This window comes from Raphanus sativus, chromosome 9 (genome assembly GCF_000801105.2).
Source record: "Raphanus sativus cultivar WK10039 chromosome 9, ASM80110v3, whole genome shotgun sequence".
NCBI lineage: Eukaryota > Viridiplantae > Streptophyta > Magnoliopsida > Brassicales > Brassicaceae > Raphanus > Raphanus sativus.
Genome location: NC_079519.1, coordinates 2,396,144 through 2,513,212, shown reverse-complemented (window position 1 = coordinate 2,513,212; position 117,069 = coordinate 2,396,144). Strand labels below are relative to the sequence as shown.

Sequence of the window (117,069 nt, the reverse complement as noted above, 5' to 3'; positions counted from 1 at the left end):
TTTTTTTTTGAGAAAGACACCCCCTCCATAGTTTTCACTAATATTATACAGCACGTTCTTTTTCAAAAAAAAAAAATTATACAGAACGTTAAAAACCAAACAAATTTATAAGATATTTGGTGGACTGTCCAAATCCAAGGAACTAATACAATTTATATAGTAAAACATACATAGACTATACATATGTACAGTCTATGTATATTATTTAATGAAACTCTTTACTCAATTTGTATGGCAACTGCATACGTATGTATAATAATTTGTAGACAATACATATGTATCATATGACAGATATTCAACCAAATATAAAAATTGATTAAAATATGTGTAGATATTTTTCATACTATATATGAAAATTATATTATAGTATTAAATAAATGTGTTGTTAAATAGTTATAAATTTCAAGTGTAAATTTCATCAATAAAAATAAATTCTGAAAAACGAGAAAGGTATCCTTTAGTTGCTTGTAGTAAATTTAATTCTTCTTATTTTTAATATTTTATTATTGTTATCAATTATTCTTTATTATTATTTGATGTAAATAGTGTATTAAAGATGATTTAATATGTAGTGAATGATTACTATATAATTAATTAGTCAAAAATTCATAATAAACTGCATTAATATTTTTATACAGTTAACCCGGTCGATCCTTCATTAGTATATGCCATAAATTTTACTTCATTAATATGCATTTTAAAATCATTAATGATGTAAAATTATATTATAAAATTATAGTGTATGTTTTTAAATTACAGTATATGTTTTCTATTGTTATTATACACTAGTCAATAAATTATACAGAAAATATATAAATTTTTTGATGTAGGAAAGCCTTTTAAAAAAAAAAAAAATTTGATGTAGGAAATTTTTAAAATTGGACGAATATGCCAATTGATCGTTTCAGTATGATTCTCGTGTCATTTGTAATCGTCATGGCACTGCCTAGTGCCTACTGTGTTTCCAAAGAGGCAATGAACTCAGCCTCTACTTTATAAATAAAAGTTTTTTTTTTTTTGCTAAAGGATTTACTATTTATAAATAAAAGTTTATGGACCCCATTTCTATCATTTCTCTTTTGAATGTTTGTGATTAGTTTATAGTTGTTGCTGTATTACGTAACTTCCCATTCATTTACATGAGTTATAGTAGTTTTTTTTACAATTTGTGTCTTTTGATTGTTCTGGTTTTAATTACCTATAGATTTTATTTATTTAAAATCTTTATAATTTACTCAGTTTACTTTATTGGTTTGCTTCTCATATAAAAATTTACTCTTTACTTTGAGTTATACATAATCATTAAACAAAATAAATGACCAAATATTTATTAAACAATTTAAATATATAATTAAATTTTAATATTTAATATTTAATATTTTAGTAACCTAGTTTACCATATAGTTTCGAAAAAATGTTATATCTATTTTTTTTATAATTGTAGATATTTACATGTTGGATAAACTTAGTTATATAATTTTTTTGCTAAATTTAGTTATATAATTGTTTGTCTCATTTTTGTATCATTTAACGTAATAATGGCGATGAATCATTTTTGCCTTAAGCCTATAAAGAACTAAGCATGGCACTGGCAGTACCGTGCGAACAATTTTATCTGCCATAAGCGAATTAAAATAAAATATATACATTTAGTTAAAAATATAATTGTAAAGGGTCATAAAAAAATAAAATCTAAATTACGAAGAAAACCAATTTTTATTTTTATTTTAAATTGAATGAATTATTAAATTTAATTTTTTCCAGCTCTATTAAAATAAATAAAAAGAGCAGAACATTAATATTTTATGTGTTATACATTTTAATATAAAAATGTATTTATTTTATTGTATTTTGATAGTTAAAAATGATTATATACTGTTTTGGTTGCTTAAGTATGAAAACCATACGTTTTTATAATTTTTCTTGTCTTCTTTATTTTAACTATATAATGTTTTCTTGTTTTCTTGTCTTACAATATAGTTTTTATATTTTAACCTTTAAGCATTTATTTTACATTTTTTAACTGAGCTTAGATAGATGAAACTAGGAAAACATGCCCATAATTATTTTTAAAAATTTGATGCCATAAGTCAATGTTTCAAAATCTAACACTGAGGCACGGCTGGCTCTGGGCACTGGTATACAATATATATCATTATTATTTGCAGTGACGGATTTAGAATACATTTTTGTTTGGGGCAGAAATGAAAACTATTAGAAAAAATAATATGTGATCAGGAGCATGACTAGAACTTTAAGAAAATTACATAGAAATTAAAATTTTCATGTGGGGCAACTGCCCACCCTTTACTCAACGTGGCTCCGCCACTGGTTATTTGTGTTTGTGTATCATTATTTGTGTAATACAATATGTCGAAAAAGTTGCTGAAGAAATAATATTTCGAAGAATTGGACAAGCCAGCCACTCGTTAAATGTATTTAATGCCATTGCATAGCAAAACGTTTTTTATCGTCTTTCTACTTTTTGTAAAGAGATCATCTTTAATGTATTTAATAACATACGGTATGTCAGAAGAGGTCACGTGTGCTGTATTATTGGGCATTGATATGTGTGGCACTAATAATGCGTTTCCAGAAGATCGAGAAAGATAACATAAAATAATATTGGTATTACTGTGAATGTGCCTGTATCAACTACTACTCCCGTTTCATATTATATTATTATATGTCGTTTTAACCTTATGCACACAGATTAAAAAAACATTTAATTTTACATATTTCCAAAATAAAAACACTGATACCAATACACCTAACTATGGATCAACCAATAAAAAAAATAGAAAATATAATATTGTCAATAAATTTTGCATTGAAAACCGAAAACGACACTTATTATAAAACAAAAAATTTCCTCTAAAACGACATATAATTTGAGGGAGTAATTTTTTAATATGAGCGGTACATAATACAAATATTATACGATAATTTTTTACTTCATAAACAAATTATTATATTTATTTCCACCTCTCAGCTAATTGATAATTCATGAGCCATCACACGAAAAATAATACTCCATCTGTCTATAAAAGATCCATATTATAGAATTTTTTACACTTTTTAACAAAATATATTAAAATTTAGCTATAAATGCATAGTTTTCTATAGTTTTATGTTTCATATATTTTAAATCAATAAAACTTCACAAAATGTGATTAATATTTTTCAACTTTACAATTTTTCATTATTAGTTGACAAATATTGCATTGAAAACATGAAAAATATATCTTTTTGAAACAAAACTTTTTTCTAGAACATAAATCTTTTAGAAACAGAGAGAATAAATGAACTAACAAATAAATGTTGATAAAAAAAAACTAACAAACAAATATTCAGCTATAAATATTTTGCCGAGAAGTTCTAAGATTTGTGTGTAGATTTTTGATTTGAGATATGTAAATGAAAGAACTTGAATGTTATATAATGTATATGATTTTCATACTCGGTACTTTCTAGAACACTATATTCAATGAATCTATGCTTATCCCATGTTTACTTTAGTTAATGATATATAGTTACCAACTAAAAATATTAAAATGTAAGTTAAATTTTAAAAATAGAATAAATAAATAAACTACTAACTGAAATTATTAAAAATATTAAAAATAAGCAAAAAAATACCTAAAATTATGGAGAAATTGACACATAAGTCAAATCACCAACTAAAAATATTTTAAAATATAACAGATAGGTTTAAAAAATATAACATATAAGTAAAATTTTAAAACAGAATAAATAAATAAAACAACTAATTGAAATTTTTGAAAATATTGATAAATAAGCAAAAAACCTAAAACTATGAAGAATTGACATATAAGCCAAATCACTTCATAAATAATAAGTAAAATTTTAAAATTGAATAAATAAATAAAAATACTAATTTAAATTATTAAAAATATTGACAAATTAAAAAAAACTAAAACTATGGAGAAGTTGACACATAAGCCAAATCACCAACTAAAAGTATTTTAAATATAACATGTAAGTAAAATTTTAAAACAGAATAAATAAATAAAACTACTAATTTAAATTATTGAAAATATTGACAAATAAGCAAAAAAAAAACTAAACTATGAAGAAGTTGCACATAACCCAAATCACTTCATAAATAAAATTTTAAAATAGAATAAATAAATAAAACTACTAATTTAAATTATTTAAAATATTGACAAATAAAAAAAACTAAAACTATAGAGAAATTGACACATAAGCCAAATCACCAACTAAAAGTATTTAAAAATATAACAGATAAGCTTAAAAATATAACATGTAAGTAAAATTTTAAAACATAATAAATAAACAAAACTACTAATTGAAATTATTGAAAATATTGACAAATAAGCAAAGAAATAAACTACGGAGAAGTTGACACATAAACCAAATCACTTCATAAATAATAAGATTTTTTTTTAAATAGAATAAATAAGTAAAACTACTAATTTAAATTATTAAAATATTGACAAATAAGCAAAAACCCAAAAACCTTGGAAAATTGACACATAAGCAAAATCACTCCATAAATAATAGTATATATATAGTATTTTATTCTATTTTTAGAGTAAAACGATTATATTCCACTATATTCCACACTATAATAGAGTAACTAGTGTTAGGCATTCGGGTTTTAGGTTGGGTTCGGTTTGCTTTAATTCGGTTTTTGGGTTATTCGGGTTGGGGATATTTAGGAACCAGACATTTTTTGGATCTGTTTGGTTTGGATAATGTCGGGTTCGGTTCGGATTTCTATTTTTTAATAAAACCGAAGTGGAACCAAAGTATAAATAATCGGTTTGGTTTGGGTTTAAAGCAAAAAAACTGGAAAATCCCGAAATTTTGAGTTAAACCCAAAAAACGAAAAAGTATTGTAGTTCAGGCTTTTGGAATTTTTTTTATAAATTATATATATATATATATATATATATTAAAATTAAATAATTAATATTTATAGTATATTCAAAATATTTGGATACCCCTTCAGTTTTCGGTTCGGTCCTGGTTCGGTTTCGGTTTTCAGATTTAGAAATATAGAAACCGTTTGAGTTTTTGTAATTTTCTGTCCGGTTTTGGTTTCAGTTTCGGTTTGGTTTTTGGGTTTCGGATAATATGCTCAGGACTAAGAATAACTCAATTAATAGAGTAAGAATAAATCCAACTATATAACAGAATTATTCTGTTTTATAGTAAAATATAGAGAAAATTATATAGTATCATTGAAGATGATTAAAGAATATTTTCAATGATTTACCAATTTTTTTCTCTAAAATAGCTTAATTCTATAATAGAATTGATTATTTTTCTAATGATATTCTATTGTAAAGTGAAAAATAGAGTGACGACAAAAAAAAAAGTTATTCTGTATAGAATAAATTTATTTTTATTCTATTATAGAATTAAAATAGAGTATTATTAAGTAATTTTACTTTAAATTATATTTAAAATAAAAAAAGGTAGAATGAAGTTGAGATGTCTTAAAGGCAAATATGACACATGTGAAATCCAATTTCTTTTTTTTTTCTTTTGTCATCAACAAAACAGACTCATATGGATTCTGCACACCAAACTGGGAACTCTGCATCCATGTGAACGACGAAAGACTATTGTTGTCTGGCACTTCGTGCTAAACGATCCGTCCTTGAATTCTCCGTCCGTGGTACATGGATGAGCTGTGAGCTCACGAAACTGTCTTGTAATCTCTTAATGTCCTCCAGATAACTTGTAAAGGCTGGCCACTCTTCTGGTTCTGAAATCATCTTCACCAACTGAGTACAATCCGTTGCAAACGTAACCTGAAACTGTCGCAAACCTGAAACTAGTTGTCAGTACCGTGCCTCCATTGGATAAAAGGAATCAAATTTTAAAGATCAAGGCATCATTTTTTATTAACAAAAACATAATGTAATTATAAAAACAAAAAATTGTACTTCCTCCATTTCATTTTAGTTGTCGTTTTAAGTTTATGTACACAGATTAATAAAACATATGATTTTGTATATTTCCAAAATAAAATACAATTACCTATACACCTAACCATATTTCAACCAATAGAAAAATAAAGTGGAAATTTTTTTTAATAAATTTTGCATTGAAACTCTAAAACGACATCTATTATGAAACGAAAATTTTTCCTTACAACGACAATTAAATCGAAACAGAAGGAGTAATAATTAGAATTAAAAACATGGAATTATAATGAAAACATGGTTTCCTAAATAACAAAACAGACAATTGTTAACTATTAAAGAACTTGAGTAATTAGATTGGTTGTGATTTATAGTTTTGAATGTACTTTTAAAATATTTTCAAAAATGTAAAGTTGATAAAATTTAATTTTTGTTTGATCATGGCATAAAAGGCATTGAGTAATTTAATTAATTTATCTAAAATAGTTATAAAATTTAATGGTAAAACTTAATTATTATTTTTTTATTAGTTTAGTTTTTAATATATTTCTCTTCTCTAATAATTTGTATTATTATTTTTGTTGAATTTTTTTGTCATTGGTTTCGGGGTAGCATAAATGTTCGCACTGCTCTGGTTGTTGTCTTATAAAAAATGTATCATAAAATTGCTATTTCTCTTTTACTTTCTCGAGACCAAATGCTCCAGAGCCTCCCAAGCCAATGCAACTGAATAGAGCTGGTACTTAATAAATAGTTTTACTTGTAGGCTACTCCATTGATATGTGGTCTTGTTATCCACGGGAAGCTATAAGTTAACGTGGTCTCTATTCCGACACCACCACTGAAACTTCTCACAGAGTTAACATAGGGGGAGGTCAGCGACCTCCCCATAGCCCACTCAGATTTTTTTTAAGTATATATAGATTAGACATAATATTAAATTTAAATTTCGATCAGATTATAAAATATATATTAATTTATTATCTTTTAAATTAGTTTATTTTCAGAATATTTTTAAAAATTAATAATTGTAATTTATAAACAAAATTTTGCCCAAGGACCCGTAGTTGTATTGAGTCGGCTCTGGCTTCTCAAGATGCACATTTTCTGCAAACACCTGAAGAGAGATCCATCTGCAACCACAAAATAATTTAGGTTCTTAGGGCATCTCCAACCCAACTCCATTTTTTACTCCAAAATAGAGTAAAAGTGAATATGGAGTAACATATGCTCCAACCCAACTCCATATCTCACTCCATTTGAAGTTTACTCCATAAATAGAGTAATCTATTTTTTGTTTGTTCATGACTCCATTATAGAGTGAAAAATGGAGTAGAGTTGGAGCAATTTTACTCCATATTCACTTTTACTCCATTTTGGAAGAAAAAATGGAGTTTTACATTGGAAATGCTCTTATGCAATTTGATATGGGGTTTTTTTAACACATGCAATTTGATATGGTTATACCTCTCTCTTAATTAATGCCAAGTTATGTATATGCACATACTTATTATGTAATTCTGCTGCAACATGTTCCAAGAAAATGAAGCACCCTCCTTGTCTCAGCAATCGCTTGATTTCTGAAAATATCATCAAAAGTCCTGAAAATGGTTATGTGTTTGTGTAGATAAATCAGCAGTGATGCTTTTATTAGTAGGAAGAAAGAACTACCATTGAGTGTTTGAGTGACATCAGAGACAGTACATAGAACAAGTGTTGCAACTACTTCATTCACTGAACCATCCATCATCTAATGGTATAGCCTCTCTTACCTAGTAACAGAATCAGAAAAGTAACATAAGGGGGATTATGACAAAAAATAACAGTGTAAGATTCAGACATATCGTCACCCAATACTTACTCCTTGCATGAATCTAAAGATTTTGGGATTAAACTGCTTTCATGGCGGCTTTCAATGTTAGTGTAGTTACATAAAAATGGTATTTTATTTTAAGATACAAATCTTTTGATGATATATTTAAAAAGGTAACATATAAATGATCGTTTTTAAATTTCTTAATATTTTTTGCCTACTTGTTAATATTTTTTTGGTGATTCTTTAGAGATATTACCATTTTGCAATTTTCTATGAATCAAATATACTTAATGACCACGCCAGCATCGCTAACCGGTTAATTACCAAAAAAATTGTGAATGTCGGCCATTTTTTAAATAATGTTCGGATTAAGACCGCGAGTCTTCTGCATTATGTAAAAAGTTTCAAATGTCATTGTACAGCAAAACTTTTTTCAATCGTACGTATTTCAACATTTTTATGTAAAGCATCTTTATTTGTGAATAATGAAATATAAAATATGACAAAAGAGTCTGCACGTTTATGGTAAAACATCTTCATTTGAGTATAATCAATATTTTGTGACTGTAATGTGTCGAATCAATTATGCACTTACTGTTGAACTAAACTTGAATTAGCTTGGGGATCAAGCTATTACTTTTCTATAGAGTTATGAATTAGGAAAGTTAACATTCTAAGAGTTTATGAGTTTACATATTATTCTTAATGAGTTTAGGAAAGAGAGAGATATATATATAGGAGTTGCAAGAGTGTTGCATCTCCATGAGATTTGAGAGCTTTAATTTTGTGTTATTTTCTAAAGCAATAAAGAGTTGAGTTTTGAGATCGAAGTGTTTAATTCAATATTTGGTATCAGAGCATAAATTGAATCATGGGAGAGATTGTTGCAACTAGCGACACGAAGGGAGGTCCTTTGAGCATAAAGTGTCCGGTTCTTAATGACACCAATTATACGGTGTGGACAATACGGATGCAGGTGGCTTTAGAGGTCCACAAGGTGTGGGAAGCCATTGATCCAGGTGAAGAGAAAGGAGAGAAGAATGTTATGGCGAAAGCTCTCTTGTTCCAGTCCATACCAGAGTCACTTATACTGCAGGTAGGAAACCTAAAGACCGCGAAAGAAATATGGGAAGCTGTGAAGACGAGGCATGTGGGAGCTGATCGAGTCAAAGAAGCACGGCTTTGTACTCTGACGGCAGATTTTAACAGACTAAAGATGAAGGAGACCGACTCAATCGATGATTTTGTTAGCAAACTTGGAGAGTTATCATCAAAATCTACAGCCCTAGGCGAGATCATTGAAGAAACGAAGCTTGTGAAGAAGTTTCTTCAAAGCCTACCAAGGAAGAAATACATAAATATGGTGGCTGCACTTGAGCAGATGCTTGATCTAAAAACAGCAAGGTTTGAAGATGTAGTAGGAAGAATGAAAGCATATGAAGAGAGAATTCACGAGGAAGAAGAAGAATTACAAGAAGATCAAGGACAGAGCAAGCTTATGTATGCTAATGCAAACACGCAACAACAGCAAAGCCAAGAGAGATATGATCCTAGTAGAGGAAGAGGCAGAGGAGGACGTTTTACGTACAGAGGAAGGAGTTGAGGACGGAACGGTTATAATGGTTATAATGGAAATTACTACAGGCAAGAGCGAGACGCATCAAAAGTAGTGTGTTTTAGATGTGATAAGGTAGGACACTTTGCGATGCATTGTCCGGACAGACTGCTTAAGCTTCAGGAGATTCAAGAGGATGGAGAAGATACAACCCAAGAAGCCGATGAACTGATGATGCATGAAGTGGTCTTCCTTAACGAAAAGAATGTGTCACCGAGCAAATTGGTTGATGTCTCTGATAATACGTGGTATCTAGATAATGGGGCTAGCAATCACATGACAGGGAATCTTAGCTACTTTGCGAAGCTTAATGAAAGAGTAACTGGAAAGGTGCGTTTTGGGGATGATTCACGAATAGATATAAAAGGAAAAGGTTCCATACTCTTCACAACAAAGAATGGCGAGCATAAGGTGTTGTCTGATGTGTATTTCATCCCTGACTTAAGAAGCAACATAATAAGTCTAGGACAAGCTACTGAATCCGGCTGTGAAGTGAGAATGAAAGAAGATTACTTGATGCTGTATGACAAAGATAATAAACTACTAGTCAAAGCAAAGAGATCAAAAAACCGTCTGTATAAAGTGATCATGGAGGTTGATGATACAAAGTGTCTACAGTTGTTACATCTCAGAGAAACCTCTAAGTGGCATGCTCGGTTAGGGCATATTGGCATCGAGAACATGAAGTTGATGATTAACAAGAGTCTGGTAACTGGGATACCGCAGTTAAAAGTGGAGAAGGAGACTTGCGAGTCTTGTTTGCGTGGAAAGCAAGTTCGAAAGACGTTTCCAAAGGTTAGCCAATATCGAGCCTCAACCAGATTAGAGCTTATTCACGGAGATTTGTGTGGTCCCATTACACCACCTACGGCTGGAAAGAATAGATATGTGTTTGTTCTTATCGATGATCACACTCGATACATGTGGACGATCCTTATGAAAGAGAAAAGTGAAGCATTTACTCGGTTCAAACGCTTCAAGGCTCTGGTTGAACAGGAAACAAGTGCCAAGATCAAGACATTCCGAACTGATAGAGGAGGCGAGTTCACCTCTCAAGAGTTTGTTCAGTTTTGTAGTGAAAGTGGTATTAATAGGCATCTGACGGCACCATATTCTCCACAACAAAATGGAGTAGTCGAGAGAAGAAACCGTACTTTACTTGAGATGACTCGAAGTATTTTGAAGCACATGGGAGTTCCAAATTATCTCTGGGGAGAGGCGGTGAGACATGCAACATATATCATAAACCGAACAGCAACAAGAACTCTGTTCCTCTCTACTCCGTATGAAAGCTTGAAAGGCAAGAAGCCGAATCTCGAACATTTAAAGGTGGTTGGGTGTGTTGGATTTGTAAAGATTGATTCTGTTCACTTGAAGAAATTGGATGATAGATCACGTGCTCTTGTTCATCTCGGAACAGAGCCGGGCTCTAAAGCTTATCGACTTTATGATCCAACAAACCACAAGATTGTTGTAAGTCGAGATGTGATCTTTGACGAAGAAAAGAGATGGAAGTGGGCTCGTTCCAGAACAGAAGCCGATGAGGAACCAGGGTTGATCAGTTTTGAGTACAGAGTTTTAGGTGAACAAAACAGAGTTGATGAAGAAGGAAAAACAGAGAACGATGACGATGAGATACAAGAGGTAGACACACCCGTAGAAGTCGAAGCTGAATCAGAATCTCTAAGACGATCTTCTCGAATTAGCAGGAAGCCGAGCTATCTTGAAGACTATGAGTTGTTATGCGAAGAAGAATGTGAGTGTCTTCTCTTGATGATAAATGAAGAACCATGGAGTTACGAAGAGGCAAGAGAACTCGAAGTATGGCGAGATGCATGTAGAGATGAGATAGACTCTATCGTGAAGAATAACACATGGATACTAGTTGATCTTCCTCCAAATAGTAAAGCGATTGGCTTAAAGTGGGTATTTAAGATTAAGTTCAATGCCGACGGTACCATTAACAGATACAAAGCAAGGCTAGTGGTGAAAGGTTATAAACAGAAACACGGTGTTGATTATGACGAGGTCTTTGCGCCCGTTGCTCGTTTGGAAACGGTGAGATTGATAATTGCGTTGGCTGCTAGACACGGATGGGAGCTCCATCATCTTGATGTTAAGACAGCCTTCCTTCATGGAGAGCTCAGAGAAGAAGTTTATGTAACCCAGCCTGAAGGATTTGTGGTTAAAGGAAGTGAGAATAAAGTTTATAGATTACACAAGGCACTCTACGGGTTGAAGCAAGCACCAAGAGCTTGGAACGAGAAACTTAACTCCATTCTTCGTGATTTAAGCTTTGAGAAGTGCTCCAAGGAGCCATCTTTATACCGGAAGGAACATCGAGGACATATTTTGATAGTGGCAGTTTATGTTGATGATCTACTGGTCACTGGATCAAACATAGAGATGATCATCGAGTTTAAAAGAAGAATGGCGACTAAGTTTGAGATGAGCGATCTCGGCAAGTTAAGTTTTTATCTTGGTATAGAAGTATCTCAACGAGAAGGAGGTATATTGTTAAGTCAACAGAGATATGCAATGAAGATACTTGAGGAAGCTGGTTTAAAAGGATGCAACGCAACACACATACCGATGGATGCTGGTTTAAAACTATCTAAGGCAACAAACGAAGCATGTATTAATGCAAAGAGTTATCGTAGAAACATTGGTTGTCTTCGGTATCTAATTCATACGCGACCAGACCTCGCTTACAGTGTTGGTGTCTTGAGCAGATACATGCATGAGCCAAAGGAATCACATGGAATAGCATTGAAGCAGGTTCTGAGATACTTACAGGGAACTTTGACGTATGGGTTAGTTTTTGATCGGACAAACAAAGAAGGATTGATAGGATACAGTGACTCTAGCTATAATGTAGATCCGGATGATGGCAGGAGCACGACTGGACACATATTTTATCTTGCTGGATGTCCAATAACATGGTGTTCATGTAAACAAGAAACTGTTGCGTTATCTTCGTGTGAAGCAGAGTTTATGGCAGCTACAGAGACAGCAAAACAAGCAATATGGCTAAGTGATCTACTCAGCGAAGTCTATGGCAAGGAGAGCAACAAAGTGATGGTACGTATCGATAATAAATCAGCTATAGCCTTAACCAAAAATCCGGTGTTTCATGGTAGAAGTAAGCATATTCACAAGAGATACCATTTCATACGCGAGTGTATAGAAAACGGTTTGGTAGATGTCGAGCACGTCGCAGGAACCAAACAGAAGGCAGATATATTAACGAAAGCACTTGGGAGAATCAAGTTCAAGGAGATGAGAGATCTAATTGGAGTTCAAGATGTGTCAGTTGGAGACTTCAAGTTTAAGGGGGAGAATGTTGAACTAAACTTGAATTAGCTTGGGGATCAAGCTATTACTTTTCTATAGAGTTATGAATTAGGAAAGTTAACATTCTAAGAGTTTATGAGTTTACATATTATTCCTAATGAGTTTAGGAAAGAGAGAGATATATATATAGGAGTTGCAAGAGTGTTGCATCTCCATGAGATTTGAGAGCTTTAGTTTTGTGTTATTTTCTAAAGCAATAAAGAGTTGAGTTTTGAGATCGAAGTGTTTGATTCAATATTTACAAGAGATCTATAAGTAAAAAACTTTCCATTATGTTTGAAAAAGAGAAAAAAAAGCTTTCTATTATAACATGAACGCATAACATTAAGAGGCATTTGTTAACTCTTCATAACATCAAGAGACATTTTGAAAAAGAGAAGCACTTCGGATTTGTTTTATGCCAAAAGTGACATAAATATTTTGTTTTTATTGACGTGAAGAACTAATAGAAAAATAGTAGAGATATAACTAGACTACTAGTTATGGTAGTGGTAGTTGTGTGGAGTTGGTTAGTGCATACGTATGTGGTGTTTAATGATGGCTGTCAGTTTCAAAAAAAAAAAGATGGCTGTCCGATTTTACGAAATGACGATGGCTGTCGGGACTCGGATTTCACAATTGCGAAGTTGATTTTTGTTTTTGTGGATGCTCTCTTGGTAAACATGCTTTGGTGGAATAAGTTATCGCTAGGTGAGTTTGTGTAGATTTATATTCATGGAGGGTTGTGAACTTATGATGTAATTCCAAGAAATGAGTTAATAATGACATCAACGACGTGGACAAGTTCTTTTACAAGATACATGTATTCTTGATGATTTATTTGTTTTGAAGACAATAAGAGAAGTTTAATAGACAGTATCTTGAGACAAATGTTTAATACTCCCAACATTTCAGATTAGTTGTTATTGTAGAGAGAAAATTTCATTTCAAAATAATTCTCGTTTTATGATTTCACTACAAAATTTAATAATATAATTTTTCTGTTGATTTTTTTATTAGTTGAAATAGAATTAGGGATATTAGTAATGATGTTTTTATTTTGAAAATAGACAAAATTAAATGTTTTATTATTTTATGTGTATAAACCTAAAACGTTAAGTAAAATGAAACGGAGGGAGTAGACCGTTTAAGAGTTCTTTTACAAGTTGATTTCGAACTTTTAATTCACGGAGACTTAAATGTTAGCTAGAATTTTATGGAGAAATAAATTTCAAACTTTTAATTAAGAGACATTTACAATGAGGTTATAATCTGAGAGACACATGATGCTATACTCTCGTGGGAAAATAGCTTGTTAATCCAAGATATTAAAACATTAAATTAGTTGATAGTAACTAAGGCTTTTTGCAAAATTGACTCAAAACTCAAAGTCAAATACAGAACTAACCTATGTTTTTTTTGAATTTTTCTTTTGTTCTCTTCACCCTACAGGTTCACATTATTCACGAAACTGCCATTAACTTTTTTTTCTTTTTTTTTTCTTTTTTTTTCGAAAGTGACACTTTTACTCTCTCAACCTCATCATCTTCAAGTATTTACAAGATTACCATTGCCATCAATACCCTAACCACCAAGAACAACCAATTTGAAGCTTTTAATGCATCTCAAATCGATTTACACTCTCTTTTTCCCAATTGTTATGAACTAAAAACAACATTTCTTTCACTTTGTCTCCATATTCATCCAAAAAACTCAAGTTTTTTATTATAAAATTTTTATGGTTGATAGAACCATTCAAGCTTATGATTCTTGGTGGGTTACTTTCGTTTGAGGTTCTATGTGGTTGGAAAAGACTTATGTGTGTTAAAGAAGTCATCTCACTAATTTAAGGTATGAAATTGAATTTTTTTCCAGATCTGTTCGCCTAGAAGACTTATCTGGCTGTAGAAGACTTACCTGTAAGTCTTCTGGCTGTAGAAGACTTACCCGTAAGACTTAAGTTAAGTCTTCTGCCTGTAAGTCTTCTGGCTATAAGACTTAAATTAAGTCGTCTAGAATTTTTTTTCTGAGATTCTGGTTAAACCTTACTTATCTCAGACGACTTCCAGGAGATCCAGAGGACTTCCTGGAAGTCGTCTGGACTTCCTGGAAGTCGTCTGGACTTTCTGGAAGTCTTCTGGACCTCCTGAAAGTCGTCTAGACCTCCTTTAAGTCGCCTGGACCTCCTGGAAGTCGCATGGACCTCCTGGAAGTCGTCTGGACCTCCTGGAAGTCGTCTGGACCTCCTGGAAGTCGTCTGGACTTTCTGGAAGTCTTCTGGACCTCCTGGAAGTCGTCTGGACCTCCTTTAAGTCGCCTGGACCTCCTTTAAGTCGCCTGGACCTCCTGGGAGTCGTCTGGACCTCCTGGAAGTCGTCTGGACCTCCTGGAAGTCGTCCCTGAAGTCTTCCAGATCTGAAAAACCTGCATATCCAGATCTGAAAAATCTGCACATCCAAAAACGTTCAAATGGCTTAAAAACATAGAAAATGAGTGGAAGATTAGATAAACATACTTATATAGAACACACAACGTACATATCCAAGTGGAAGTTGAGAACCATCTGATTAAAAACCTGCAAAAAAAGATAGATTATTCAGAAAGACATGAGACAAAACTGAAAAATTCATATAAAGTTTGGTGTTTTCAAGTCTAAGAGATTGGAGTGGCTTTGGAGAGTATTAGTTTGAGGAAAAAGGTAAGAACTTTATGCAACAAGAAGTTACAAAATGAAGAAAAATGAGACATAAAATTACATTTCTAAAATTAATAGATCTACCTTTAAATGAGTGGAAGATGAGAATCATGTGATGAAAAACCTGCAAAAACAAGATAAATTAGTGAGAAAGATATGAGACAAAAACAATCAATTGATATAAGCTTGGTGTTTATAAGTTCAAAGAGATTAGAGAGAGGTTTGAGAGTTTTAGAATGATGAACATTACATTTTTGTTGTAGCCATTTGAGAGGAGGAGAGAGAATGGTTAAATTTTTCTTTATATAGGGAGACAAAAAATCCAATTAGGTTAAATATTTTAGATTCAGAAGACTTTCAAGTAAGTCTTATGAATAGAAGACTTCCTAGACGACTTACTTGTAAGTCGTCCAGAAGACTTCGATATTTTTAGCGGGAAACTCAAATATTTTTAACGGGAAACTAAATATTTTTAGCGGGAAACTAAATATTTTCACTCATCTATGTTGAAAACAATCACTTTTATTGTATCTTAATTTATATCACTTATAACATATGTTAATTACATGATTTCAGTTTTTCATTTATCAAAATATTTTTTTATAAATTTTATAAATTATTTTTAAGATCAACTATACCAGAAGACTTACTTGTAAGTCGTCCAGTCGTCTAGAAGACTTACTTGTAAGTCGTCTAGTCGTCTAGAAGACTTACAAGACTTACTTGTAAGTCGTCCAGACCCTAAATTTAACCACTAAACTAAATTGACTAAAATTAACTAACTAAATAAGTTATAAAATCAAATTAAACTTGCTTAGTGTTTATTATACACATAAATAAACACATTTGGGTAAATTTCATATTTTTCAAAAATACTTTTATGCTTTCCAAAATCTAACCCTAAGAACACATACAATACTACAACATATGTTGGCAAAACCTAAACCAAAGAATATCATGACTCACTATTTTTACTCATCTATGTTGAAAACAATTCACTTTTGTTATATTTTAATTTATAACACTTTTAACATATCTTAATTACATGATTTCAATTTTTCACTTATCAAAATATTTTTTAAAAAAATTATAAATTATTTTTAAGATTAACTATACTGGACGACTTTCAAGTAAGTCGTCTGGCCATAAGACTTATTGGGGTTAAAAACGTAAAAAAAAAACTGTTTTTTTTTGTTTGGTCATAAAGGGTTGGTTGTAATTTCAATAGTCTTTTAAGTTACTTCTGCATTTGATTCAAGTTTGGGTATACTTTTGCATTTGAAATCAAGCTGTGAGTTATATTTGACAATTTTCCCTAGTAACTATGTGGACAAGTTTTTGGGGACAAAGGCACGTGTAAAGGCAGTTGAATTAAAAAAATATTCGTATGACTTGTTGTCTTATACAAAATTATCAAGAAAGTTGGCATCTTCCTCTTATTTCCTTTTTTGATGAAACAACACTCGGTTACAACATCAAACATAACTTTCTCAGAGTTCAAAATCCGTCTAAAGCCTTGCACCCACCATTCATTGTTGTATGCGTTTGAGCAGAGCTGATACTTGATATATAGCTTTACTTGTAAGCTACTCCATAGATATGTGGTCTTGTTATCCACGGGAAACTATACATTGACACCGTCTCTATTTCAGCACCACCGCTGAAACCAGCTTCCAAGATGCACTCTCTCGTGTTTCTTGTCAAATGGCATCCATCTGCTAATATCTGCTGCAATGGATCCAACAGTTTCTGCAAACGCCTGAAGAGAGAACCATCTGCTATCACAAAATAATTTAGGTTTTAATGCAATTTGATATGGTTAGACCTCTCTCTCTTCATATCTAATTATCTATATGAACACATACTTATGTACCTTCTGCTGCAACATGTTCTAAGAAGATGAAACTCCCTCCTGGTCTCAGCACTCGCTTGATTTCTAAAATTACCATAAAAGGGCTAGTTTAGAGATATCAGCAATGATGCTTTTATGATTAGGAAGAAAGAAGTACCATTGAGTGTTTTAGTGACATCAGAGACAGTACATAGAACAAGTGTTGCAACGACTGCATCCACTGAACCATCGTCTAATGGTATAGCCTCTCCTACCTAGTGAAAGAATCAGAGAAGTAACATTAGAATCAGTGTGTATGATGCAGACAGACAGATCGTTAACCAATACTTACTCCTTGCATGAATCTAAAGTTTTTGGGATTCAATCCTGATCTCACAGCGGCTTTGCGTGCATACTTCTTCATTTTAGGGTTTGGATCCAACCCAATAAGGTTTACATTCACATTACGAGCAGCGAAGTATCTCATATTAGGACCTGTCCCAATACCAATCTCCAACACCTTCTCATCTTTTGCAGTCAGTTTATCAAACACCTTATTCTTGAAAATTTCAATCTTTACCAAAGAAAAAAAAAACAGAGGAAAATTCAAATAAGTGTGTGATTCTTGAGGAATCGGTCAAAAGATTGATGCAAAACTCAAACCTCATCCCAATAAGACTGCATCGTGGAGTTCAAAAGCCAAGAGTTAAGCCTTCTAAAATACCTCCGGCCTCTGCGGATGATGTGCTCCTGGAACATCCTGAATGTACATTACCAAACTCTTAACACTATATCACTTCTTTACAAGAACTCAACCTATTCTGAATGTACATATACCAAACTCTTTAACACTATAACACTTATGTGCAAGAACTCACTCATATCAAGAACTGAACTTCCAGATGTAACTAGATAAAAGTTAGGTTTATTTCTATGTCTTCTGCTAATCTATGTGGGATCTATTTCATGATAGCTACAAGAAATATTCACTGTATTGAATATGTTTTGTGAATTTTAAGAGATATAAACGATCTGAGAAAAAAATAGATTGCATCCATACCTTTGAACAAAAAGCATTGTGAAGAAGCTGTGTAGTATCAGTAGAAGGAAGAGTTAGAGGAGGAACCTCAAGTAAGATGAGTGTTCTGGATCTGAGAAAGAACATGGTCTCTTTAAGCTTCACCTAACGGTAGGAGCAAAGTTACATACTTGGGGAAAGGTCAAGTCAATAAGGAAACAACAAAGAAAAGAGGAGTTTGGCGAAAAGAGAAGGAAAAAAATAAAATAAGCCTTCAAGTTGACTTTCTTAGTTCCGACATTCTGAAGACTTGTTTTGTTTGAGTAAGACGTCATCGCTTCTGTCATCATAACTCATAAGAAATCTTATTTGATGAAAATCTTGAACTTACATGACTGGTTGTTAATAAAAGACTAATCAGCATATTTGACCTTATATATATTGGTTTAGTATGGTTTCATTTTGTCTAGCGTAGTAGTCCAGATAGGCACAAAAAGAAGCAGCATAGAACATACAAGTTTGAACGCAGCTCATGCAAAACAGTGATCTACACAAGAGATATACTCTTATCTCCTCATTTTTGAGGCTTTGCGGCGAACAGCCTCTAAAATCCGGCAGTAGTCATAGAAGAGTGATGATTGGTCTCCTTCAAGTCCGTTCCTACTAACCCTATTAGCTCCAGCTAAATTGTTACAGGGGCTACCGCCTATAACAAGGTCAAACCCTCCATACTGGTCCATAAGTACCTCTATCTTATGGTCGTCTAGCTCTTCAACATTTGTAAACTCTATCAGATCACCTCTTTGATTTGTCTGCTCCCAAAAACTCCGGAATATGTTCCTGTTGACTTCTGAAATCTCAACAGATACAACTAGATTCATCGGTATCTGAAGACGGTGAAGTGCCACTTCTCCACCACCTATGCCCGTGAAAAGTGACAAGACCTTTATGCCTTTTGGGTACAAAGGCTTAAGGACAGACAAGTGATAGGCAACAGTATCAACCTAAAGGACAAAATAAAAAAAAAGTTTAGACCAAGATACTTGAACTGACACAAAGAGCCTTTACTACCTGAAATGAGTTGCCTAGAGACTTGTAACGGTCCGTTCTGCTTATACCACGAGTATGGTTATTTGGGAAACCTAGAAGCCTTTCCATCTCGTAAGGTTCAAGTGGGGCAGCTTTGTTCTTACCAACCCAAACCAGGTTCCATTTTTTGCACTGATCTACGACATCTTTCTGCACAGCTGGGTCACCCTCATGTTTTTCAAGACGCTTGCGTATTCTGTTTGTGAGCTGAGCACTGGCGATGCAAGTCAACACACAGTTCAGCTTCGTTCGTTTATCCCAAGGAGGCCACCATTTCTTGGTCAAAGGAAACTCTTCTTGTATGGTATAGTGTGGTGTGGGTTGTATCTCAAACCTGTTCTTGATTGGGAGGTTGTGAATATAACCTCTCTTCCTTGCAGCAGCACAGAAGTACAGAGAGTCCACAAATTCAGGTTTGATGTCGTACAGGTGACTAGACATCTTGTCCCAAACACCTTTGGGTGTCATTGCAACATTCTCGTAGTAGAAATATGGGGGACCAAGAGCAATATTAGGAATAGGGACTGGCCTCTCAGTTATAAGTCCAGGTTCCTTAGGTACACCAAACCCGATCATTGGATTTGGTAGACGGATGAGCTCTTCATCGGTGGCCATGTCAGTGTTCAGCTTTCTCCTTCTTGACGGTGGCTCATTAATTCTTCGCTGCTTCACGCACAATCAAAAGGTCAAGCTTCAAACCACATATTACACATATTCAAGAGGACTTAAACTTATTTACCTCTTGTACCTCAGGAGCTGCCCAAAACTCATCTAGTTGCCGTGCCATTTGAGCAGCAAAAATGAAGTCAACTATTTCTGCCAGACTTGCAATTTCTCCTGAAAAGTTTGAGAAGAAACATGAATAAGCTGCGAGGAGACTGATTGCACCTATGAGAGAAATAAATGCAAACATCTAACTAATATAAAGATTAAAATAATAATAATGTAATGTATCAATAAGCTAGCTTTTAGAGGTTACCACATCTCTCTAAAGCTATAGAAGCCTCTTTCCTTGGATAACCCATTTTGATCAGATCTTGCAATCTACCATCTTCATGGAATGAGTTTAACTCATTCTGTTATTTTTTTTCCAAAAATAGATAAAGAAGACAATGTTATAAAGTCTACATCTACAAAATGTAAAATGATAAACGCATCGAAACTCAGAACAGTCTGGTATATACCTCTTCATCTGAGGATGATAAACCTGAGTAAAGATTGCCGTCGTCATCATTATCATCTGATAAGTAGTTATTGTTGATGTCCTCATTCTCTGTTCCACGCATTTTCTCTGCCTCCTAAAACAGCAACAAGGCTTCAGTACGTGAGACATTAAGTGCATTTTGTTGTCTGATGTCAAAGATACAATAAATAATCAGAGTATCTACTTACTGCGTAGCTAAGAAGTGTATTTGTTATCTCCTCTAGATTTTCTTCGCCTAGATATTATCAAACACGGTTTCAGGATACCACACTGAAGTTTCCCAATTCCTTGTAAAAAAAAGAGAGTAAGAGATATGTCATTACCATGTTCTTGTATTACTTTGATCACTGATTCCTCAGAAAACCCCATACCAATAAGCTCATCTATGAGCTTAGATTTAGATGAACTAGCTTCAGAGCTTGTCTACACAAAAAAAAAAAGCATAGAATGGAGTTAAAATTACATACCATCAGGCTGTGACCACAAGAGAGAGAAAAAAAATATGATGAACATAAAGAAGAAACTCACAGAAATCTTGAAGAGAGTTTCAAGAATCAACATAGGTTCTGGATTTTCTCCTACAAATTGCTAATGATTATTAACAGGACACAGAAACGCATATCTCAGATAACACACACACAAGAATAAATAAATAAATAGAATTCTAACCGCCGGTTTCTTCAACAGCTCTACCGATCATTTCGATGGAGTATCCCATCTCAATAAACTTAGCAATCGTCTCATCCATATGAACTACGTTTCTCTAATGTCATACACAAAAAAACAAACATAAAAATATTCATGTTTTTTCTTTTAGAATTCAGAAACAAGCTGGTTGAATAATTGAGACTTTGGATATATAATTTACAGGAGGAGACGATTGGAAGTTATCAATTTCATCATCTGTATTCCAATTTACATCATCGTCATCACCAGCAGAATGTTTTGCCTGAAAAAAACATGGAAACTTTTCTTTTTATCATAATTTCCATACGATATCAAGACTTGCAAGTATATGAGAGATTATTCAGCGGTAACATTACCATTTTCTGCAATAAACTTGATGTATACTTAGCCGTGTCCCAATAAACAACAAACCTGCTAAAACAAACATCATATATTGTATTTTTTGGGATTAAGAAACAATAGTCTCTTAGTAATCATACATTCAATATTAGCTGCATGGAGCAGGAACAATGGTCTATTTGTCTCTAGACTTTCTAGTTTCTACCCATAAGCAACAACAAGACTCTCAGAATCCAAAGGGAGAATTTAAAAAAAAAAAGAAGATGGAGATCATGTTCACATGGTTGCATGGCAGCGAGAAGAACCTTACCGGAATGTTCGCCTGAGGAGAGGAGCCGAGCACACCGACACACCGTAAATGATATACCATTTATTTTTTCTTAAATATCACTTCATAACTACTCAGTGCACTCACTCCCCCTCCCACCGTAAAACTTGTACAAATTTGGTAGTAACACGTCAGTCACTTGCTTAAGTAAAATGCCAAGTAAACATATTAGTTGTCAACCCCTCTATGATAGCTTATTACCACGTTCACATTTAAAAAAAAAAAATAATAATAATCTTACATAATAGTAAGATCGACTTGCATTGATCTTTCATCATTGTTGTTCAACACCTTGCCAAATAAAACATTTTATAGTATTTCATATTCAATAAGAAATCCAATTGAGTTGGGATAGTAAGATGTTCTGAACAAAATAACATGTTACTCGAGATTGATTGGCCGGTGCTACACGAAATGCATCTATGAGTCGGCACCTTTGACCACAAGGTACTGTGAACAACACACGTGAAAGAGGAGAGGACGAAGGGAACTTCAAGGAAGGCGAGTCTTTCTATGTTTTAGATCTAACATTTGCTCTACAAAGCTCCATTTTTGTTTTAACTTACTTGATTTGAGTAAAGATGCCAAGATTGGTGTTCAGATGAGTAATAGAAAGAGGGTATTTGATGGATCATTAAAAAGCAAACCATTTTGCAAATCGTCAAATAGACGTTTCAAACAACTACTAGGTTTTGTATGGTGTGATACAGATTTGCTGGTGCCCAAGTATGTATGGAATAAAATGTAAAGAGAGAGGGAGAGAGACTCGATATTACTACGACCGTTTGCATAGCAGCAAACCTGGTCGCTTATTCTTCTGTAAAATTGACTTGTGATATGTTTTTGTTCATGACTTGATGTCTTCTTTCGCGTCAGCAGTATCGTTCCCTCCATCATCCTTGGCAACTGATGCGCTAGCTTGGTCATCGAGAGGTTCGTTGTTGTCAGCATCAGCGTCTGAATTTTCACACAATGAATGACTTTGAGTTTATATATGTCAAAAATGGAATCAAGAAAACAGGGATTGTGGATTCCATTTTATCTTATAAAAGCATCACCTTCAGTGTTGTCGCCTGAAGATAAAGCCATCCGTCTAGCTCTAGGCTGCTGGTGCGGGGTTGGCTGTTGCGTGAAACAGATAGATTTCAAGACAAAACAAAAGAACCAAGTGGAAAATACACAGAAAAAAAATAAGCGAGCTTTCAACTTTACCTGCAGTTTTGGTCGGAGAGCTTCCAAAGGCCCTTTAGGCTTTTGTCCTTTTTGCTGATTAAAATGATAAAATTCAAGTTATTAGCTTCTTCTTTCTTTGCAGTGCATTACTTACAACACAGAAAGAGACAGTAGCAGGAAGGATAGTAACAAAAGGTTGTTAGTTAGTTAGTAAGCAAAATAATCACCTTGCCTAATGCCCAATCAGCAGAGTCAAAAAACGCGCGCTCATGATCCTTGAATGAAACATGAATAACAACATCTGAAATTAGCTTTGCTCTAATTGGATCAAAAAAAATTATAGTTTTTTTTTTCTTTTGTATATATCAAAGGTGAAAAAAACAAAAAAAAAAAGCTATTACCTTGGATATCAAAGGAATCTTCTTTGGCAACAATCCTCCATACTTTTTCTTGATCGCATTTTCCTACAGTGATGGCCAACAGTCAATAAACAATGAGATCATAACTACTATTAAACAATGCTCTGTAAGTGGTGGTGGTTACCTCTGACTCAGATGATGGCTGTTTATGAATCTCAGTTTCATTCTTGTTATCATTTTGGTCAACAGGAGGTGGATTATCATCAACAAGCTCCTTTCCCTTGACGTCTTCCATAACAACTGGTAAATTTACAATAATTAGTTAAAGTCTTCACTACAGTAAAAAGTCCTAATCTAAGGAGTCAATAGGAAGAACTACAGGAAAACTTCAACTCTAGAACACAAACACACACATATAATGTCGTTATCACTACTACAAAAACTCAAAACTACTCGAATTTATTTTTTTTGAAAAAAGTCCACTCTTTTTTTTTAAATTTCAGATGCGAAACTCTATAAAGATGTTGATAATAACAACATTAAATCACACTTGAAAGTTTTACTTTTGCATTGACAATCGTTCACAAACCATACTCGAGGCAGGCGCACATGATCAGACAGAAACAAAAATAAAATGGTCGGATCGGCAAGAGATTTACCGAAAGGTGGATGAGGAACGCCGGTTAACCGTGAAGAGATTCCGACGAGAACCGGGGGTTAGATCGGATCTTGTTTAGTTATGTGAGCTCCACGTTCCACGATGACAAATGCCTCAACTTAACGCAGCATATCATTCTCTCCTAAACTCTTTGGGCCCTTCATGGGCCGAATTTTCCAATCATATCAAAGATTCAATATCCAACATTGTTGGACCGATATGGAAGTGACATATTACATATTTGGTTTAACTGCATTTAATATATGATCGAACTCAATATTTACATAGAAACAATTTTTTAAAAAATTAAATTTTGGTACATGATTGTTTTATTAAAATCTTTACCTTATAGTTTGATCTTGGCATGATCATTTCAAATGATGTTGTTCATTCTAATAGAGATAAATAAGTTTTCAGAATTTTTTTTCATAATTCTCATAATACTATTCATAACCAAATATAATTAATTTATCAGCAAAATCATAACTTAAGATTTTTTATTGAAAAGAAGTTATCTACTCACCAAGTTTTAGAACATGAAATTTGACATTATATATTCACTTGGACAACTGTTCTTCTTTGATAGTCTAAGAACAAAGTGTTTAATAAAGTTTTGTATATCTTATCTTCTTGTATCATTCCATACTGTATTAGACACTTTCCCTTTATTGTTCTCTCTTTTTATTTTTTTGTCTATGAACGTCTAGAGACGGTAACTTTCAAACCATGCGCCATAGATAAGATAGTCATCATCCGATACTTGACAGGGTGATTTGGCACCAAATGGAATCTATAGAATCTGCAAAGAATTGCCATTGCCATCTTCATTTGTAGATAAGCTGAATCCTTTCCCAAGCATATCCTAGGTCCAGCCTGCATCACTCACATTTCTTCATGTTGACATATTTTCATAATCCATTAAAAAAATTGTATGTGTTTGTTTGCTTATACCTGAAATGCTGTGAACTTGAATGGGGAAGCGTTCTGAAACATCCCATCTTTAAGCCATCTTTCAGGTTTAAACGTAGCTGCATCTGATCCCCAGTTGTATTCCATGCGACCCATCGAGTAAGGAACATATGTTACCATACCTCCTGCTTTCACCTTTGTTCCATTAGGTAATATATCATCTTCTAACACTCCTTTTGGATCCTACATTAGTTTTACTTTTAAGTCCCTAGTACTTCCCAAGATTTTGATGGATATTAATAGTATGATACATACCTGAGGAACCGCAGGGTAGAGACGAAGTGTTTCTGTTACCACTGCGTGTAAGTAGTGTAGCTTTCCTAAGGAATCATAATTTAGCATTCCTGCAAACTGTGTTACCCTCTCGTTAAAGGACTTGAAATCCTCTGTATCGTAATGACACAACGGTGTGTTAGTCTCTTCTGCCTTGTCTCTTTCGAGTTCTTTAAGCTCTGAGCAAAGCTTCTCGGCGACATGTTCATGCATCATTATCATGTATATAGCCCAAGTGAGAGTTGTTGCTGTTGTATCTCTTCCAGCAATAACAAAATTGAGGACTATATCTCTTAGACTTTTCTCAGTTGATTTGCTGTCAGGATCGTCGCTGATCTCAATGAACCTCGAGAGTATATCATGCTTCATCTATTAGTACATTTTGAGAAAGAAAAAAAAATTGTTAATACGTGACAAGGGCATGCATATATACATTTATTTGAGTACTAACGTTTTTTTTTGTTACCTTGATGTTGATGGAAGGAGATTTATGTGCCTCTAATATCTCTGCTTTCCTTCTTCTTATCATTGAATAGGTGAAATCATCGACGACTTTTATGCTCTTTCCAAGTAGTGCCTCAGAGCCTATGTTAAGGTACTTTTTCATCTTCCAAAGAGGGTCTATGAAACGAAGTGTTACAATTATATTTGCAGTATCGAAAGCCTTAGCAAAGCGATTCTCTGGTAACTCTGGAGCTAATGTTCCTATCTCCACACCAAACCCCACTTTACATATGGAGTCTAGAGTCATTCTCATCAACAATTCCTGTAGCCAAAAATATTTGGAAACATACGACATGTTCACAGATATGCTAGTACCGGTCTTGAGCACAATCGGATAAAACATTCTTCTTGACTTCAGATTTTTTTAAATTATTATATATAAGATTAATGGTTCCCAAATTTTTTCAAATTTCTTTTACCAAAAAAATAATAATAATAACTTTAAAATATTTATAACTTCATAAATCTCAGATCGGGTCATGTTCATATAACTGGTGGACTTTACCTGCATGTCTACTTGTTGGTCTTTGAAAGAAGCTTGACAAAGGACGGAGAAGAGCTTGAGGCTGTACTCTTTAAACACTACGGTACTGAAGTCTCTGAGATTCTTGGAAGCAAACTCGAAACTCGCGGTTTTCCTCTGTTTCCTCCAAAGCTCTCCATCTGAATTGAAGATCCCATCTCCCAGCAAAACTTCCATATACGAATGGTACGTCTCTCCCTTATTACAAAAAAAAACATAAATGAAAATGACATTAACACTTATACACACTAGTAAAAGAGTTTGCTTCTCACCTTTGGGTAGTTGGAGAAATTGGTTTTGAGAACGTGTTCTACATTGATGGGATCTGCTATGTATGTATAAGTGGTGAAGGGCATGGGAACCACTACGGTTCTTGAGTCGTAAAGATACTCAACGAGCCAATCGTGCATTCGGTCAAAATTGGTCAACTGCTCGATGGCTGCTCCGACCAAAGGCCATGTCTTGGGACCTCTCTTATTCCTCTGTCCCCATCGGTGCACGAAGATCCAAGATGTCACCATGCAAGCTAGAACGATCCACATAGACATTTTTGTTCGCCTCTTTCAATCTGAAAAATAAGGACTAAAGACTTTTTATATCTCTATCTGGTTTGTTTGGTGATCAGCCAAAGCATGTGAGCAATCTACCACTTAGCTACCAATCTTTTCTATTTCCTTCTTTGTAGAAGTAGTTCACTTCATTAGCGTGTTATAGGATTCTTTCTAAAACTAGTTTGGTCCTCTTGGTTTTGGTAAACCGTTTTTAGGTAGACCAAAAAACGGTCAAAATTAGCATGAAAGGCCCACAATTTTGTAATCTTACTTATGATAAGTTGCTTTCGTTCCATTATGTTTTGAGTCTGCGTAGACCGAATCAAAATGAGGTTTAAAGTACGATGATGACAAGTAATTAACATTCGTTATCTACATAAACGACAAAGATAAGTACCATAAATGCATTGCATCTGGCGTTGATTCCTTCCACCACACGCCATCGACTTTTTCATACCAAGTTAACGTCGTCCCAATCTCTATTTTGTTATCTTTCTTTAAAAAACAACAACCATATAGTACACAAATATTATTTGTTTATTGGTTAGTATAACGTAAATAAACTCCATGACTACGTTTGAACATGCTGAAGCAGCTTAATATTAATTAAACATTATCTTTTCGTTTCACATTCATATGCGAGAAAATATAAAGAATCACAATTTGGTTCTTTACTAGTTAATATTTTACAATCTTCCATGTTCATTTCTTCCTTCTTCTTCTTCTTTATACCAATCCATCACTAAAACTGAAACATGCTAGCCTGACGATGATGGTTCAAGATCTCGTCTTGGTTAATCTGTAGATCTCCGAACCAACCAGACTCGTTCGCAATGTTCGGATCAGGACTATGGAGATCGAATGGTGTTAAAATGTGTGAGATGGGTCCCATGTAATCCATTTCTAGCAAATGGGCAAGCGAACACGTTCTAGGAAGCTTCGTCGACGTCATCATCGTTATCTCTTCCTCATTTCTTCTCTCTGCTTCGTTCGTAACAACTGTTAACGTCTCATCGATTTGTACTTCGTCCATGTAACCCTCTCTCTCATCCAGAAGCTTCCCTGCTCCTAGTCTCTTCTTGTATATCCTACATAGTACCCATTCATCCAACTGCACCAAAAACATAATAAGACATTAATTAATAAATTTTATCTTATGAAATAAAACACATGATTTTGTTTTCTCTGCATACCCTCATCGAACCGTTACGTTTGGTTGATGCTTTACGTGAATCGTTGAGACGGTACTCGTGCATGATCCAGTCAGTTTTGATCCCCTTGGGAGGTCGGCCTTTGTAGAAGACGAGAGCTTTCTTGACACCTACGTTACATGAACCGCTGTAAATGGCTTTGTCTGTACCGGTCGCTTTCCAATAACCGGAAACAGCTGCCCGGTTCGGACGGACTCCGTTCGGATACTTTCTGTCTCTGGGGCTGAAGAAGTACCACTCATTTTCTCCAAACTCTGTTTTCTCTGTTTACATTTGAAAAGCAAGTAAGAGAGTTAACATCAACGGTAACCCATAAATATTATATGAGAAATGAATAAGCGGATCGAACCGGGTAATTGCCATGGGTCGAACTTGTAGATATCGACTTCTGGTATGATCGAGACAGGGCATGGTCTGGACATGGTTTGGTTTTTGAGATAGTAAACGATGAGTTCTTCGTCGGTAGGATGAAACCGGAAGCCTGGAGGGAGTGCAGTGTTGGGATTCATGCCTATGGTTTTGGGGTTGTGTTTAGTGTTTGATATTTTGAAGGTTTGTGAAATGTTAGAAAGCCGAGAAGGTTGGGGTTTATATTCTTGAGCTTTCTGTCGTTTAGTGTGCGTCACTTCGTTCTTATTGGTTGGTACATTGTCATTTAAATAATAATTGGTTTTGTCCTTCGAATGTCATATCCATTATCCCTAAGACTCTAGTCACATATTTTTGTTTTTTTTTCTTCCATATAAATATAATATTGGGATTATACGAAGAGAATTTGTCTAATAATTCAGAGTAATCACGGTTAAAGAGCTCAAAAAGGAATTTTGAGTTAGATCATGTTTTTTCATGATAAGCATGTGATCCAAAAAGAAAAAGCAATAATTTATTTGACACTAGCTATTTATTTTGTATAATGGTGAGTTTTAATCTTTACTTTAAAGGTAAATTGTACTTTTCTTGTTTCCCGATAACAATTTTCTAGATTTTTACACATTTTAAAATCAAAATTTAATTATAGTTACACCATTTTCTGTGTTAATTACACCATTTTCTGTGTGTAACTATTTTTTGCGTGTAACTATTTTAATAAATTATGATTAATATATAATTCAATTAACTTAAAATATAATCATCATTATTGATAAATAAAAATGCATGAAAATTGAAAACCTTAACTTATCTCTTATCTGTTTTAACAGACTCTTAAAACATTTTAAAACGGAGGGATTAAGAATTACATATGTAACAAGTTTGTGTCTACATTTATAAAGCTTAAGTATATGTATATATATATATGAAGGGAAAAAATAAGAAATAGCCAATAGTGTAGAAAATATTTTTTTTTAACTTGTGAAGATTCTAAAGTGTCTTCGTCGTAGAAAAGAAGAGAGGGCATATAATTGAGTGTGCTTGACCACTGATTTGTTTGGTTGCATTGCATGGCCTCTAGTATTTAGCATTTAGGTGAATCTCCATTTCAAACAGAAGTATATTCTTTTGTCCTATTTCCCCTCAAATATTCGTTTCTCATCCTTCGTTATTGCTTTCTCATCCTATCTTTTTCTACCCTATCCATATGATAGAACAAATCAAAAGTCATATACAACGTTATTATTATCTGCACTATGTAGTTTATATGTAATGACAAAACACACATCAACACCCTAACATTATGGGCAATATATAGGCCCTCATATGTATTGCATCCGAAGGAGAAGTAGTAAACTGGCTACTAAGTAAGATAATTCATATATTTTTATATATATTAGAAACCAGGATCGTAAATCACACTTGAAAACTATTCATTGTTGGATTTGACTTATCTAGATGGGTTTTCCATATAACCATATATTTTTATCTCGTTAAATTTTGTTTATCAGAAGACTGCTGAAAAATCGAGTGGTTTTTGAATATTCCGGACAACTAATTATAATCTAATAGTTATCTTTTTTTGGTTTTGTTCAACTCTAATAGTTATCTTTTTTTCGAAAAGAAAACTAATAATCATAGTAATCCGAAGGAGAAGTACTAGAGAACTTGTATTTAGGGGTGGGCACGGAGCGGATATCCGGAATTTTAAGGATATCCGTGATCCGATCCGTGTCTTACGAATATTCGATTTTTCGATCCGATCCGATCCGTAACTCTTCGGATATCCGGAACATCGGATATCCGCGAATATCCGATTTTTTTCGGATATCCGATTCGATCCGTAAAAAATAATAAAAAATTAAAAAAATAAATAAAAATAAAAAAAAAAGAAGAAAATCTGAAATAAAATAATAATATTTCATTACTTTTTTATAAGAAAATTACATACTTTCAAAATTTTTAATAACTAAATAATTAATTTAGTGAATAAAACATTATAATACTTATATAAAGATATAAAAGTATGTATATTATATAATTCTATAAACATGTATACATATATATGTATATAACGGATCGGATCGGATATCCGTTTCTAAAAATATTAGTATTTGTGATTTGCTTCGTCTTTGACGGATATTGGATTTTAGTATTTGCTTTGATTCGTTAAGTTACGGATATTCGGATTTTTCGGATCGAATCGGAACGAATAACGAATCGAATCAAAATTTACGGATATTTTGCCCACCCCTACTTGTATTATACTAAAAAGGTTCAGAAGAGTGTGAAGACCGTTCTTTGCTCATATTTTGGGAAAGAAACGTGGCACACTATAAGGCTAGAGGGACCACTTTTGATGCTATTGATGATGTGGCGTTTTCAAGTAAAAAGTCATTTGGGATAAGGATTGTGGAGGGCATACACCCACGCGCCACGGCGGATTTATTTAATTAAAACAATAATTGGATGTCACTAATTACTCTCTGCTCTTATCTAATAGTGTCGTTACCACTAGCTAATTGGATGATTAAATCTTTGTTTACTACCTTTGTCAAGAACTCCACACGCTGAGTTCATATTGGACAGAAGTTTCCTGAAAAAGGTTTGTATGGTTATTGGATTACTAAAATATGCCAGGGAACGTTCCAGCCTACAGTGGGAAAGATGAGATGAAAAAAAAAATTATGACAATTATCAATATCGGTTTATCTTTTTTTTTGGGCTGAGTTTTGTAAAACTATCAACACAAAATTTTCTCCAAAAAAAAAAAAACTATCAACACAAAACATATGAAATTCTAGCCCGGCAAATTTCTAATACAATCATAAAAAAAAAGGCACGAGAGTAAACTCAAAATTCTCTATGGTTATAGGGGTTAATTGGTAAGTGTTGTGCTTTTATGTTTTTTGCTTTAGAAATTAGGCTATAAGGGCATCTCCAACCCAACTCTATTTTTTACTCCAAAATGGAGTAAAAAAGAATATGGAGTAACATATGCTCCAACCCAACTTCATATCTCACTCCATTTTGAAGTTTACTCCATAAATGGAGTAATCTATTTTTTGTTTGTTCATGACTCCATTATGGAGTGAAAAATAGAGTAGGGTTGGAGCAATTTTACTCCATATTCACTTTTACTCTATTTTTGAGGAAAAAATTGAGTTTTACATTGGAGATGCTCTAAATTTTTGGCTGTAGATTTATTTTTAAAGACAAATGAAATCATTAAATAAAAACTGTAGAAAAATTGATTTCTAAAACTAATATATTTCTTTTTTTGATGTAGATTCATTTTTAAATCTAAAACGTAATTGTTTACAAAAATAGTTTTAGAGAGTAAAATGGTTTTCTACAGTCCTTGCCAATCAACTCCATATTCTTTACATGTAGATTATCTCAAACGGGAGCTGAGATCCAAATAATTTTAGTTTCTTGCGAAAAAGTACAAAAATTTGGTAAACATATATAGAATTTCCAGACTATCTAAAACAACTATGTATAAATTTCTAATTTTTTTTAAAAATATGTTTTGAATCCAAAACATTCCAAACATTTATATGGTGGGCTAGTGGTTAAACAAAATATTAATATACATTGGTCTTATGTAGACTCGGTTCATTCTTTATTTCTTTTGATAGACTTTCTGAAAGTTTTAATTTTAGAAATCATTTGAAAAAGCCTTAAATCTATATAAAGTTCTTAACTTCTAACTTTTTTTTGGACCAGTGCAAATGCACTTTATGCATATGCCAAGAGCCATCACCGGTCTAAAGCTAAGGATGAGATTATGATCCGAATCCAAACTCATATCCTTACAAATAATAATGAAGTCGTCACAAACATGGTTTCACTAAATCGGATTATTTTTCAAGCAAATCATGCTCAACAGTAGCGCATGAACAATTGTTTTTTCAAAAGTTTTAAGGAAATATTAATAAGTTGATATTTTAACCGATTAAAAATCTCTACAAACCTTTTTATATTAATACTATTATTTCAAATGTCACATGTAAGTTATTGTTCACCAAGCCAATACGAAGAATGAATTATTATGTCATCAAGCGATTAACTTATTACTATATGGGGCATGGGACAAAAAAAGATAGGATTGAAAAGATAGGATGAGATGACGCACACTAAAGCTCAAATTTAGTATTGTAGCCCATTTAAAAATGAGTGACGATGATTAGTGAGGCCGTCATCATAATCTCTAGCTTCTTCGCCATGCTTTACTAAATCATTTTTCCGTTGGTATGACTAAGAAGATTGAATTAATTTGTTAAAAGGCTCAAAGAAGGAATTCTTTATGTTAGAGTCTGCGTTTGATCTAAGTAGGATAACTTAAATAGTATAGCCCCAGGCATTCAAATAGCGTGTATTATTGACTATCGAATAACTCAATTTGAAATGGAGCCAGAAAATCATTATCTTAAAGGATTGTGTTAAACGTTCAACATCGAAAGTGTGATTACAACATGTATAAGGCGCATGACCTAGTCTATTATTTACCAGTTAGGTTTGTGTTTGGTTTTTGAAATTAAAAATTTGATATATTTAGGCTAAAGGTTAAGAACTAGTATGAGGAGGAAGGATTTGATATATTTATTGAGACATAGAACTATAGAACAAACTTTCTAGGATTCTAGGATCTTCGATCATGATCAACCATTTTATAAACACTGCAAGAATATTGCCTTTTCAATATTCCTTGAAAACTTAATTTGGGTTTCAGACTTTCAGTATATAGATTCCGGTTATCGAGAAAGATCCAGCTTGACCAAGAAGAAGGTAGCGTGATTCCTGCTCAAGATCATTGATTTTATAATATCAGGATTACCTGGTAGGCCTTTAAAATCTATCAGAAAGACCAGTAGTAAAGCGTCTGAACTTTGCTTGTGTCGTGGAGAATGATTAGGTTAACTATAACCTTTTTTTTTAACGTGAATCGTGCAGTTTTCTGAGAACAACAGAGAGGGATAAGAAATGTACCAAAGGCCCTTAAGCTTACTCCTGTGATAATCCGCTGCAGGTATTGAGATCATGTTCTGCTGTCATTCTACGTATTATCAAAGGTGCATTGGCTAGTTTGTATTCATATTCTCTTAAGCAAGGCTTCTAATCTTTAGCATCAAATGCTTCTGAAGAACAGACGTATTATATTCTATTATCACATTCAGTGCTTTATTTTCTTTGTACCATCCTCTGGTGGAAACTGCAAGCAATTTAACTCTCACTGAAAACATGTATAGAATCATAGATTATGATGGGAAAGCTTGTTGTCTTTGTTGCTCTGGAATAGCCTGAGACTGATTCTTGAAGTAATGTGTTATTATACCATTTTCTATATCATTCTTTGGCATAGTATTAGTGGTCTACGGCTAGTACAGAGGTGGAGAATCATAGGCTGTTGTAAGACCTTTGCAATGCTACTGCATCTATGATACTGTTGTGATTTATTACAGTTGGCAATATAACATGGGCCCCACTTAGGAGCTTACAGAGTAACACGTGTCTTGCTTACATGGCAAATAAACTATAGCTTATACACGTGTCATGCTTAGTTGGCCAAAAAAGAATGTTTATGATTTTTTGCTTCCTTCCTTCACGGTTTCGACGGCAACAAAGCATTTTCGAAAAGCTCTTTACGCGTGAATGAATGCACACTCGTAAGAGGAGATTCCAAAAATCCTCTCATCATTCCTTTCGTGACAAACGGTTTTTCATGTAACCCTCAAAAACGCAGCGTTTTCATCCTGAACGTTTATGATTCACCGTAGCTAATCCCCATAATCTTCTGGGTTGTTAAGCTCCCAATGGACACTAATGGATTCTCTCGAACGAATCATCATCACGAACCCAAAGGGATCGAAGAAGATCATCAATTCCACTCGATGAACGCGCTCGAGATTCTGAGAGAAACCGTCAGGATCCTCCGCTACAACCTCGCCGCCTTCACCCTAACCTTACTCCTCCTGATCTGCCCCGTCTCCGCGATCCTCCTCCCCAACCTCCTAGTCGACCAATCCTTCGTCAATTCCCTAACCGTCCGCCTCCTCCTCCTCGCCAAATCCTCCGGCCTCCCCCTCCTCCCCTTCGTCCGCAACTCCTGCCAGAAATTCTCCGAGACCGCCGTCTCCTCCGCCGCCTGCTTCCCCCTCTTCCTCACCCTCTCCCTCCTCTCCCGCGCCGCCGTCGTCTACTCCGTCGACTGCACCTACTCCCGCCGCAAAGTCGCCGTCTCCAAGTTCGTCTTCATCATGCAGAGGCTCTGGAGGCGCCTCGTGGGAACTTACCTCTGCGTCTGCTTCGTCGTCGTCGTCTGTCTAACTTCCTTCTGCGTCTTCCTCGTCGCCGTCTGCAGCTCGCTCCACGTCCTCGGCTTCTCTCCCGATTTCAACGCCTACGGAGCCATCTTCATCGGGCTGGGGTTCTCCGTGGTCTTCGCCAACGTGATCATCATCTGCAACACGACGATCGTGATCTCGATCTTGGAGGACGTCTCAGGCCCCCGGGCGCTTGTGAGAGCGAATGATTTGATCAAGGGGCAGACGCAGGTGGGGCTGTTGATATTTCTCGGGTCCACGATAGGGCTGGCGTTTGTGGAAGGGCTGTTTGAGCATAGGGTGAAGATTTTGAGCTATGGAGATGGGTCTTCGAGGGTTTGGGAAGGGCCGTTGCTTGTGGTGATGTATTCGTTTGTCGTGCTTGTTGATACGATGATGAGTGCTGTTTTTTATTTTAGTTGCCGGTCTTTTAGTATGGAGGCTGTGGAAGCGCTTGAAGCTTCTGGTGATGGTGTAGGAACTCAGCCCATTATGGAGATGGTGTCTCAAGATTTTTGAGAGTGTCTTTCAGATTCTTTTTTACACACATTTAAGTTTCGTTCTGTTTTTCTGGTAATTATTCTATCTCCTTGGCTGTATCTTGATTTAGTAAGCCATTGAATATTAGAAATGGGTTGGTGCTAAGCTATGCTTGTCCTTCTAGAGAGTGATAAGGTTAAACCATAACTTTGCTTTCTTTGTTTCCCCAATCATGCAGGTTTCTATACACAAGAGAGGGAGCAAAGCATACTCCAATCATCATTGGTTTTCAGGTGATGACTGTGTTGATTGTTTTGAATCTATCCATTGGTAAATTTTTGTATGAGATATGACTTCTTTTTTTTTTTTGAATATGAGATATGAGATATGACTTCAAAGAAGCTTTTCTTCTGTCTTTGATGCTTTGGAATAACCTGAGACTGCTTCTTGGAAAAGCTTGTTACCGTCCCATTATAGCATTATTCTCTATTAACGTTTTTAGCAGAATGTTAATGGTATCACCAGCTTATGTGGAATAAAAATGTTGTGTCTCCAGGAGTTGTGGGCGAGTTAAGCTGCACTCATTTCTACAGTTGCAGGGGTGATCAGCAAACAGTTCTCACATTTGGGTAGGACTTACGATGTGAATAAGTTTTGTTGGATTTGGATCTAAAGAGGGTGGAAATATCAGACATTGTTCTTAGTGAGGATGATTCGAAAGGATATTTTTTTGTAGACTTAGTTAACTCTGTTTTTGGCATAAATCATTTGTTTAATTTGATATATTTTTATTTGTTTGAACATGCATTGGAGGTCATATAATAATAACTAGATCTTGACCCGTGCGACTGCACGGGTATTAATTTTCAGTTTTAGTTTTTATTTATTTATACTAAATAGTATATTTATAATATTTGATCGTTTTTTAGTGACTAAGTTAGAGATAGGTATTTGGATATCCATTCGAATTTGGTTAAAATTTATTCGAGTTTGAGATTTTTTAGTTTAAAGATTCTAGCTTTATTCGAGTATTTATAAACTTTGGTTCCGGTTTGATTTAGATCTTTGCGGGTTTGATAACCCGTTTAAATTATTTTTAACTTTTCAAAATTTATATATCTTTAAGTATCCTTAAATCTAAAAAATATAACATGTAAATTTGAGTAATGTAAGCTAAAGTACTTAAATTAAAAATTAAAATAAATTTAACTTGAATATTTGGATGAAAAATAAGAAAAAAAAATATATATATATATATATATATAAAGTATTTTTGTAATTTTAATTTTAGAGAATTGGAGAAGTTAATGAAGAATATATATATATATATTAATTGGAGAATTTAATGAAGTGTATTTAATTCAAATTTAATTTTAGAAAATACATTAATGTAAGTGGAAAAAATAAAACATTAAAATAGGAAGTATTATTTAATTGTGTATTTAATTCAAATTTAATTTTGGAAAACACATTAATCAAAGTGAAAAAAAAACAGCATTAAAATAGGAAGCACTATTTAATGTCAGTGGCATTGAAGTGTAAATAACACTGAAAACTAAGGGGCATTTTATATGTGTACTTCTCTTTTAATAATATAGATAACCTAGTGCTAGGCATTTGTAACTCAACCCAGGTTGAGATCAAAACCAAAAAATTTGAATCTGAACCATATCCGATCCGGAATGTAAAACATAGAATAGATTCTACAAAAGGGTATTTCAGGTTAAGGGCATTATTGAATTCCACTCGAATCCGAACAAGTATCAGAAAAAAACTCTGAAAATATCTAAAACCTTAGTAGAATATCAAAATAGTTCCCAAAATTATTATTTGAAATGTAATAAACAATTCAATCCAGTTATTTAATTTAATTTTGTTTTGATAATATTTAAACCAAATTGTTATTAACTGAATCTGAAACGAGCTCGAATTCAAAATGGATTTTAAACAAGGTTACAACATCTACATGAATCAAAATTACTAAACCAAACATGAGTAAAACATATAATAAAACTTGAATAGTGTCTAGAGCCTGTACCCGAAAAAAACTATTTTGGATTCAACTAAATCTTGGACATGTAATTAAAGTCTGAACTGTATCTGATCCGAATTCAAATTCATAAACTCAAAAATCCGAAATCTGAAACCAATCAAGATACCGCCTTTAACAATGAGAAGACCGGTTTTAGTTGGTTAAAGACCCATACTACTGCCAAATGATGCGGTTTTACTGCCACACTGAAGCATACGTAGCAACACGTGTCACTCTGTGGTGGGCTGGTCAAAGCCCGTATCTATTGATTTGCTTCCTTCCATCCCTTTCGGCCGCAACAAGATCAATCAATCAACAACAAAAACGCTATCCATTCAACGGACGCCACGTTGCACCCACTGGCACTCACTCAGAAGAATCCAACGGCTGTAAAAGATAGATAACCTCTTCAAAGCATGGTCTCAGCCGCAGGCGATCGGTTGCCGTAATCAACACACCTCCACACTAGTATCTAGTCGGCGATTAGTATATATAGAGAGCCGAGGCGTTTCAAGTTCCGACGTCTCACCCCTTCGTCAATGTCGTAACTCACAAACTTGCAGAGCAGCTTCTAATCAATTCCCGCGGTTACTTCCTTATCAAGGTATCCTTCTCTCTCTCACTCATGGAGTTTCGTGCTCACACTGTATGACCTAGTTTTCTGGCTGCATGTGTGATTTTGATTAGATGTCATCTTGTTGTGAAGTTTGTAGATAAGATTCGTTTTGGTTGGATCGAGTTGATTGATCAAAGGTAAAAGATGAAGTTCGGGAAGATATTCAAGAAGCAAATGGTGCCAGAGTGGGTAGAAGCTTACGTGGACTACAACGGCTTGAAGAGGATTCTAAAACAGATACGCAGCCACACGCAGCACAGCAAGCTGTTGACCAGAGTAGCCTCCACAGCGTCACATCAAGCAGAAGCGTTGCACCGTTCCTTTAGTGGCCTTTCCTTCCACCACAGGAACAGTGGAGGAGGAGGTGACATTGAGGACCAAGTCATTAAAGTTGATCAGCAAGATGATTCTGATTCTCGTCGTAATAAGCTTTACAAGACTAAGTTTCTAAAAAAGTCTGATGAGTTCGAGGAGTGTTTCTTCAAGAAGCTCGACGAGAATCTGAACAAAGTCAACAGGTTTTACCGGGAGAAAGTGGAGGAAGTGCTTGAGGAAGCTGGTTTGCTTGATAAACAGATGGACGCGCTTATTGCGTTGCGTGTCAAGGTGAAGAAGCCTGATGATGCAAGTCACTTGAATCTGGAGAAGCATCCTTCTGATAAGGTTGTGGTTGATGATGATACATCATCAATGCGAACACCAGGCAGTGTGAACAGAGATATGGTGCATGGTATTGACAGAACTAGCATTCCAGAAGAAGAGGCCTCTCATATTGTGACTGACATTGTCCCGGTTTCTCATACCGATGGGGAAGATGGTAGTGGTGATAAGCAGGATCTCCATGAAATACTGGAGCGTGTGAAGATGAATGATGCGCTTGAGTCTCCCATGTCTACATTGAAAGGGTTCTTCGGAGATTCTAGAAATGATGAACCAATCTCCAAGAAAGGGTTGAAAAAAGCAGAGGAACAGCTGAGGCTTGTGTTTAGTGAGTTCTATCAGAAACTTCGCCGTCTCAAGGAGTACAGGTTAGTGAGATGCATATTTTGTTTCTTTTTATGTGTCAGTTCTACTGATTTGTATGTGTTTTGGTGTAAATTTCAATCAGTTTCATGAATCTTCTGGCGTTTTCAAAGATTATGAAGAAGTACGAGAAGGTAATATATATATATATATATATATATATATATATATAAGAGGGTCTTCTATATGTTATATGAGAAATGTATTCATATTCATGGTTTAAATGTGTAGATTGCTTCAAGGAATGCGTCCAGGAACTACATGAAAACTGTGGATAACTCATTGATTGGGAGTTCTGATGAGGTTTGTGGAAGTGTTAGAGACTTTAAGGCAGTTTTATTTTTATGTTTTTACAATCAGTTTCTTTGGTTCACTGTTTCCTGGTTTAGGTTAATAGACTCCTGGAAAGAGTAGAGGTCACTTTCGTTAAGCACTTTTCAAGTGGAAACCGAAGAGAAGGCATGAAGTGTCTAAGGCCCAAAGTTAAAAGAGAAAGGCACAGAGTTACATTCTTCTCTGGTAAAGAGAAAAAGATAGTCAGATTTCAATGGTTGTTACGTTCCTTCACTGATAGATTCTTCTTCAACTTCTCACCAGGTTTCTTTTCCGGTTGCTCAATTGCACTCATAGTTGCTGTTGTTTTCAAGATAGAAAGTAGAAAGCTCATGGAGAAGGACTACGGTACTGCATACATGGCGAACATTATCCCTCTTTACAGGTTACTACTAATTCAATGACTCAGAAAATCAGAAAACAGAACTCTCTTGTCTTTAACACTCACAAACATTTCATGTCCTGCAGCTTGTTTGGATACATCATTCTTCACATGCTCATGTACTCTGCCAATATATACTTCTGGAGGCTCTATAGAGTCAACTACACCTTCATCTTTGGTTTCAAGCAGGGAACGGAGTTAGGTTACAGAGAAGTATTCCTAGTAAGCACCGGTCTCTCGGTGCTTGCCTTCATCTGCTTCCTGCTAAATCTGCAGTTTGATATGGACTGGAAGATGAAAGTTCACAACACACTCCCTGAGGTTATTCCTTTGGGTTTAGTCACTGTAAGATATGTTTTCTAGCTTTTTACATTTTGTGCAGTATCTTTTAATCAGATGGAAGAAGTTAAACCAATTTTTTTTTTAATGTTTCTTGCAGATTGTTCTTTTCATACTCCTTTGTCCGTTCAACATCATATACCGCTCAAGTCGTGTGTTCTTCCTTCGATCACTGCTTCACTGCATTTGTGCTCCTCTCTACGAGGTGATTGTATTCAATTCTCATATACCAGTCCCTAAAAACCCAAGAACAACAAAGATCTTATCTTATTAATGTTTTTGTTTTAATCATCATCATAGGTTACACTTCCAGATTTTTTCTTGGCCGACCATCTAACTAGTCAGGTTTTGTTTTTTATACTATTTTGTAGTTTGTATTACTTTTGTTTTGACTATAAATGAGAAAAAATTGAGTAATTATTTGTTTTGGTAAGTTCAGGTACAAGCCATAAGGAGTTTGGAGCTATTCATTTGCTACTATGGTTTAGGAGAATATATGCAGAGGCAAGAAAAGTGTCATAGTCATGGTGTTTACAATGTCTTCTACTTTGTCGTTGGGGTTATACCTTACTGGCTCCGCTTCCTCCAAGTAATCAATCACACACACACAACTCATTTCTCTTGCCTGCACTCACCAATTATTTGACTAAGTTTTTATGCAGTGCATACGCAGATTATGCGAAGAAAACGAATCAGTACACGGATACAACGCTCTGAAATACATGCTGACGATCATTGCAGTCATCATAAGAACAGCTTTTGAGCTGAGAAAGGGAAGAAACTGGATGATTCTGGCTCTTGTAAGCTCGGGCGTTGCGATATGTATGAACACGTTCTGGGACATTGTTATAGACTGGGGACTCCTCCGTAGGCATTCCAAGAACCCTTACCTGAGAGACAAACTACTTGTCCCTCACAAAAGCGTCTATTTCGCAGCCATGGTAAGTAACTATAGCTTTTATACACATATAGGATAAAGAATCTTTTCGTTGAATATGATTTGAAAATTTGTGGCAGGTAGTGGATGTGATTCTAAGAGTGGCATGGATGCAGCTGGTTCTGGAGTTCAACTTGAAGTCCCTTCACAAAGTAGCTGTATCGACCATTATCTCATGTTTAGAGATTGTTCGTCGTGGAATGTGGAGCTTCTTCAGGTTACATTATTACATGTTATGTTTCAAATTTAAATATGAATATAATGATTAGTAGTAATGTGGTTACGTTAATTTGTTTCAGGCTGGAGAATGAGCACTTGAACAATGTGGGCAAATACAGAGCATTCAAGTCTGTTCCACATCCTTTCCATTACTACGACAATGATGAAACTGATGACAAAGACGACTGATCAGTATAAATACTATCTGATTCACACCGCCATTAATAGGAAAAGTTTGTATTTTTTCCAATGAGCCAATTCAATGTGTAAAGACCGTATGTTTATACATGAATCCAATGGAAAAATAAGTAAGACATCGAAATCATATACTATATATTATACAATATAACATGGACGAAAATTAAACTTTGACCTAATAGAACAAGACGTGTTACTCAATCCACAACTGTGAGACAGAGACGAAAGGAAATTTTACCCTTGCAGAGAGAGGAAATTTGGGACCACAGTATGGTATAGCAAACCGAGTCTGCTGAGAAAACCCTAATAATTTTGGACCGGTTTATACAAACTTTATTTTAATACAAACTTATGTGTCCTAACCAATGAGATACATACACGTGTAATCGTAACTGTGTTCGTCTCCAATAATAATAACAAAGACCGACGGGCGACGACGAAGGAGAAGGAAAGAGATTCTGATTTATCTTTCTAAAAATGTTTCTCCGGTCGCAGAAGCTATGGACGGTGGTTCTGATTCTAGTGATTTCGTCGCGTGTAGCACACTCGCTGCACTTCGATCTGCACTCGGGTCGGACAAAGTGTATCGCGGAAGACATCAAGAGCAATTCGATGACTGTCGGAAAGTACAGCGTCGATAACCCTCACGAAGGCCACGATTTGCCTCAATCTCACAAGATCTCCGTCAAGGTAAATCCGATCCGTCTGAATTTTTGAGAAACTTTAATTTTCTTGGATTTTGAGATCTGAAGATACGTTTCTGACCTAAAAAGGTGACGTCAAGCAACGGGAACGCATACCATCACGCGGATCAAGTGGCGACTGGGCAGTTCGCGTTCTCGGCAGTGGAAGCAGGGGACTACATGGCGTGTTTCTCCGCCGTTGATCATAAGCCTGAGGTGACTCTTAGCATTGATTTTGAGTGGAGGACCGGTGTTCAATCCAAGAGCTGGGCTACTGTTGCCAAGAAGAGCCAAGTCGAAGTAAGCTCTCAATTTTTTTTTCAAATTAAAAGTTTTGAGTCTTGTAATAATTGTTTCGAGCTGGAGAGACTTTGTGGATGTGATTGTGTTTATAGGCATGTTTTGATGTTCTTACACATTTGTGTGGTGGCAGACCATGGAGTTTGATGTGAAGAGCCTTCTTGATACTGTCAACTCGATTCATGAAGAGATGTTTTATCTTAGAGAAAGGTAAAAGACTTGTAGTGCTATTTGACTATATGGTATCAGGATGTAACTTTGATTTGGTGGTTCTCCTTCAGGGAAGAGCAAATGCAAGATCTGAACAGGTCAACAAACACGAAAATGGCATGGTTGAGTTTACTGTCTTTGTTCGTCTGCATAGGAGTGGCAGCAATGCAGTATGTACACTTGAAGACTTTTTTCGAGAAGAAGAAAGTCATCTAAGGTTTATTATAGGCAGTCAAGTCAGTCAGTCAGTCACACGCTCTCAATCTACTCTTCTTTCTTTGGATGTTGTATATTAGTTCAATGCCTCTGCTGCAAGCATGTTTCTCTTGAGACTTGGGACTTTTTTAATTTATGTGGCAGTATTCGTTGGTCCTTGATGGTTGGATGATTTGATGGTTTAAATTAAAGAAAGTGTGCATTCTCAGTTTCAGACAACAAAGAGGACATGTACACTTTTCTGATACAAAGGGAATTGATTATCAAAAATCATAATACATAAATGGCTGAGTAAATTAGTGGGGTAAGTTTGTATGACGCTCGTACCATTCAAACACCTCGCTCATCTTCCTCTTCTTCAAACTATTCCTGGATTCAGACTCTCAGAGCTGATTTGATCCCAGAGATAAAAAAGTGATCTCTTTCTTCTTCTCAAGCTTAGGCCGCTCGCTAGCAGGGGACTCAAAAACGCAGCGTTTCGTTCTTCCGTTCTGTTTTTTATACGTTAAAAAGAATATTTTTTTAGAATATACGAACATGTCCAATGCCGAATTATTGTTTACTGTTCTATCTCTATTATTAAAAGAGAAGTACACTTAGGAAATGCCCCTGAATTTTCAATGTTAATTACACTTTCATGCCACTGAACCTATTAATTAACATTCCTAAAAAAAATCTTGCATTTTCAGATTATTAAATGCATATTTTTTCACTCTGATTTTTCCTTAAAAATCGGAAACAACATATTCACAGAAAAGGAAGTTATTTATTTTATTTTTAATGACTTAATCAATGATAGAGATAAATCACCTATACTAATAGATGATTATTATTTTTTTTTCTTTATATTTCTTTTTCTTTAGCCAAAATAAATTCAATATCTAAACAGAATATATTTTAATATGTTTACATTTTTTCCATATTTAAGTAATAAATAAATTGTTGTTTTAAAATGTTATATTAACAATAATGTAATACATATAATTTACAAATACATATATATATATATATTATCAGTAGTACAAAGAAAAAATTTAGTGAAAACAAATATTTATACGGCCACGGGTCAAATTATAGAAATAAACAACAACAGCGTATAAAATTATATTTTATTCATTTATATTTTTCTAAAGAATGTTAAGATTTTGAAATTGGAAAAAATTATGACCAATCTCTATATTATTTTAATTAGAAAATTTAAAATTTATATCAAAATATTTTGTTAAACATTTAATCTTAATTTTTATTATAATTATAAAATTAATTTTCAATCTAAATTTATGTCTAAATATTACAAATATATCATTTAATATAAATAAACTAAAAACATAAAAATATACCCGCCCAGTCAAGGTCTAGTACGATTTTATAATAGCGATTGCTTCATCGACAGGTGTTGCTAAACGTTGACTCTACATAGGCATTTGCAAAAGTACCCTTTAGGAGTCGTACAAGCATAGAAGATCATCTCGAGGGCATTTCGGGTCATTTATCAATAAACAAAATGGGAAGCGAGGGAAGGTCCAAATCTGAAGGAATGGGTGTCGATAACATTTTTATAAACGCGTGGTAATCGTGTTCTTGACCGTCCATTTCATGTCATTCATTAAACTAATTAATCTCTTCTGCTCCCTCTGCTTTCGTATTACATATTGTCGTCAATACTAACAATTTGTGAAAATTTTCAATTTCTCTGGATTCCTGCTGGTGTTTTGCTTCCCCCATCACACTGACCTTTGAAGTTTTCAAACGCGTCTCTGGAATTTCGATTTTCGCGGTCGCCTCAGACAGCAACCTTAGGTTTTATCCTCCCCTTCTCGTAAGTTGAATCACTGATAATCTGAATCAGATTGTGATCGCTTCTTTTAGTGCTTTTGATTTTGCGTATAGAATATGGGCTTTGTATTTGAATCGGAGCTTGTGTAGTCTTTACCTTCTTGTGTGTGTGTGTTCTGTTTCGTTGGATTATTTGATCAAAGATCCAACGGTTTGTCAATGACGAGTTTAAAACTTGTGAACTAACTAGCTAGAGCTAGTTAGTATTGGATCTTAAAGGTTATATATATATATAGGAATGTGAACTATAAATTCTAATAGTTTTTATTATTGTGCAGTTTCTCCAAGCCAGAATTTAATTTCACAGCAGCTCTTCTGAGTTATTGAAACCGTCCCCCTCACAAAAAAAAAAAAAAGAAGATGCTGGTGTCTGCACTGCTAATGTCGGTTGGGATAAACTCCTGCCTCTGTGTATTGCTATTCATACTCTACTCTATCCTGAGGAAGCAGCCACACAACTACGAAGTTTTCCTTCCCCGCCGGCTCGTGGCGGGAACCTCTAAAAGAAGACGCAACAAAGTCGCTAGGTACATCCCTTCTGTTCGCTGGATCTGGAAATCTTGGCGTCCGTCTGAAGAGCAACTCATGGAGTCATCTGGCCTTGACGGCGTTGTGTTCATGAGAATGATCACTTTCAGGTAACCAACCAGAGTGTCCGGTGGCCGAAACCAACCGACTAATTCTGTTATTTATATAATAAATGCAAAATGGTAATGAATGATTATTTTATCTCTCTGGTTGTTGTGCAGTTTGAAAGTGTTCTTGTTTGCTGGGATCATTGGGGTTTTTGTTATCTTGCCTGTCAACGTCTTTGGAGATCAACTTACACAGATTAACTATGCTGACTGGTCTGCCAATTCCTTGGATATCTTTTCTGTTGTTAATCTCAATACACGCTCCCCATGGTAATAAACCTCAAAAACTCTTTTTAGTATTATTATTATACGTATCTTGATTAATGCAGCTGAGGTTTCAAACTCATGCAATAGTGCTCTTTTTGTTTGGTTTCTTGCAGGCTATGGGTTCACTTTGGAGCTATATATCTTGTCACTGCTTTTGTCTGCTGTCTTCTTTACTTGGTAAGGGAGATTAAGCCATTCTAATCAATACCAATGCTCTCTTACTGATTACTCTTCCTTTTGACAGGAATTTAGATATATTGGCATGAAGAGGATTGAGTATTTTCATTCATCCAAACCTCAGCCACAACAGTTCACCATCTTGGTTCGTAATATACCTTCTTCTGATGGAAGAACAACTGTGAGCGACGCTGTTGATAGTTTCTTCAGAGAAAATCATCCCTCTACCTACCTCTCTCATGTGGTTATCCATCGAACAAGTAAGCTTCGAAGCGTCGTTGTAAGTCCTCAAAACAAACACAGTATATATCTCCTTGCTACCAGTGTTCTGTGTTACAACCTTATGCTTCTTGCAGGATAATGCCAAGAAGTTATATAAAAAAGTTCATCATAAGAAGTCAGAAGATCCCCAGCGGGTTAAAAAGACGCCAATGAGATTCTTCAGTCGCAAGGACACTCCCGAGGGTCACTACGAGAAAGTGTTGCAAGAACTAGAACACAACATACGTTTAGGCCAAGCTGAAGTTTCATCACCTGGAAAAGTATAGTTTCCTTTGGATTTGCAATTATTGCTTTTGATTATTTTTTACATAAATTCCTCTTATGGTGGTGTGTAGGAAGTTCGAGCTGCTTTTGTATCATTCAAGTCTCGTTACGGTGCTGCAATGGCACTCCACATGCCTCAATCAGTCAACCCTACTCACTGGCTCACAGAACCAGCACCAGAGCCTCACGATGTCCACTGGCCTTTCTTCTCTGCGTCATTTATGCAGAAATGGCTCTCTAAGATCGTCATTGCCTTCGCCTGTCTCATCCTTACCACCTTGTTTCTTGTTCCGGTCGTGCTTGTCCAAGGTCTCACCAACCTCTCTGCACTCGAATACTTCTTCCCCTTCCTCACTTTGATTCTATCAATGTACGTTTAAGTCTTTTCCTTTTCCTTTCTCATTTACATTTAAAAAAAATGGTAAACTATTCCCCGGAGAGAGAATGTAAAAGTCCCGGTTGCCACAAGTGCGGATTCGAACTCAGGTCCTTTGAGAATCCACAGAACGCTTTGACCACCCGACCACAGACACTTGGTTCTCATTTACATTTAAAATTACTTTTATGCTCACAATGCTAAACGTTCCAGGAAAATTGTGAGTCAAATCATAACCGGCTACCTTCCGAGTCTTATACTTCAGACATCTCTCAAAATAGTACCACCAATCATGGAGTTCCTCTCTTCTTTCCAAGGCCACATCTGCCACAGCGACATACAAAAAAGCGCTTGCAACAAAGTGATCTGGTTCACCATATGGAACGTCTTCTTCGCGACCGTTTTCTCCGGCTCGGCCTTCTACAAGCTCTCCGTGATCCTCGATCCGAAGGAGATTCTTTTCAAGCTGGCCGTCGCTGTTCCGGCTCAGGCATCTTTTTTCATCGCCTACGTGGTGACTACTGGATGGACGGATACTCTCACCGAACTCTTCCGTGTGGTTCCTTTCATGGTCAGCTACGTGAAGAGATCGCTGGAACCGACGGAAGAAGAGTTCGAAGTCCCGCCTATGCGGTACCATAGAGACACCCCGAGAGTTCTCTTCTTTGGACTTCTTGGGATTACGTACTTCTTCTTGGCTCCGTTGATTCTCCCTTTCATCTTCTTATACTTTGTCCTTGCTTACATCATCTACCGTAACCAGGTTTACATGACTACTAGATTCGTCCTTACTACTATAACTTAAGCACTTACATTTTGTTTGGGGGATGCAGTTCATAAACGTGTACGAACCAAAGTACGAAACGGGAGGGATGTTTTGGCCAATGATACACTATACGATGATATTCTCTCTTGTACTCATGCACGGTATCGCGATCGGTCTATTTGCACTCAAGAAGATGGAACTAGCTACCTACTTGCTCGTTCCTCTTCCGGTTTTCACTCTTCTCTTCAACGAGTTCTGTCGTAAACGCTTCATGCCTATATTCACCGCCTATCCCGCCGAGGTATTAAAATCGAAAAAATATCCTTTGTGGGAATATTACAGAAACGTAATAACGCTCTTGTGGCTCTTTAGGTGTTGACAAAGAGGGATAGGGAAGATCAAAACGATCAGAGAATGGGTGAGTTTTATCATAACTTGGTCAGTGCGTACCAAGATCCTGCTCTGCGCCCGCTTCGATTCTCAGGAAGCAGCAGAAACGATAGCCTCACTAGTCCTCTTCTCTCTTCCACTTCCACTTCGAGTGAAGTTTGATTTCTCTTCTGTTCTATATAGCTTTTGCCTTTGTACACACTTGTGAATATATGCTTCATTTATATATCTAGTGACTGATTTGTAAATCTTTCTCATGAGATTTCCTAGTTTATATTATAATAAACGGATTGTTTATTATAATGATTTTGTTTGCGAGTTGTCACACAATATGAAAAGGGGAAAGACAATCTAAAAATATAATTATTTTCTTCAGACAAGTAAGATAACTAGTACCAAATTGCATCTCTCTCTGTAAGGTGTAATCTCGATCGTGAATTGTTTGTAGTCACTTTCTTACAGAAAACACAAGGAGGAGGTTAGCAGGAATTTGAGATAACAACATATGAATTGTGCAACTTGACATTCTTTTCATGAAAATAAAGAAACAAGATTTTTTCCTTACAAAACAAGAAATGAAACTTCTGGTCAAACCCTAAAAAGATTACGTTCAAACTGTTCTCATTACCTTAAAATAAAAATAAAAAATCTTCAGAATCCACAACTCTTTCTGATACCTTCTCCTAAGAGCTCTTGCCAGACACTGTAAGAGAGCCCCTTTAAACATTTCTCTAAGAATGTTGACTTTTCTTGAATGTGACCACAAGCATATATCAAAGAATGCCACCCTTAAAAAGCTCAAAACTTATTACACTTCTCATCTTGATTTGTGAATGTTTCTAGAAGGAACCTGATCACTGTCTTCTCCACCAGAGGCATCGTAGCCATCACTCGTTGACCTTGACAATGGCATCATATTCATCATCATTGACTGCTGTTGCTGTCCTCTCTGTTGACTCATCAGACCAACAGCTGAAGAAAACCCATTAAGCTGCGCTGAGTCCTCTGCTTCAGAGGAAACTCTAAAAGGCTGAATGTCATGCGAGTCTAAGCTGCTCTCCGGAGAAGACGTCACCATAACACCACCTGATCCCGACATTGCACGGCTCGTCTGAAACGCGCTTCTTGCTTCAAGCTGAAGAGGACCTAGCCCTGAGCTGGTTGATGTCTCCATAACAGCTGCTCTCGTCTGAACATTATTCATTAGCGGTTCTAGAGGCAACTCTGCTGGTAACCTTATGCGCTTAGATTGCCTTCGCTGGTGGTGCTTCCCGTTATTACTAGCTTCGAATTTCGCTGGGAAGTTTCTACGGCCGCTGCTTCCGAAGCTGCTGCTTGCTTCTAAACCGACAAAGGGGTTGTCCCGCCTCGCCACTGGTTTGATTATTTTGGACTTCTTTCTTGCTTCTGCTGCTGCCTTTGAGACTTCTTCTGCGTTGAGACGGGCTAGAGTCCAGGGACTGATCTTCACAGGCTGGTTCTTCTTCTTGATGCGTTCTTCAACCACTGTCTTCTTCCCGTATGAACTTACAGACGCATTCTCTGGAGGAACTACATCAAACTGCACACACATATATACAAACATTAGAGCAAACTATAATACTATACAAGGTACAAAGAAATGTTGGTGAAGAAAAAGCAAGATACCTGATCTTCAAGAAACAAACGAGGTGGGGTGCACCAAGCTCCACGGTGAAACGTATTGAAGGAGCTAGCACTGCTTAGTCCAGTGAAGGAGCTGATCATTGACATTTGAGGGCTTTGCTGACCTCCACCAGCTTCTAGCTCTTGCTCTTGTTCCCTGAGTGCAACAATGTAGTCGTACGTACTGATTCCCTTTTTAATGAGAAGAATGTGGAAGAAGAATAGCTGAGCAAGGGGTAGAGTTGCCAGCATTGCTAACAGAGTGCAAACTGCCTGTTGCAAGAGAAAGGAAACCTTCACATCTTGAATTTATAAGTCAATAAGGGGGAAGATCAATCGTATAAGAAGAGAAGAAGACGTACAACGACTATAATAAATGGAACTAGCGAGAAGCTGCTTCCCAACTTTAAGGCGATCTCTGCACTAAACTGGTTCTTACGGAGTACACATAATACCAGCACATAGATCCCAGTTGACCATTGCATTATGAGCTGCAATATCAAACAGATTTTCTGCCGATTAGTTATACATTTCACTTGGATTCAAACGAATATATAACAACTAAAACTCTTTGTTTCCATCAGCCAAAAGCAGAACACATCACTGGAGAGATTCACAGAAGAGAAACACTTAAAGAACAGCGCAACCTTACCAAGAAAATAGCTGATATCATGAGGCTGAAGAACTTCCGGTAATTCCGCTTGCCAATGCAGTTGTTTAGCCACTACACACACACAAAGCCCATAAGCAAAAGAAGCTAAGAAATGTAAATAAGAAAGAATGAAGACAATACCCTGCAGTGATGATCAAAACGGTCCACACACTTGTCACAAACTCTGCAATGCTTGCTATACTTGAAGACCTGCAATCATTATCAAGAATGATTAGTCCTGAGAAATAACAATACAACAAGATTGCGGTTTCAAATGTTTCTCTCGCACCTCAACTTCACATAGACTGCAGTAAAACATCCCATCCTCACTCATCTGCTGCTCAGAAGATTCATCTCTTTCACCGCAACAACCACAAATCAATGCACAAGGAGAGCAAAGCACACGCAGGAAACAAGATCTTTGTGATGACTCCAGTTTCTTGGTGTTAGTTCCATTTTCTTGCTCCTGTACACATGTGCTATCATGAGACTTAGCACCACCACCTGTCGCTGATCCTCCGCCCTTTGATTGAGGAAACTTCCCGTTTTCAGGAACTTTCAGGTACTTCTTTGACCTGAAAACACCACGGTCTGCAGGATCTGAAGCCGCACACCATATATACAGTCCAACCACACAAGTAATCTGACAAAAAAAATGTCACCGACTTAATAATCCCTCAGCAAAATATCAACACATCAATGTTGATATAATAAGGGTTTAAAAAATAAGATGAATGTAATAATGATACCACATTGTATGCAAAGGATTTAACATTAATGACAGATACAAGCAGGGAGAATCAGTTGCTACAACTGTAGTGTTACTAGTGTATAAGATAATTGATCTAAGTTGAAAGGAGATGTGAAGTTTCAACCATAGACCTAAAATTGGCTCAGAATCAAGAAGTATCTAGGAGCTAGCTTGACAATTTTTCATGAATAAGGTGAGGCTTCTAAGCTCTTAATGGGACCAGACCAGATCAGGATCCAATTTCCCTAATTAGCTATATGAAACAGACTTTAGATTTGTGTAACCAATGGTCTATGAAATTCCCAGAAATAGAAATGCAAGCAGAATAGAGACAAAACATAGAAAGGCTCTAACAAGTAAACACAATTTGATCCAAGCAGATTTGATTTTTTTCAGAAAGGCAAAAGCAAAGATTTTTTAGCTTACAAGAGGAGTGTAAATGCCCATGGCAATGTACTGATGAATCTTGCTCCCAACGAACGGAGCAAAGAAGACGTAGAAAGCAAAACCTAATGCCAAGAACACAGCAACAGCCACCACCTACCCCAGAAAGTGAAATCAAGATAAAGTTTCAAACTTTCACCTCAAATAATCAAAACCCACTAAGGAAAGAGATTTGAAGTTACTTGGAGAGGATGGTAAGGGAGTTGCCATCCATGTTTCCTCATTTTCCTCCTTCTAGAATGCTGCAAAAATCTATTAGATGTAGATCGAAGAAGCTTCAAGTCAAATAAACATAAAAACTTTCCCTTTCTCCACTCATCTCTCTCTCTCTCTCTCTCTCTCTCTCTCTCTGAAGTAACAAGAGACTTCAAACCAAGAAGAAGAGTAGAGAGGAAGACATTTGACCAGTGGGGGAAAAAGTAAAAATATCAAATAGAAACAAAAAGAAATATAAAGTAAAAATCTTTGTTTGTGGTTTCTTTGATTCTCTCTGTGCCTTCTGTGTAAAGCTTTGAGCTTTGGTTCAGAGATCTAAAGAAGAACCCACCACCATGGATGAGAGAGAGAGAGGGAAAAAGAGTTATAATTAAGAGATGAAAAGGAGTTACCTTTTCTCCAAGGCCTAATCATGTGTCACACTCCTGTTGCTGGCAAATCCAGTAACACTTGTTTTCTTCTTTCTGCTTTTGTTGTTTACTTCCACAGTTTTTTTTCTTTATTTTTACTTTTTACCCACTGGTTTTTCTTATCTTTTATGTTTTTACCCCAGTACTATTTTTTCTACTTTTGTAGTGATCAAATGAGCATGATTGTAATTAGGTAAAGCCTAATGTTTGACATAAACATGTCCCTCTTCAATCTAAATTATTACAAATGTGGCTTTCTTTGTGTATTTAATTACTGAAGGTCACATTCAATGTTCGTACCCAAAAGACTTTAGTAATGTCTTAAATGCTTGTCTTCCAAACTGGTAGCTACTCTGCACACTTTACAGTGGTTGTGGTTACAAGAAGTCAAGAATTAAGCCGGTTTGGTTTATGATATTTTTTTTTAACTCCAATGAAGTAAGATTATAAATGGCGTAGCCCTTTTGTCAAAAAATATTATAATTAAAAAAAGATTATAATTATGGGTCAATTTGCTTAATATTCATAGTAGCACCATATATGAAGAATATAGCCATGCATGAAAAGCTGTGTCAATTTGGTACAAAAGTAGACAACGCTCTCCTTCCCCGCGAGTGAAAGATTATTAATACAACGCTGGATATCATACTATACTATATTCGTCCAATATATAGTATAGAACAATTATTTTATAACACCAATCATTATGATGAGAATGAAGAAAATAAAAAAGCTGAAAAAGATAAAGAGTTTATAGATAGTACACTATACCCTAAACTTAAACTATGTACCTTAAACCCATAACCGAAACCCAAACCATATACGATAAACCCTAAACCCAAACCATATACTCTAAACCCAAACTTTAAACCCAAACCAAATACCCAAACACTAAACCATAAACCAAATATCCAAACACTAAACCCCAACCCTTAAACCCAAACCAAATACCCAAACACTAAACCCAAACCATATACCCTAAACTCAAATCTTAAACCTTAAACCCAAATCCTAAACCCAAATCCTAAACCCAAATCATATACCCTAAATCCAAACTCTAAACCATAAAGACCATAAATCCAAACTCTGAACCATAAACCCAAACCATATACCCTAAATCCAAACTCTAAACCCAAACCATATACCCAAACCATATACCTTAAACCTAAACCCTAATCCTAAACCCTAAACCCTAAACCCAAACTTTTATCCATTTCGTGACTATACTATACATATTATAGTATAGAATACTCGACACTCCCACAAACTTTGTATACGTGAAATTCTCTAAAATTTCTTTAGAGAGAGAGATGATGAGTGGCGATAGTGTTGGAGAACAAAACAGTGTAACTGATCAAGTAGTGAGTAAGAAGAATCAGGAGGCAGAGAAGGAGATATAAATTACAAAAGAAGAGAAAAAGAAATTTATCAGACTATACTGTAATTTAAAATAGTATAGATTCAAAATTGCGATTATGAAATATTATATAAAATTTATAAAATATATGTTTGTTTTGAAATTTTTAAAACATATTATGTGTAGAAAAAAATACTTATTTTTATTATATAAACAACAAAATTGTACAATTGTTTTTACAAAAATTGAAACCAATTAAGAATTGAAGAGGAAACCATATTTATAAAAAAAAAAGAAAAAAAAAAGAAAACCCCATTCAAGGGCAATATAGCAAATATTTCATAAATATCATAGCCTTTGCTTTGCTATGTACATATGCTTCATTTAAATCCTACCGTGTATATGTGATCAAATTTCCCTATAATTAAACATGTAAATGGAGGAATATTATTTATGTAGCTCCTATATTGTTCATATTCGAGGCCTGAGAAAATGGAGAGTGACAGAAGATAGCAACCAAGAAAGCGACGGTCGGATGAAGATAAATGAATATGGAATATTATTTTCCTAACAAGGGTTATTTTATTTTGAATTTACTGGTTTTTTGTTTAAATTTTTTGAAAGTTTTGGCTGATCGTATGTCTCTTCTTATGGTCTTCTCTTGTCAGAAAACGATGGAAATTTTCTGTATAAAAAAAGAAAGAGAAAACACTCTTTTTTAATTGGTTACCTTTTTCATTCTGCTTCTCTTAAAACGATCATTTGGATCGAAAGCCAATGTCTTACATGTCTATAAAACTACTAATATACGTCGACTTTGCATGCGTTAGTTTTCAGTTTTCACTGTTCTTTTTCTTAGGAGTAAAATAAAATACTAGTTTTCTTGGGTAAATGGAATTGTTTTCTTTTTATTTCAGAAATTCGAAAACACATGTTTCGAATGGGTCTCCGACACATTCCAAGAAGTAACCGCCGAAGTCATTACGATATTTTGAAAGATTCATCTTTTATAAATGAATAACTTTATACTCCCTCTATTTCAATATACTTGAAGTTTTAGGATATACACAAATTTTAAGAAATTTTTTTTTATTTTAAAAAGTATAATTAAAATATAAATTTAAAACTAGTTAAACAATTACAAAAGACATTATAGAATATCATTGGTCACACAGTTTTTGATAAAGTAAAAAATCATATTGAAAAATGAAAACATCATCTATTTTGAAACATCAAAACTTCTTAAAACTTCATATATTTTGAAACGGATGGAATATTTTTTTACTGAATTTTTTGATTTTATTAGTATAAAATAATTATTTAATTAAATGCGAAGGTGAAGTTTTATTGAATATTTTTGTCTTGAACTAGTAATTATTTAAAAAAACTCAATAGATCATTAAAAAGGGACAAAAGGTGTGTGGTGTGGGTGAATGAGTAAATGTGAAGCATTAAATTCTAAGGACCTCTTTGTGTATGTCGTTTTCCTTGTTCATATTCTTTTTTTTTTCTTGGTAGGGGAGATCGTAATTTAATAACTCATCGAAAAAAGAAAGAACACAATGAAGGTAGACAAGCATTCTTTTAAAAATCCTAAAAAACGTAATTAATAGAGTATAATAGTATAATACTACGGATAATAAAAATAAACAAGCTGCTCCCGCCGAATACGGATAACCATTTATCGAGATATCCGGTCGCAACCAATATTTGAACGAGAATTTTTATACTGTACTTTTTAAAAACTTTACTATAGACTTGTTAGTTGTTTGTCGCACAAAAAAAAAGTCTTGTTAGTTGTTTTAACGTTAATCGGAGTATGTTCTATGCAAAACCCAACATTCATTTTTACATTCGAACAAAAACATATGATATAATTTTATCAATAACAATATTTCAAACCACTAGAGAGAGAATTCAACAATTGAGCATGTAAACTAGTTTTATTTTAGATAATTAACATCTCTGATACTCTTTCCGTTTCATATTATTTGTCGTTCTAAGTTTATGCACACAGATTAAGAAAATATTTAATTTTACATATTTCCAAAATAAAAACACTATTACCAATACACTTAACCATATATCAACCAATAGAAAAATAGAATAGAGAATATTATCAATAAATTTTGCATTGAAAACTGAAAATATTTATTTTGAAACATAAAATTTTCTCTAGAAGGACAAATAATTCGAAACAGAGAGAGTATTTATCTACCATTTGGTTTTCTTCTTTTAATGTGCAACTTTAAACATATCTTTACGAATTCAGTTTTGGTATTAGTGCATTAAAAAGTCAACCCGTTGAAAAAGAAGTAAATCCCGTGGTAGAAAGGCTACTATAAAAAAAAAGGATAGGACGATATTAACATCTTTTGGCAGGAAAAAATATATATTAAAATTGATGATGAAACGTAAAATTTGTTTGAATGTTGTTGAAGGAAGGATAAAGGATATTAGAAAATGGTATATGGGGAGAGAACGAGAGAGGGACTTGTTCTCATTTGCTTGGGTCTTTTCTTCTAGCCACGTGCACCGTGTCTCTACTCTTTCCCGTGACTCAATATTTTTGACTCAAAACCTCCCCATTAGGTGTATTACAAAAAGAAAACATGGGGAGAGTTTCGTTCATATTAACTTTATCTCATGCACAAAGTAGATTTACAAGACAAAAGTTAATGGAACGTTACTATGCACTGTACTTAAGATGCTTAAAATTGCGAACTGCTGCAATGGAAAGCAAAGTAATACTAGTAGCAATGATAGTAAGAGGTGGGCGCAATTACCACTACTTGATGGGTTATTTGACTAATTAGCGTGCCGCAAAAATAAAAGGTGATTTGTGGAAAGCTCTTTTCGTCCGATCACATACAAACGTTGGACTCATTTTTGGTTTGATTATTAATGCATTTTTCGAAATGTTCAAACATACTACGGTCTCCATATAGTCAAATACGCATATGGCTATTAAATTTATTTTTACTGGGCCTAGAGTGGCCCATTTAACCCCATGAAGAAGACATTAAGATGTTCAAAATATCAACTTTGAAACCAGCAAGAGACACCATGTGGAAGATGAAGAACATCAAGTCTGTTCAAATCCACCCAAACAAAGAGTTTTTTCTGTCTGGCAACACTCAAAACGGACACTATCATATCATAGCCCACTCATCGTCAAAGTATAGCTGTAAGGCATAACCACTTATGGAAAGTGTACCTGCTGTTTAAAGGTCGGTCGCATTGTCATGATTTTTCTTACCACACCCCACTACAAAACTTGTATATCTAACATTTTCATTAACTTTGAAAAATACTGGTGAGTTCATACTTCCGGATTTACCAATAAGTAATGAAACCTCGATTAACATACCAACCGGATCATCAACCATCACACCATCCTTGCAGGTCATCTGAACACTCAGCGACGTCGAGTCCACTTGACAAGAGGGATCAGAACCCATAATCAAAATGCATTATTGATTTACCTATGAACACTTAGCCAATTATCATAACACACATATAGTAATATATAGTATAGCTTTGGAACTGTAATAGTAACTTCTCCACAACAAAAACCAAATCAGTAAGATAAGATAAGGTGTGTCTTTGCATGAAACATTGGGCTTTAAATTATTATTATGAAGAATAAGAAGAAGAAAAGACCAAACTTTTCCTTATAAAACATTTGACTCTGTCAAAATGATAATGATAGTATCATCCTCTGTACTAGTAGAGCAGAGGAGAATGCACTCTTTATCATTATTGTTACTTGGGAGCAACTTCCTTCAGGGCACACATCTGCTCCTCTCCCATTGCAGACATGACAGACACAACTATATCCTTTCCCTCTTCAAATCCAGACTTGAGCTGCATTCACACACCACAGACCAAATAAATGAACCAATTAAATATTTAACAATGAACAGTTGGTTTAAGCATGCATGAGATGAGAAAGTAACCTGTGTGAGGAGAGTTTCATCAGTTGGGAGCTTGAGATCATCCTTAGTGCTACCATTGTCAGTAAGAAGGCTGACCTGTAACGTAAACAGCAAGAGAGAAACACAACCAAATTCTAGTTTATGCATGTGGGCAAAGTCAAAACAAAAACTAGACTAATGAAGAATGAAATCATACAAAGCCATCTTCAGAGATATCAATCAACTGATAGTCAGTACGGTTCACATGTGGAACCTACAAGATAAAAAAGAGAGAAAGAAAATCAATCTTGTGAGTCAAGTTACAGAGTTTATAAATGTTTCCGAATATCATACAATACGCACATCACAGTTGTGGGAAGAAGGAACAATATCTTCGAGCTTCTTAGAAGTGAAGATATCGATAGCAACAAAGTGACACTTGGCGTGACCGTGCTTTCCAGTCTTGGAAGTCGAAACCTCAACCACCTATAAAGAAAACCCAATAAAGAATGTTTTAAAGTTTAAAGAGAAACCAACAAGAACTGTCTATCTTCCGACATAAACTAGATTCCATTGAAACCTATAAGAAACACAGCTTCTTTCGGTCCTAAACACCAAAGCACTGATCACCACGCCATGCAAATTTATAACAGTAAGCATATAAATGTAAAGACACAGAAAAGGGAGAAAAAGCAAAGAGAAAGGACCTTGCAGGGACGGCCCTTGATGACGATGTGACCACCCTTACGGATGTTACCAGCTTGCTGGGGATAGGTCTTTGAAGCTCCAGCGTCGCTTGACTCAAAGTGGTGCTCCTCGTCCGACATCTTCCACCGATCTGATCCACACACACACGCACGAAAACGTGTGGCAAAGTCAGTCGAGTGACATTTAGTTTTTATAGAACCTTTTGAAGGAGAAGAAGAAGAACACGAAAGCCTGAGAGAGAGACGTGTTGCATACTCTTAACTATTCCTTTTGGACCGTTGGATTAGCATTTCCTTTCTCAAATTTACCGTCCTGATTGATCGACATGTCGCGTGCAAATTACGCGGGGCCCTAAATTATCCTTTTGCTTTAATTAATTAAAAAGATTTCTTAATTAAAACTTGAAAGGCAGGTCGTAGAAGTTACGCTGTCGTGAGATTCTCTATGTAATTAGATGCGTAGAACACATAATTTTTTTTTTTCTTTTTGATCAAAGAAAACCTAATAGTTATTTCTGATTTTCATTCATAATAATTATGTGCTTGAAAGCAAAAACTTATGTACTGATGATAATTTTGGAGCTGAAACATTCTCATAGTGTGGAAGATTATACTTTGCCATGCTTAACGTGCTACCAAGAAACACACACAGTCAATTTGATGACAACCTTCATAGTGCTTTGCGTATCTGATCAAGACCGAGAATGCTTTAGATGCTTTGGCCTCACTGAAGCAAAACCACATTTACATTTGTTTGAGAGGAGGATAGACTTTAAAATCGACCGTTACAGCTCTAACTACAACTTTACAAGCAATCCCGTCTAAAGCCTTCTATGTTATTTTAATTGGCAAATGATAGACAAAAGCTGAGGCTGGAGAGTTGTGTTGTTTCAGGAGCAAGGCATAGATCACATGCCTCAGGCAGGGGCTGAATCAGACTAAAAGCGAACTACGATTAAAATCTGATCAACTGAAACCAAGATAGGGTTCTTGGATTCTTGCTATGAAAATCCGACCGACACAAACTATCGCCAAGAACATAGTTAAAACTTTGAAGAGATAAGTTGCATATATATATACACAATAGGAGTTGTAAGAAACTTTCTTTGTTCCCTTACAGACTAAAATTTCAAGAAAACAGACAAACAAGACACTGTTCAAGAATCCAACTCTAATAAGACCGTGCCCCCACTTCTTATTACTCCGGAACATAAAAGTCGAACCTGACATCCACAGAACCATCAAGGGTATCTTTGTAATCCCCATCGGATATAGATCCAACCTCGTCGACTTCTTGGTACTCTGCTTTCACCCTCCTAACAGGCACCGTGACCGAGTAAATGGTCCCCTGGTCACCGTCCGTGGCGACATTCAGCTGAACCTTCTCCTCCGACTCGATCTCCACGAAATCCGACAGCGCGTGAACGATGTTGTTGACGATTTTCCTTTTGGCTTCGTCGCTGACCGCGCACCTGTCCGAGAACAAGATCATCTTGAGCCGCTGCTTGGCGATCCTCGCGTTGGAGCTTCTCCTCGACGCCGCGCGGGAAGGGAAGATGATCTTCCAGGCGAGGTTTAAACGGTCGAAGAGACTCATGTTGATGGCGTTCAAGAGAAAGCTCTCTAGTACCTCTTGCTCAGCTGGGCTTGGCGATGATAGCTCGTAGTCTCCTCCGGTGTTCCTTGCAGAGAGCTTTGTTTTAACACGTGTGCTCACAAAGCTAGAGAAATCAACCTGCAAAATTCACAGGTAAAGAAATTGTAAAAATCAAGTAATTCTATAGCTAAAGACGATGTATGTGTTATAGAACAGAGAGACGGTTTACACTAAACCATCAATAGATGTTGCGATAGACACAAATGTAAACCGGTTAAGCTCTATACATAAAACGATTATTCTAATTATACAATGAGATTAACCGGTCAGTCTATTCTAATAGCATTCCAAGAAGAGAAAGATAAGACACTGATTACTACGGAATCGGGAACAATGAGTCGCCAATTTGATCATAAACAGATCCAAATCTGCTTTAAAAGAGCAATTTTCGAAATCGTAGAGAAGAAGAAATCAGACCTTAGAAGAAGATAGTGGTGAAAGGCGTTTAGGATGGTGATGGTAAGGAGTTACTAAGCTCGCAGAGATCCTCAGATTCCCAGATATCGCCATTTTCTTCAACAAGTTCGAAATTTAATTTCTTCGCCTGAGAAGCGAATCTTTTTTTCCGGTCGTCTCTTCTCTTTCAGTTAAGAGTAGAAAGAGGGATACGATTTCGATTTCGAGAGTAAAAGGCTATCAAACAACATGAAAACGCTGTCGTATTGTGGTGCATACAAAAACGTGGTTGTTTCCTTGCTACCTAAACGCCGTCGTTTTCGCTCGCAAATGAAACGCTGTCGTTTAAGCCACCAAAACGGAAAAACGTAGTCGTTTCGTTGCAAATGAAAACGCGGTCGTAGTTGAGAAGCCAAACGCGAGGTTTACGAACTAGTGTCGCCGGCGAGAACCTGAGAGGCTTCTTCGGACCCCCATCCTATTATATATCTTTGCAATCTAATAAAGTCGAATTCTTTGGAGGAGAGTGACCTAAACCCCAAACAAGAAATTTTTCAACTTTTTATTGTATTTTCTGTGAATGGGTAGATGGAGAGCAGTCAGTGCTCTTCTTCTTCGTCGTAATCAATTAATCAATTCCTCCTCAAAGCCTCCATGTCTTTGGAGACGCCCGGCGATTGTTTTCCATAAAGCTTCTGGCTTTCTTAATTCCCGATTCTTCTCAGCGTTCCCTTCTCCGATTTCGATTTACAACAACGACTCTGACTCTGGGTCGGGCGATGTTTATCAAAGCTACGACTTTGGAACCAAGGAAGAGGAAGACAAAGGCAAAATCCCCATCAAAGCCTATTTTCTCAGCACTAGGTCCGTTTTTTTAATTTGAGTCTTAGTGTAGTGTTTCAAAGTTTTAACCTTTTTGGGCTTTACTACTAGAGATATAGTAGTGATGAGTGTTGTTGTGTTGTTTTCTTTGTGTTTTCTTTTGGGGCAGTATTGATTTGAAGGGGATGCAAGCTGACAACTTGTGCAATGTTGTTCCTCCTACCTCTCGCTCTACCAACTCCATCGCTCTCAGATTCTCTGATTCCTCTTCCGGAATCCCTGTAAGAATTTACTGTTATATTCAAGTTTCTATTCAACTTACTGTTTCCAAGTTTTAACAAGCTTGATGTTGGGTTGTTCTCTCTCTCTTCTTCTTGAAAGACGTTGGACGAGAGGGAGAGTGTGAGCAACTGTCGGTTCATGGTTGTCTTTCAATACGGTTCTGCTGTTCTTTTCAATGTTGATGACTCTGACGTTGAGGCTTATCTCGACATTGTTCGTAGACATGCTTCTGGCCTTCTCACTGAAATGAGAAAAGACGGTCTCTATTCTATAACCCCATTCCTTGGCTTCTTCATAGCTTTTTTTGTTTTTTTGTAATGAACAACCTTTTTCTGGATTTTTGTGTGTGTGTTTTAGATTATGCTGTTAAGGAGAAGCCTCTGTTGACTGAGGAAATGAAAGGTGGCCCTGACTACATTGTTCTCAAAACTTTGGATACTAATAGCATCCGTATTATTGGGAGTGTGCTTGGGCAGAGTATTGCATTGGATTACTTTGTTTCTCAGGTAACCCTCTTCCTTCTCAACTGTCCGTAAAACGATACAAGTATCAGTTTTGATATTTATGATTCTCTCAGGTTGATAAGTTGGTGGAAGAGTTTGCTGGTATAAACCGTGCAATGGAGAAAACCGGAACTTTCACAATGCACAGGAAAAAGCTCTTCCAACTCGTAGGGAAGGCTAATTCTAATCTAGCTGACGTCATTCTCAGAGTTGGTCTCTTTGATAGGTAATATTTATTCTATTTAGTCTTTTTTTTTTCTTGAATACTATGCTCAATCATGAACACTCTCATAGATCCGAGATTGCTTGGAGAGAGGCTAGATATGCGCTGATCTATGAGTACCTAAGAGAGGAGTACGAGGTTACTCAGAGATTTGGGAATCTAGACTTTAAGCTAAAGTTTGTAGAGGTATATATCTTCATTACATTTTACTCTTGTCAGTTTTCGTTGTTTTGAGTCTTTTTAATGTGATCCTCTGTTTTTGATTGATGTGCAGCACAACATTCATTTCCTACAAGAGGTGATGCAGAACCGAAGATCAGATCTATTAGAATGGTGCATTATCTTCTTACTTACCCTTGAAAACATTTTATCTATTTACGAGATTGTCCGAGAGTCCACAGGAGCTTAACTCTGATTACTACTACTACAAGATCATTGCAGAGTACTCAAAAAAAAAAACTCTGTCAACATCATAAAGAAATTTTTTTTTTTTTTAAATTATTCTCAGATGAGTTCATTTGTTTTTTTTATTCTCGGTTTAAACCTGTAATGAAACTCAGCTTGAGCTGCTTATGTCACATTACAGTTTCATAAAGTTAAAAAGATCAAAAATACAAAAAAAATGGTTTCAATCAATCAAGCCTCCTAAGCAAGTACTCAATTTGGACTTCCTTAGTGAGGGGCATGATTCTTTCTCCATAGAGTTTAGCAACCAAGCTAGGGTTGATTTTGTATGAAGGATCAGCCTCTGGATCGTTGGTTGTTATGTCTTGACCGAAAATTCTGGCTTTGGTCTCAACTCTTTTCTTGATTACTTCTTCAACTGTTTCGTAAGTCAGAAGCCTCAGCAGTTGTGTCCGGTCCTGCCAAAGACTCAAAAGTCAGTTTATGATAGACAGAAAGAAAGAGTGAATAAAAAAAAGAGAGGGCGTGGCGTTTTTACTTGTTCACGGATGGCAGTTTCGTAGGTAGCTGGATTCTCAAGAAACTTGGCCTCGGCGACAAACTTCCCGAAGTGGATTCTCTTTGAAAGTATCTGCAAACACATCGTGTCACAGACGGCAGCCGAACCACAGTTACCATCGTCCCCTGGATTGACCAACCTGGGAAGAAGGTGTCTGAAGTACATGTTCCACACCTTCTTGTTGATGTTTATAGAATCAGCACAGTGATGCAGAACCTGAGGGTATTGAATAGGGGGAAGGATTGGGTCAGGCAAGCACTGTGGGAAGAAAGGATGTTCATCTGGACTCTTGTACCTGTCCACCTAATAATCTCAAAAGCCCAAAAATAAAAAATAAAATCAGAAACAGAGAGAAAGATTTTTTTAATCTAACTTTGTAAGCTTTTGGGGACCTTAGCGTGGAGCTGTTCAGTCTCTCTGACCATAAACTCGACCAAAGATCCTTGAAACCCTTCCATAGCAAAAGCATCTTCGTCGTATGTGTCAGGGTTGTAGCGATACTGAGCTCGCTCGAGAAGGTTGAAGATGATGCTGTCCTCTTGACGAATCAAAGAGTGTCTTATGCTGTCAAGTGTCAAGCTCTCGCTCTCGTCCACCCTTAGACTCCTCGAGTATCTGAATCATAGAATATTAATAACAATTAGCTAGGATAAAAATTCATATGATAACGACAGACAGTGATTTGTAATAACATGATACTTAAGCTCTTGGATCCACAGTAAATGCCACTATTCTGTTGAAAAATGCGCGTAGATTGAAAAGATAATTCGTAATTAAATTTAAATCCTGCATTAATCGAAAATCATGTCTTTTTTAACACATGATGAATCTGCCAACGTGTTACAAGTACACAACTTTGTTTTGCCGTACCATTCAGACCAGGACCATGTCTGACAAAACAAAAACGAACAGAAAGCAGAGGAAGCAAATAAAAAGGCGCTCTCGTGTAGGAAAAAAAAAGAGAGATGACGACACTAATGGGTGTAAAGAAACAGAACATATGGCTACTTCTCGTTTTAAAGAGATTGGAAAAAAAAAACACATTACCGGATCGGAGAAGCTGCGGAAGAGTGTCTGAGGGAGAGAGGCCTAGGTTGTCCAAATCTCGATTTACAGGCAGAATACGAGACGGGTGTAGAAGAGTTGGCGAGGTTGAGGATTGGCGAATAGTAAAAAGTGGGTTTGAGAAGCATAGCCTCCATGGAAGCGATGAAACGTTTAGAAGAATGGAGAAGGAAGGAAGGAGAAAGAAAAGGACAGAATAGAGATTCGGCGAGTTGTTAAAAGAGACGAAAATGAGTATATTTCTCTTAAGTCGGTTACAAATATTTATCCGGACAAGGATTGATAGGAAATCACGTGTTTTATGTTTCTTCGGGTTTTGTTTTTATTTTCCTTCTCACAAAAATGTTTTTTTTTTTGAGAAATCTTTTCTCACAAAATGTTTCTACCATTTTTGAGACCTATCATTAGGAAGGAAATTATTTTGTGCAATATGAAAAAATAAGATTTCATCTAATTTCATTTTAGTTGGTGTTTATAGCTTTTACACAAAGAAAATGCATATTTTTATACAGTTTATCTTGGTTACATAAAATAAAATTAATTCAAATCAATAAAATATAGTATTTTGTAACTGATCAGAAATTTCAAATAATATTATTTTTTTAGAAAATAATAAGAACATCAATTATTATGAAACTAAATAAAAAATTATAAATACCATCTGAAATGATATAGAGAGTGCATAGTGTCATCATTAGAACTAATTTGACTATAAAATTTTTTTTTAAAGTAATTAAAGCCACAATAAACGGGTTCTGATTGGTAAATATTGCAATAGAATTATGAAAATACATTAAACTAAGTAATAATCTAATATTTATGAAATGGATATATCGAATGTAATTTTCCTATATATTTAATACATTTACTTGATTAATATTAAAATTAAATATTAATAATTAAATTATTTATTATAAAATAAAAATATGTTTGACTTTATTAGAAAACTTAATGTTACTGTAATTACTTAACTTATTTTAATATATTTATAATTTTTATTTAACATTTTATGATGTTTGAAAATCAAGTTATATTGATAAATTTCTAGCTAATACATGTCATAGAGATATATATTTGTAATATGTTAATATTTTCTTATTTATATAAATTTTGTATTAAGGGGTCAAACTTCCACGAAATTCACTTTATGTTTTTTCATTGACTGGATGTATTTGAATTGAAGCCCAGCTAATATTTTAAGGAAGATAGTACAAACAAATAGTCCGGTTCAATTTTTGTAAAAAGGCATAAAACATAGTTTTATGTCATCTCGTCAAACGATGATAACTTTGTTCATAACACTATTCCAGATCTAAATTGACGTATTTACAACTCCTAACTTTCTTTTAACAGTGTTTTGGATTTTGCACACTTATTAATAAAAACATTAAATTAGAATATTAAATGTATAGGTTTTTGTGATTAAAAATTTTCCATAACTTTCAACCAATCAAAATTTAGTAAATACAATTAATTTTTTGAAATCAACAATTTATCATTATTTTCTACTAAAAATTATATTGAAAAGATAAAAATACATCTTTTTAAAACAATTTTTTAAAAAACCTTGGATTAATTAGAAACGGAAGGAATATTAAACTAAAATAATGAAAGAGTTATTGAAAGAATTTAGTGAACATATTGTATTTAGTCAATTCAATCATCTTAAAATTCAAATATTAGTGTAACCCTTCTTTCAGAAAAGTTCAAATATTAATTCACTTGTTAATTAATATTCATATGGTTATCATTTAGAATCTTGATTTGTAAGAATTTTAAGACAACACCGAGATTTCATTCAAAGAAAAGAGATAACAACGAGATAATGTGTGATAAATAAAATGTTGCGATGTGATGATTATAGAGACCTATGATCATATATTGCTTCAGCTCTGCCAAAAGATTCCGCTCTCGACTCTCATGACCTGAATATATACTTGTGGTTTACAAGAAGAAGCAGTTTTTAATTTTATCTCTTCTTTACTTTTTCTCCACTTCTAGATCTACCCTATCTTTTCAAAAACCATAACTAAAATAATTCTTTTTGGTTAGAGAATATGTTTTAAACATAAAAAAATTTGTACTTGTTATTACTTTATACAAGCCAGAAATATAAAATTCATACGGGTTCTAACGTGTTAAATTAATAATGCATAAACACGTTACCGTTAATGTGAGTGTGTTATATCAACAGGAGAAACAATTATTTATATACGTGTTTTTTTATCTTTGTTTGCCACCAACAGTGTAGATTAAAATAATTATTAAAAAATAAGCTCTATTTTCTCTCTCTAGTATTTTCTTCTGCCTTCTCTCTACATCTACCACCGTCGTGAATTCGTTTCCGGTCGGCGGTTCCGGCTTTTCTAGCCGCCGCCGGTCCGGCTTTCGTCTTAGGCTTTCCTTTTTTTTCTTTGTCTTTTCTTAGCTTAAGGCCATACACCCTCCTTCACGGTGGTGGCCGTCTTAGGTCTTCCGGGACACGGTGGTCCACGCTCTGTTTGTCGCCGGCGTACGTCTTTGGGACCGTACCGTTTCTATTTTTGGTATTGATCGCCGGCTTCTGTCTCCCGAGGATGCGTTCGAGTTGAGAGTAGGGTGATTTGGTCTGGTGTTTGGAGGCTGAATTCGGAGGAGTTCTCGGCGGCGCCGATGGAAGCTCTCTGAAGATCGAGTCTATGTGCATGCCGACGATTCCTATACCTCTAATATTTGTCGTTGGAAGTGGATTCGGCGGTCTTTGGTCTTGTCCCGGTGATTCCGGTGGTTTGGTTCCGATTGATTCAGCGTCGGCTTTTGTTTGGGAAAGAGTTGGTGATGTGAAATTCTGGTGTTGGTTCGGTTGCAGCCCCGACGGCGAGTTCTAGCCGATCGAGCCGACAAAGTTCTTGCGTCCGACACGCGTTTCCCCGGAGGTTGTGGATTCAACACGTGGAGATGATTTGGGTTCCGGTGGTTTGTTGGGCTCGGGTTTTCCTGTGGGCTTGAGCGGTTTTGTTTGTTTCGTGGGCTTTTCGTTTCTTTTTCAGTTTGTTATGTTAATGGGTCTTTTGGGCCTTGTGTAAAACTACTATGTTAATAAGAATATTTCAGATGGAAAAAAAAAGTTTAAAATAATTATTAACATTCCAAGTTGACTAAACATCGGTCGATAAATTAACAAAAGAAAAAGATACAACTAGATTGAATAATATCTTCATGTCCAATCACCGAAGGGACACGTAACTAAGCGAAAGAAACATGCTTTACCTCGGAAGAATGGCATTGATGTAATAATCTCCACAACGAAGCCTTTTTAAAATGATATTTTATTTAAGTAGAAGAGCAACCAATCAGGGACGTACAGAAGAAACAAAACTACAAAAGTATCCAAAACCAATCCCAAAACTGTAATTATCTTCAAAGTTAGGGCCAATTAAATCCTGACCCACATTCAAACTGAAAACCTCAAAGTTGCTACGACGGCGGGACCCTCATGCTTTTTTCAATCTGACCTACTTGATAAACAAATGATGCTTCATTCGGAAATTAAGTTTGTTATCATCAAACTTGTAATTCAGGGAAAACTATTTGGCCTAATCAAGTGTTTCTTTTTTAATTTAATAATCTGGAATATTTCGGATACATAGAACGACTCAAACTAATTTCCAATGAGAAAATATAGTATTTCCAAGTTTTAAATGAAGCTTAAAATATTGTCACATATCCATGTGACTACACATATTTAGTATTGTGAAATTGTTTCAAATTCAGAATGTCTACTACTAGACCGACTTGTGTGATTCTAATTAGTTTCAACAACGTGTTCTTGACATTCAGTTTTATATTTTTATGTCGATATTAAGTTAGTTTGTTACAACAATTGTTCTAACTAAGAGAATGTATTATGTGGGACTGAGGCATTTTATCAATTTGTAAATTTTTTTAAAGATTTCTCTATATTAGAGTATATATTTTTATATAATAAAATAGTTAATTTTATCTTATACACATTAATTATTTTTTTAGAAATTTTACTTTCACACTTTTATTATATTATTTAATGTATATCAAATATATATATATATATATATATATATATATCATAAATTTAAATGTGTTTTAGATATAATTCTACTAAATATTATCAAAATATATTGAATTAAGAAAAATAGAGATAAACTTCATTATGAATATAAAATATAAAATATTATATAAGGTTTTATTTGTATATATATAAATTAAATATATATAAGTTACTATCATATATTTACACAGATTTTAAAAGTATTATATTATCTATTTTTCATATTTTGAACTAACACAACTCGAAACTTAGTTTTTTATTATTTATGTATTTATTAATTTACTGTAAATTAATTTATAGATACTGTAATTTATGCTAATCAATTAAGTAGACGTTACATATATGTAGCTTTATTAAAATATAAGAAGAAGCTCCCCAGGTCTTCAATATGTATGGACATGGAACAATTTAAATATTTTCTGTATGTATAAAGTCAGATTTGGGTATGGTCTATTTGAAATATTAGTTTTAGACTTTCACTCCATAAAAAGGTTATATACATAAATATACCCTTAAATTATGAAAAATACTATTTTTATGAAAATATGTATGTTCACAAAATCTTAGATCTGAGATTGCATAAGAAATTTTTACTCACTATTGAAATGGACATCTTTTACAAAATTAGGAGAAATCAAAAGAATGCGTAATTTAAATCGTTATGGTATGTGTTTTAGTTGCCGCTTTTATGTGGATTTTATATGTTTTTCTGGAGAAAAATATATCATCACTTGTATTTAGACTTCATATACTTTTTTCTTCAGAACTTCGATTTTAATTAGTTAAGATTAAGAAAACACTCATGCTGCAATACAACCACATTAATTTAAAAAGCATTGTTTATCATTATAAAATTATTTAGCAAAGTTCATTTGAGAAAAGGTGATCAGGATTGTTCAGTTATTTTTTTATTCTTTTTATTTTGTAAACTAATTATTTTTTATCCTTATTATTTTGTATCTATCCAATCTTGTAAATATGAATTAATAGTTAGAAAATACTCCACTCGTTCTAAAATATAAGATGTTTATTAAAAGATATTTAATGTTTCATATGTAAGATATTTTCATACTTTTAAGTAAATTTTAACTTTATCGAGATCTGTATAACAATGATGTTTTGTTGTATATTGTGTAACTGATTAAATGATTTTAATTTTTAATTTAATTAATACTTTTAGATAAAAATATTTTTTTAATATGTGTGTTCAACCTAAAATATTTTATATTTAACGGAAGAAGTATGCATTTTACGGTGTTGTAGAGTCTATAGACTATAGTGAAGACCATTTTTTGTCAAGATCACAATGCGGAGTGGCTACTTACTTTTCTGCAATATTAGCTGCGATATTCATAAAAATTGAAAATGCGCACAATTTGATAAGAATCTTATCTATTCTATTAAAATAGCACTAAAATCTATTAATATATGTGTAGTCCAACTATTTTAATATAATAAATTAAAAAAAATTATTAATCACTTAAGAAAATATTATACAAATAAAAACATAAATATGATTAAAAATACAAATATAAAAACAAAATTATATTCCTAAAAAGTTGTAAAACAAAAATAAAAGGACGAGGTATAATCTAGTTACTTGTTAAATTAGGATCATCAGTTTCATCATTAACTACTTGCATGCTCAAAATAATATAACTCAGGAAAAATATAGCTCGTTATAGTTTTTATATGTTTTTGTGGTAATCATGTTAGAAAGTAATATAGAAGTTATTAAGAAACATGTCTTATGCAGTCAAAGCAAGTACAAGTAGTAAGATATGATTTCCACAATTAATAAAACAACGCGTCTTCAAACAAATGGAGACGTGAACCCTACTATAGTAGAGGAAATTGAAAGGATTAAAAGGGAGATTATACAAGATGAACTGTACCTTTTAGGTCATTTCAACGAATAAAAAGTGTTTCTTTCAATTTTATTTGCTTATAAAGGTTGAAATTTATTATTTACTCTATACTATATAGTTTATGGAAAATACATAGCGATAGGCAATATCATGGTTGTCAAATTAATTGATTTTTACGTAGGGTAAAAAACGTACACTAAATGTTTATCATTTGCCTAAAGGTAATGAAAAAAAAAAGAATAAAACATTTTTTTTAAACTATAAAGGATTAAACCCGGATCTATTAAAGACACAGACCTAACTTCTGGGTGAAGATATAACCCACAGATATACCTTCTCCTGGGTATTCAAATGAGTCGAAAGCAATAGCCCATATTCGTGTGGCTTGTGGGATTGGAACCTGGATTCACGGCATTGAATTTTTAATTCCCTCAAATGCCACACCACCACTACTGGTTATATAAAACATTATTTTTAATTTATTACCTGTTTCCATTCTAAAACTAGCGTCCCAAAAGATGAAAATACATATATAGAAAGAGAGAATTTAAAGGTAAAATTATATATTAGACCTGGATATTCTGTGGTTTGATACGTATTCTAAAAATAGAATAAAAAATAGAGTATAAACAAAAAATAAAAATTACTCTATAAAAGTAAATATAGGGACTTTTTTTTCATATTCCCTATCCCACTCCATTTCTAAAGTAAATTATTGAGTAAGATGGAGACATCCTGATCACCTCAAATTATACAAGGTAAGAAGAAAGAACTCCTGGAAATATCACAAGTCAAAAAAAGCAACTTCTGTTACCAAAAATATACTTGTATTTTTTACCCAAATTTCGAGATACAAAATTAATAGACTACACACAGAGTGTGTACATATATTTTACTTAATCTGTTAGTCAGGAAACAAAATACATGAATTTGAAATATGAATGAAAAACTAGTCCCCATCAATATATATGTTCATATAAATTTTAAATTATTGTTTTATTCTAACTGATATGAAAATGGTCATGAAATATAATCTATAAATTATAGTTTTAATTTATTTGAAAGTATGAATAAAAATATTTAAATCTATCAGCAAAATCTCAAATTATTTAAAATTTTATTAGAATTTTTAATTTTACTCAGATTAGTGAGAGCTTCCAATTTTTTATTTAATACGTAAAATTCCAACTTATATCTAAAGTTCTCAACCCATTTTTTGTTTCCATATTAATTTATATTTTAACAGTGAAATAAATACTTCTACAATGACATTAGCATAAAAACACTAAATTATCTGTTTAATTTAATCAACACATATTTTCAATATATATAAGTAATGCACTTATATAATTAGTTAGGAACCTATATATCAAAATAAATAGTCAATAAAATGTATCTAGTACATTGATTATAAAATGAGATACAGTTAATACATGTCCAATTAAGAAACAAATAATGGATTAAATTTAATTCACAAGATATTTGACTAGTTTAGTACACTTATATAAAATGAAATAAATTTAATATATATCTAGTTAATAGAATTCATAGATTACTTTCAAAATGTTAAAGAATTGACTAGTTCGATACATTTATGATCAATTTTTTCATTTTAAGTAATATAATAAATTATTAAAAAATTAAAATTAGTTACAAGAAAGTTATTAACATATTTTAGTAAAATAATAACAAATCGACAAACATAAATTAAATAAAGTCGTCCGTCATTGGTCAAAACAAAGAAATTCATTTAATTTCCGATTCGCTTAACCGAGACTATTTAATGATTTTTACGTTAAAGTTTTAATATTCTTTTTGGTAAATTGTGAAGATAATTTAGTGATGAGCTAACGTATAAAGAAACATGACTAAGGAAATAATTTTCTGATAATAAAGTAATATTCCATCAATACGTTTCAATTTAGTTGTCTTTCTATAGTAAAATTTCCATTTTAAAATAAAAGTCGTTATAGGTAATTATGTTTTTATTTTGGAAATATATAAAGTTAAATATTTTAACTTGTGTGCATAAACCTAAATAGACAACTAAAATGAAATGTAGAGAGTAGACGATAATTTTAGGATAAAGTACGAAAAACATTTTGATACAAATCATTTTTTTTCTTTTAAAACAGTTTTAATTTGAAATATGTAAGTTAGAAAATATAAAAAACCATTACCAAAATGAAAAAGAAAGATCTAATGAAAGATTGGGAAGCAATTAAAATTAGAAATGAATTGCAGGTGAAACTGAAAAAACAAGAGAAAAGCCACTTCAAAATTATTCAGCGTAAAAACTGGGAAAAATGTAAAATGATGAGAGGCAAAAGAGAGAGAGAGAAAGGAGACCAGATGTTGACAAATAATATCGCGTCTCTGTTGTTAGAAGTGTCCTTCGTTCGATTTTATTTATTTTTATTTTATTTTATTTTTACGGGATCTCTCCTCACTCTTTCTCTCTCTTCACCGAACTTATCTCTCTTCACTCTATAAGGAAAGAGAAGACACCAAATCCGAGAAAAAAAGAGAATATAAAAGCTCTTATTCTTTTCTTTTTTATTTTCATTTGCTTTTAAGAATCAGAGAGAAAAGGAGAGAGAGACAGATAGAGATACAGACTCTAGAGAGAGAGAGAGAGATTATAGAGTTGGCCCATCGGATCAACGAAGACGATCTGAGAGTTTCTTTCCTTCTCTTCTCCCATGGAGTTTTGATTTTTCCGTACTTTCTTGTTAACTGTTTCTTAGATTTTCTCTCTCTCTCTCTGCAAAAAACTGTTTTTAATATTTTTGGTATTTAATACTCATTATCTCGGAAATAACATTTTTATTTAAATACTATAACTTTTTTTTAATTTCCATATTGTTAATTCGTATAATAATTGTCGCCGATTTGGGAGTGAGTGTTTGAGAGATTTTCTCTGTTCAAACGAGCGATTAGAGAGGATGTGGGTCTGAGGTAACAAAATCTCTCTCTCTCTCTCTCTCTCTATCTCCCATTTTTATTTTTATTTTATTTTCAATATTTATTAATTTATACACTTGTTTTAATTATTTTCTTAAAGCACTTTTTTAAATTCTAGTTGATTTTCCATATATATTGTTCTGTCTCTCTGATTATAACTTTTAATAGATCTTTGTGATAGATGAATTAAAGGTTAGGGCATTTGAGTGAATCGATCCAGTTTCTTATGTCCTGTCTTTACACTGTACATCGTACGGTGGATTCTCTGTCAGATTTTTTTTTTCTTTTGGGTCTTATGGATTAGTTTGGCGAGTTTTTTTCCATTTTCTTAGTGGATGATCGCTTCACCTGTAATGGCAGCTTCTTTATTTTATTTAGTTCTCACTATATTTTTGTTAGATATCGTGGACTCCCATTTGATCGGATTTTTTTTTTTTGCTATATATTTTTTTCTCCACTTTTAGAGCTAAATTCACAGTTTTCTGCAGAATCTGTATTATCAATAATTCGCATTGAATTTGATAATGATTTTCAATATCTGTTTTTTTTTGTATCTTGTGTAAATACAAGTCGTCGGTGACTTAGTTGTAATTTGGAAGTTTATTAGTACTTGATTTGGTTTGTGTGTGTGTTTTTATTTTATTTTTTTATTGAAGGATTAGGGAGACCATGGTTCACTGTGAAAGCTTCTTGTCTTCAATGAGGGATCTCAGCCAAGATTCAAACAATTGCAGCCGGCTGCCGTCGGGAGATAAAAATCATCAGAATGGTTTCTCCATGAGAGCTCCTCCCCCAGAGGAAGCCTCTTACTTTGGACACGAGAGAGATTTTCTGAAGCAAACCATGCTTCAACACGAAGCCGTTTTCAAGAATCAGGTATATATATATATCTAGCAAACCTTTCTTTACGGAGTTAAATTGTTTTGTTGTTCAAAAAAAAAAAAAAGCAAACCTTTCTTTACACACAAAAAAAAATGGTTTTGGTTTTTGATTTTAATTTTTTTTTTCTTGTTTGTGTGTGTAGGTTCATGAACTTCACCGTTTGTATAGAACACAAAAGAGCTTGATGGATGAAGTTAAAGGAAACAACCGGTCTGAACATACCCCGGAGAGCGCCATCAAACGCGACCTTCCCGCATTTCTTTTGGGAAAATCGGTGTGTGGTGAAGGAAGCAGCTCCCAAGCTTGCACCGTTCCTATTACGAAGGACGAGGAGGAGGAGGAGGTTAGACCTGTGAAGGTCAGGAGAAGAATGATTGATCTTCAACTACCCGCGGATGAGTATCTCGATGATGCAGATCATGGTCCTTCTCCTCCTCAAGAAGAAGCTGGTGAAAAGCAGCTAGGCAATAATGCTTCTCATGATCTGAACGCTTCTTCTTTGGTTATGAAGACTCCAAACGGATTAACTGACTTGAACGAGCCTGTCCAGTGCCAAGATGATCCTAATTCTTCCAGGGATATATACTCTCTTTATGGAAAAAACATTGCGCATTCGCAACGACAGTGGTTGGAAAGGAATTCAAGTCAAAATGGATGGATGGTTCAACAAGTAGGTGAGATGACACTTCTTATAGCTTCTTTTTCTTGTTTCTTTTCTAATTACTAGAATTTTTGTTTCTTTTCTAATTACTAGAAGGTTCGGGCCGGAAGCCCGAAACAACTACATTGTAATATTAGTTTCATCTCAACAGTCACTCGAACTAGGGACCTCTGACACAATGGTCAGGGTCCAATGTGTATATCTTCTAGACTCTGATGTTTTTTTTTCTATGGGCTGCACTTTACAGGGCATGGAAAAAACATTCCAAGAGAGAACTTATGTGTGCCTTCTTCACAGCCAGTACAAGTTCTTGCCAACCATGCATTTGGCTATCCTTCAACTGATCAGAGGAAGCTGTTATCCGGCGAATGGGAAGCAGCAGCTCGTCAAAGGAATCCTGAAGTTTCCTATGACAGCTCAAGTGTGGCATCAAATGCTCCAAGCTTGACTAACGGCTACTACCGCCCTGAGCCTAGCAGGACCTGGAGCCATTGGATTCCACCCCGGGAGAACCGAAGTAGCAGCAGCTCAGTTCAGAAATCTTTGCCGTTTCAAACGAATCCGTTCTTGGGTTTTAATGCACAACAACAAGCAAGAGCAGCAGATTCAAGTTCTGAGTTGAGAAGACGTGGTGGCGGCTTTGAAGGGGTTTACCAAGCGTTTAGTTTACCACCAAGCAACCTTAACAATGGCCCAAGAGAGGATGGTTCTTTGAAGCATCAGAGTTTTGAAAGTCTTCAAGGACCAAAAAGGCAGGAATGGTCTGCTGGATTGCCCTGGATAAAACCCAAGCCCCCTAACAAAAACGGACTAACCAACGGCGGTTTTGATTTGAATGCTGCTGCCGGTAGTGAGGCGGTTGATGGCAACAGTTTGAGGTCTTTTTCATGTTCTAACAACGCCAACTTGGGACAGGTTGAAATGGCTAATTCACTGAGTAATGGAAAGATTCTTGGATACTCAATCCCTCAGAAGCGTTCTATTAGGGAGTGCAACTCTTCCCTTAACCCTGCTTCTGTGTGTCTCAAGAAAGCAAACACTTTGGTGAATAGAAACTTCGATATCAACTTGCCATGTGACGCCTCGGCTTCTGAAGAAGTTGTTTTGGACAAGGAAGAAGGTATAAAAGCTGCCACTAACATGCACTACATTGACTTGAATTTATGTGCTACTGAGGATGAAAGTTCCGGCTTGTGTTCTAAACCAAGAGTGGAAACAAGAGCAAATACTTTAATAGATTTGGAAGCTCCTCCAACTCTTGAGAGTGAAGAAGAAGAAGAAGGGGAGAAGAAGATGCCAGAGAAGAGAGATGAAGCTGGAGAGACTCTGGATGAACTCATCAAGGGAGCTGCAGAAGCTATAGTCACCCTCTCTCTGTCTCACAACACTGATGAAGCTGCTTCCTCTACGACCGATGCAGTTGCTAACGACCCGCTCTCTTGGTTTGTGAACACGATAGATTCTTGCGGCAGTGATTTAGAGAAGAAGATTGATGCTCGTGAAGGCTGCTGCCGCGAGGAGTGTTCTTCAGGGGAGTTTGATTACTTCGAGGCAATGACTCTGAACTTACCTCTAACCAAAGAAGAAGACTACATGCCAACGCCTCTAGTCCCTGAACATCTGAAATTCGACAGGACGGATACTGTGGGAACCACGGTTAACAGGCCAAGGAGAGGACAAGCAAGACGAGGGAGACCAAGAAGGGATTTCCAAAGGGATGTTCTCCCTGGACTTGCTTCTCTGTCTAGGCTAGAAGTAACAGAAGATCTTCAAATGTTTGAGGGACTTATGAAAGCCACAGGCTACAACTGGAACTCAGGAGTGGCTAGAAGAAGCTCAAACCGAGGTGGGTCTAGCCGTGGAAGGAAACGACTGGTCAGCAACGTTGGCAGAGCTCCTGTTTGTTCTTCTTTGGAGCAGACAATAGATAACAACAATGATGTACAAATGGTGGGGGGACTTGAAGATAGGAGCCTTACAGGGTGGGGAAACGCAACTAGAAGACCAAGGAGACAAAGATGCCCTGCAGGTACTCCCCCAACTGTTGTCTTAACATAAAGTTTTATAGAGGGAGAACAAAAAAAAACAGAGAAACTGATTCAGCATTGAAGAAAACAGACAGATGTTTTATTATTCTCAACCATCCCCATGTTTGTGGGTATTGGTTGCCCTTTGTATATCTTGTCCTCTCTTACAAGGGCTACAGAAAAAAAAAAGAATTACATGATTGTGTTATATGTTAAGAGTGGTTGGTTATTACAAAATCTGCTTCTCTGTCTCTCTAACTCATCAATGTTGCTAAGAATCTTATGACATGTTGATCTGTAAATAATCTGCTTCCAGAGTTACGTGCTGAAGAAGATTTCTAAGAAACCTGTAGATCTCCTCTGTTCCGAAACAGGGTTCTTCCCCAGCTCCAAATCTGTAAACTTTCTGATCAATCTCGACCGAGCTGTAGCCAGGAACTTTCTTGAGACTCAAACTCTTCATAGCCGATCTCATTCTCCTGAACTCTTCCCATTCGCCTTCTTCAGCATATATATTGGACAAGAGCGTGTGATACCCCGTGTCGTCGGTTACAATGTCCGAAAGATCTTTCTTTATGGCTCTGATGATATCCATTCTCTGATGGATTCTGCATCCGTTGACAAGAGAGCCCCAAACGCTAGCATCAGCTAGGAAGGGCATCTCCTTGATGGTTCTGTATGCTTCTTTGAGATCACCGGAACGGCTCAAAAGGTCGATGAAACAGGCGAAATGCTCCGAGTTTGGTGAGACACCGAAGCCTCTCATCGAGTCGAAGTAGAGTTTGCCTTCTTTCACTGAACCAGAGTGACCACAAGCAGAGAGAACGTTCATGAAAACAACTTCGTTAGGTTCAGTTCCTGACTCCACCATCTGACTGAACGTAGATATAGCCGAACCGATACGTCCGTGCATACCGTAGGCGTTGATCATACTACTCCACGACACAACGCTCCTATTCGACATGGCCTTGAAAACGGTTTCAGCTGCGTTGAGATCTCCGCATTTGGCATACATGTCAACGAGAGCAGTCTCGGTGAAAAGATCCTTCAAACCACAGAGAATAAGCTTGTGGTGAACCCATCTCCCTTTCTCCAGCGAACCTATGCTTGAACAAGCTTGGATAACCGCCAAAAACGTAACTTCATTCATCTCGAGACAGTTACTATACATATAGTCGAAGAGGTTAATCGCTTCCAAGGAGTTACCGTTCTGAGAAAACCCGCAGAGCATTGAGTTCCACGTCACAACGCTCCTATCTTCGATTTGACCAAACACCGCAAACGCTGAATCCACAAGTCCGTTTTTAGAGTACATGTCTATCAACGAGTTCTGCACAAACTCGTCAGAAACATCCGTCCTTACAACATGTCCGTGAATCTGTTTCCCTAGCCGGACACTCACGCATGATGAGATCGAGCTTGCTAAAGTGAACGAGTCAGGTCTCATCCGCCGTGTCACCATCTGTCTGAACAAGCGCAACGCCTCCATCACCATACCTTTGTTTGCGTATAGAGATATAAGAGAGTTCCACGACACGATATTCCCATCACCAACCTCACGTAAAACCGCCTCGGAGTCGCTAAACCTCCCGCACTCAGCGTACAGCTCGACCAAGGCGGGAGAAAGAGACTCGTAGCTCGGATCTAGCTCTCGTCTGACTGCAAAACCATGGACAGACTTTCCTTCTCTAACTAACTTCAACAATCCACAAGAGCTCAAAACGCTATAAACCGTAACCAAACTCGGCTCAACACCATACTCCAACATCTCGCGGAAACTCCTCAACGCCTTGTCGTAGAACCCGCCGCGGTTGTAACTAGAGATAACAGCAGTCCAAGAAACAGCGCTGTTCTTATCAACGATCCTCTCAAAGACTCTCTCCGCGCTAAGAAGTCCCCACACTTACTATACATCTTCACCAGAGAGTTGCATAACGTCTCATCATCAAAACCAAACATCTTCCTAGTTAACCATCCATGAACTGATTTACCAATCCTCAAGCATCCAACCTCACCACACGCTTCCACCACGCTAATCATCGTCACACCATCCGGCTCCACACAACCATCAACCATAAACTTAAACACCCTCAACGCCTCCACCACCTCACCATTCTCCAAAAAGCTGGAAACAAGAGTGCTCCACGCCACAACATCCCTCACAGACATTTCATCGAACACCTTCACCGCATCACTCAACTTCCCAGTCTGACCATACATACACAACAGAGACGTCTCTATCACATCGTCACCGTCCACACCGCTCTTGACAATCCTTCCGTGGACTTTCTCACCAACACCACCACCACCACCACCAGCGCAAGCCCTCAGAACAGAGGGGAATACGAACTTGCTGACCTGCGTATTCTTCTCCGAGACCAGCCTGTGGTAAAGATCGATGGCTGCGTCGAACAGGTGGCACCAGACGTGGCATTTGATGAGGACGCCGTACATGAAGGAGTCGGGGTGAGGGAAGGACTCGAAGACGAGCCTCGACGAGTCGGGAGAGCCCATGTGAGTGTAGGATTCGATGAGCTTTGTTACGGGAAGAGGGTCGTGACGGAGACGGCCGGCGACGAGGAGGTGGGCGTGGAGCTGGGTTAGTGTTCGTAAACTCGAGCATGATCTGAACAATGGCATGTACTGCGTCATCTCGACAACATTGACAGAAGAGAAGAAAGGGAGAGAGACAAAACAGTCTTTTGACTATGTTCCAACTGTTTCATTTCAGTTGTTGTCAAGTGAAATATTTTAATATTATAATTTTATTATTTATATAATTAACCACATTTCAATTAATGAAAAAAATTAAATAACAGATAAAATTAATAAATTTTGTATTTAAATTATAAATCATAAATTAAAAATTTTAAGGACACAGCTAAATTGGAACTGAAGAAGTAAACTATTAACAAGATTCAGACATTAAAAAGGGTAAGAGAGGGTTTTGTTTTGCACCCGACATCAACACAAAAAGGTAAGAAGCTCAGTCTTAAGACCAAACAGGAAAGAATAAACAACATACAATAGAGTAACTGTCTTGATTAATACTTTTTCAGTTTGATGATTTCATGGCCGTTGATAGACGTATTTGGTTCTTGGGTCAACGATAAGACCTTTTCCTCCGTTGACTTCAAGATCATGCCTGCCAAATATTCACATAACACACAGTTAATTATAACAAATCCAGTAACTGAAGAACATTTTTTAGAGAGTGAGCAGTAAAACGTAACTGGAAGACAAAGTCTGGGATTGTCAGCTGCTCACGAGGAACGTCTTTGAACAGCTGCAGGAGCCGGTCCGCGTATACAACTTTCTTCCACACCTTTATATCAGAAAAAAAATATAGAGGCAAAGTTATAAGAAAGACTTCAACTCTTCTTGGCTGATGAGACTTTGAAATAGTTTAAGGAGTTTTACCACATTGTTAACGAACATTTGCATTGCTAAGATTGTCGCCTTCAACTGTAAAGTTGGATGAAGTACATAGATTGCCTGGAGGAAACAGAGATGATGAAAAGATTAGGACACGGAGGAGAGGAACCTTCCCCCAAATGAAAGTTTGAGTTTTATAATACCTGAAGGTTGCGCTGGTGTTTGCGGCCAAGTATCTGTTGTAATCTTTTCATCCATCCCAAATCTGGTTGGCTGTTTATTTTACATGTCAAAGGAATGTTACTGAAGGAAGAAGCATAAGGGATCTTTAACAAAAGACTAAGAATCAAACTTACACTTGTAAAGATGCTGCAGAATGGAAATAGACAATCGAGTAAGGCTTTTGTATCAAAGGTTCAAATTCCTGTAAACCAATTGCAGCATCGTTAAGACACACCATATAAAAGTAAAAGAAGAGAGATTAGGTGCTTTACCTTTACAACATAAAGCACAAAACGCTCCAGATCAAGACATCGCAGCAAAAAGTGAGCTCCTACAACAACCATCACAGGATGACCCTCGGTGTCAACACCACCACGGTACCTGAAATAAATAAAAACAGACAAAGCCTTTTTCCTCAAATGTCTTTACGTAGAGTCATTATTAGTCATCGGCTCCCCTCAAAGGACATAGAGAAAGCCATACACAATTTTCATCTCCGCAATTTCCGAAAGGTTGAGAGAATTAGCTTTTGCTAGGTATCTCGAATGAAGTGAGTATTCCTCTGCAGCAGAGAGAAGGGGTCCCCCAAGATCACCAAACCCTAGCAGCTTAACGAAATTGAATCCACTCTGTGCTTGTGCAGTCTTCTCCCATTGTTCCTTGCGCCTTTCATCTGGATCTTTAATCAATGACATGAAGGTGGGATCCAAATATGAATCAAGATGATTTGAGTTCCTGAAAATCATATGTTCATCATCAATCAAATCAATCAACAAAGCGCAAAGACAGACAAAAAATAAAGTTGCAAAGAGTGAAGAAGCAGTCAAAGAGTTCACCAACCTTCGTACCAAAGCAAGATCAGTGGCAGAGCGCTCAACTAGAGCTGGAAAAGACCTGTCTGTGGCTGGAGGTTTATTCGGCAACGCCTGTATTCTGATTTTACGTTCGTCTATAACAGTCTCACCGTTTTCATCCCCAACGTCAGCGGGGAGCTTTGAGATGGCAACCTCCTCCTCGTGCTCATCACGAGGAAAGTAAAGAGGAAGTAATCTAAATATTTTAGAGAGTTAGAACTTTTAACAATGGCTCTTCTGCAGAGTATAATGGTTTCAGGCTACCTTTTGTATATCTCTGTATCAGAGGATGTGGTGGTACAGAAAACAACGGCACTGATTTTATCTTTATGCTTCTCTAGAAAGCGACGAACAGTTCCTGGAGCACAACACACAACACACCGGTTTTGGAAACATGAAAAGTCCTTTTATCGAAAGCAAAAAAGAGACTGTTCAAGAAAGTGTCTTACTAATGGAAACATGAGCAGCTGGTTCTCGGGGATAGTTTTTGGCTTCTGTGTATATACAGTCCGTAGCAATACTGTGACGTTTGTTATGTTAAAACCAAAAATCGAGTTCTTTGTTGTTTGTAAATAAAAATAATAATACAAGACTTAAGGAAGTTTCACTTCACGCACCTTTGAAGCCCGTTGTCTATGAGAATCTCCAGGCAAGATCTATAACAGTGACTTAGAGCGTTTTCAGCAGCTGTATGATACTTGACTGCATACTTGGGTCCTACTGTATGGATAACCCTCCTGAACATGAAACCAAAAATGCTTCGTCCTTAAGATGTAATGTAACATGCCAATAGGGTGTAAATAAGTAACATAACCACCAATATTACCTCGCTGGTAGATCATATGCATTTGTTACTTTCGCCATCCCTGTCCTGCATCCACCCTGTCAAGAAAGAAAGAAAGAAAGAAAGAAAATCATCTTTCTATAAACTCTGGTGTCTAAAAGAAAAAAAAACAGAGTTCTGTACCAGTGTAGCACATTGTTCTGCAAGACCAGGTCCAGCAGCTGCATGTAGACCAGGACTGCTATGTGCCTCATCCAAGTTCTGTTCCTCCCAAAAAAAAATTCCAAGAGAAGTCAAAACAAAGGCCAGGCAAATAATAAAAGAGCAAATCAATCTCTCAGTGGTTAAACCTCATTGGTGGAATTGACGACAGCATCAACCTCGAGGTTCCACGGCTCCCCTCTCCAGAGGTAGATCTCGGAGTTAATCTCGTGATCAACAGGGAACTTAGAAACCATCCCATTCACATTCCTGCTGCTGCTCCCTGCTGCTTCAGAGGACGAAGCCGCCGCAGTAGCCAAAGGGTTTGCGCCACCTGAAAAAGACCTCTGCTGCTCAACAACATCGCTCCATCTCGGAATCTGATCCAGAGTGACAACGTAATCACCGCTCTCCGTTGGAATTCCACCGCGAGAGGTTGTTGTTGTTGTTGTTGCCGTGGGAACGGCCTGATACATCATTTGCAGATCAAAACTGCAAAACTTCTCTCTTAGAAAGAGAGGTTTGCTTGCTTGCTTGGCAGATTAAAAAAAAAAAAGCTTTTATCAAACAAAAAAAGTTGAGAGATTCCAAATGCCAAAACAATTATCAATCATCTCATACATTAACGAATCATCGATTCGTACTAACGGCAATTCAGAAACATACAAAGAGTCTCACCCAATTGAAACCAAATCCAATTTCACGATTAGAATGAAAAATGTCAGCAAGTGTAGGATAAGGACAACATCCCAAGTTAAACAAGATACAAACTTTTAGATGAGAGAGAGAGGAGAATTCTAATCGAAATCATTGAGCTTTCTCACAAAGATTTGACAGAGTTTTTTTTTATTTTTTTATTTTATTTTAAAAGAAAGCGAGAGGTGGGTCGGTGTCAGAGTCAGATACGAGGAGGGATTGAAAGAGAGGGAGGGTCTTTACCTGAAAAAATTGGATCACAAAAACGAATCTATGGTAACCCTAAATCCCCAAATTCTACTTGGGAAGAGGAAGAAGAACATTCATAATATACAAACTGTGATCGGTAGATATATGATGATGATGATGATGAGGTTGCGAAAAGACATCAAGTAAGCACTTGTGTTAAATAATTAAATTAAATAAAAAAAAAAACATATACGAATTTGAGTTGTCGTTTAGACACGACGAATATACCTCAGTCAGCTCTAAGCTAACCCTCTGGCTCGTTCAGAAGGTGTCGACACTGGCACGTGCAGATTTTGTCTGCACGCTAAAGGAATATAAAATTAGAAACGACACCGTTTAATCCCTTTTCTCCGTCACCTTCTTCTGCGTTTTGTTGTGCCAACTAAAAACAGACGAAAGCATCTCGCCGGAACAACGAGGGGAGAGAGAAGAGAAGAGAAGAGAGAAAGGCTTTTTCTTCTTCGCCTCGATCTCAGGACTTCTTCCATGAACCGTCTGCATCTGCATTTGAAGATTTAAAAACGGTAAAACCAAAAGTTTCAATCTCCCGTGAGTTTTCTCCATCTGTTAGGGATCCTAAAGATCCAATTTTTAATCCTTTTGATCTGATTGCATCTTCTGAATCTATAGGTTATTCAATTTCATCCCTAAAAATCTAGTCTTTTTTACATATTATTATATATAAATGAATCGTCTTCACTTTGTACGGCCAGGTTCTTGAAATGATGACTGTTCCTCAAAGATTCCCAACTAGGTAACGAGCGTTTTGCGGATCCAATGTGGAGCTTTGCGTCAAACGTGATTGGCAGCATAGGTGGTCTAAAGAAAGACCACCCTCCTCCTCCTCAACCCTCCCATTGCTCAGACGACGAGGACGACGAGGTTTCTAACGTTAGCAGAGACGAGGAAGAAGAAGAACAAGGACTAGACTGTCCCATTTGCTTTGAATCATTCAACATCGTCGAGAACGTCCCTTACGTCTTATGGTGCGGCCACACTCTCTGCCAGAACTGCGTCTTCTCCCTCCGCCCTCCTGTCCTCGTGACGCTCTCAGGTCGAGACGTCAGTCTCCCTTTCTTAGTCTCCTGCCCATGGTGTCAGCTTCTTTCCTTCAGGGTTGTCTACGACGGCGTCCTCAAGTTCCCTAAGAAGAATTTCTTCCTTCTCTGGATGGTTGAGTCTCTCAACGGTGACAGGTCCAGAAGACATGGTACTGTTAGTGATGATAACCACCAATACTGCAATAACAATCTGATTGCAAGGCCTCCTGTTGTTGTTGTTGGGAGGAGGGAACCAAGCAGCAGACAGCAGTTCTCGTTCCACAAGTCGATTGATTTCTTCATCTCCTTCACCTCCAAGTTTCCTTTTGTGGTCGTTTTCCTTTTGATTGTCTTCTTTGCTATACCTGGCAGCCTCGTCGTTCTTGCTCTTTACTTCCTCCTCACCATTCTTCTAGCCGTTCCTTCTGGTTTGGTTCTCTATTTTGCCTACCCTATTCTTGAAAGGTTGGTTCATGAAATAACTTCATGAGAGTGATGAGCTCACACCTCCTGTTTTTGAAACTTTTTTAGATATTGTTAATGATTTGCAAGCTTGGGAATTGTAATTTGTGGTTTTTGAGTTTTTTAATTTACTGTTATATGGCAACTTTGGTTTTGCAGATTTGTGACTTATTAATTGATGATTGATTGATCATGTGTGTTTTAATTAATGTCTCTTAAAACTCTATAAATAAACGCATTAGTTAGTTGTGTCTTCATTTAAACAAGTTGTTCTCATGAGGTTTGCTTTCTGCTTAACCTTCAGCTCTTCCTTTATCTGTCTCTCATATGCATTTGCTCTTGCCTTCGAAACTATGCTCTCAATGCGTTCGTTGTCTTCGCTATATCTCTGCTTCGCCTTCAACTTTGTCTTCTCTACACCTCTCTGTACACATTCATCCCATCGATTAGTATTTAAAGTTGAAAGTTTAAAAAAAAAGGAAGAGGCACCTCTGTTTTATGAAGCTTTCTCTTGGCCTTTTTCGTCTTCTTGTCCTCCCATGACATTATCTTCTCCCTTAGCTTCTCGTACCTGCAAAATCTCGAACCTATTTGATGAAACCAACGTATGAAACATGACGATGAATAAAGAAAAACATAGCACACACACTTCGTTCTCGTTTTGCCCATCTCTGTTTCCTTCCATAGTTCCACCGCAGGTCCCATAGGCACCAGGTTCTTCTGCTCGCTGCTCGCTGCTCCCTGGTTTCAATTCACAACACAATAAAAGCTACAGGCTACAGCAGATACATACTTATATACACAGTGATTGCAATTTGAAACAAGGAATGTGTATAGTTTGTGAAATGCTGTTTAAGCAATACCTTTCCGTATACTCAAGCCATATAAAGCTAAAGGTCTCACAAAGGGTTTCCATTTTAGGAAGTCACTTTGATAGATTCCTTGTACCACCAAGAGAAGGTTCTCTTTTTTTTTTTTTTCTAAGCTTCTGAAAGGTTACTAAATGTGAGATTTGTTAAGATATCCACGTTTAGTATATGGGAATTTCTTAACATAACATTAAATCAGTTTTGTCTTTATTATTGAAAACACCATAGCACTAAGCACATACCAACCAAACCCTAACACAAAGTCATCACTTTCTTCAAGCACAAGCAGGAGCATTGACGTCTTTATGAGAGACAATAGCGATATAATCTTTGCTTAATATGTTTTGGCGTCGAGGAGTCAACTAACTTAGGATGAGAGACAATAGCGATATAATCTTTGCTTAATATGTTTTGGCGTCGAGGAGTCAACTAACTTAGGCTTCATCTCCGGAATGTCCTTAGATAAGTTAGATTCATTAGCAAAAGTGTGAGAAACGTCTTTCTCTTTAGCTGAAATTATTATTAGAATGTAAATACAGTATAACCCAAAAGAAACACATGATTTTATTTTTTCCATGTAACTTCATATCATCATATCCATAAACAAGACATACAGAGTTTTTTTTAGTATATGGAAAAACAACGAGAATCTATCTTTCTTGTCTTTTGTTTCCATATTAAACTGTCTCTCTTAAATAGAAACTTTAAAAACCCTACTGTTTTCTTAAGTGAAACTAGACTTTGACCCGCCCATTTTATGTTTTAATCTTTTTGTTTATATTAAATTATATGTATTTGTAATATTTAATTATAAATTTATAAGTTTAATAAAATATTCTTATATAAATTTTAAATATCCTAACTAAAATAATATAGGGGTGGGTCATAATTTTCTCCAATTCTAAAATCTTAATATCTCTTAAAACAAATAAAATAAATTTATAAATACATAAAATATATAAAAATATTTTGAAATATAATTTCTATTAAAATAAATTTGTTAAAAAATAATTTTGCGATGTTGTTGTTTATTTCTATAGCTTGATCCGTGACCGTATAATTATTTTTCCGTATAAATATTTGCTTTCACTTTAAATTTGTTCTTTATACTAATGTATATATATATATATATATATGAAATTAAAATATATTACATAATTATGGAAAGAGGTTATCTACTTATTTATAGTATTAATGTACATTAAATTTAAGATTTATCATGAATTTTTTGTGGAATCAATTTAGGAAATTATGCATTAAATTAGGAAAAGACAAAATCCTTAATATTAGGTTTATCAATTACTTCAGTGGCATTAGGTTGTAAATATTTTAAAAGTCTTAGGGTTAATTTTAAAATGTACTTCTATTTTAATAAGATAGATGTTAATTTTTCTTAGGTATTCTTGTCTAATATTAATAAGATGCAGAAAAAAATTAAAAATGTTCTAAGGATTTATTTATGCCTACTACATCATTGCATTCAATGACTTTTTCCAACATTTATTGATACACAATTGATCCTAATTTATAAATATGTACACCCTACTTTTCTTTTAAATTTGTGTGTTTTGTAATTGTAAAATAGCTATGTCATATAACAAACGATAAAAATCTACATATTTAAATGAGTTATTTTCACTATAGGGCAGTTTTAAGTTTTTTATTACATAATGAGGCAGTTTATGCTACCAAGGTAGTTTTTTCTAACTATTTCTCTTTTTCCTAAATGAACTAGTCAGTGTGCAACTAATTCTTTGTTAACCAATTTAACATCTGTTTTTTCAGCGACAATGAATCACATATATTTCTATAAAATAAAATAAAGTGGGTCCATGTACCTTCTTCTTCATTTTTTTCTATTCAGTTCTTTATTCTTCTTTTTATAAAGTGAATATTGTTTTTCCAAAAGATTTTTTCCAGAAAATATGTTCATATTCAGTATCTTTATTATTCAATCTATCTTTTGAGATCTGTGAAGATATAGTTCTGAAATATATATTAAATGTCCAACATGTTGTAAAGTTGTGTACATTCGTTAGTGTACATATGTACATTAAAGGTTGGTGATCTATTTCAACGTGTGTATAAATGTGTACAATCGTGGTCGTGTACACATGTGTACAATCGTGGTTATGTTCATGTGTACAACTGTGGTTATGTACAATATTATATATATATATAATGTACAGATATGTTCGAAACATGCTTATTGCACATCAATTACAAGGTGTACATGAAAATTGTGGTGTACACCTATTTTCATGTACACCATATTCAGTTTGACTTGATCTATTTTATTATGTATTTTGATTTTTAGTAAGCAACCATCAATTCACCTACTCATGTACAACTTCTTCACATATACTAGTTCGTTTTTTAAGTACACGTGGACATGTCACAAAGTGTACACAAAATAACCAACAAACTTTTTGATTACTCATTCCAGTACTTCTTCGTAATTGCACAATGATCCTTGTTTTTATTGCTTTCATTTTTACTTCCAAAATTTCAAAGCTAATAAAATGTAGTTTATGCTAATAGAGTTTCTTTTCTTGTGTGTCACATGTACACCGGTATATGTACATGTTTACTTTTGTGTATGTGTATATGTTTACTTGTGTACATGTGCACATGTGTATATTATTAAACTGATGTACAAATAGAATATAAGATTAATATATAATTTTGTTTGATTTGTGTGGTTTCTTAACCTTGTACAAATGTGTATATATATGTTCACATGTGTATATGTATATAGTTTTTAAGCGATGTACAAGTAGAATACGACACTGAATTATGAGGTTTAGATATATATATATTACATTCAAATTATATATGTGTACACTCTTCCATGTACATCCCGAACTGAAGTTAATGTACACATTTTTAAACATTACATTTAAATTGTACATGTGTACACCCTTCTATGTACACCCCGAACTGAAGTTAATGTACACATTTATATATATAGTTAATGTACACATATATATATATATATATAAATGTGTACATTAACTTCAGTTCGGGGTGTACGTGGAACTGAAGTTAATGTACATATTGTACATGTTTACACCCTTCCATGTACACTCCGAACTGAAGTTAATGTACACACGATTTCATTAATGAAATCGTGTGTACATTAACTTCAGTTCGGAGTGTACATGGAAGAGTGTACACATGTACAATTTGAATGTAATGTACACACGATTTCATTAATGTTGCATAATTACGAAAATGACTTTATCTCCTTCCTTAGCCATTGTCGTCCAAAAACCTTAATCTCCGCCTATCTCGTATATTTTCACGATTCTTTATATTTTCAACTTATTTTGATGTATTTTTACCCAGATGTGATAGTTTTCATTCCTAAATCATGGATTTGATCTTAAAAGCACGATCCGAGATGGAGCGGTCATGGGCTTGAGATCTGGAAAAAAAAAGATGTTAGGATAAAATCTGAAAAAAAAATCTGGAAAAAAATAATGTTGTATGAGATTTGGAAAAAAAAAAAATATATAAATAAAAAATCAAAAAGGGAGAGAGAAAGACGTTAGGACACAAAAGTCTTCTAAAAGTTTAGTTGGTCAACTTTATAGTTAGTTAACTCATTTAGTTAGAAAATAGATAGAAAGTGAGATTAGTTAAAAGAAATTGCTCTAGTAGCAAAAACTGTCTCATAGTGTTATAAAAAACATGAAACTGTCTCTGAGTGTAATTGTTTCTATTTAAATTGCACTGGTTACAAAAAAGTAGATGATACACTTGGGGCTTTGAATTCTGTGCTTTTGCGGTTGCATCCATCATGCTACAGCTAATAAAGCCCAACACTGATTGCGAAGGTCCATTAATATCATAAAGTCCATAAAAAAGAATAGAGACTTTAGAGAGAGGTAATACAGCCACCCAAATTAATGGAACTCATGTGTTTCTCTTGATCATCATCAACCTACTCCTGTCTCAATCACACCAATGTATGGATGTAGTAATAACTAGGGGAGTAAAAGAGCAATATCCTTGATCCAAATATAAACTATTTCCAAGATTGTTTCTGCCCTATATTCCTGATAAAGGCCTCAAAAAAAACAAGCATGGAAATAGCAACATATAGTTTTGCTCATAACGTAGTACGTAAGTAGAAAACAAACATCAAGAAAACTAGTTTAAAAGAAACAAGATTTACAAGAAATCTCGATGAAACCCTAGCTACTAGCTTCTTTTCTTCCACTCCAAGAAATCTTGTTACTTCTCTACGTACGTACAGTTCAAAATGTGTTTCAGTTGTGAAGTGGGTTTGGACCGGAGGGGACGAGTCTTTTGTCGACGCCGTATCTTTCGTCAATCTCCGGCGGAGAAGGAGGAGGAGGAGAGAAAAGGGGTTGTCGGCTGCTTCTGTGGATTCTTTCGAGCTCAATGCACATAGAGCGTGCGTAGGGACGAGAGAAAGATTGGCATGAGCGGTGAGGATATGAGTAGTACGCGTGTTGAAACCTCCCGTTGGCTCCGTGGGATCCGTTAGTCCAGTTTCTTGCCGCTGCTGTTGCGGTTGAAAGAAGGAAGAAGACGATGAGGAAACTGACGATACTTTGGTTAGTCGGCATTGTTGCCGGTGAAGAGAGATAGAGAAATCTCTTAGGATTCTTGCCTTTCGTTGTCGAATAGAGGAAGAGAGATTCTTGGAGAAAGAAAGTTGAGCGATCGAGAGAGAGATAGAGAGAGAGATGGAGGAGGGGTGAAGATATTGGTGAATTGCGAACTGAGAGTTTAATGCTGCATCAGAGGATATGTATGATTATGATAAAATGTGAGGTTAAATAAAGAGGGTAAGTGTTGAAGTGATGGGTCTTTTTATATCGGTTATTTTACATTTTTCCATGACCATAAATATCAATCCGTGACCTTGTTACATTCCGAACCATAAAATCTTACTCTCTCCTAGATTTTGGATTTGTTCAAGAAAGAAAAAAATTAAGTTTGACTGATTACTACTTTAGATACCCTAAAGGCAATGAAGAAAGACAAAAAGGTATAATGGTAGGTTATATTGGGTTGTCGCGTGCATACAGTGTTTGGCCAGCACATTGTTTGTAGGCTATGGCTAAGTTTTGCTGGGTACAAAATACTCGCTCTGTATTTAATGAAACAAGAGTGATCTTAGATCCTTCAAAATGATCTCCTGTCCTTTTGGCTTTCATAGGAGCCTTTGAGAACGTTACTACTTGGAAGTTTTCTCAACAAGCAAAAAAGCAACAGCACAACTCAAGATGCAGAAACAATAAACCAAATTGTTCAAAATCATTTCAGTTTGAGCCAGACACAGATCTTTCACCAATTTGTTAGCTAAAATTAGTTAAAAGAAAATGGCAGACTCGGATTCTTTGAGAATTTAGCCGCCAAATGTAACAGAGAGAAGAAGGCTTCTTCGGGCTCATGTGGACCTAAAGTTATTAGTACGGCCCATTGTTATAGACATAGATTCGGCCCATATATAGTAAATAGACTTGTTCATATGTATTCCGTACACAAGAGTCTGGTTTCATTGGTTAACACTTAAAACTGAATCGTGTACGTACGTGGGGGTCATTTTCGAGCAGAGAACAAACGTGGTCGTATTAGAATCATGGATTCGCAATCTCTCTTTTACATTTGTAATCATGACTCTTAGTTTTTGTAAACAAAGATAATTTATTTTATAATGTTATAAGTGACGATGATTATATCTAATACTATATGTTGATGAAAAGAGTTTTTTAACCGCCGTATATTCCATGAAAATTGTATGATCGAATTCCAACTTCAAGGTGCATCGCTCCTGACTGCTGATGCCACTTATTGTAACTTTATGACTCGATCTCGCACCATGGGCCCCCCACTTTTGTCGACGCAGACTGGTCTGATTAATTAATACTATTGCATGGTCATCTATACAGTAGCTTGATTATATATATAACTGATTATAAGTGAGAATTGTGTGTATTATTTTGTGTTGTTTTATGTTTAGTTAGTATTTTTTTTTTTGGTAAAAGTATGTTTAGTTAGTATTATTTTGTGTTGTTTTATGTTTAGTTAGTATTTCTCTACAAGAATTGTGTGGATTGTTTTGTTTATGATATTTTTCACACATATTAAAAAAATGATTTGAGATAAATAAAATTATTTATAAATGCAGTTTACAGTTAATTTTAAGTTGAAAATTAGTATAATTTGCATTGACATTTTAAAATGACACTATTATGAAACAAAAAAAAATATTAAAGAAAAACATTTATTATGAAAAAGAGGGAGTATTTATCTATAATTTTACAATATCAAAATTTCTGTGTCGGAATAATTTGTGTATTAGTGTTGCTGTAGAATTATTAATTACATTTGATGTTGGCGTCTGTAAATGATTGCACTTTACTGTTCATGGTTCTATTTCCAACAGGTTTAACACCCATTAACATATTGTGGAAATACATGTATCTTTTTTTTTAAAGATGAAATACAGGTATCTTCCAATTAACATTATGTAAAAATCAACATTGTGTAAAAATAATTAACATTATATAAAATTATATTAATTAATTTCATATTTTTCTGAAACTCTTGTTAAATTATTTATTGATGTTGATGATCTAATGTATATCGAATAACTAAATAAAAGGTCCTACGAAACTATAGATAAAATTATGGAAATACAGGTAGGTGTCACTTTTGCGTGTACGCACAAATGATTCTTGACGTAGATGCTATCGTGTTCTTAGAGCACGTCCAACGCTAGTTTTTAACAATGTTTATTAGAAAAGAAAATATTATAATATTTAGTTTTAGGTTTTTGTGCCCGCAAAAGTCCGTTGGAGAGCGTAAATAAGGATCAATTCTTCTGCAAGTTCGTCACTATTCGTGGACCTCATTACACGTGTCGGTTCACGATTTGTCAGTTTTTTTTTTAATTCGAACCAAAAAAAAAGAAAAAAATATTCTAAATTTTCTTCTTGGTTATCAAGCCTGACGTGCTCTGAGTTGTGGGTGCCCTTATAACACATAGAGCAATAAACCACCCCATAAATGGTAAAGAGAAATTTTGGCATTTGAGTATGCGTATATATTAACACTTAATTCTTTAATTATCTGCAGATGCTAGTTAAGCAATGCATGTATTTCCCAAATAATTCAGTCAAAAAATGTATTTTCCAAAATTTTACTATATGGACAAAGTTAATTTAATTATATATATATATATATATATATTAACTTTACTCTTTCTTCTTCTTCTCTCTAATTGTATATTTATAATATAAATATCAGACACAAAATACACCGATAGTTGCAAAAATTTCTAAACAATATATAAGATAGATGATTCACTCCTTTTATCACCAGTTGGTTTTACATTGAAAGTTCATATAATTTAACATAGTATCAGATCCTGATCCACGCAATTCAATCCGATTCACATCGATCTGGTCCAAAATTGATCTATCGATCTTTCCGAATATTCTAAAATTGATGTTCAAAGAACCATCATCTCGATGGGACCTATATTAATAATTGAAAGAGATCATAAAAAATATATGAAATAGATGAATCATTTTATTATCACCTATTGATTTTAGATCGGAAGCATATCTACCTTAACAATAAATCACACCGTACCACAGCTATTATATAGATGTTGGTACCGTACTAGCGTGTGGTACATATGTTATACGTTTTCAACATCTTTTAACAATCAACAACAATGGTTAGACATTACCTAGACATCTGGCGCTTAACCATTTGTTTTTAAAAATCGATTAATCTGCTGATTTTATAGACTTACTAATTTTTAAATTCGATGTTAGTTAACGTTAACATGTTTCTCGAAGATGTGTTTGATTGACTGCGAGTGTGCGACCACAAACGGTTGCATTTCAAGGATTGGTGCTTTCAATAACGGTAGAATATACTCACTCTGTTTTATATTAAGTGTCATTTTAGCTCATTTTTCTTGTTTCACAAAAAATGTCATTCTACAATACCAATATAATTTATACAACCTTTCACCTCAAAATTAATTGCAAAATGCATTAATTTTATAAATAAATCTATTTATCTAAAATACTAGTGGTTAAATATATGACATTAATAAAAATATAAATGTATTTTAATGATTTTTTTAATATGTGTGAAAAGTATATGAGTGACAATTTTTGGTGAAACTGAGGGAGTAGTAGACAATAGAGTATGGTTAAAATAATCATGAGGATGGAGAAGGTCCACGTGGTCGGTTAATTGTCTGTGGATTACATTCGCTAGATTCTTGTCATGTCGACAACTAGCACGCAGGAATCGACATTAGTTAATTAACTAAATTTTCAGTCACCGAATACTAAATATACACTTTATTAAGTTGTTAACTTCTTTTTCTTAAGAGAGAAAATCAAACGAGTCTGTACCCTTTTTTACTCGTCTCACTGAAAGACTAATAACAAGTCGGTGATACTGGTAAGTAAAAACTTCTTAAAAGAAAAGAGAATGACTCATATTGGGCTCATATAATTTCTATTGTATTACAAACCCATATACTTTGAAGTAACTGTAAACAAACATGATACACAAAATTAAAATCATATTTTACTTTTTATAATTGATATATATTCTCTTCGTTTAAGAATGATCCATATTTAAAAAAAAATTACTTCTAAAAAGTTTATATTTTATATTTTCAATATATATAATAATTATAAATTATAAACTTCAAAATATTATTTGTGTTTATTAAATTTTAACTGGTTAAAAATTATAAAAATAGTTAAACACAAAAAATAATATATATGTATTATCGATTTTTTAAAAAAAAATTCTAAAATGTACATTAAATAAAGATTAAATGCGAATCCGCTCCTATAATAGGCGTCGATCTAGGAGGGAAAAGCATATTAGGGGCCCACTTCCCTACTTAAATCAAAATATAGTTAATTTTTTCTCCCCCCCCCCTTCCAGTTTTCACTTATCTCTCTCTCATGAATTATTAATTATTTAGTTTTCGAAATTTTCACTATCTTTCTAAAAATAAAAGAAAAAAATATCTCGAGAGAAAAAGACAGAGTCTGATCGGTGTTTGACGAGACACTGCACTTTACCGTTTAACTCTTTTCTTCTCTCTCTCTCTCTCTTCCAATCGCAAACAAACCCTAGCTTTCTCTCTCTTCCTCTCTTATCATCTCTCAAGATTTTACCATGACTGATCCTGAAGATCCCGATCTGAGCAACGACGACTCCGCTTGGAGACGACTAACAGCTCCAGATTCTGTCTTTTTCGACAGAGACACTTCCAATATCCTCTCTGACTTCGGCTGGAACCTCCACGATTCTTCCTCCGATCATCATCACAATCTCCCTTTCGGTCCCGGTTTAACACCAACCTCCGGTGTCCCACCTCCAGTCGCCACCACAGCAACGCCTGACCCCATTCCAGCTTCTCCCCGTTCCTCATCCGTCGCCGCCGCTGCTTCTTCTGTTGTCTCGACCTCTAATAATCCTTCGGCCACCTCCAGTTCAAGCGAGGGTCCAATGGATAACTCATCAACGAAAACACCGGAGGCACCGTTAGTTTTTTCTTCTCCCTACTAGTGATGAGACGAGAAACACGTGGGTCTTTTTCTTGCAGGGGTCTGATCGTAATTTACTCATCATTTTTGGACTTTGATGGTGATGTTGGTGGTGGTGGGGAGGGTTTTTAAACTTAGGGCCAAAGCCATAAGCGAATGAAATTCCATTTATTAATTAATCTCTTAACGTTTTTTCGCATCGCAAGTAAAATGGAGAATAGATTCTTTAGTACAAATAATTTAGCTGAGTATTGTGAATTTTAGTATATGGTCATGAATCGTCGGTGGCAGAGATAATGATGATGAACACTACATGGCCGCTATTGCGGCTGTGTGATATTAAGCGTGCACTCTACTCTACATCTCCTTTTTTTCTCCTCCTCGTCCTTTCTTTTATTAAACTAATTCTAGGTCAAAAGTGTGTCACGTTTTTTAATCATATCTAATATAGTATATATATAGCAATTGTTAAAAAGCTAATTGATATGTAGGGTTTAGGACTCAAAATGAGTGCAGATAAGTATGATTTTACATCGTTTCATTATCATGAACTCAAGTACCGTTTTTCTTTGTTTTTTGCTTAAATTTGGGTCAAGTACCGTTTTTGTTGCATGTATATGTTCAAGTTAATTAATGAAAGTATCATTAAAGCTCTTTAATTTTCGTGGTAGTTTGATTTTGAGATCTTTTGGCTGATTGGTTGGTTACTCTGTGATATGCATGGTCATATACTGGTAATATTTTGATGTTTTTTTCTTGTAGAAAGAAGGAGAAGAAGCAGGCTCAGAAGCGGATCCGGCAACCACGATTCGCATTCATGACCAAGAGTGATGTAGATAATCTTGAAGATGGATATCGATGGCGTAAGTATGGACAGAAAGCTGTCAAAAATAGCCCATTTCCAAGGTCTCCTATCTATTATCACTCTGTCCATTATCTTAAATTAACGTTGTTTACTTAATATATTAGCTAAAGAAATTATTTATTCATATAGACATGGTACACATCACACTTAGATCAGTAGATGCCAAACAGCTTTTACCGTTGTTTGTTGTGTATATATAGGAGCTACTATAGATGCACGAACAGCAGATGCACGGTGAAGAAGAGAGTGGAACGATCATCTGAAGATCCATCGATAGTAATCACAACATACGAAGGACAACATTGTCACCAAACTATTGGATTCCCTCGTGGCGGAATCCTCACAGCTCATGACCCACATAATTTCACATCCCATCATCATCATCATCATCCCCCTCCTCCATTGCCAAATCCTTATTACTACCAAGACATCCTTCATCAGCTTCACAGAGACAATACATCTTCACCCCGATTACCCCAATCTACTACTGAAGATGGACCTGATGCAGTATCGTCTATTCATCCGTCAGAAGAAGGTTTACTTGGTGATATTGTACCTCAAACCATGCGCAATCCTTGAGGTAAAGGTCCTATATATTTTTTAATTTGTTAGTGTTTGTCTATATATACGGTTTGGAGTTAATTCTATAAAAAGAAAAAATATTTTTTTTGGTTCGCAAGGGTTTTTTACTTTAAATGGAGCACATATGCATAAAGGGTTACTTTTTACTAGTCCGAAATTCAGAATCCAAATCAAAAGATATTAAGTGGGAGAAAACTCCCAGTATTTTTTTTTAATAGTGGGAAGTTCGAGTCGAGCCTTATAGTTCCCCCGAATCTGGAATCACAACATATATTATTAGTTAGGTCTGACATAACAGTGAGTCTTTTCCCATCTAGTTTTAAATTCTCATGCTTTCACAGAAACACGTCTATTTGATGAGTATTTATGTGAGGGAATCAGTATCGTAGTCTAATCAGTAATCATTGATTCAACCCATCATATATCGATCTCGTGGAAGAACTTAGATCACTTTGTAGATATGTCGGCCAGTGCTTTTTTAATCATTCATATTTACAGAACACATAAATAAAAATCGGATAATGCATATATGAGTAGTGGATGATGGCCTCTCGCTCTATCTATACTATATATATTACTATTAACTAGTTATTGGATTAGGATCAAGCACTGATCTATAGTAGTGCCTTCTATCTTACTCCTCTTGCTATAAGGCATATATAGGCTTTACTTATGTAAGGTAGAGATGAGCCCGAAATGGGTCGGCAAGATTATAGAAATGTCAACAGATATTAATAACGAATCTCAACTACTCCACTCAGTGTCACTCTAATGATGGATCTCCCCTTTTACATTTATATATAAACCTTAATTTTCTGTGTATTTAATTTAACTCAACTGCATGTGCATGACTATGTGTCCTGGTGCATCAACTTGTATATTATTTGTACGTGTCATGAGATGCATATGCATGGGGCATTTATATGTTGTATAAGTTCTGAGGGTGATGTGTTAGGTCACAGGAATGAATGCTTTCTGTTTTAGCTAAAGACAACCAAAAAAGATGAACAAGAAGAAATATATGAGCATCTTAGCTCCACGAGTTAGACCCTTTATTACGAAAAATATTGACTTGGAACATATGTTATAAGAAAGCTATATTAATCACATGAACAAATTATACACCATACATCAGCAGAAACTCAATATATATTAATAATAATTGTATACAGGGGTTGTTCTTATATGCTATTTTTTTCATAGATAAAATGACATATATGCATGTCTACTTGTATGATATATTCTCCAAAGCAGGTGCCATTATAGCAAATCATCATAATCTTGGTGACAGTAGCTAAGGAGGTGCTAACTCATTCCAGAAGATATTGCATACCAAAAAATTATATGGCCGAATGCAATGTGTTGTAATCAGAGATCTCTACATATGTTATTTCATTGTTGATCAAAGGTGTCTCATCACCGGACGGATGCAAATTCTTAAGGTATATATGTATAGTATATAATTTTGATGTAACTTAACTTTAATACATCTGCTGAGTTATGTGGATCCATACCACATGTAGATGCATGTATGTATGTGCACTTAAGGGAAAAATCGTGGAGCAAATTCCGATACTTTATATCTGCTTATCCCTTTTTTTGCTTTGTCTGAGTGTTATAATTACTTTAGATTTTTATCTTTATAACTTTAGGGTGATATTTTAAGTTTACCTTTATCAACTTTACAGATTGCAGGTGTAAATATGTCCGTGTTAAAGAAAAAGGATTGCAACACTATATCTTGAATATAACTAATTCAAACTAGAGAAAAAAAGTATCTTATTGCTTTGGTGAAAAAATATCTTCTAGTTGAAGTGTGGTGAAAATATCTGAATCGGAAAAAATGTAATGTACAACACTTTTGTAGCTTATTAAGATACTTCAATTATAATTTTTTTTTAACTTTAAAATACGGATACCATTTCTGAAAAAGAATTTGAATGTTTTACAGACCCAGAGGAAGGAAAATAAAACTTCGTTTACATAATAGTGAAACACATTTTGAAGCAAGCTATTTTTTTTTTGTCTTGGTGCCTTATCCTTGAATCCTGTCAAACCAAATGTATAAATAGGTCGGGTTCTGATACGCTGTTGTAGCAAGAGATCTTTGAGTAGCTGTGTCTTTTCTGTCCAGTGAATAAAGCTTAGTGCGTAGCTGCATCAACACGTCTTTCATAATCATATTTGAAGACCGGGAAGTGTTTGCGTAGATCCTTGCATTTCTCTCTTTCAACAGGTGATAGATAGATGCCTGGAAAATAAGATGCAAGATAGTTCTTATTTTTCCAGTAATCTGAGAAGATGAAAGCCATGGTAGTATTATGTCCTGAAGCGTTTGAGGATGCCGGATCCCTGACCTCGACAGAAGCCCTTTCCAAACACTGAAAGAGTACTCACATTCAAAGAATAGATGAGCTGCTGAATCATTGCTAACACTACAGAGCAAACAGGTTGGAGAGACGTCCATTCCCCATGATAATAGCCTGTCTCGAGTAACCATTCTGTCTCTCATGACAAGCCAAGTTATGAAGGCATGTCTTGGAATTCTTTTTTTTGAACCAAACAATCTTATGCCAGAGCACCGTAGGTGGGCTCGGGTAAAGTGAGGTATGAAATCTGGAGACTGAGAACTCTGAAGGATGCTCGGCCAAGGAGTTTCTCCATAGGAAAAGGTCATCATCCAGGGCAGTCGAATCAGGTACCTGAGTAGGAAGAGCAGGGCAGTCGAATCAGGTACCTGAGTAGGAAGAGCAGCACGACTAGCACACAGAATTGAGTGCCTGCTTCGCGACGAAATATTCCATTCCCCATTGATGACTGTGGAGGAAACAGAGGCGTCCAAACAATTATAAAATTTACATATAAGCTTATTGTTCATATGAATCATTATAGAAGTAATATGTATTGAGATTATGAAAGTCCATGTCTAAATCTTTATTATCCTATTAGTATGATATTGTCTACTTTAGGCTTAATAAAATAGCCCGTATAAATTTATTTTTGGATTCCATCCTAAAAAGTTTCGTACTAATTAGAGTTGAACTTCTCTTTATATATTAGACACTCTTGTCCGATTCTCCAATGTGGAAGTTAGTTTGATATCTCACACTCCCTCTCAAATTAAAGACCACACTTATCTTTCTTTAATGGGTCTTCTATAACATTTTGTTCCTTTGAGAATGTTCTTACATCATATGTTCCATGATCTTCTGACATTTTTGTCACATACTTCCTCTTCCACTTTGAAGGGTTCTATTCCTATTCGAATAATATTTTGGTCTTTTTGCAAATCTTCGTCAAACAGTTCTGATACCAATTGTTGAGATTATGAAATCTCATGTCCAACTCTTTATTATCCGATTAGTACAATATTGTACCCTTTGAGCTTAAGAAGCTGGACCTTATGGATTTACTTTTGGGTTCCATCTCAAAGACATCGTACTAATTATAGTTAGATTTCTTTTTATATATTAGATACCCTTTGTATAATTCCCTAATGTAGGACTTACTTGATATCTCACAATACAATTGCAATGAACAGATCTAGAAACATTTTCATATCATACGCCAACCCCCAATCAAAATAAACAGCATTGTTCGCTCCGAAACAGAACACCAGTTTCGATTGCTTTTGTTTTCATGTTTTAAACCTTTTTGCCGTGGAAACAATATCAGAGGTTTTATAGTTTGTTTATCACATCTTGCAAACCTTAACTTTCACTTTTGAAATGATACTTACAATTAACAGAAAAAAAAGAAAAATATAATTTGTAATAATCAAACTTCAAATATGGTGTAACGATAAGATAGAAGAGATTACACTGTACACATACTCCCGTGCTCACAATGCTTAATACATCCAGATAACAAGGTCTCTGGATTCAGTGCCGTCTCGATAATTTTTGTGGCCTAAAGCACATTTCTATACATTTACTTATATTTATTTGTGAAATACAGTTATACACACATACATATATAATTTTAGTTTAGTTCCACATAAAAATTCAGATGAACCTTAGTCTGTTAGTATCTAGGTTGCACGGAAGCTTTGTCGGATGTCCGTTTCCCGCTTCGGAACCGGAATCGGAATCGGAAGCTTGTGGAAGCTCTCGGAATCTCGTTTCCAATACGCTTCCAAAAATACATCTTTAAAAACACTTTGGAAGCTTACGATTCCATTTTGGAATCACGCTTCCGTTTTTTTTTAAAATACAATATCGTGAATAAATAAAAATAGAAGAAACATTGTTTTTATATAATACTGAAATAGAGAATATAAATATACAAGCATTAAAACTAATACTATATTTTTTTTATGCATTGAAAGTTTATTAGAGATATATCGTCTATATTTAAATATACTGTGTTAATTATTTACGAAATGTTAAAAAAATAATTAGTATAATAATATTTTATAAACTTAGTTTATGCATAGTTTCACGGTTTTAACATGAAATCATTTAAATTATTATAAATGGATATTTTTATTTTAATTTGAATCCTATAATTGTTAGTCACATTTGTAATCTTTTATATTTTAATATGTATATATATACATATATAAATATACGCTTCCGACACGTTTCCGATTCCTAATTTTATTAAAAAATCGCTTCTACGCTTCCACACGATTCCGCTTCCGCGTTTCCGCTTCCGTTTCCATGTAACATAGGTTAGTATGTATTATCTATAACATTTAGATTTTTTTAAAATGAGTAGTTTGTTTGAAAAATAATTACTTGTTAATATTAAATTGTACAAAATAACAGATAAATTACAAATAACACATGCGAAAATAGAATAAAATCTAAACATTACAAAGTCCAACATAATCCATATTATTCAGGATTCAAGACTGACTTGAAGAATAAATCAATATAATGTTTTACCATTTAATTATAATCAGTTTCAGAAAAATGTGGCCTAAAAAGTTGTTAATAATCTTGTGGCCTAAAGCTTTAGTTTTACTAGCCTTATGTAAGGGACGGACCTCTCTGGATTACACAGAAAATTCATAGTAACTACAAAAGGTATATATTTACAGAAGTAACTGGCCCAACAAGTTTCCATGGGCTTATGAGTACATGACAACCCAAAAAGATGCTCGAAATTGAAATCTTATTTCATAATAGATACGTTTCGCTGAAAAGCTGAGAGGCACCGACTTTCACCAGCTCTGCTGTTTTCAAGATTGTCCACACAAACATAAAAAATTACTATAAAAACCAAGAAAAGAAAAAAAAACTGTACTACTTTCGTGTGTAATTGTGTGTGGCGTGCCAAGTGTCGTAGCATGACGGCAAAGGTTGTCTTGAGCACATGGCTCAGTCCCCAATTCTCTGAGTTTATTTCCTTTCCTCTTTTTTTCTTGAGCAAATATTTCCTTTCTCTTTTTTATTTGTTACCGTTAGGTCTTGTCCTAAAACAAAACTGTGTCTCTTTAAAAATGTGTTCTTTAAGAAATCCAGCCTTAACTTTCGGGAGGAGTAGATGAATTGAATTTGTACGTGTAGTTTTTCTTTTGGACAGTACGGGTAGATTTTGTAGAGGAAAAAGCATAAATCAAATTTGTTATGTGTTCTCACTTCTCCCTAATATATAAAACGTTGGTAATTAAAAAATAAATAAAAGCTCATAGTCGGTTATAATAATTGTTATGTGTTCTCTCACTAATCCCATATTTATGGGCGTACCTTTTGACCGTTGCTAATAAAATGAATTTATTACAAAGCGACAGGTGTTTCAAAGAACTCATTTGAGATACGTAAATCGAGGTGGCACAATTGGTAAATAAAGCAGAATTCTGGTCCCCTTTTTACTACTATAATCTTTCGAATTTTTTTTTTCACGAGCACTAACAGACAAAAATGCTTTAATTTTTTTAATCCTCTTCTGCAGAAACCACATTGGTTCATGTCCCTTTACCATTTGCTATTTTGCTTACTCAATTGTTTTACCTTACACTTTTGTTAAAAGAAGAAAAATCACTTGCTTCTTTTTATTTTCACCTATAGTGAAAACGTACTACTACTTTAAATTATGATTAGTATTGATTTATAAGAGCCTAAATCTTTTTTAAAAATGTCGCAGAAAAGAGAGAAAGTGTTGGACACAATGGTCGTCTATAATTAACACACCGCCACACTTGCCGCTATTGTCTAGAACTCTCTCTCTCTCTCAAAGACACTCGTCTCAAAGGATCTCTGAAACCTAAAAACCAAGTTGGATCTGAGCTATATTTCTTAATATTCTGCTATCACGACTAAAAAATCCAGAGTCATGTCGGTTTTACTTACTCTGTGTCTGGTTCTCTCCATGATTACCTATTCAAGTAAGCTCTTATATATATATATCTCCTCTGGTTTTTCTATGTTCCCTTTGGCTTCTACCTGCAAAAATGTTTAGATTTAATTGAAACTGTGCATGTTGTCACTATATTCTCCTTTTGTGTCAGTTCTGAAAAGTGTGTCTAATGAATCTATCTTAAACTTAGTATGAGATTTCTTGTCTAAATCTCCTAAAACTTGTATACAAATAAATAAATTGAAAACCAGCCTCTCTTTTTCAATCTAAATCTAAATCTAAGACATAAAAACTTCAAAATCAGATTGTGTCTTGATTTAATTCTAATGGTCTGATTTTTTTGTTTTTGCTTGAAAAGATGCTGCGTATTGTGTATGCAAAGACGGGAACGAGCAAGTGCTTCAGAAAGCCATAGATTACGCATGTGGAGCAGGAGCTGACTGTTCTCAGATCCAGCAGAACGGAGCTTGTTTCCAACCTAACACCATCAAAGCCCACTGCGACGTCGCTGTCAACAGTTACTACCAGAAGAAAGCTTCCTCCGGTGCCACCTGTGACTTCAACGGCGCCGCTGTTATCTCTACCTCCCCTCCGTCAAGTACTTTGCTCTATTTCCCTCAGTAACCTCACTTTAGTTTTGGAGAGTCAGTTCTCCATTTTTGGTACTGATATTAAATTTTTTAAAATCTTGCAGCTGCTTCAAGCTGTTTAACTGGTTCCAGGTATGTTCTGTCTCTTTATTAGTTCTTGTTTGTTGTTTTAGTTTAAATGTTTAGTTATCAGTCTCCATTAATTAACATACATATATTTTTTTTTAGATCTGTGGGTAGATTTGATATTTTTTCTTTACTACCGACTCGTAACTTTATTTAATTCTATAAATTCCCTTTTAATTTAAATTTTTGTGGAGACACAATGATAGTGATTAAAAACCAACCATAAATGTTTAATTCTCAGTCTCCGTTAATTAACATACATTTTTTTAAAGATTTGTGAGTAGATTTGATGCTTTTTTTCTTTACTACCGACATAACTTTATTTTCATTCTGTAAATTCCTTTTAAATTTTATAATTTGTAGACACACACAATGATAGTGACCCATGGATAGTGACTTAAGACCAACCATTATTTCTGTTTATTTCACATTTATCAAAAAACAAAAAGCACATCAAAAACAGATAATTATTCACATGATCCAGATGTGTATTATCGGTTAGATCTTTTAATAAATCATTCAATTATCTTACAAACAGTAATCACTGAATCTCTTTTTGACTACATTTTGCAGCTCTAGTGGGACACCAACCACAGGAACCCCAAGCACTGGGACACCAAGCACAGGAACACCAACCACAGGAACCCCAAGCACTGGGACACCAACCAGTGGCTTCCCATCCACCGGGACTCCGTCAACCGGGACACCCACTACCGGAATGCCTAGCACGGGGACTCCTTCCACTTCAACTGGCATGCCGAACTCTGGCACGCCAGCAAACGGAATGCCAACTTCGTCTTCATCATCCGTGTTCCCTGGTACTACTCTTGGACCGACCGGGAGCGGTGGATTCGCCGATCCTAACGCTGGAGAGAAGATCTCAGTCCGAACTAACGCTGCCTTCTTCTTACTAACCGGTGTAGCTATTATGCTTGTGGTTTAGAAGAAACATCACGGTTGGGCTGAGACTTTGCCAACGGCTTTATGAGGTTGCGCAAATCGGATAGAGCTGCTTTATCTTTTTTTTTTCCGTTCACTTTTGCCTTTGTAGGGTTTCGAACTGGAGTTTACTATTATTAGGTTTGGCCGGGAGACATCATGCTGGGTTAGTAGCTAGCTAGTAATATGGGATGTACAACTTAAAAGCGAGATCTTTTGACGTTATTTTGTAAATTCGGAGGATGAGATGCTCTTTTGTTTCTTTGAATCTTTCTCTTTTAATACGTACCATCATGTCTCCATTATCAACATGTGAATTGTGGTAACAATGACCAAAACATGTGCCATTGTGGTAACAATGACCAAAACATGTGCCATTTGGTCATTAATTCGTTTATAACTTAAGATCACCCTTTGATCCAAAAAAAAAAAACTTAAGATCACCCAAAATAAAAATGAGAAGTAGTAGAGATAGTGTCTTGTTTATTATTGTCACCCACCTTGGACTTTGGAGAATTATAAACGAACTTGTTAAGCAAAAAGACATGAGGGGTTTTGTAATACTACTACTGTTACTGTTAGAAAATATAAGAAAAAATGATTTAGGGGGGGCTTTATTAGCTAACGATCAAAGGAACTGTCTCTTTCGGTGTGGTGGTATTCATACCGCTATGTCGGTAACGTTGGAAGGAGAGGCGCGTATGATTTTATCTTAAAGTGTTAGCATAATGATTACGGCTATTAGGTTTCATACATTAAGATGGGCGACGAGTTAATCAATTTTTTGGCCTCCGAAAGAATTGCACCTAACCATATATAAAAATGGGAAGTGTTGGAGTTGAATTACTTTTAGAATATTTGGTTCTTCTTTTTGTTTGTAAAAATTGGTTTATGAGGGACGAGTTCGGGAATCGGGTGCTGCTGCTAGTAGTGGCCAAGAATCTGATACCAATCTCGTTCCAAAGCTGCTGCTTTTCTATCGCATCCCTTCATTTTCAAACTGATTCTTAAAGGTTCCTTTCGATTATTATAGCATCCGAATAATATGCGTGTATCTCCTTTTTTCTATCTCTAGTCTGTGTTTACACCTTCCTCAGGCTTGACTTATAATAGACAAAGGTTTATCTGACCAACTAGGCTAATGATTTTTAAGTGATTTTAGGCGGTTTCTATATATACAAGCTTACTGGCATCTAGTCTGGTTCAATACTTCAACATCTTTATTTACATAAACTTATTTTTTTATATAGTTCGAGTTAAATATCTATATAACAAAAAAGAAAGATCTCTTTTTTTTGGAACAAAGAAAGATCTATATAACAAATGTAGTATACCGATTTGGCATGGTATCCAGAGTTGGTGGTATCAAATCCAAAAAAAAAAAAACATGTTAACTAGAAATATATACAGTAATCTTAGTATGAACGAAGGTTGTCATGTTCGAAGTTAAAAAAAGAATGAGAAAAATTACAGTAAAAATGTGAAATAATAAGTATAGTATCATGTTTTCGGATTTGGCATGGTATCTAGAGTTGGTGGTATCCAATCCAAAAAAAAAAACATGTTAACTAGAAATATTTACAGTAATCTATCGAAGAATGTCATGTTCGAAGTCAAAATAAGTTGCCAAAATATTCGACTTTTGCTTGAATTGAGTAGGAAGATGCTGGCTCGTCTGGGTGGCTATGTATTTTGTTATTGTTGTTTTCAACGTCAATGTATGGCTTTTTTATCTCAACTTACTCAAAAAAGAACAAAAAAAAACGCTAGAAGGAGGGGTCGAACCTCCGACCTTGTGGTTAACAGCCACACGCTCTAACCAACTGAGCTATTCCAGCTACTTTGTGAAATAAACATATAACTTTACTTTTTACCAAAGCTGAATCAAACTGAATATGACGGAATGTGGTCTCTCCTTTCAAACCAGAGACTGATGTCACTGCTATTTGTTACCGTTAGGTCTTGTCCTAAACATCAATGCGGCCGGCGGCCCGGATCTGGACATTGGACTTGACCCTAAAAATTTTAGACATTTTTTTACATAGGAATAAAATCCCAAATTATGAAAAAAGAAATTTTAGAAATGTTATTAAGAAATGTTTAAGGCCCCAAATTTTCATATCTGCCCCTGCTTCCATTCCATGACATTGTTTAGGGACATGAGAGAAACCAGAGTGGCGGATTTGGAAAGCGAGTTACTTAACGATAATGGCAAGCCTCCGTCCTTGAATAACCAACCGTGTTTATCTTTTAGGAGTACTTAAACTTCCTGCTCTTGTGGAACAAGATCAAATGCAAAAGAAGAGATCAAAACTGGACCACGCTAGTCTATATACATTGGTCAACAAAGGAGGGCTCTTTGATGCAAGTGACAGAGAAATCTCAGGAGATGAATATATTTGGTGGGTATAAGCAAGTATTCCTGGAGACTCACCGGTTGTCAAAATTGAGGAAGATGAACTACAATAAACTGGAAGGAACCTTCGTTGACCACATGACAAAAGTTTTTAGAACAAAAGGTCAAAGATGTTGATTGTCTCTAAATAGTGTTTTGACACGTGGCATTGCTAATACGAGGAGCACCTGATTTTAGTTTTAAAAAGATTGGCTTGATTGATTAAGGCGAGCTAATCCCTACATTATCGGAATACCGTTCGTTTAAAGAAACCTGCAGGAAAAGGAAAAAAAAGGAAGACAAAATGGATTAATTCTTTTCATTTTGTTCAACCTTTGACCCTTGAGGATTTATCCTTTTGTTTTGTGTGTGTCAAAACGGTTAAATGTTTGACTGATTTGGTCATTGTTCCAGCCTCAATAAGAAATACGTTTCCTTAAAACTGTTTTTATGTATCCAGACGTTCTGGTCAATACTTATCAGCCCATCTGTTCTTAGAATCTTTCGTCCATTTCCATTTGATTTATAGACGGAGGAGAAAGATTAGTAACGGAGGCAGCCATTGCCCGTGAAGCACAAGGTAGGGCACGTTTGAACTTTGGATGGAGACATGCTGTTGAATAATGTAGAAGATGACATAGTTTTCGTTTTTTTTTTCTTTTTTTAATTTTCAGCAATGGAAAAGAATCAGAAAAAAGGACACAATAAAAAGGGTTTTCATCTAAAGAAGCATAAAAAAGCTGATCCAAGAGCAACCAACAAAGGAGTGAACGATGAGAAGCCTGTTCTGTTCCAGTTGGGGAGCATTGCTATGGTCAGTGATTCTCGTCTCAAGGCGGATCCAGAGATCACCAACAGCATACCTGCGTCTCCTACCTCGTCTTCATCATCATCATCCTTAGGGAACAACAATGCAAAAGACAGGAAACTATCCGAGTTACAAAGTTCATCGAACACACTTGGGTCACAAGTCTCCGGTGTGACTCACGCATCATCAGTAGAGCCTGCGCTTCTTTCTTCGCCTTCTGTTCAGTTGATGGATAGAGAAGGATCTGACCTACTACCTCAGAGAAAATCTTTGCCGGTCTTGGAGAGAAACCTGAGCGCGGTCTCGAATGATTCTCTGTTTAGTCTCAGCATAGGTGATAACACAATATCGAGGGATGAGTTGTTTAGCTACCGTGACTTCAAAGCTGGAGAGCTTTTGAAATCTGGTGAGCTGTTGGCTTTCTGCCCTTCTGTCAATGTTACTGTTGACTCTTCTGATGTTGGTAAGAGCTTTGATTTGGAGGACAAAGCGACTGAGTTGTTAGGAAGTGACAGTGATGATGATAAGTCGTCGAACTCGGAAGTATCGTGGAGGAACCTTGGAGATAACTCGGACGAAGCACCAAGCAGCACGCAGTCAGTTTCATCTCCAATGTGAGTTTCTTGTTACTTTCACACATCATCTCATTTGTAATAGTATTTTTTTTATTTTAATATTTCAGGAGACAAGAACTTATGTTTTTTGATGATTTGTTGTTTCTTATTATTATTTCAGGAGACAAGAACTTATGTTTTTTGATGATTTGTTGTTTTTATTACAGAACAAAAAAGAGCAAGAAGAAAAAGAAGGTGAAGAAGAAAAAGACAACGCAGCATCAGCACAAGCAGAAGAAGAGATGTTCTTGGTTGTGTTGCAAGGACACTGGACCGTGCTTCTCTTGTTGCAAATGGCCAAGTTGTAATGATGATGACCTCTCTTGCTGCAAGCGGCTAAAATATTGTTTGTGTTGCTGCGGATTGCCCCAATGCTGCTTCTCTTCTTGTAGCAGGTTCTTCTGCTGCTGCTGTTCCAGGTACTACTATTACCAGGCTTCCGCTCTTTTAATTAGACAGTGTGATTGTGTCAACTGAAAAGCTTAATAACAGGGGGTTTCTTTGTGTGTGTTGCTACAGTTCTTCAAAGAAGTTGATAAATGATGAGATGGCTATGCAGAAACCACAAAAGGCAGAGTCCAAAACATCTCATAAGTGGTTCTGTTGCTTTCCTTCTTGTTGTTCTTCTTAGTTTAGATTACTACCCCCACTCTATTTTTTTTTCCTGTAGCTAAAGGGATTATAAGAAATTTTAGTTTTTTCAAATGTAAGGGTTTCTTGTTTATTGAGACTGAGAACAGTGATAAGATCTTAACTCCAATCATACGCGAACCACAAGATCAGTGACCTCTGACGAGCATATCACCTCTCTCAACGAACCGTAACCGACGACCTCTCACGAGTTATTACACGGTCACTCTCTTCTCAGATACAATCCTTTATAGTGATCTATCACCGTAACAGCAAACCTTCTGATCGATCATGCACAAGGTTCTCTACATCTCTCTTTTGTTGTTTTTAGGTATCTTAAACATCTTCCACGGTACAACTATCCACAAAACACTCGTCTACCTAGCATCCATCCACAACACACTCATCCACGATACATATATTGACGAATAATCCATTAATTCAAAGATACATTTTAAGAAGGATACCATTTGCTATTAATACTCGAGGAAAACTTGATGTTACATGATAAGCTCCATTGAGCAAAACAAACGAAAATAAAATAAGAGACTATAGCGAAGCAAGACAGAAGAGATAAAAGATGATCTCCCAGTTGTAAGATAATGTTCAAACCATGGATAGGGAAGCTTATGGAAAAATACAAGAGATTAGATATTCAATATACTATAGAGCAATAAGGATGATCAACCTTGGGAAAATATAGTAATGTTATTAAGGGGTTGAGCTAGTTTCAAATTATCGATGTTTAATCTTAGTTTTCCGTAGTTATCACTTGTCTACGAAAACATGTATCCACAAAACATTATACACAAATATCAATATACGTGAACACAAACTCAAATTTCATTTTTCATATGTATCATCCACATAATGCCATCCATATGCATATCTATATATTTATGTATCAGAATATATAAAAAAAGAGAAATTAAATATATTGGGGAGCAAAATAAAATGATTTTAACCCAAAAATAAAGATAACTATAAATCATATATTTTTGAAATGTATTGGTATTGGTTGTGACCCATTTTGCAGTTTGTGTGGTGCCAAAGAGGAATCTATAAATCATGTATTTTTGAATATCCACCGGCTGTGCAGATATGGACATTGTCAAAAATACTTTCAGCCCTAGGTTTTTTTCTGGGTTTATCAGTTTTCTTTAATATGAATTATCTTTTTTGCAGATTACCAGAGGATTACGATTTTGTTTTTTTCCCGTGGATTTTATGGTATATATGGAAGAATAGGAATAGTAAAGTTTATACAAATAAATCAGGTGATCCACAGGAAATCTTACGGAAAGCAGAAGCGGAAGCAGTAATCTGGGCAGATGCCCAGCAAATGGCCCCGGTCAGAAATCAGGCAAATCACATGCCTTCTGATGATCTATCGTTAGAGGAGTCGATGATCTGTTTTGTAGATGGAGCATGGAGGCCACAAGACAAATTCTCAGTACAAAGGTGGTTCTGTAGAATAAACGGTTCAACTGAGAAGATGATGGGTGTAGTGAATCTCCGGAGAAACTTATCCGATTTGCATGCTGAATATGAAGCTTTGATATGGGATATGGAGTGCATGAAGACTCTCAACTTTTCAGAAGTAGTTTTTGCAACAGATTGTTCTTAATTGGTGAAAATGGTGTTCTCACCTGGAAAATTGCCAGCTTTTGCTAAATATTTGGAGGAGTTCCAGCGCAGTAAGACTTTCTTCTCTACCTTAAAGATCCGACATATTTCGAAGGCACATAATCTAATGGCGAACAAACTTGCACGAAATGTTAGGAGTTCCCCTTCTTCTATGCTCTATGTCGATTCTACGCCTCCGATCTGGTTTCCTGGACAGGACGTGCATGGATAATAGTTTTTTAGTTTCATTGTTGTAAAAAAATAATAACTATAACATTATTTCTCACATTAATTTGTTTTTTTTTTACAATTTCTCACATTAAATTAATGGTTGATATTAATACCAACTAAGAGCATCTCCAATGTATTACTCCAAATTTTACTCCAAAATGGTGCAACTCCAAAATGGAGTAAGGTTTTACTCCAATGTATTACTCCATTTTTTACTCCAAAAATAGTTAATAATTGTTAATAATATCTTATACTTATAAAAGTTTACCAATTAACCCCAACTATTTTATGTTTGCGAAAATGCCTTAAAATATATTTTATTGAAATTAAACATTTATTATTAAAAGGTACAAGAAATCATAAAAATAGAATAAAACATAATATATAAATTGATTCAATAATGAGCATTAAAATATTTTTCCCACAAATGATCAATTAATGCATTTCGTAATGAAAAATGAGCTTCTTTATCTTTGATAATCCTAAATCGAGCAAGAAAATTTTGAAATCGGACATTTTCATCTTCTGCAGTTTCGATCTCTGGAGGTGGAGCTTCTCTTGCAACAAAATTTTGTTTTGTGATTTGAGTTCCATACAAGATCCAAACGTTCGTGCGTATATTCAAGCTCAACAAGTGCAAATAATATCAAAACGAAATGCTGAGTCACAAGATCAACAAGCTCTTTCTCAATCTTCTCCGTTTGGGCAATACTTCACCGGTCTTAACGGATCCACAAGCGATTTGCCAGATTATTAAATCACTTATCTTATCTTATGTTATTTTTATTTTATATTATTTATGTTTTTAATTATGTTATGCATTTTGTGTCAAATTATTAAATAGTGAAATATCTTGTTTTTATGTTATTCTATTATTTTAAAATATTATTTAAGTAAGAAATAAAAAGATTAAAAGTTTAAAGGACCATTTCATAAATAAAAAAAGTTCAACTCTAAAATGGAGTAATGTGTAAGATTACTCCATAAATGGAGTAACCCTAGCCATTACTCCATTTTGGAGTTGAAAATGGAGTGGGGTTGGAGAGGATTTTACTCCAAAATGATGTTTGGAGTAGAAAATGGAGTAGGGTTGGAGATGCCCTAAAGTCCAATGAGTTTCTTTAATACCAAAGCGTAGAATTATCTGAAAGCAGCATCGATTGTACCACTTGTGTGCCTCAAACAAAAGAGTATATACTTCAATATATATAGAAATTAACAAAAAAATTATATTTTTGTAGGGTTAACTCACAATTTTGAAAAAAATTAACAAATATAAAAATCTTGTTTAAATGCATAGTTGCATCCGGTATTGACATAAGATGATAGTCAAAGAGGTTTAGCATTTTTGTTGTTTCCGTTTCTCTCAAGAATAAAATTTTCATAGTCGTAAGTCCAATGATTTAGGCAGCATATGAAGTTTTAACTAACTTAATTGTTAAAAAGTTAGAACGATGTCTCTGTACCATAAAAGATAGTTTATCATACATTTATCAATGTATAAAGTGATTGGAAAATTTTAAACGACACTAATGAGTATTAACTTAAAAATATAGAGCATTTAATCTAAAGCTCAATATTTTCATAGGAATTAACCCCCATATTTTGAGAAAAAAATAAAAAATATGACAATATTGTTTTAATGCATATTTTCATCGTAAACTAAGATAGAATAATGTACAAGGAGGTTTGGAACCTTTGTTGTTTCCGTTTTTCTAAAGAATATATATTTCATAGTGGTTAATCCACTAATTTAAGCATTATATTAAGTTTTATTAAAAAAATATTAAGGGAAATTAAAACGATGACCATGTACCATGAAAGATAATTTATGATACAATAATAAAATTTAGAACGTAGTTAGATTTTTTTAAAAAAATTAAAGAGTATTAACTCAGTATATAAATTTACCCAAAAATTCAATATTTTCGTAGTGTAACCTACAAAATCTGAGAAAAATTCAGAAATATGCAATATTTATTTAATAAATATATGCATTGTACACTAACATAGTATAATGTCCAAAGAGGTTTGGAACCTTTATTGCTTCCGTTTATCCAAAAGATTAGAGATTTAATAGTGGTTAGTCCACTAATTTAAACAACATATTAAATTTTATTAAAACAGTTGTTGAAAAAATTAGAACAATGCCTATGTACCATGAAAGAAAATTTATAATATATTAATACAAATTTATAATGCATTTAGAAAAATTTAAAAAATTTTAATGAGTATAAACTTCAGTATATATAGAAATTAACAACAAAATTATATTTTCGTAGGGGTTAACCAACAAATATGAATGTTTTTAAATGCATAGTTGCATCCTGTATTGACATAGGATAATGGTTAAAGAAGTTTGGAACCTTTGTTGTCTCCGTTTCTCTCAAGAATAATCTTTTCATTATCATAAGTCCAATGATTTAGGCAGCATATGAAGTTTTACTAACTTAATTGTTAAAAAAATAGAATGATGTCTCTGTACCATGAAAGAGAGTTTATCATACATTGATAAAAATGTATAAAGGGATTAGAAAATTTTCAACGACACTAATGAGTATTAGCTTAAAAATATAGACCAATTAATCTAAAATTCAATGTTTTTGTAGGGGTTAACCCATATATTTCGAGAAAAATTCAAAAATATGACAATATTGTTTTAATGCATATTTGCATCAAAAACTAACATAGGATAATGGTCAAGGTGGTTTGGAACCTTTGTTATTTCCGTTTCTCTAAAGAATAGAGATTTCATTGGTGTTGATCCTATAATTTAAGCAGTATATTAAGTTTTGTTAAAAATTATTGTTAAGAAATTAAAATAATGACCATGTACCATGAAAGATAATTTATGATACAAGAATAAAATTTTAGAATGTACTTAGAATTTAAAAATTAAAGAGTATTAACTCAGTATATAGAGAATTTACTTAAAATTCAATATTTTCGTAGTGTAACCTACAAAATTTGAGAAAAAATCAAAAATACGACAATATCTTTTAATAAATATATGCATTGTACACTGATATAGGATAATGTTCAAAGAGGTTTGGAACCTTTATTGTTTCCGTTTATCCAAAGAATAGAGATTTCATAGTGGTTAGTCCACTAATTTAAACAACATATAAAGTTTTATTAAAACAATTGTTAAAAAATTAGAACGATGTCCATGTACCATGAAAGAAAACTTATAATAGATTAATACAAATTTATAATGCATTTAGAAAATTTTAAACAACTTTAATGAGTATAAACTTCAGTATATATAGAAATTAACAAAAAAATATATTTTCATAAGAGTTAACCAACAAATTTTAAAAAATTCAATAAATATGAAAATCTTGTTTAAATGCATAGTTGCATCCTGTATTGACATAGGATGATGGTCAAAGAGGTTTGAACCTTTTTTGTCTCCGTTTCTCTCAAGAATAAAATTTTCATATGATGTTTTACTAACTTAATCGTTAAAAAATTAGAACGATGCCTCTGTACCATGAAAGAGAGTTTATCATACATTGATAAAATGTATAAGCATTATATTAAGTTTTATTAAAAAAATATTAAGAAATTAAAACGATGACCATGTACCATGAAAGATAATTTATGATACAATAATAAAAATTTAGAACGTAGTTAGATTTTTCAAAAAAATTAAAGAGTATTAACTCAGTATATAAATTTACCCAAAAATTCAATATTTTCGGAGTGTAACCTACAAAATCTGAGAAAAATTTAGAAATATGAAATATTTATTTTAAAAATATATGCATTGTACACTGACATAGTATAATGTCCAAAGAGGTTTGGAACCTTTATTACTTCCGTTTATCCAAAAGATTAGAGATTTAATAGTGGTTAGTCAACTAATTTAAACAACATATTAAATTTTATTAAAATAGTTGTTGAGAAAATTAGAACGATTCCCATGTACCATGAAAAAAAGTTTATAATAGATTAATACAAATCTATAATGAATTTAGAAAATTTTAAACAACTTTAATGAGTATAAACTTCAGTATATATAGAAATTAACGAAAAATATATTTCCGTAGGGGTTATCCAACAAATATGAATTTTTTAAATGCATAGTTGCATCCTGTATTGACATATGATGATGGTTAAAGAGGTTTGGAACCTTTGTTGTCTCCATTTCTCTCAAGAATAATTTTTTCATAGTCGTAAGTCCAGTGATTTAGGCAGCATTTGAAGTTTTACTAACTTAATTGTTAAAAAACTAGAATGATGCCTCTGTACCATGGACGAGTTTATCATACATTGATAAAAATGTATAAAGTGATATAGAAAATTTTCAAAGACACTAATGAGTATTAGCTTAAAAATATAGAGCAATTAATCTAAAACTCAATATTTTCGTAGGGGTTAACCAACTTATTTTGAGAAAAATTCAAAAATATGACAATATTGTTTTAATGCATATTTGCATCATAAACTAACATAGGATAATGGTCAAGGTGGTTTGGAGCCTTTGTTATTTCCGTTTCTCTAAAGAATAGAGATTTCATTGGTGTTGATCCTATAATTTAAGCAGTATATTAAATTTTATTAAAAATTATTGTTAAGAAATTAAAATAATGACCATATACCATGAAAGATAATTTATAATACAATAATAAAAATTTATAATGTAGTTAGAATTTTTTTAAAAATTAAAGTGTATTAACTCAATATATAGAGAATTTACTTAAAATTCAATATTTTCATAGTGTAACGTACAAAATTTGAGAAAAATTCAAAAATACGACAATATTTTTTTAATAAATATATGCATTATACACTGATATAGGATAATGTTCAAAGAAGTCTGGAACCTTTATTGTTTCCGTTTATCCAAATAATAGAGATTTCTTAGTGGTTAGTCCACTAATTTAAACAACATATAAAGTTTTATTAAAATAATTGTTAAAAAATTGGAAAGATGCCCATGTACCATGAAAGAAAACTTATAATAGATTAATACAAATTTATAATTCATTTAGAAAATTTTAAACAACTTTAATGAGTATAAACTCCAGTATATATAGATATTAACAAAAAAAAAAATTTCGTAAGAGTTAGCCCATAAATTTTGAAAATTCAATAAATATGAAAATATTTTTTAAATGCATAGTTGCATCCTGTATTGACATAGGATGATGGTCAAAGAGGTTTGTAACCTTTTTTGTCTCCGTTTCTCTCAAGAATAAAATTTTCATAGTGGTAAGCTCAATAATTTATGCAGCATATGAAGTCCAATAATAAATATATGAATTTTACACTGAATAGGATAATGTTCAAAGAGGTTTGAAACCTTTATTGTTTCCGTTTATCAAAAAGAATAGAGATTTCATAGTGGTTAATCCACTATTTTAAGCAACATATCAAGTTTTATTAAAACAATTGTTAAAAAATCAGAATGATGCCCATGTACCATGGAAGAAAGTTTATAATAGATTAATACAAATTTATAATGCATTTAGAAAATTTTAAACAACTTTAATGAGTATAAACTTCAGTATATAGAGAAATTAACGAAAATTTTATATTTTCGTAGGGGGGATTAATGTAAAATTTTTGGAAAAATTCAATAAATATGATTATCTTCTTTAAATGCATAGTAGCATCATGTATTGACATAGGATGACTGTCAAATATGTTTGGAACCTTTGTTGTCTATGATTCTCTCAAAAATAAAAGTGGTAAGTCCAATGATTTAGGCATCATATGAAGTTTTATTAGCTTAATTGTTAAAAAATAAAACCATGCCCCTATATCATGAAAGAGAGTTTATCATACACTGATAAAAATGTATAAAGTGATTAGAAAATTTTAAACAACACTAATGAGTATAAGCTTAAAACATAAAGAATTTAACCTAAATCTCAATATTTTCGTAGGGGTTAACTCACATATTTTGAGAAAATTCAAAAATATAACAATATTGTTTTAATGCATATTTGCATCATAAACTAACATAGGATAATGGTCAAGGTGCTTTGGAACATTTGTTGTTTCCGTTTCTCTAAAGGTGTTGATCCACTAATTTAAGCAGTATATTAAGTTTTATTAAAAAAACTGTTAAGAAATTAAAATGATGACCATGTACCATGAAAAATAATTTATGATACAATTATAAAAATTTAGAATGTAGATAGGAATTTTTTTAAAAATTAAAGAGTGTTAACCCAGTATATAGGGAATTTACCTAAAAATTCAATATTTTCGTAGTGTAGCTTGTAAAATTTGAGAAAAATTCAAGAATATGACATTTTTTTAATAAATATATGCATTGTAGTCTGACATAGGATAATGTTCAAAGAGGTTTCCAACCTTTATTGTTTCCGTTTATCCAAAAGAATGGAGATTCCATAGCGGTTAGTCCACTAATTTAACCAACATATAAAGTTTTATTAAAACAATTCTTAATAAATTAGAACGATGCCCATGTACCATAGAAGAAAGTTTATAATAGATTAATACAAATTTATAATGCATTTAGAATATTTTAAATAACTTTAATGAGTACAAACTTCAGTATATATAGAAAAATTATATTTTCGTTGGGGAATTAACCACACAAATTTTATCAATAAATATGATAATCTTGTTTAAATACATAGTTACATCATGTATTGACATAAAATGATGGTTAAAGAGCTTTGGAACCTTTGTTGTCTCTGATTTTCTGTTTAATGCATTCCTCTGCCACGTAAACGGCTCCACCCATATCAGTGGCTATCAATCAGTTGTCAAGAAACAAGAACAACAATATGATTTTTTTTCTCATCAACTCAGATGAAGCATAAATGTA

At 34.6% G+C, this 117,069-nt stretch overlaps 23 protein-coding genes and 1 non-coding gene across 30 annotated transcripts; 10 read left to right on the top strand and 14 right to left on the bottom strand.

Moving 5' to 3' along the window:
- Positions 1–16,721: 16,721 nt before the first annotated feature.
- LOC108838029 (uncharacterized) lies at positions 16,722–18,427 on the bottom strand. The gene is made up of 6 exons (XM_056993519.1): positions 18,269–18,427; positions 17,872–17,968; positions 17,561–17,782; positions 17,387–17,483; positions 17,251–17,313; positions 16,722–17,152 (listed from the first exon to the last, which is right to left on the bottom strand). Exons 1-6 carry the CDS (start codon positions 18,283–18,285, stop codon positions 16,953–16,955), a joined length of 696 nt encoding a protein of 231 aa, XP_056849499.1. The 5' UTR covers positions 18,286–18,427; the 3' UTR covers positions 16,722–16,952.
- A 363-nt stretch (positions 18,428–18,790) lies between these two features.
- Positions 18,791–21,915, bottom strand: LOC108824499 (DNA (cytosine-5)-methyltransferase DRM1). Its single transcript, XM_056994235.1, has 12 exons — positions 21,851–21,915; positions 21,563–21,617; positions 21,352–21,468; positions 21,189–21,282; positions 21,048–21,097; positions 20,843–20,942; positions 20,708–20,754; positions 20,500–20,613; positions 20,295–20,391; positions 20,055–20,152; positions 19,298–19,978; positions 18,791–19,230 (listed from the first exon to the last, which is right to left on the bottom strand). Exons 1-12 carry the CDS (start codon positions 21,913–21,915, stop codon positions 18,793–18,795), a joined length of 1,956 nt encoding a protein of 651 aa, XP_056850215.1. The 3' UTR covers positions 18,791–18,792.
- A 580-nt stretch (positions 21,916–22,495) lies between these two features.
- On the bottom strand, positions 22,496–24,197 carry LOC108824251 (uncharacterized). Its single transcript, XM_018597633.2, has 7 exons — positions 24,065–24,197; positions 23,590–23,705; positions 23,448–23,510; positions 23,274–23,321; positions 23,086–23,139; positions 22,932–22,995; positions 22,496–22,830 (listed from the first exon to the last, which is right to left on the bottom strand). Exons 2-7 carry the CDS (start codon positions 23,698–23,700, stop codon positions 22,721–22,723), a joined length of 450 nt encoding a protein of 149 aa, XP_018453135.2. The 5' UTR covers positions 23,701–23,705; positions 24,065–24,197; the 3' UTR covers positions 22,496–22,720.
- Positions 24,198–24,530: 333 nt separating this feature from the next.
- Positions 24,531–26,913, bottom strand: LOC108823332 (cytochrome P450 704B1). The gene is made up of 6 exons (XM_018596510.2): positions 26,605–26,913; positions 26,315–26,530; positions 25,772–26,071; positions 25,288–25,674; positions 25,015–25,215; positions 24,531–24,936 (listed from the first exon to the last, which is right to left on the bottom strand). Exons 1-6 carry the CDS (start codon positions 26,878–26,880, stop codon positions 24,757–24,759), a joined length of 1,560 nt encoding a protein of 519 aa, XP_018452012.2. The 5' UTR covers positions 26,881–26,913; the 3' UTR covers positions 24,531–24,756.
- Positions 26,914–27,455: 542 nt separating this feature from the next.
- LOC108823334 (NAC transcription factor 29) lies at positions 27,456–28,780 on the bottom strand (the record flags this gene model as incomplete). The annotated part of the gene is made up of 3 exons (XM_018596513.2): positions 27,456–27,994; positions 28,077–28,357; positions 28,444–28,780. Coding segments are annotated over 3 exons (987 nt in total), but the record flags the coding sequence as incomplete, so codon positions are not given.
- Positions 28,781–34,079: 5,299 nt separating this feature from the next.
- Positions 34,080–36,072, top strand: LOC108837114 (uncharacterized). Its single transcript, XM_056995150.1, has 3 exons — positions 34,080–35,362; positions 35,508–35,562; positions 35,826–36,072. The coding sequence occupies exon 1, from the start codon at positions 34,280–34,282 to the stop codon at positions 35,306–35,308; it is 1,029 nt and encodes a 342-aa protein (XP_056851130.1). The 5' UTR covers positions 34,080–34,279; the 3' UTR covers positions 35,309–35,362; positions 35,508–35,562; positions 35,826–36,072.
- Positions 36,073–37,675: 1,603 nt separating this feature from the next.
- On the top strand, positions 37,676–41,472 carry LOC108833262 (phosphate transporter PHO1 homolog 10). Of its 3 annotated transcripts, XM_018606689.2 has the most exons (13): positions 37,710–37,905; positions 38,008–38,945; positions 39,026–39,074; positions 39,172–39,243; positions 39,330–39,459; positions 39,538–39,658; positions 39,742–40,000; positions 40,095–40,199; positions 40,295–40,339; positions 40,434–40,583; positions 40,657–40,935; positions 41,012–41,148; positions 41,231–41,472. In XM_018606689.2, exons 2-13 carry the CDS (start codon positions 38,062–38,064, stop codon positions 41,337–41,339), a joined length of 2,340 nt encoding a protein of 779 aa, XP_018462191.2. In that variant the 5' UTR covers positions 37,710–37,905; positions 38,008–38,061; the 3' UTR covers positions 41,340–41,472. The 3 variants fall into 3 exon arrangements, with proteins under 3 accessions (XP_018462192.2, XP_018462191.2, XP_056851326.1); XM_056995346.1 differs by lacking the exon at positions 37,710–37,905 and having other exon boundaries at positions 37,971–38,945; XM_018606690.2 differs by lacking the exons at positions 41,012–41,148; positions 41,231–41,472 and having other exon boundaries at positions 37,676–37,905; positions 40,668–40,902.
- A 289-nt stretch (positions 41,473–41,761) lies between these two features.
- On the top strand, positions 41,762–42,913 carry LOC108833261 (transmembrane emp24 domain-containing protein p24delta10). Its single transcript, XM_018606688.2, has 4 exons — positions 41,762–42,038; positions 42,122–42,331; positions 42,465–42,541; positions 42,613–42,913. The coding sequence occupies exons 1-4, from the start codon at positions 41,826–41,828 to the stop codon at positions 42,755–42,757; spliced, it is 645 nt and encodes a 214-aa protein (XP_018462190.2). The 5' UTR covers positions 41,762–41,825; the 3' UTR covers positions 42,758–42,913.
- A 1,420-nt stretch (positions 42,914–44,333) lies between these two features.
- LOC108833263 (CSC1-like protein At1g69450) lies at positions 44,334–48,056 on the top strand. The gene is made up of 10 exons (XM_018606692.2): positions 44,334–44,576; positions 44,872–45,231; positions 45,343–45,498; positions 45,609–45,672; positions 45,740–45,952; positions 46,029–46,214; positions 46,290–46,588; positions 46,808–47,357; positions 47,428–47,661; positions 47,733–48,056. The coding sequence occupies exons 2-10, from the start codon at positions 44,954–44,956 to the stop codon at positions 47,910–47,912; spliced, it is 2,160 nt and encodes a 719-aa protein (XP_018462194.1). The 5' UTR covers positions 44,334–44,576; positions 44,872–44,953; the 3' UTR covers positions 47,913–48,056.
- A 204-nt stretch (positions 48,057–48,260) lies between these two features.
- Positions 48,261–51,820, bottom strand: LOC108833264 (probable protein S-acyltransferase 22). The gene is made up of 8 exons (XM_056993379.1): positions 51,424–51,820; positions 51,224–51,337; positions 50,336–50,689; positions 50,188–50,256; positions 50,047–50,118; positions 49,757–49,885; positions 49,398–49,667; positions 48,261–49,311 (listed from the first exon to the last, which is right to left on the bottom strand). Exons 1-8 carry the CDS (start codon positions 51,463–51,465, stop codon positions 48,568–48,570), a joined length of 1,794 nt encoding a protein of 597 aa, XP_056849359.1. The 5' UTR covers positions 51,466–51,820; the 3' UTR covers positions 48,261–48,567.
- Positions 51,821–56,779: 4,959 nt separating this feature from the next.
- Positions 56,780–58,036, bottom strand: LOC108824236 (eukaryotic translation initiation factor 5A-3). Its single transcript, XM_018597609.2, has 5 exons — positions 57,849–58,036; positions 57,505–57,627; positions 57,359–57,415; positions 57,184–57,258; positions 56,780–57,091 (listed from the first exon to the last, which is right to left on the bottom strand). The coding sequence occupies exons 1-5, from the start codon at positions 57,966–57,968 to the stop codon at positions 56,990–56,992; spliced, it is 477 nt and encodes a 158-aa protein (XP_018453111.1). The 5' UTR covers positions 57,969–58,036; the 3' UTR covers positions 56,780–56,989.
- An 855-nt stretch (positions 58,037–58,891) lies between these two features.
- On the bottom strand, positions 58,892–60,121 carry LOC108828547 (cell division topological specificity factor homolog, chloroplastic). Its single transcript, XM_018602275.2, has 2 exons — positions 59,923–60,121; positions 58,892–59,583 (listed from the first exon to the last, which is right to left on the bottom strand). Exons 1-2 carry the CDS (start codon positions 60,013–60,015, stop codon positions 59,047–59,049), a joined length of 630 nt encoding a protein of 209 aa, XP_018457777.1. The 5' UTR covers positions 60,016–60,121; the 3' UTR covers positions 58,892–59,046.
- Positions 60,122–60,315: 194 nt separating this feature from the next.
- On the top strand, positions 60,316–62,326 carry LOC130500314 (protein RETARDED ROOT GROWTH, mitochondrial). The gene is made up of 7 exons (XM_056995229.1): positions 60,316–60,765; positions 60,893–61,004; positions 61,105–61,264; positions 61,363–61,511; positions 61,583–61,734; positions 61,803–61,917; positions 62,006–62,326. Exons 1-7 carry the CDS (start codon positions 60,482–60,484, stop codon positions 62,138–62,140), a joined length of 1,107 nt encoding a protein of 368 aa, XP_056851209.1. The 5' UTR covers positions 60,316–60,481; the 3' UTR covers positions 62,141–62,326.
- Positions 62,241–63,979, bottom strand: LOC108828546 (chorismate mutase 3, chloroplastic). The gene is made up of 4 exons (XM_018602274.2): positions 63,743–63,979; positions 63,088–63,310; positions 62,675–62,998; positions 62,241–62,594 (listed from the first exon to the last, which is right to left on the bottom strand). Exons 1-4 carry the CDS (start codon positions 63,895–63,897, stop codon positions 62,364–62,366), a joined length of 933 nt encoding a protein of 310 aa, XP_018457776.1. The 5' UTR covers positions 63,898–63,979; the 3' UTR covers positions 62,241–62,363.
- Positions 63,980–72,157: 8,178 nt separating this feature from the next.
- LOC108828070 (uncharacterized) lies at positions 72,158–76,465 on the top strand. Of its 3 annotated transcripts, none has more exons than XM_018601629.2 (4): positions 72,158–72,652; positions 73,321–73,534; positions 73,683–74,214; positions 74,449–76,465. In XM_018601629.2, the coding sequence occupies exons 2-4, from the start codon at positions 73,328–73,330 to the stop codon at positions 76,257–76,259; spliced, it is 2,550 nt and encodes an 849-aa protein (XP_018457131.1). In that variant the 5' UTR covers positions 72,158–72,652; positions 73,321–73,327; the 3' UTR covers positions 76,260–76,465. The 3 variants fall into 3 exon arrangements, with proteins under 3 accessions (XP_018457131.1, XP_018457130.1, XP_056849906.1); XM_018601628.2 differs by having other exon boundaries at positions 73,315–73,534; XM_056993926.1 differs by lacking the exon at positions 72,158–72,652 and having other exon boundaries at positions 72,731–73,534.
- Positions 76,307–78,953, bottom strand: LOC108828072 (putative pentatricopeptide repeat-containing protein At1g69350, mitochondrial). The gene is given in 2 exon segments (XM_018601630.2): positions 76,307–78,121; positions 78,124–78,953. Coding segments are annotated over 2 exon segments (2,370 nt in total). The 5' UTR covers positions 78,881–78,953; the 3' UTR covers positions 76,307–76,508.
- A 161-nt stretch (positions 78,954–79,114) lies between these two features.
- On the bottom strand, positions 79,115–82,749 carry LOC108823302 (uncharacterized). 2 transcript variants are annotated; one of them, XM_018596473.2, is made up of 15 exons: positions 82,604–82,749; positions 81,814–82,193; positions 81,647–81,724; positions 81,506–81,561; positions 81,297–81,416; positions 81,129–81,199; positions 80,944–81,037; positions 80,666–80,875; positions 80,309–80,560; positions 80,098–80,206; positions 79,960–80,027; positions 79,807–79,876; positions 79,649–79,723; positions 79,462–79,553; positions 79,115–79,373 (listed from the first exon to the last, which is right to left on the bottom strand). In XM_018596473.2, exons 2-15 carry the CDS (start codon positions 82,141–82,143, stop codon positions 79,298–79,300), a joined length of 1,701 nt encoding a protein of 566 aa, XP_018451975.2. In that variant the 5' UTR covers positions 82,144–82,193; positions 82,604–82,749; the 3' UTR covers positions 79,115–79,297. The 2 variants fall into 2 exon arrangements, with proteins under 2 accessions (XP_018451975.2, XP_056850383.1); XM_056994403.1 differs by lacking the exon at positions 82,604–82,749 and having other exon boundaries at positions 81,814–82,572.
- Positions 82,750–82,953: 204 nt separating this feature from the next.
- On the top strand, positions 82,954–84,304 carry LOC108823871 (uncharacterized). Of its 2 annotated transcripts, none has more exons than XM_018597163.2 (2): positions 82,954–83,158; positions 83,323–84,304. In XM_018597163.2, the coding sequence occupies exon 2, from the start codon at positions 83,387–83,389 to the stop codon at positions 84,137–84,139; it is 753 nt and encodes a 250-aa protein (XP_018452665.2). In that variant the 5' UTR covers positions 82,954–83,158; positions 83,323–83,386; the 3' UTR covers positions 84,140–84,304. The 2 variants fall into 2 exon arrangements, with proteins under 2 accessions (XP_018452665.2, XP_018452666.2); XM_018597164.2 differs by having other exon boundaries at positions 82,955–83,133.
- A 29-nt stretch (positions 84,305–84,333) lies between these two features.
- On the bottom strand, positions 84,334–84,910 carry LOC108823872 (uncharacterized protein At3g61260). Its single transcript, XM_018597165.2, has 3 exons — positions 84,761–84,910; positions 84,601–84,682; positions 84,334–84,535 (listed from the first exon to the last, which is right to left on the bottom strand). The coding sequence occupies exons 1-3, from the start codon at positions 84,814–84,816 to the stop codon at positions 84,350–84,352; spliced, it is 324 nt and encodes a 107-aa protein (XP_018452667.1). The 5' UTR covers positions 84,817–84,910; the 3' UTR covers positions 84,334–84,349.
- A 3,304-nt stretch (positions 84,911–88,214) lies between these two features.
- On the bottom strand, positions 88,215–89,871 carry LOC108826236 (CLAVATA3/ESR (CLE)-related protein 10). The gene has a single exon (XM_018599621.2). The coding sequence runs from the start codon at positions 89,576–89,578 to the stop codon at positions 89,255–89,257; it is 324 nt and encodes a 107-aa protein (XP_018455123.1). The 5' UTR covers positions 89,579–89,871; the 3' UTR covers positions 88,215–89,254.
- Positions 89,872–94,017: 4,146 nt separating this feature from the next.
- On the top strand, positions 94,018–97,579 carry LOC108823769 (probable WRKY transcription factor 57). The gene is made up of 4 exons (XM_018597049.2): positions 94,018–94,549; positions 95,315–95,458; positions 95,618–95,997; positions 97,254–97,579. Exons 1-3 carry the CDS (start codon positions 94,182–94,184, stop codon positions 95,994–95,996), a joined length of 891 nt encoding a protein of 296 aa, XP_018452551.1. The 5' UTR covers positions 94,018–94,181; the 3' UTR covers position 95,997; positions 97,254–97,579.
- A 4,496-nt stretch (positions 97,580–102,075) lies between these two features.
- Positions 102,076–104,225, top strand: LOC108828539 (PLASMODESMATA CALLOSE-BINDING PROTEIN 4). Its single transcript, XM_018602267.2, has 4 exons — positions 102,076–102,330; positions 102,661–102,900; positions 102,997–103,024; positions 103,592–104,225. The coding sequence occupies exons 1-4, from the start codon at positions 102,279–102,281 to the stop codon at positions 103,959–103,961; spliced, it is 690 nt and encodes a 229-aa protein (XP_018457769.1). The 5' UTR covers positions 102,076–102,278; the 3' UTR covers positions 103,962–104,225.
- A 1,496-nt stretch (positions 104,226–105,721) lies between these two features.
- TRNAN-GUU (transfer RNA asparagine (anticodon GUU)) lies at positions 105,722–105,795 on the bottom strand. Its single transcript has one exon. It is a non-coding gene; the product is annotated as a tRNA-Asn (tRNA).
- An 892-nt stretch (positions 105,796–106,687) lies between these two features.
- Positions 106,688–108,522, top strand: LOC108824500 (uncharacterized). The gene is made up of 4 exons (XM_018597936.2): positions 106,688–106,932; positions 107,027–107,774; positions 107,942–108,193; positions 108,294–108,522. The coding sequence occupies exons 2-4, from the start codon at positions 107,029–107,031 to the stop codon at positions 108,403–108,405; spliced, it is 1,110 nt and encodes a 369-aa protein (XP_018453438.2). The 5' UTR covers positions 106,688–106,932; positions 107,027–107,028; the 3' UTR covers positions 108,406–108,522.
- The last annotated feature ends 8,547 nt before the right edge of the window (positions 108,523–117,069 follow it).

Coding starts and splice junctions, on each gene's coding strand:
- LOC108838029 (XM_056993519.1), bottom strand. Junction 17,484..17,560: donor ACTTTAGATTCATGCAAGGA/GTAAGTATTGGT, acceptor TTCTTTCACTAG/GTAGGAGAGGCTATACCATT. Junction 17,153..17,250: donor AGAACATGTTGCAGCAGAAG/GTACATAAGTAT, acceptor TTGTGATAGCAG/ATGGTTCTCTCTTCAGGCGT.
- LOC108824499 (XM_056994235.1), bottom strand. CDS start 21,915: ATGGTATATCATTTACGGTGTGTCGGTGTGCTCGGCTCCTCTCCTCAG. Junction 21,618..21,850: donor CAGGCGAACATTCCGGTAAG/GTTCTTCTCGCT, acceptor TTGTTTTAGCAG/GTTTGTTGTTTATTGGGACA. Junction 20,755..20,842: donor CAAAGTAATACAAGAACATG/GTAATGACATAT, acceptor GATAATATCTAG/GCGAAGAAAATCTAGAGGAG.
- LOC108824251 (XM_018597633.2), bottom strand. CDS start 23,700: ATGGAAGACGTCAAGGGAAAGGAGCTTGTTGATGATAATCCACCTCCT. Junction 22,996..23,085: donor CTCTCCGACCAAAACTGCAG/GTAAAGTTGAAA, acceptor TTCACGCAACAG/CCAACCCCGCACCAGCAGCC. Junction 22,831..22,931: donor TTCAGGCGACAACACTGAAG/GTGATGCTTTTA, acceptor GTGAAAATTCAG/ACGCTGATGCTGACAACAAC.
- LOC108823332 (XM_018596510.2), bottom strand. CDS start 26,880: ATGTCTATGTGGATCGTTCTAGCTTGCATGGTGACATCTTGGATCTTC. Junction 26,531..26,604: donor ATTTCTCCAACTACCCAAAG/GTGAGAAGCAAA, acceptor TTTTGTAATAAG/GGAGAGACGTACCATTCGTA. Junction 24,937..25,014: donor TCAAGTTCACAGCATTTCAG/GTATAAGCAAAC, acceptor TGAGTGATGCAG/GCTGGACCTAGGATATGCTT.
- LOC108837114 (XM_056995150.1), top strand. CDS start 34,280: ATGGACACTAATGGATTCTCTCGAACGAATCATCATCACGAACCCAAA.
- LOC108833262 (XM_018606689.2), top strand. CDS start 38,062: ATGAAGTTCGGGAAGATATTCAAGAAGCAAATGGTGCCAGAGTGGGTA. Junction 39,075..39,171: donor TTATGAAGAAGTACGAGAAG/GTAATATATATA, acceptor TTAAATGTGTAG/ATTGCTTCAAGGAATGCGTC. Junction 39,244..39,329: donor TGATTGGGAGTTCTGATGAG/GTTTGTGGAAGT, acceptor TTCCTGGTTTAG/GTTAATAGACTCCTGGAAAG.
- LOC108833261 (XM_018606688.2), top strand. CDS start 41,826: ATGTTTCTCCGGTCGCAGAAGCTATGGACGGTGGTTCTGATTCTAGTG. Junction 42,039..42,121: donor CTCACAAGATCTCCGTCAAG/GTAAATCCGATC, acceptor TGACCTAAAAAG/GTGACGTCAAGCAACGGGAA. Junction 42,542..42,612: donor ATGTTTTATCTTAGAGAAAG/GTAAAAGACTTG, acceptor GTTCTCCTTCAG/GGAAGAGCAAATGCAAGATC.
- LOC108833263 (XM_018606692.2), top strand. CDS start 44,954: ATGCTGGTGTCTGCACTGCTAATGTCGGTTGGGATAAACTCCTGCCTC. Junction 46,215..46,289: donor AAGTTTCATCACCTGGAAAA/GTATAGTTTCCT, acceptor GGTGGTGTGTAG/GAAGTTCGAGCTGCTTTTGT. Junction 47,358..47,427: donor ACATCATCTACCGTAACCAG/GTTTACATGACT, acceptor TGGGGGATGCAG/TTCATAAACGTGTACGAACC.
- LOC108833264 (XM_056993379.1), bottom strand. CDS start 51,465: ATGAGGAAACATGGATGGCAACTCCCTTACCATCCTCTCCAA. Junction 50,690..51,223: donor TGGGCATTTACACTCCTCTT/GTAAGCTAAAAA, acceptor TTTTTTTGTCAG/ATTACTTGTGTGGTTGGACT. Junction 49,312..49,397: donor GTTTGTTTCTTGAAGATCAG/GTATCTTGCTTT, acceptor ATGTGTGTGCAG/TTTGATGTAGTTCCTCCAGA.
- LOC108824236 (XM_018597609.2), bottom strand. CDS start 57,968: ATGTCGGACGAGGAGCACCACTTTGAGTCAAGCGACGCTGGAGCTTCA. Junction 57,628..57,848: donor TCAAGGGCCGTCCCTGCAAG/GTCCTTTCTCTT, acceptor TTTTCTTTATAG/GTGGTTGAGGTTTCGACTTC. Junction 57,092..57,183: donor ATGAAACTCTCCTCACACAG/GTTACTTTCTCA, acceptor GTGTGAATGCAG/CTCAAGTCTGGATTTGAAGA.
- LOC108828547 (XM_018602275.2), bottom strand. CDS start 60,015: ATGGCGATATCTGGGAATCTGAGGATCTCTGCGAGCTTAGTAACTCCT. Junction 59,584..59,922: donor CACCACTATCTTCTTCTAAG/GTCTGATTTCTT, acceptor TGAATTTTGCAG/GTTGATTTCTCTAGCTTTGT.
- LOC130500314 (XM_056995229.1), top strand. CDS start 60,482: ATGGGTAGATGGAGAGCAGTCAGTGCTCTTCTTCTTCGTCGTAATCAA. Junction 61,512..61,582: donor TGGATTACTTTGTTTCTCAG/GTAACCCTCTTC, acceptor TGATTCTCTCAG/GTTGATAAGTTGGTGGAAGA. Junction 61,735..61,802: donor AGAGTTGGTCTCTTTGATAG/GTAATATTTATT, acceptor ACACTCTCATAG/ATCCGAGATTGCTTGGAGAG.
- LOC108828546 (XM_018602274.2), bottom strand. CDS start 63,897: ATGGAGGCTATGCTTCTCAAACCCACTTTTTACTATTCGCCAATCCTC. Junction 63,311..63,742: donor TCCGCAGCTTCTCCGATCCG/GTAATGTGTTTT, acceptor TCTATGATTCAG/ATACTCGAGGAGTCTAAGGG. Junction 62,595..62,674: donor AAACTGCCATCCGTGAACAA/GTAAAAACGCCA, acceptor AGTCTTTGGCAG/GACCGGACACAACTGCTGAG.
- LOC108828070 (XM_018601629.2), top strand. CDS start 73,328: ATGGTTCACTGTGAAAGCTTCTTGTCTTCAATGAGGGATCTCAGCCAA. Junction 73,535..73,682: donor AAGCCGTTTTCAAGAATCAG/GTATATATATAT, acceptor TTGTGTGTGTAG/GTTCATGAACTTCACCGTTT. Junction 74,215..74,448: donor ATGGATGGTTCAACAAGTAG/GTGAGATGACAC, acceptor TGCACTTTACAG/GGCATGGAAAAAACATTCCA.
- LOC108823302 (XM_018596473.2), bottom strand. CDS start 82,143: ATGATGTATCAGGCCGTTCCCACGGCAACAACAACAACAACAACCTCT. Junction 81,200..81,296: donor ATAGACAACGGGCTTCAAAG/GTGCGTGAAGTG, acceptor CAAACGTCACAG/TATTGCTACGGACTGTATAT. Junction 80,028..80,097: donor TTGTGCTTTATGTTGTAAAG/GTAAAGCACCTA, acceptor ATTGGTTTACAG/GAATTTGAACCTTTGATACA.
- LOC108823871 (XM_018597163.2), top strand. CDS start 83,387: ATGTGGAGCTTTGCGTCAAACGTGATTGGCAGCATAGGTGGTCTAAAG.
- LOC108823872 (XM_018597165.2), bottom strand. CDS start 84,816: ATGGGACCTGCGGTGGAACTATGGAAGGAAACAGAGATGGGCAAAACG. Junction 84,683..84,760: donor ATGGGCAAAACGAGAACGAA/GTGTGTGTGCTA, acceptor GAGATTTTGCAG/GTACGAGAAGCTAAGGGAGA. Junction 84,536..84,600: donor GAAAGCTTCATAAAACAGAG/GTGCCTCTTCCT, acceptor GAATGTGTACAG/AGAGGTGTAGAGAAGACAAA.
- LOC108826236 (XM_018599621.2), bottom strand. CDS start 89,578: ATGCCGACTAACCAAAGTATCGTCAGTTTCCTCATCGTCTTCTTCCTT.
- LOC108823769 (XM_018597049.2), top strand. CDS start 94,182: ATGACTGATCCTGAAGATCCCGATCTGAGCAACGACGACTCCGCTTGG. Junction 94,550..95,314: donor ACGAAAACACCGGAGGCACC/GTTAGTTTTTTC, acceptor TTTTTCTTGTAG/AAAGAAGGAGAAGAAGCAGG. Junction 95,459..95,617: donor AAAAATAGCCCATTTCCAAG/GTCTCCTATCTA, acceptor GTGTATATATAG/GAGCTACTATAGATGCACGA.
- LOC108828539 (XM_018602267.2), top strand. CDS start 102,279: ATGTCGGTTTTACTTACTCTGTGTCTGGTTCTCTCCATGATTACCTAT. Junction 102,901..102,996: donor CTCTACCTCCCCTCCGTCAA/GTACTTTGCTCT, acceptor AAAATCTTGCAG/CTGCTTCAAGCTGTTTAACT. Junction 103,025..103,591: donor AGCTGTTTAACTGGTTCCAG/GTATGTTCTGTC, acceptor TACATTTTGCAG/CTCTAGTGGGACACCAACCA.
- LOC108824500 (XM_018597936.2), top strand. CDS start 107,029: ATGGAAAAGAATCAGAAAAAAGGACACAATAAAAAGGGTTTTCATCTA. Junction 107,775..107,941: donor CAGTCAGTTTCATCTCCAAT/GTGAGTTTCTTG, acceptor TTTTTATTACAG/AACAAAAAAGAGCAAGAAGA. Junction 108,194..108,293: donor TTCTGCTGCTGCTGTTCCAG/GTACTACTATTA, acceptor GTGTTGCTACAG/TTCTTCAAAGAAGTTGATAA.